The 107,444-nt window shown below is 44.2% G+C and overlaps 4 protein-coding genes across 10 annotated transcripts; 1 reads left to right on the top strand and 3 right to left on the bottom strand.

The window, feature by feature from the left end:
* Window positions 1-689: 689 nt before the first annotated feature.
* SPATA22 (spermatogenesis associated 22) lies at window positions 690-12,008 on the bottom strand. Its single transcript, XM_061605515.1, has 8 exons — window positions 11,947-12,008; window positions 11,154-11,282; window positions 8,961-9,021; window positions 8,670-8,765; window positions 6,525-6,867; window positions 5,210-5,339; window positions 2,724-2,821; window positions 690-969 (listed from the first exon to the last, which is right to left on the bottom strand). Exons 1-8 carry the CDS (start codon window positions 11,987-11,989, stop codon window positions 778-780), a joined length of 1,092 nt encoding a protein of 363 aa, XP_061461499.1. The 5' UTR covers window positions 11,990-12,008; the 3' UTR covers window positions 690-777.
* A 4,637-nt stretch (window positions 12,009-16,645) lies between these two features.
* Window positions 16,646-31,160, top strand: ASPA (aspartoacylase). Of its 2 annotated transcripts, XM_061605311.1 has the most exons (7): window positions 16,646-16,932; window positions 19,921-20,199; window positions 23,933-24,128; window positions 25,253-25,346; window positions 26,458-26,565; window positions 27,752-27,861; window positions 28,505-31,160. In XM_061605311.1, the coding sequence occupies exons 2-7, from the start codon at window positions 19,958-19,960 to the stop codon at window positions 28,700-28,702; spliced, it is 948 nt and encodes a 315-aa protein (XP_061461295.1). In that variant the 5' UTR covers window positions 16,646-16,932; window positions 19,921-19,957; the 3' UTR covers window positions 28,703-31,160. The 2 variants fall into 2 exon arrangements, with proteins under 2 accessions (XP_061461295.1, XP_061461296.1); XM_061605312.1 differs by lacking the exon at window positions 16,646-16,932 and having other exon boundaries at window positions 19,782-20,199.
* Window positions 31,161-31,184: 24 nt separating this feature from the next.
* Window positions 31,185-69,973, bottom strand: TRPV3 (transient receptor potential cation channel subfamily V member 3). Of its 6 annotated transcripts, none has more exons than XM_061605305.1 (19): window positions 69,925-69,973; window positions 63,630-63,785; window positions 62,032-62,142; window positions 54,929-55,033; window positions 53,673-53,759; window positions 52,718-52,875; window positions 51,700-51,876; window positions 51,032-51,172; window positions 50,108-50,388; window positions 48,780-48,956; window positions 45,666-45,824; window positions 44,215-44,316; window positions 41,195-41,268; window positions 40,048-40,213; window positions 39,342-39,408; window positions 38,383-38,654; window positions 37,108-37,220; window positions 34,809-34,879; window positions 31,185-32,558 (listed from the first exon to the last, which is right to left on the bottom strand). In XM_061605305.1, exons 2-19 carry the CDS (start codon window positions 63,758-63,760, stop codon window positions 32,464-32,466), a joined length of 2,487 nt encoding a protein of 828 aa, XP_061461289.1. In that variant the 5' UTR covers window positions 63,761-63,785; window positions 69,925-69,973; the 3' UTR covers window positions 31,185-32,463. The 6 variants fall into 6 exon arrangements, with proteins under 6 accessions (XP_061461289.1, XP_061461290.1, XP_061461291.1 ...); XM_061605306.1 differs by lacking the exon at window positions 69,925-69,973 and adding an exon at window positions 66,911-67,196 and having other exon boundaries at window positions 63,630-63,781; XM_061605307.1 differs by lacking the exon at window positions 69,925-69,973 and adding an exon at window positions 66,911-67,196 and having other exon boundaries at window positions 52,718-52,857.
* Window positions 69,974-77,791: 7,818 nt separating this feature from the next.
* On the bottom strand, window positions 77,792-106,088 carry TRPV1 (transient receptor potential cation channel subfamily V member 1). Its single transcript, XM_061605534.1, has 18 exons — window positions 106,031-106,088; window positions 100,307-100,641; window positions 99,576-99,742; window positions 97,649-97,801; window positions 96,714-96,854; window positions 95,624-95,922; window positions 93,831-94,007; window positions 92,637-92,801; window positions 91,038-91,133; window positions 90,536-90,606; window positions 89,009-89,174; window positions 87,044-87,110; window positions 84,738-84,918; window positions 83,887-84,019; window positions 82,950-83,077; window positions 80,835-80,953; window positions 80,180-80,309; window positions 77,792-77,842 (listed from the first exon to the last, which is right to left on the bottom strand). Exons 2-18 carry the CDS (start codon window positions 100,594-100,596, stop codon window positions 77,830-77,832), a joined length of 2,496 nt encoding a protein of 831 aa, XP_061461518.1. The 5' UTR covers window positions 100,597-100,641; window positions 106,031-106,088; the 3' UTR covers window positions 77,792-77,829.
* Between the last annotated feature and the right edge of the window lie 1,356 nt (window positions 106,089-107,444).

A 107,444-nucleotide genomic window follows, 5' to 3' on the forward strand; every position in this document is an offset into this window, starting at 1 on the left:
GTTTAGAATGCAACAGTTTGGTGTGGTGGTCAGAGTGTCGGACTGGGACCTGAGAGACCAGGGTTCAAATCTCCACTCGGCCATGCGGCTTCACTGGGTGACCTTGGGGGCCAGTCACTGCCTCTCAGCCTAACCTACCTCACAAGGTTGTTGTGAGAATAAAATTGGGAGGGGGAAGAACCATGTTTGCACTCCGCCTTGAGCTCCTTGGAGAGGAGTTGGGGATATAAATGTAATAAACAAAAATTAATAAATTAGACAGCTGGGCTATGTCAGTTGCTGTCAAGCCTCAATAGCTTTGGGAGAGGACTCTTCCAGATGCCCTACATCAGGGATAGCCAATGTGGTGCCCTCCAGATATTTCTGGACCCCCAGTTCCCATATTCTCTTACCATTGGCCATCAACTGAGGCTGGGGGATGTTGGAGCCCAAGATCATCTCGAGGGCACTGCACTGGCTGCCCACATGCTACATGAAATCCCTGATCCAAGGCCTCAAAAGAAACACTGCAAATTCTCTACCAACCAAGAATTTAAACTGTTATACCATAGGAAATCCTAATAAATCATCCAGATTAAAAAGCATAATGAAAACAAACTAGAACTATTTTATTTATTTATATTTTATTTTCAAGCGAACATATGATGATGATCCTTTCATACGAGCACTGAAAATACAAGCTCTAAAAATATTTCATGTTGTGAACATGTTACACTTCCTGACGCAGGGAGGGCCTCACTTGTGTCTCTCAGAAGTTTTAAACTGCAATATGAACGCTTAAACTTCATTGCTTGTTTTCATGTATTTGCTCATCTCAGTGTCTGCAATTTTGACAAAATCCTGGAAAGTTTGTTGTTCAGGAACCGTTGCAGGTCTTACGGAGACGCACCTGAAGACCTTCCGTTTTGTGTCATAGTTTCCCATGCATCTGTGGACGCGACCCCTGATTAATCTCGGCAGCGCCCGATCCTGTTTTAGGAGAAGAATGAAAGGTAAATTCCCTTCCCTTTTTCATAGCGTGAAATACATTCTTTAAAATAAACGGAAGGACTGCATGCTGTTGTAATTAGCAACAGCTGCATGTCTGTGTCCCACTGCCTCATATTAGTTACATCACTTTTAACAAAGTTGTTTTTACTTTAGAAAATGGTTGATGGAGAACTTTGGTTGCAACGGTCAGGGATGCAAACGGCAAGGTAAGGTATTTATTTTCTTTTATTTAACAGGATTTATGTACCAGCTGAGTATCCATAACTTCTCAGAGATTTACATAGGTGTAAAGCGTTCCACGGTCAAACACAGCCAGAAATAAGCTTTGTTTGGAAAAGATTCTCTTGCCTTGGGAAGACAGGACTGAGGGGAGATGTGATAGCACTTTTGAAGTACTTGAAAGGTTGCCATACAATAAAACATCCAGGAGGGCCAGGATCTCAATTGTCCCAGAGTGCAGGTGCACGGAGGAGTGCAGGAGGAGCGGGGTCAAGTTGCAGGGAGATAGATTTCAACTGAACATCGGGGAAAACTTCCTAACTGTTAGAGCGGTACAACAATGGAACCAATGACCTAGGGAGGTGGTGGGCTCTCTAGCACTGGAGGCCTTCGAGAGGCAGCTGGGCAGCCAACTGTTGAGTATGCTTTAATTTGCATTCCTGCATCGAGCGGGGGTTGGACTCCATGGCCTTATAGGCCCCTTCCAACTCTACAATCCTATGATGCTATGATTTGCTATATGCTACCCAGGGTAATTTTAGGGCTGAACACACATCACATGTGTACAGTCAACACGTGATATGGGGGTATAACTTGTGAGAGAGCCTGTGGAACTGTAGGCAGTCTAATGTGGATGCTAGCCTGGATATTGAAGCAAATGGGCATCTAGATTCTCCTCCAGTATTCCAGTGTTAAACACACAGCACAAGGATGAGAAATATCTGCCAGAGATTACCTCACTGCTTTTTTTTTGCAAAGCCTTTACAGCTTTGTTTTCAGACAGTGAAAAAGAATTTCCTGAAAGGGAGATGTAAGAATATCCTAGAGAACAAAGCATCTGTATTTGTGGAAGCAGTCGAGGACACACTATATTGTAGGTTATATGAAATTCCAAGAGAAAAATAACAGAGTAGAAGTTGAGAGCCCCTAGCCACTTACAGTAATACAAATAAAATTATACATAGGCTGACAAGTGTGGCTAAATCTGGTATGTTTAACATAGCTAGATTTGCTGTGAAAGTGTCCCAACTTATCCTGACTTATGAGGACAACTGTTTAAGAACTTTTATGTCTGTGAATGTATCCAAGTCTACATCTGTTTTGGAAAGGCTTTTAAAAATGTTTTTAAACATTTTTTGAGGATGTTTTATTTTGAAGATGTTTGTTTTTGAGATGTTTTAAGTGTTTTGTTCTTTGTTTGCCGTCCTTTTGGGAGGAAGGGCAGGATGGAAATTATTATCATCATCATCATCATCAATAATAACAATAATACTTTTGTATTGTGTCCCCCCTTTGACTATAACCTACATTTGGTTGAGAAATAAACTTGACATTGATACAAACAGTATGTCCATTCAAAGGAGCCTGCCAAAAGCATTCAGGGATGGGTGGGCTCTGTGGAGTCAGTCCCTCTCCTCTCATCAGTGGCGCACATATATGTTTATATTACAATAGAAGCGATGGCTTCTTCAGCACACGTAGTACATGCTTGAGTAAACATGGGCAGCACTTACAATCTCGTAGAAGATGCATGACACGCTCTCCTTCCCATCTCTCAGAAGGAAAGTCTTTGCACCATACTGCCCAGGAGTAACGGCAGAATCAAGGATGCCTACATGAAACAGAGCAGGATACATAACAACAATGGTATCCCATGGTGTCCTAAGGTACTACAGAGATAAACAAGCCTTTCCCCCCCCCATAAAAATCTGTTTGGTTGGTCTTTGTACAAAGATGTAAGTAGAGGTGCCAGTCTCATGTCTTACCCAGGGCCAGCATCAGAAGTAGGGTCAGAGGAATCCATCAGGTTTAGTTTCTCATTTTTCCAATCTTAAATTCAGTTTGCCACATTTCTGCAGCAATTCGCTATTTTTTTAGCTCCTCATGAAAATTTGTCAGCGTTCCAGATTTCTCCTAATAAACACATTTTTGTGTGCAGTTTTTACAAATATATGGATTTTATGCACACTTTCCCCTAATATATGCATTTTTGCATGCATTGCTTGCTTGGAGAACTGCCTCATAAAATGTGAAGAAATGGACATTTTGAAGGCTAGCTCTGTTTTGCTTCTTGTACTGGTTGCAGAAGTATCAGGCAGTTCCTCATTAAAATGCAAATGAAATCAAATGTCTATGCCATCCCTAGAGGGGTTGGCACAGGTGGGTACTTGCTTGGGCCCACACCCTGGCAGGTCGCCCGCTGCCAGGAGCTCCCTGCTCCTTTTTCTGATGCTGATGCTTGTTTGCACACCCACCCTCTGGCCTGGAGGGGATAAGCAAATGGCGATAAGTAAGGTGAGGAGCTCCTTCCTTATGCTCACTCATCGGGTCACTCCTAATCAAGGAGGATTGGCGGCATAGAGGGTGAGACCCGCTCTGGGAGGGCACACAATACTCCCCCCCCCAAAAAAAACATTGGAGCTGGCACAGATGTTACCTTTCTTTTGATTTGGTGAATTAGCGACCAAATAATTGTGTTGCCTATTTTTTTAGAAAACTAAATTGTTTTATTTAAGTGTCGTGTTTGACTGATACATAATAACAGCAGGCCCAACAAGATCAGGCCTCTTCCCTTGCATCAAGCATGATCATTTAAACTGATGCAAGGTGATATGCCAGCATATTCTTGTATGCGACCACCACCTTTGCAAAAACAAGACTCATCCAGAGACAAGAGCAGAAGGAGACTTGGATAAAAAATTGCTTTGGAGGGAGAAGAGAGCGCTGAAAAGGAGTGGGTGGGTGTGGACAGAGGGTTGGGTCTGTAAAGGGAAGAGCTGAACAAGACAAAGAGGAGAGGGAGGAAGCCATGCTAATATTTTGTGGATTTCATAAAGATGTTTAGCAACAGGGAAGGAGGGAGGGGTTGAGTTGGGCACAGAACTAACTCTTCATCGGATATGGGAATGTTATGCAGTATCTACGTTTGTCAAAGTGTACTGAGTGAGAGAAATATCTGAGCTCATTGTTCCCTTGTTTGTCTAAAGGAGGAGGTGTGTGGGTGTGGTGAGAGTGGGTGGTAAGGGAAATGTAGCTCAATGGTAGAGCATTTGCATGCAGAAGGTCCCCAGTTCAATCCTCGACATCTCTAGGTAGGGCTGGGAGAGACTCCTGCCTAAAACCCTGGAGAGCTGCTGCTGGTCAGTGAATGCAGTAGTGAGCTAGGTGGACCAATGTTCTGACTCAGGATAAGGCGGCTTCCTATATGTCCATGGTGGGGATGACCAGACTTGCAACTGACCATTTACTCAGTCTTTATGGGACTGTGCAAAAACCCAATGCATGGAATCTGGTTAACTTTGTCATCCTCTCTAACAAGACACTTTTCGGCCTTCAGATTCAGGCTTTGTGCCACCTTCCCTGCCTTATGTTGGAAGACCCCCATTTCTCCTTGCAAGTTCAACAAAAAATATGCTACAGTGTGCATACCGTCTGCGTTTCGTCAGGAATAACTGACATTTAAAATTTAAATTTAAAAAATATTGAAGAAGTGGTTCTTACAGACAATCAGACGGATTGTGTGCATGAGCTTCCAGGAATCAAAGTCCACTTCCTCAGATGCAGGGCAGCAAGGCGTCCTTCTCAGTTGGCAGATTTGTGTGTTTGTGTATTATGTAGAAATGTAAGTGGTGCAGCCAAATAACTCATGAAACACAAGAGGTAAAGTCTGTAACAATTCTATGAGAACCTTATCTGTATCAAAGGTCAGCATAGTGGCCATTTTCAGCCGCAGAAATAGTCCATTTTGTTTTCAGTAAGTTACTTAGCACCTGAAGTGGGACAGGAATCATTGCCTCAATTCAGGCCTAAACATGTAGAACTTCTTGATTTCTGCTGTGGAGATCCAGGCTTAATATAAAGCAGTGTGCCCTGCTAGGGTGCTGGGCCCAGATAGCTGATGTTGCTGACTGAAAACATTAAAAAAAGTAATTGTCTTTGCTTGCGATCGTGGCACCAGCATTCTCATCTAGGTAGAAAAACAAAACACTATTGTACTTACCCAAGACCTCAAATAACAGTGGTGCTTTGTTAGTATATTGGCTCCAGTGTTTCATGCTTTCAATGACAGCAGAGATAATTCTAAGAGAACTGTCTTTCTCCTTTAGTTTGATATGATACGCCGGCCCTTTCTTTCACATGGAGGCAAATGAGAAGAAGAACGTGAGGCAATTAAAGACCCTTTGCACAGTGGTGAGTTCATGCTCCGATATTTGAAATTAATTATATATATATATATATTAAGAAGTGTTTTTATGCCCTCTCTAACTTTGTTTTTGCGATAACCGGGGGCAGGGTGTTTGTGAAATGAGAATACAAAATGGACTTCCATCTTTCTGGCCTAAACTGAGCAAAGCAATTTTTGAGATACTTATTCCAGGGCAATTGCAAGGGCTGGTATAGGTACTGTTGCCCCTCGTAATGAGAAATTATGTGAACAAATCGCCCCCATGCAAGATGAATAACCAGTATGTACCCAAAAGGCCTGCTTTGCTATGCAGATTTGTCCAGCATGTCATGTTCAGCAGGTTTTTTTAAAAAAGGAGATTTTCCAGCTGCACAAATTCCCCATCAGACACTCCACACTAAAAAAAAAAAAGGCAAAGCGTGATTTGCTCCTTCTTTAAACCTTGTATCAGTGGGGGTTTCTCCACAGGATTCAGTAGTTCCTATCTTCTAAACAGTGATTATTCATTTATGAATCTGTCATAATTCAGGAATCAACAGGTGCAAAAACCAGAGTACTTTAAGTGTATTTACAAGGACGTGGCAAAGCATTACCTTCCCTAAGATGAAGAAAATGAAGTTCTGGCCCACACAAAGGTGTTTTAATATGGTTTGGGTAGTTTAAGTATGGAAACTAAGCACATTCTACCATGTATAATTTGTGTACAAGCTTGTCCCTGGCATTGTTTGTTGTTTAAGTGCTTAATAAGCATGTGCCTAATTCCCCCATCCTCATTTTTCTAACTGCATATTATCAGCTTTCTAAGTGCACAAAATATTTTCCTACTCCACGTTTTGTGTCCAACTGCACACTAACCCCCCCCCCCACAAAAACCTTGATTCTCAGCCGTGCTACGGAGCACCACTCCTCCCACCCCACCCTTTGCAGTTCTTCTCTAGCTCACAGGGAAAAAAGTGGGGGAGAAAGGGTAATTCAGCCAAGGAAACAAATTGATTTTTCTCGGATGATGTAAAATGGCTTCTAAGTCAACAATTGACTTAAGCTGCAAATAACTTAAGATTAGGTTTTGTGGGGAGGGAATCACACAAGCCTCATTAAAAAAAAAAAGATGCACGTGTTTTAATTTTACCTGAACCATTTTGACATCTTGAGCACAATCAGGTTTTCTCTCACGAACGTTTTGTTGGAAGGGACTTGGTTTAAATGTGTATGATGCACTCTGACCCCGCAGGCCTCTCTGCATGGGGTTTGGTACTGCAGGCCATTGGGCTGTGGCTGAATAGTTGTGCTCTGCCACGCCTGCCTTGCTATCCTGTGAACAGCCAGCTAATTTCTGCTGCTTCAGTCCAGTCCCCATCAAATGCTCTGAGCTGTTGTCAAGCTGTGGAAGCTTCCTGTTGTCTGTTCCACTCACCAACGTTGAGAAATCATTTCTTCTCCAAGTATTAGCATGGGTGTTTTTCTCCTCTAGTCTGCAGGGAAATAACTTAAATGCAGCTTGAATGTATCAAAATGCACATGCACAATGCATTTTTGTATGTTGTCTTCACCAATATATTCATTTTGGGCACACACTTTTCCCCTCAAATACGTGTTTTTGTAGACATTGCTTGGCTGGCAAACTGCATCGCAAAATTCAAATGAGTGCGAATTTCAAAGGATGGCTGTGTTTTCCTTTCTCATATTGCTTCAGAAAGTGCAAATTTTATCAATTTGGCTTTAAAGGCAAACTGAATTTAATTTCTCCACTGTCCTTGACCATTGGCTATGCTGGCTGCTGGGGACTGAAGGCAGTTAGAGTCCAACATCTGGAGGGCACCACATTGGCTACCTCTGAACTAGAGCAGCCTCCCCCAACCAGGTGTTTTGTACTCCTAATTCCCATCAGCCCCAACCAGCATGGCCAGTGGTCAGGAACGATGGGAGTTATAATACAACAACATCATTCTGGAGGGGTTTGTGTTGGGAAAGGCTAAACCAGAGGGTTGTATCAGAGTAGGCCATTTGAAAATAATGTGCATGACTGACGTGGCTCCTTTAATTTCAGTGGGTCTACTTTAACTAAAGCATAGTTGGGTACAACCCAGAGTATTGATCTGTGGTCACATTTCTCATCCGTTTACTCCATACTTGGTTAATTAATGCTGAAAGGGTGCAAATGACAGCCCTTATTCAGCAGGTACCTTGCCCCTAACCCCAACCCCCAAAAAGGCTACTTTAGATGACATAGCAAATGTAGGAAGGCTCTTACAAACACTAGAAGGTCCCAGCAGGCTTCAAGAGTCCCTTGCAGGGTTGTTGTTATTGTTTTAACCTTCCGCCAGTAGATTGAAGAGATACAGCCCCTCAAAGAAAGCATTATAAAGCCAATGGAATGTTGGCCACGTCCATGCTATCCATTAAAAGTACATGGCTTCCCCCAAAGAATCCTGGGAACTGTAGTCTCAAAGCTACCGTTCCCAGAACTCTTAACAAACTACAATTCCCAGGATTCTGTGGGTGAAGCCGTGGGTTTTAAATGGATGGTGTGGTTGTCACCAAGTTATTTCCATTGGCTTTCTCAGCAGACTATAGCCCTTCCACCAGTCTTTGTTGGAGCCCTCCAAACATCTGCTGCCCCATCTCTCTTTCCTGATTTTCATTTCATTCTTTTTTTTCAGCGGGGGGGGAGTAGCAGCTACGGAAAGACTGAGAGTGTGAGCACAGCCCAAGGGGTGGGGGGTCTGCTGTGCTTGCAGGAGACAGTGCCCTCTTTGCAATAACTTGCTTGACTATGCAAGCACCCCTCCTCAAATTCTTTCTCCATTCCTTATTGAGGTATATTTTGCTTTTATTTTTTTATTGAACAGGATTTATATGCCTCTTAATTGTCAAAACCTCTAAGCATCTTACATAAAATATGCATTAAGATTGCTGACAGATGCTAAAAAGAAAATGTTTTCAAAAGAAGACCAAGAATTTTAAAGATATATATTATCAAATAAAAGTACATGTTAAAATGTCAAAGGTAGGTGTCTGAGCAGGCTTGCTTATTGATGGTAGTTTTTCTGCATGTCTTTGCACCTCTTCTGTTTACAGAACCCCCCCACCCACCGTGCATTTCTGGCTCAGGTCTAAAGGGTGGAACTTGGAGTGTAGGCAGAGTCAATGGTTTCATCGGTAGGAAACCACCAAAAGATATAACTGCAAAGCCAACCTGCGGTGATCCCAGTGAAGCAGAGTTTCATGCCCAACAAAGATCTTTTGCTGCAAGCTTTGGGGGCTTGCTACCAACCTCCAGTTGTTGAAGTTCGTTCCTGCTTGTGATGCAGGAAGCTTTAGTGTGTTTTGGTGTCTTAAAAGAGCAGGTGGAACAGGAAGCTGTGCTGTGCTTCAAAGACATAATTTTAGAGGTTACAATGAATTATAGAAAAACATGTTTATAAAAATCACAAAATGGAATCATACAGTATCAGGTTCCTTTGTTTTAAAAGGAATATAAATATATCAAGCATGCTGGGGTGGGGGAAAGAACCAAGATTAAGATTTTTTAAAGGTGTTTTGCTTTTTTCTTCTTCATACATACTCAGTGCTCACTGTTTTCTGTAAATGGGGTGGTTCTGGCTTTGGAGTTTCCCATCCGAAATCTTAAAAAGTCAAAGGGCATAGTTAATTAAAAATCAAGTTCATGATCTTGGCAATAATTGCCTCATTTGTGACTTTGCAGACAAAAAACATACTTGTGAACTGCACTTGCGCTTCTTATCATCAATCTCAATGTTGTGAATTTTTGCCCCTGAACCAGGAGTGCTTCAAGTTCATAATTCCCCATTAAAGATAATGGCACCGTCATTACTCACAGCCAGCAGTGGCTGATAGCTCCATATCAGTGGAATCTGTTTCAAGTTTTAGTCCGAACTTTCAAGGAGCTGTCCAAAAAACCCAGAGCAGATTCCACTGACACCCAGCCACCAGCCGCCACTGCTCACAGCAATCTCCATGTGCACACTGGAGCCCCGTGAAACAATGAATTGTGTCAGTAGTGTCCAAAATAAGAGATCATAAATGCCCTTCTACATGTAAAAGGTGCCTCTGGTTAGGGATGGACAAATCTGTCCGTTTCGATTTCACTGCTTCTCAGTTTCCCAGTCTTAAATTCAGCTTGTGACATTTCCACACCTGTTTCCAGATCTCTTTTTTTAAAAAAACCTCCTCATGAACATTCATCAGCAATTTACTGCTCGCTTCTCCTAATGTACAGATTTTTATAGCAATTTTGCCTACTATATACAAATTTTTGCAAGCAATTCCCCCTAATATAATGCATTTTTGTATGTTCGTTTTGCTCATATATGCATTGTTTTGCACACTTTCCCCTAATACAAAGGTTCTCAAACTTTTTCCCCCCATGGACCACTTGAACATTGCTAAGAGTCTCACAGACCACTTAATGATTTTTCCACCTGTTATATAGTAGTTGTAATGTGATGTGTTAGATGCTGTGTGATTTTTAATGTATTTTTTACAGACATGCTGTGGACCATCTAAATGAAGTTTGTGGACCACCAGTAGTTCACAGACCACAGTTTGGGATAGAGATGTGAAGGCCCAGAGAAACCCTGGGAAAAAATGGGGGAAAGGGTTTTCCCCCCCTCCAACAATTCCCAGTTTTTTTCTGGATCTTCACATATTTAGGAACCCCTGCGTTAATATACATGTTTGTCTGTACACGTTGCGGTTGGAGAACTGCATTACAAAAGCCAAATAATAAACAGCATGGGGGAGGCATTGTTCTGCTGATTCATTCTTGGAGTTCCTCCTAAAATTTAAAGACCTGCAGTCATGTGGGCCTGGGTTGATCACATGGGTCTTTCCCCACAGACCTCCTGTAACATTTAAAGGGCACTAGTGATACAAGGCTGTGCTGGACTAGTTGTCACCGTCTATCTATCTAGTCCAACATACTGTCTCCATCAGGGTCCATTCAGATAACCCTGGGGGCTCACAAGAAGGATACGAAGCTGACAAACATCCCCTGCATGGTTTCTTCCCAGTATCTGGAAGCTGGAAGTGTACTCACTCTGAACATGGCTAATAGCCACAGCCAGACTTATTCTCTCTTAATATAATTGTTTATAAGCAGTCATCAGTCTAATCTATTGGTTTCTGCTTTAAGTAGCATGCATGGTACAAGTTGCACTCCTTGAAACAGCTGGGTAAGCAATTATTTTATGCTTGTGCTGTTACACAGTACCATTTTCCAAAAGCAGCATTTTAAAACCACAAGGCAACTGGGCAGTAGAAGTTTCTTCACTAAGAAAGCTACCCCTCCCCCTTTAACCAGCATAAAATTGGATTAATTGGTATTATTTCAGTAATTAACCCTGGCAGAATTCTGCCGCAGTAGCCTTTTCAAGCATATTCGAGGTGGCAGAGATCTCTTCAACAGGAGTGCAATAGTGCACTCAAAATACTCCTCATAACATGGACCAGGGATACAAACTGAAAGAAAAAGGGTCCTCAGAGCTCTGACATTAAAGCGCTGCATCATGTTGATGCTCCCAAACTCTTCTCCAAGAGCTTCCATTTAACTTCCACTTAATTTGTAAAGACAATGAAGTACTCCTTTTATACAGACAAGAAATTTCAGTTGTATAATTGAAAAAACAACATATAATTGATTGGGGCGGGGCACTGAATGTATCTCCAGAAATCTGCGGTACTTTTTACAACGGGTAGACATGTGCCCCAAACAACAAAAACACTTCCCTCCACTTACCAGCCAGCATGGTAGAAAAATCCACATTTTCAGCTGAACTGCTGATACTTGGGTCATTTTTTAGTGGGTTTGAAGTGAGTGGTTGCCTGTTCCTTTTTTTCTGACTGAACAGTGGGACAGGTAGGCAGCCTAAAATGTGAAGTTGCAACATAATATACAATTACTCTCATATAGATATAGATATAGATATAGATATAGATATAGATAGATAGATAGATATAGATATATATAGATATATATATAGATATATATATAGATATATATAGATATAGATAGATAGATATAGATATAGATAGATAGATATAGATAGATAGATATAGATATAGATAGATAGATATAGATAGATAGATATAGATATAGATATAGATAGATAGATAGATAGATAGATAGATAGATAGATAGATAGATAGATAGATAGATAGATAGATAGATGATGCACACACACAATCCAACAATTTGCTGTAGATGTGTAGGTCTCTGAGGCAGCGTTTGAGCTATCCCCGTGCAAGGGTCACCCTATTCACACAGAAATGGCATAGAAAGAAACTGCTACAAGGAAAAATAGTCAAGGAAGATGCAAAACAACGCTGGTGAGAGCTGTGGCCTGGAAAGGGTCCCAAGGGCCAGATAGAGCGGCCTAGAGGGCCGCATTTGACCCCCAGACCTGAGGTTCCCCATTCCTGTCCCAATCCTACCGCAGATCTCTACAAATATAAAGCCCTCCCACCTCAACCAGTGTTTTGCTAAGTCATTTGAGTAATTTTCAAATTCAGCACCAGTGAAATATTGATACCTGGTGTACTATGGCTTGAATTGTCGGCAAAAGTCCTCTTCATTTCCCCTCACCAAATATCTGGCGACAAAAATAAATGAATGACTGAGCAGTGAGCACTGGTCTTCTCGCAGATGCAACTTGAACATGGCTTTTTAAAGACAATTGTAATACATTATAAAAGCGTAGTAACTGATTGCAGCAGCACATTTCTTGAAAATTGTGTGATTTGCTTACACAAGCAGAACAAAGTTCCCACCATATCCTACATAGACAGTATCCCACTGGTCCAACAGGTGCCATTAGGAGTCTTTATAAATATTTATGTGTTTGATTACTATTGATTTATTTTATATCCTGCCCTTTCTCCCAAAGGAGCCCAGGGCACCAAACACCTTGGTGATAAAACAATTCAATTAAGCATAAAATAAGAATATTTTTTTTAAATTAAAAATATATAAAAACATACAGGGCACCCAGTCCTTTATAAAAGAGAGACAATTAGAAAAAAAAATAAGGAAAAATGGGGAAATAACACCCATTTCCTCAAAAATTTCCCAATCATCTTTTTTTTCCTAATACACATAGAACTTGTCAGTGTTTTGCAACAGGAAAATACAAAACTCTAACATCCCATGAGATATTCCATGATTAGTCACTGTGATGGCATTATTGTTTTTTGCAATCTGTATCTTCCATATTATGAAAAAACTCTTGTATAAAAAAGGAAAAATAAAGGACCCTTTGGATTTCCAGGGTCTGACACCATACATTTAAAGCACATGCAACTCACATTTAAAACACACGACTTCCTCCAAAGAATCCTGGGAACTGTGGTTTCCCTCTCGCAGAGCTACAAACATCCAGCTCTCTTAACAAACGGCAGTTCCCATGATCCTTTGGGGGAAGTTGTGGGCTTTAAATGTGTATTGGGTGTGCCTTAAATGTTGTGGTGTGGAGCTGCCCTAAGTGCCAACTACAATAGATGCCTACAGCACAAATCTGAGCAGGGCAGGAAAAAGTGCCCATATCTGCAAGCATGAGACAGGCAGAAAGGTGCCTAAATCCCTTAGTTCAGATGGTTTCCAAACTGTGTTCCATGGTTGAACATGGGAGATAGCACATCCATCGTATTAAGTATTCATATTGATTTTTAATTGTATTTCTATTGCCTTTTTTATGTCTTCTGTTGTATTATATTGCATTACAGTTTGAAGCATATGGAATTCAAATTGTGATACAATTTAAGGAAGCAATAAAATACACGTAAAAGCCATACAGATTCTAGCACAGCACATTACAGTTTGTGACGGGATCCGCATTTCGGTGTCGGTTCAGTTTTTCCTCCATTGACATTCCTTCCAGTACAGCTTCATAAGGGATCACCCCACACACACACAAAATACTGCTTTTTCATACATTTTTTAAAAAATATTGATATTTCCCTCAAAATATTAATATTGATATTTTGAAAATATCAATATTATCAATATTTTTGAGGCAAAAAAAATCCAGCTGAGGAAAACCACTAGAAAAAAACCCGATCTGTGAGGACAAAAAAAGGGCGAATAAATGGGAAATCTGGTGTCAGATTCAAATTTTGTGAAATTCGAGCACATCCCTAATTTCAATTGCTATAGCAGGCAGAAAAGAAACCCCATGAAGTGGGCCACCAAGGCTCTCCATTTTTGTGGGGGGGGGAATATTGGGGAATCACCATGTTAGCTGAAAGAGGGAGATGGGCAGTGACTAAAGTGGCTAAATTTGCTAGGACAAGGCTTTGTGAGAGGTGGGAAATTGCCTACATCCATCAGCACAGGAGTGGGGATCCTTTGGCCCTCCAGGTGCTGCTGAACTACAACTCCCATCAGCCCCAGCAAGCATTGTCAATGGCCAGAGATGATGGGAGTTATAGTTCAGCAACATCTGAAGGGCCAACGGTTTCCAATGCTTGTATTAGCATGAATAGAGAAGAGCCTAAACCCATTAGCACAAGGCAGTGAGAAAGTGACTAAATTTGGTAGTAAAAGGCTAAGAGGGGATAAAAGGCAAGAGAATGGCTGAATCCATTAGCCTGATGTGGATGGGGGGAAACAGCAGGAACGGGAGGCTGGCAGGAGAAAAAGGCGGGAAAGGGCCTAAATCCCTCAATGCAAGAGTAACGGCATAAAAGACAAGAAAGCCAGTGTGGCAGAGTGGTTGGTGTGTCAGAGTAGGACCTGGGAGACCTGGGTTCAAATCCCCACTTGGCTACAAAGTGCACCGGGTGACCTTGGGCCAGTCTCTGCCTCTCAGCTTAACCTACCTCACAGGTGGTTGTGAGCATCAAATGGAGAGGGAGGGAACCACGTCACCACCTTGGGCTCCTTGGATATAAAGGAGGGATATAAATGCAACAAATGAATAAATAAAGTGACTATAATTATGTATTTTATTTTTTACCCACCCTTCACCATCAGGTCCCAAGGCAGGTCACCACAATTAAAAACTATAATATTAAAAAACAGTTTAACACAAATGACACTCATATATATATATATGCGTGAAGAAGGCAAGAAAGTGGCTAGATTTATTGGCAGGAGGTGGGAAAGGGTGTAAATTCTTTATCATGAGGTGAAAGGGGAAGAGGAGGCGGGAAGGTGTCTAAGAACGCTGCTAACAGGAGAAAAAAGGTGGGAAAGGCCCTACTTCCATTATTTATCTATTTAATAAGCCTTTCTAAACCAACTCTTGTTTTAAAACTTAGCACAAGGCTTAATGTCTAGGTTTGGGTTGGGGGACTTATCCTGTGAGAGATTCCCTGTGAGGAAAAGGGGGCTTTGAGATAAATCTCTCCCATTTGGCCTTTTCATTTCAGGGAGGGGGAAAATAGTAAAATTTTAGGATTTAAGAGGAAGATTTGGAGAGAGCAGGAGTTTGGGGGGGAAAGAGGGAGAAGGCTGTTCAAAGGGCAGGACAAAGTTTTGTTTTGTTTTAAAAAAACAAGTAGAAATGTACAGTTTCTCCTTCCTCCTGTTTGTCTGGTCATGTCAAGAGGTGGCACCAATCAGCCCTGAGGAGAAAAGGCCAGAGCAGTCCAATCTCAACCACTGCTGCCTATTTCATTTTGTGCAGTTACAGTTGATTGTTAGGTACTTGTGTTTCCCCCCCCTCACTGGCTTTCTCCCAGCTACAGAGTAGCTGATTGATACAATTCCTTATTTTTCTTCTCCTGGGAGTCTTCCCTTCTTCCATAATTACCATTCCAGCGCCACAGAACATAATGGCTGCCTCTTGTTTTACCACACATCCCTGTCCTGTCAATTGTCACAAGCTCTTTTCCCCCCTGACTGCTGGCACAGTTTTTAGAAAATTCCCAATTAGTTTGCTTTCCTCAGCCATCTTTGTGACTTGTTCACAATGGATACATCCAAGCTTTTATACATATATACATGTCTTTTTTTGGTGAAGGTATTCACCAGTATGGAGTACTTGCATCTCTGCTGTCCATGGCAGCCATTTTGTGCTGCCAGCCACAACACTGTTGTCAAGATATGAGGAATGGCACCTAATGTTTTTCCAAAAAAGCACTTGTGTGTGTGTGTGTGTCTATACACCAACACATTTAAAATGTAAAAAGCAATAATTGTGTATGTAATGATTCAGGTATCTGCCACCACTCCTTTTCCCTCCCAAACTGTAAACTGATTAAGGCTGGAGTCTAATATAGAAATATAATCCTAAAACCCAGGATCCTGGGAAAGTTTGCTTGATTTTCATTCAGTTCACCCGACAATTATGGGAACCACTTTTTAGAGTTTTTAAAACTAAGTCAGTGAACATTATGAAACCGATCTAGTTCATTCCAAGCAATGAATCCTGAGAAAGCTTGCTTGAATAAAATGTCCTTCACTGCTCAATGAATCCTTAGCCAACTCCAGGTTTCTTAAGGAAACCTTTTTGCTTTTTTAAAAAAAATTACATTTATATTTATAAAAGCACTCGATTGTATCCAGTGCTTGCCCTGCTCAGAGCAGACCCATTGAAAATAATGGACATAACTAACTTGGGTCTCTTAATTTCAGTGATTATTATTATTTATTTATTATTTGATTTATATCCCGCCCCTCCTTGCAGTAGGAGCCCAGGGCAGCATGGGTCTATTCTGAGTAAAACTCAGTTGGAAGCGCCCATTTATAAGTTACCACCTCATATAAAATATCACGGCAGCGTACAACAAAATTTGCACGTATGACAAAACATAAAATACCATAAAGATACAAAATAATCATAAAAATGACTGGCTTCTGTTGTCTTCTATGGGGCACGCTGGGATAGTGGGAATTAAAATATTTTTTGGTTCAGCTCAACCTACGCTATGAGTCAAAAGTTTCTAGGGCATTAGGCCTAAATTGTGTTTGGAAATGCACTTTGTCTCTTCTGTTAGGGCGGTGTTATTCTGCCCCCCAGAACAAACCTCCCACATGCCAAACTGGGTAAGTCCATTGAAACAATTAGCTACAATTTTTTTTTTTGCCCACCTTTTCGAGAGGGATTTTGGACTTCCTTTTGACCTCCTGACAAATGCAAGAGGGTAGATTGTGGCAAGCTTATGGGCCACCGTGGAGGCACAGCACATCCATAAAAAAACCTGTATACTTTTCAGAAGTGCAGAGTTATTTCAGTTTTTTACAGTTGTTGTGATTCACCCGCGCTGGTGGCTTGTTAATTAATAGCCTTGGGAAAAGAGGGCAAAGGACAGTACAAACTGTACTTTGGCATAAAATATAATTATTCTATTCTTGCTTCATACTACCATGGTTATTTTTCTACAAACTTTGACTGTGGTGGGTAAAAAGTAGAGACAATATAGTTAAAAGAAACAGTGTCTGTCTGGGTTTATACACTGACAGGTTTGGTAAATCCGTGATGCCATCACCCTGGCAAACGCAAAATGATTGCTGGTGGTACAGACAAGATGTCTTTTAAAATCCTTGGCTGAGCTGCCTACTGTTGCATCTTCCATAGGTGAGTGGTTTGTTTTTAATCACTGCTATATAAATCCAAATGGGAGGGAAGCAAATCTTCATAAGTATTCATCCCTCAATAACTGCTGAAAATACAACAATTATTTTTGCATCTATGAAGGATGTGGGTTAACAATGAGAGGACCTTTTTCAGGCTCCCAGCTGGTTAGGAAGTTTCCCATCCATCTTTTGCCTAGATGATCGCCTGCTGCCCTTGTCTGACAGAAAGCCCCTGTGAGGCTAACTGGCAAAAGACCTCATCAATAAGGGAGCCGCTTTTACATGGCTGCCAACTTTTCTCTGGGGCTGTCTGCATCGTGCTCATTCAGGTTAGGGATGGGTGAAAATGTCAGTTTTAATTTCTCCCTTTTCCAGGCTTAAGTTCAGTTTGTCACATTTCTGCCTCGGTTTCACATCTTGTTAAAAACATCCCCAGAAAAATGTGTCCACATCTCAATGTGCATTTTTTCTAACATAACGCATTGTTCAAAGGCATTTTCCCTAATACAATACATTACCTGTTGTAAATCACTTAGAAACCTTTTGTTCTAATAAGGCTTATTCGTTATATAATGATTTTACATATTGTTTTCATGAATATATGCATTTTATTACACTTTCCCCTAATATACACATTTTGGTACACTGTGTGGGGTGTGTGGAGAACTGCAATGCCAGATTTGAAGAAGTTCAAATTTCAATGGATAGCTCCTTTTCGGTTCACAACTTGTTTCAGGAAGTGTAAATTAGAGGAATTCACGTTGAAATGTGAACAGAACTGAATTTCTTCCTGCCCCTAAGTTTGGTTATATGTTTTTCCTGAGGGGTGGCTTTGTTGTGTGTTTTATACCCAAAGCAGCTGGGGGAAGCTGCAGTCTGAAATGAAAGTTTGCACAGGGGCAATGTCGGCTCAATGTGCTGTTGATATTTTTGGTGGGCTTTGGGCAAGATTTGCTAGAGTGGCATGTCAGCCCTCAGAAGCGAAGGGCTGCATTCACCCTCCATCTTTATTTCCCCAGAATGCCTCTGGGCCTCTGCCCAAGAAGTTGGGCAGCTACACCTTTGTTCAGCTCTTTGCTTTTGTGAGTTGTATCCAGTGTTTGTCATTCTCAAGAACAGAGGAAGCTGCCTTCTACTGATTCAGACCATTGGTCCATCTAGCTCAGTACTGTCTACACTGACTGGCAGCAGCTCTCCATGGCTTCAGATGGGAGTCTTTTCGCAGCTGCACTTGGAGATGCCAGGGACTGAACCTGGGAAATTAATGGACATGATTAACTTAGTCCCATTAATTTCACTTAATAGAACTTAGTTGACCTTAGGAGAACCACTGTACTTCTGCCACCCTATTTTTTAAAAAGTTGTTAAAAGGAAAAGGGGTGCTGGTGAGCAGTGTCATCCTTGGTGGACCCCAACATTTGTCTCACCATTCTGGGAACTGATGCGAAACCTGGGCTCCTGGTCCTTGAAATCCATATATAGCTTAGGGCTGGTGTCTGAAGGATTGCCTGCCTCCACATCAGCCATATTAAGACAGGGTAGCCGCAGTGGTGTCCTCCCAATGTCGTCAGCTCCCATCATGCCTAAACACTGGTTATGCTAGCTGTAGCTAGGGATGTTGGAGAATTCCAACTCAAGTTGAAAAGAAACCAGAAATTGCTGCAGTTTACGTGTTCGTCTGTGGTCAGGAATGGAAATAGTAAGCAAATATTTTCATTTATTTATTTATTAAATTTATATCCCGCACTTTTGCCTAGTAGCAGCCCAGGGCAGCAAACTAAAAACACTCTGTAAAATCTTAAGATATAATAAAAAACATATATAAAAACATCTTTATACAGCTGGTATTCATTCATATAGTTTTTTTAAGTCCACAAACCATAGGTAGTTAATGACCTCTTTAAAAAAATGTTTGCTGTTTCCTTTACATTTAAAATAAATGTAAGTTAATAGTTAACATAGCTACAGCAGTGAGATGAGTAACATAGTATTTGGCGGAAACTGAACTGCAGCAGAACAGAAACAGTGCTGATTGTGACAAATACAGGTTGGAATGGAAGCTGCGGCCTTCTTACATCCCTAGCTATGGCCGACAGGAGCTGCACTCCCTACAAGTTTCCACGGTGGCTCCTCTCCATTAAGATCTTCGAAGGCCCTTCTCTGGGTGCCCCTGGAATTTGAAGTGAGGCAGGCGACGACACAAGAGAGGACCATCTCGGTGGCGGCAGTTGGGCTGTGGAAAGCCGCCTCCAGATAGATTAGCCTGGCACCTACTTCGTTACCATTTCGGTACCAGACAACCCCCATTTTATTTCCTTGGGCCTTTCCATCGTTTTGCTGTCTCTGAAAATGGCTGTCACCTGTGCTTTATGATGCTGTTATGTATTGTGTCTTTTTTCAACATTTTGTTTCTGTGAACTGTGTTTTATTGATATTTGTAAGGCAACCTGGAGAGAAAATATTTTGAGGGGGGGATACATTTCAGAATAAAATAAAGGTTAAAACCATAGAAGAAGGAGAAAGCAATCCAAAGGATTGGTTGCTGCTTGGTTTAGCCTTCTTAACTACTCTTTAAAAAGAGTTTTTATTATCTTTGGTATGTATTGGCAGACATTCCTTTAAACAAACCGACAAACAAACACCCCTTCTTTCCTCCCTCATTCTAAGACAAAAACCCTCCCGCAACCCTTAAATACTGGCCATACAAGTAGAAAGTCTCTTAAAGCTGATTCCAACACACATTGCTATCCAAATATAGTGGAAAGAAGGGGCTGGTCTTGGGAGGGAGGAGAGTTTGATGAGGAGCACCCATGTAGCAGGAAAACAAATTGCCTAAGGCTTGTTAGGGAAAAATTATTTTCCAGTTAACATCCACTCCATTCAGACCAGGGTTCTGCAGGAATCACACAGCAATCCGAAACTCTTGTTTTGTTTGTTTAATTCTGTGTTCCTGTTTGATCGTTTGTTCTTCTTCTCCTTTCTGTTTCAGTTTGTTGTTGCAACTGTCATTAAAGCTGCTTTGGAGAATGACTTCTTGTCAGCTTGCAGCACAAGAAAGTCCAGTGCGAAAGGTTGCTATCTTTGGAGGAACCCACGGCAACGAGTTGTCCGGGGTATTTCTGGTCAAGTACTGGCAAGAGGATAGAACTGAGATTCAAAGGCCAGGGCTAGAGGTGAGGCCTTTTATTGCCAATCCAAGAGCTGTGGAAAAATGTTGCAGATATATTGACTGCGACCTGAATCGGGTTTTTGATCCTGAAAAACTTGGGTAAGTCTAACCTCCCCGTGCATGCTGTGTATTTGCGTGTTATTTACATGGGTGAAGATATAGGCAAATATGTCAGTTTTACTTTCTCTGAGCTTCTCATTTTTCCAATCTTAAGTTCACTTCTCTACATTTCTACATCAGTTTGCAATTTTTTAAAAAAGTGATCTTCAAAATTATCAGCATTTTTGTGTGAATTGCTCTTACTATACACATTTTTGTATACAATTTTTCCTAGTATACACATTTTTGCAAAGCGATTCTCCCTAATACGATGCATTTTTGCCTGTTGTTTTCATTAACATTTATATTTACATGCACATTTTTTTCATAACAAGTGCATTGTTGTACACATTGCTTGACTGGAGAATTGCATTGCAAAGTGTGGATAAGCGCAAATTTCAAAGGATAGCTATGTTTCACTTCAGATATTCTTTCAGAAAATGTAAATTTGATAAGTTCACCTTTAAATGTGAACTCAATAAAGTTTCTCCCCCATCCCTACTTAGGAGTAAGTTCCATGGAACACGGTGTGATTTACTTCTGAGTAGACACGTATAGGATTTGCACTGTTCTGTAATCATTGCCTCTGATCTAGCGAAGCGCAGGAGCATTAGGCAGCTATGCAGACACAACTGTAACTCACTGGGAAACCATGCCTACTGCATTAAGGGCCCTTATGGAGCAAGGCAAAGAGTTTATTGTGTGTTACCTGGTTGTGGGGTGAAGTTTCCCTCCCTATCCAAAAAGAGTCTTCCACCCCAGCACAGCAGGCCCGGTTGGCATTGACCCATGACAGGGCCTTCTTGGTGGTTGCTCCCCATTTGTGGAATGACCTCCCTGATGAGGTGCATCTGTCTCACTCGTTATTGACATTCCTGTTTCTCCAGGCATTCGATGGCTCAGAAATACTGGCCATAGCAACCTTAACATTGGTATCTATAAGGGTATGTGATTGCTTTTAAATGTTCTAAATGTTTTAATTGTTTTGAAATATGTTTTTTTTATTTTAAATTGTATTGCTTTAACATTTTGCTGTTTGCCATATCCTGAGCTCCTCTGGGAGGAAGGGCATGGCGCAAATGTAATAAATAAAGAGATGTTCAAGGCTATACATGTGTAGGGGCCCCTTCCTCTGAATGCCAGGGCTGCTGGAGTGTAGCCAGTTCAATGCGGCAGTATCAAAGGGATCCCACTCCCTCCCCTCCCAAGCATGTAGGGCATTTGTGGAAATGAACGAGTGACAGCGGCCCTTAAATTTATTTACAGTTCAATCACATCACATAGATAGGGAATAACCAAAGTAGGAATGGTGTACACCACTTAAGCTTTTTCCTCTTTTTAAAATGCTAATTCCACTGGAAACTTAACTGCCAGCATAAAGGTTTAATGAGAATCAGTGCTGGGTTTGTATGGGTGTAACATTAAAGCCCTGCTGTTAATCTGAGCTCCCAGTGTCATTTTTTCCTATGTGTCCTGAGATGAACTTTCTGAGCAATCTCGCTTTGCAGGACACTGTTCTTAATGTCACTGCACCCAGGCAGCCGCAGCACATTGCCGGAACTAAAAATATGGCTCTATTTAAATATAGATAGTGCATCTCTCTGTGTAGTGTGAAGGAAGACTTCAGAATTTAAGATATATCATGTGATGGTGACATGACAGGTTTCACGAAGCATGACATTATGTGGCATGCAGTAATTAACGAATTCCATTGCACTACTTCTAGCGACTCGCTTGGGGGATGAGGAGCATCAGCTTAACCAGTTTTAAGCAGCTTATTTTGTTTAAGCTAGAAGTTCCTGCAATAGCTGGTATAGCACTGGCTGGGAGTCCAGAGTCTGAGTTCAAATCCCTGCTCATGTCTCTTGGGTGTCAAGGACCAGCTAAAGACCACCCCCACAGGGAGTGGCTCAGGGGTTACGTGCCCTGCCACCTGTGCAGCTGTGGGCCAGCGGCATAGTCCCAAGCAGCCCAGTTGCCCCCCAGCTGGCAGTTGCGGACAAGGAAGGGTTTGGCTTGTGGAGCTAGCTGAGCAGGCCCTAGCCAGCTGGGGAGGACTAGCCTCAGAGGGAAGCAATGGTAAACTCCCTCTGAATACCACTTACCATGAACACCCTAGTCATAGGGTCGCCATAAGTCAGGATCGACTTGAAGGCAGTCCATTTCCATTTTCAGAAGTTCCTGCAAGTTCTATCAATTATTGAAATGAATTTTGGTACAGAAGCAAGGAACTTGGATAGACAGATAGAACACTCAGCAGTTATTAACAAGCTGTTTCTGCTGAGAGAGGTGAGTAAAAGATATATCCCACATGTGCCTTAGACTGGAAAATAATTAGCACATCTGCCCTGATCCTGCAGTTTTCTAGAGATATGAGGAATAACCCACATAAACAGGCGTTGCTTGTGTGATTCCCCAATTCTAATCCAACGTGCGTATACCTGTCCCTTTAAATATATATTGTTTCCAAAACTGTAAACATTTGAGAATATCCCCCTTCCCAGTTTCATTGCTAGTTATATCAGGCATCCTATATACCAGGTGTGGAGGACATTTGGCCTTCCAGATGTTGCTGAGCTGTAGTGGTTAGAGTGTTGGACGAGGACCTGAGAGACCAGGGTTCAAATCCCCACTCAGCCATGAAGCCCACTGGGTTACCTTGGGCCAGTCACTGTCTCTCAGCCTAACCTACTGCATCAGGGTTGCTATGAGACAAAACGGGGAGGCTGAGAACCTTGTATACCACCTTCAGCTCCTTGGAGAAAAGGTGAGATAGATATAAATGTAGTAAAAAAATAAAACTCTCATCATCACTGGCCAGCAACATCTGGAGGGCCAAAGGTTCCTCGCAACTGCTATATGCTACTAGTAAATTCAAGCGTGGGTGCTAAGGCAGCCAAAATAGAACCATCCAGGCACAGGAGGTAGGTATCAACAGCTTGAGGAAACACCAAGGTTTTGCAGAAGTAGAAAAAATATTTAGGAAAACAAAACATCCTTGGAAGTGGGGGAGCACCCCAAAATAGTGCAGTGAGGACTGAGCATGCTCAATGGCCAAAGGATGCTGAATATCGGTTGGGTAAAAAAGGGGGTGGTGGAATGGAGTATCCCGTCATGCTTGCTTGCTGGAACCCTAAACAGGAGCACTCTGTTCTGCGACATTTTATTACAGCTTTCACTTGTAAAACTATAAACCAGTAGCAGCCAGTGAGGAGGGGTGGCGCTGCCCATCTGACCTCCCAGCAGTAGCATTGTTACAGCTTGCCAGGAGGGAGAAGGTCAAGACGGACGGGACATTGGTGCTGTGTAGGCACACCAAAGGGAGCACTGGATTGGCTCCGTTGGTGTGACTCCACAGCGGCGACTCCCTGCCACCTCCCCCTCTCGGCAAGCTGTAGCGATGCTGCTCCCAAGAGGTCAGGGGCAAAGTGGCACCCTCACTGCCAGCTCCTGCTGCTATAAGCCTCCATTTTTGAAGTTTCCTTTTCCCTCACCGTTCTCTCCCCACCCCAATCCAGGTCGTTGACGTGTATTAAGATTTGAATCCAGTGCAATTATTCACATGTCTGTTCAAATGTAAGTTCCCATTGCGTTCAGTGGATACACACATAAATTGAAGAATAAGTAGCTTCATCTGTGGCAGACAAATGCAGAGTTAGTTCTTTCTCTTTCTTATTAAATTGCAAAATGAACAGAAAATGCTATGTGGCTTTTTTGTGCTTTCCATCAATAGTGAGCAACTCCCAGACAATTCTCCCTATGAAGTGAGAAGGGGTCAGGAAATAAATCGCATATTTGGTCCAAAAGGTAGCCACGAGGCCTATGACCTTATCTTTGACCTGCACAACACTACTGCTAACATGGGTGGCACCATCATACTTGAAAACTCCAGGGACAGTTTTACCATTCAGATGTGTCGTTATATTAAGGTAAGAAAAGTACTAATCCCATGTGAGTTAGAGGCTTATATCTTATCTCCCAGAGATGATGATGATTTATTAATTAGATTTATTAGTCGCTTGCCACTGAAAGGTCTCCAAGCAGCTTGCAACCATGTTAAAACCAAAAACATATATATCATATTATAAAACAATAAAACAAGAACACCCCCGTGCAGCTACAGGTAGCCTTGGCAGCATACTATTTGGCATTGGTGGGGAATTCTAATATTCCCCCATGCTCTGTAACTGCTTCCACCACTAGAACAATATCAGCCAGAAGCCCTCCAAAAGCCTTCCAAAGTTAAGACCCAAAAGTCTGGGAGAAGAGAAATGTTTTTGCCTGGCAGCTAAAGATAGGTAATGATGGTGCCAGGCATACCTCCCTGGGGAGAGTGTTCCACAAATGGGGGGCCACCACTGAGAAGGCCCATTCTCGTGTTGCCGCTCTCCGCACCTCCTTCGGAAGGGGCACATGAAGAAGGGCGTCCAGTGCCAGGCACGGCATCCAGGTTGGTACATATAGAGAGAGCTCGATTTGATAAAGAGCTGAACTCTGTTGTTTTATTCAACGCACGTAAGTCATTTAAACTTTACTTTCGCCACAGGAGTGGTGGAGGAGTGCTCTAGGAATGTTTGAAAAGCAGGCACAAGCGCACTGCTCATTTACATTAAACCATTGTTTTAAACTATGGTTTAGTGTGACATGCAAACTGGGCCAATATGTGAAGACTGGCATATTGCTAAGTTAGACGTTTCCTAGATTTTTTCCCCCATAAGCGAGGGAATGGGAAACTACCCCAAAGGCAGCTTAATGCTTGTTCTTGAGCAGTGCTATATTAATTTTCTCTTGTTGATGAATTAACATGGGAATCATGTTCACTTATATTAGCACACAGCAAAGTTCAGTGAAGCCTGATGGGTACAATCTAAGGGAAAGGGCACCAACAAATACTGCTTTTACATTTTCTAAAGATGGCCTACTTATTGTCACACTGCTCTATACAAGCTGACAGCTGAAGATAATGTATCAATAATCTTTTGCACCAGTAGTCTCTTGTTAGCTCAGGGTTAATGTTTGGATAACTACAACATTAAACAAATATTTTCCACAGGATGCTTTGGCTCCAGAAGGCTGCCCTGTTTTCCTCATTGAGCATCCCAACCTGAAATATGCAACAACCCGCTCTATAGCAAAACATCCTGTTGGTAAATATGAATGTTATAAGCATTGCCCAGTCCTTAGAGATGAAAAATATGCAATTGGGTCTCCAGATATGCTTGTTCCTAAGTTAAGGTCCCATCTGCACTGTACATTTAAAGCAGTATTATCAGGGTCGGCGCCAGAGAGAGGCCATGTTGGGCCCTGGCCAAGGCCCATGTGGCCTGAAGGGGCCCTTCTTAGGGTGGGAGGATGGTGCTCCCGCTCCATGATCCACAACAGCATTGGGTCCTGCAACCTGACCCTGCTGTGGATCGCAGAGAGGGAGCTCCCAGGCACCCTCCCCAATACAGATAGCATGGGCTTCAGTAAGCCGTCATGCACACCCCACCTACCTCTCCCTTCAGTGGGAATGCCATGCACACAGTGTGCACATGCCTGCCATCACCCAAAAGGGTTGATACTCCTGCCGCCATCTTGGGTGATGGCAGGCATGCGCTGTGCGTGTGCACGTCATTCACGTGACGCAAGAGGTAGACACATTTTTGTATGCAGTTTTGACTAATATGTACATTTATGGAAGCAATTTCTCCTAATGCAATGCATTTTTGTATGTTGTTTTCAATACTATATCCATTTTTATGCACATTTGCATTTTTGTAAACATTCTTTGTTCGAAGAATTGCATTGCAAAATTTGGATGCATGCAAATTTCAAACAATGGCTGTGTTTTGGTTCTCATATTGTTTCAGAAAGTGCAAATTTGATAAATTCAGCTTTATATGTGAAATTGAATTTCTCCCCCATTCCGATCTGAAACTGGATGCAGACCTCTGCCATCACTCCCAGGGTGACAACAGTCACTGCCACAGTTGCTTCTATCCTGAGCTACAGACTCTACATGGAGATATCCTCTGCAAGGACCCGGGTCCCTGAACTGGGCAACCAATTCCACCATCTGACAAACCAAAAATGACAGACATTAGGAATTATAAGATGCTGAATGGCTTGGAATGTGTGTAATATGTGAAGGAAAATTTAAAATCACTGGGAATGTTATTAAAAAACATGTGGAAAAGTATAATGCCAGTCTCCAGTTATTCAGATATCTATCCTAAAGAGAAAGGAAAACTGATATTTCCTTCATTTCCCATGCAGGCATTGAAGTTGGTCCTCAACCCCAGGGAGTTCTCAGGGCTGACATTTTGGACAGAATGAGGAAGATTGTCAAACATGGCCTTGACTTTGTACAAATGTTTAATGCAGGTATAGCAGCTGTTAATATTAAGCAAGCATCATTTTACCATTTGCTGGTGGAAAATATTAATCACCTTAGAGGGACTTGCAACAAAATGTTGCAGTATGTCTGTTACCTTCCAACAGAAGTACAGTACTTCTATTCAGGGTTACAGCCACACCCTCCTCCAGGATACTCTATTAATTTCCATCTCATCCCACCCTACACCCCCCCCCATTTTTCTTTTCCAACTAGTACTGTAAGTGGCTAGCATTCATTGGGTTATTGGGGGAACTGTTGTCCCTTATACTGAACTCTTGGGATATGCTGAAACATTTATCAGTGGCCGCTTTTGCATACAATTGTTTTAGCCCTCACCACCTGAGTTTGCAGTTTAAAGCACAGGACTTCCCCCAAGGAATCCTGGGAAGTGTAGTTTCTACCTCACAGAGAATTCCCAGCACCCTTAACAAACTACAGTTCCCAGGATTCTTTGGGGGAAGTCCTGTGCTTTAAACATGTGCCAAATGTGTTTTAAACGTATGGTGTGGATCTTCCCTGCTTAATAAGAGAATCTCCTTATGCTATCCAATATTTCTGAAGACTAAATTCCATGCGCCTTTTTCAGTATACCTGGGGCCAAATAAAATTATCCACAGTTTTAAGCAGGCTTTTATTATGCACCCATACAGCATCAATTCCACAAGACAATAAAATATAAAATAATATTTCATTTGAAAAAATCCTTCACAGTTACTGTTCAACAATAACCCTAGCTTTTTTAGCTCTCTTACAAAAGCTCCTATCATTCTCCTGGAAGATAGGATCTGATAACATCTGATAAATATATTTACTAAACTTCATATGATGCTGACAGAAAGAAGAGTTTTAATAAATTGTGTCATCTGCAGAATATATTTTATGCATTGTATAGTGTGATTAAGGTCCCTGTTTTTTGCTGTTCAGATAAAATTTAGAGCTGACTTTCATGCATCACCGCATAACTGGGTCATCTTTCCATAACCCAATCTTCTGGAGAGGCAATCTATAGAAAAGCATTTTCCTGTGACCAGATCTAATTACAGTATTAACAGAATACAGATAGTTAATTGCTTTAAACATTGTCAATAATTAATCTTATGTCAGTTCCTTTTAAAAAATACTACAAGCTGTTTGACATAATACTTGGGAGACGTTACTTTTTTTTCTCCCTAGGAAAAGAATTCCCTCCATGTACAATTGAAGTCTACAAAATAATGGAGAAAGTGGATTATCCCAGAAACAAAAATAATGAGATCATGGCTATCATTCATCCTAATCTTCAGGTAAACATATGCCATTTTTCTTCAGGTGTACAGTCCATAGCCCTGTCCCTGAACAGCAGTGATGTGGGGATCTGGTGTACAAAGTTTCCCTGTTATTAAAGAAGCATGGTTCACGTCTATACTGAGTGAATGTGTGAGTCTTCTTGACGCAGCTCCCATATGGCTTATTGAAGACTTGCACATTCATTGTGTGCACAAGCTGGCAGCAAACACGAGAGCCCACAGGCCTTGGTAGAGCCTGCTCTGGTTATAACAGGGAGATAATAAGCTGCCTTATACCGAGTCAGACCATTGGTTCATCTTGCTCAATAGTCTACACTGACTGGCAGCAGCTCTCCAAGGTTTCAGATGGGAAGTCTCTCCCACCCCTACCTGGAGATGCCTGGGATTAAACCTGGGACCTTCTGCATGCAAAGCAGACGCTCTGCCACTGAGCGACGGCCTTTCACCAATCATTATTAAAAGTCTGCGAATACCTTGCAGGCTGCCTCCTTCTCCCCTCTACAAATTCCCTTCTCCCTTCCCTTTCACTGTTAATTATATGCTTGCCTACTAGAGAAGTGAATACAGAAATGAAAGTCATCAGGATAGGCAGTAATAAAAAATACCGTACTTTTGTGTGTGTTTTTTCCTGTCCCACAAGGATCAAGACTGGCAGCCTCTCAACCCTGGTGACCCTGTGTTTCTAACTCTTGAAGGAAAGACAATCCCATACGGAGGAGACGCCATAGTATATCCAACCTTTGTGAATGAAGCTGCATATTATGAAAAGCAACAAGCTTTTGTAAAAACTATAATAGGGACATTGAGTGCAGAAGGCATCAGAGCCTATATCTCTTAGAGCCAAAATGATTTTTTACTTAACTTTGAAATCTTAGGGCCAAACCCAGTACAGACGCATTGATCTTTCTAACCCAAGGTGGCTAGAATGTGTCGGCTGTAACTCAGAGACCTGAATATTTAATGGTAAGGGATATTAAGGAATAAGCACTTCGAAGGCAATAAGCACAACCAACATTCACGACCATTATTAGTATGAATGTACTTTAGTGCTGTTTTTAAAGATTGCTAAATTCTAAAGCTTTTTAAAATTAATATCACTTTTTAATAACATAGTTATTTTTTTGTGTTTAACGCGTTCTGTGCCAAGGAATGTGAACATGGAGATATTTCACGGTCCGTTACTAAGGAGAGAGAAAGGCAATGAACAAATTAAACCTGTAACGATTTTATCACAACAGCATTTTATACCAAAAAAAGGGCATCTCAAGTTCTGGAAGAGCTGCGCTTATGGGAAAGGTTTCACCTCTTGGATTCCTGCCTGCACCTTACAAGAAATACACTGGTTACCGCCCTAACATTAAGCTACAGGAAATGTGCACGGAGAAGAAGCACAGAGAAATGGGCATGATGGCTTCAGAGTAGATTTCTCAGTGGAGTGTATCAGGTATAAGCAAGTATCCTCCTGAGTCACAAGTAAGATAATTTAGGTAGGTACATCTGTATCTGGAATTGGAGTAATCTAGGAAGTCGAGAGATTCCCAGAGACTGTGAGGGTGGCTCTGTGAGTGCGAACATTTGGGATACGTGGGTGGTCTCCCTAACATATTGATGCATGCACCCGCTTCTGAGCAGTGAGAGATGCCAGGAATTCCATCACTTATCCAGGGTTCGGTTTTCTTGGCATGAAGGTCAGCAGAGACTGTGGTGTCTTTAGCATATATGGTTTTATTTACCCATATCCTCAGCACAAGATGGAAGGGCTCACAGCCTTATCACTCCTACAGGTTTCAGGGGAGCGTCTCCAAAGCCTTCGCTTTGGTTTCATCCCAGAGAGCCGGTCAGGCCAGAGTAAAACACACACAGGCTTATCTCCTGCCTCTAACATGAGGAAGGGGGGCTGCCCCCTTCCTGTAAGAGCATCAGGAGTCAGTTATTCCTATGGCATCGCAACTGCTCTAGTCTTTAGACATGTAAATAGAGTACTTGACAGACTTGGCCAGACCCATTACCTTAACAAAAGAGCTGGTTTGACCAGTTTCTTCCACTACAAATCCCAACCTTACAGCTACAGAATTACAGACTTGGAGGAGACCTGAAGACGTCATCCAGGTCAACCCCCACAATCCTATAAAAAAAATTTTCTTTAACTTTAAAGCAGTTACAGAGAGGTTTTGATTTTGATTAGAGCAGGAGCCCTCTGGAGGGACTGCTAAATCCTTTCCACTTGCATAATTTTCCTGATCTAAAGTGCCCCTCTGTTACCTTCCCACCCACCCCCAAGTGGGGCTAAAAGTAATGTTGAGGTGGGGCAGTTTAGATCAGTAAAACATTTCAGGGGGAAAGGGTTAAATAGCATTCCTCCAGCGCTACTGCTCTGATTAAAATAACGGGTCCACAACCCCCCAGGACCCTGGATGATTACACCCCTGGCACACATACTTGAACTTGGCAATTTCTACAAATCCCACTTCTTGCCTCTAATTGAAAAATTAATACCTTTTTTAAAAAAATGAGAAAGGATTTATGAGTGAAAAGTTGACATGGGAAAATGATACTGCTCCTGTTTAGTTTTAGTCTAATTTAATTTTTCACCTGTTGTAATTAACACTAATGAATGTTGTATGAGAAAGCAATGGAATACCCCAGTATATTAAACTGCAGTGAAATGGCTCCAACATTGTCCTGCAGTGAGGAGGGGAGTTTCAGATGGGTTGTTCCTCTGACTTGAGGCACAGCCCATCCAAGGATCCTCTTTACCCCCTGCAGAAAAACAACCTAACCGCAGTAAATGCAACATTCTGTTTCAAAATCCATTTTATTAAGTTTGGGGTTAATAAAGTGGAACAAGGATCTACATAGGGCTGGCTCCAGGTCTGAATGCTCTTTGGTGGACCCTCTTTCTATGTTAATGGCCCCTGAGGGCTTACCTGGCAGTGCGGGGTAACAACAGGTAACAGCAGCAGTGTTGTGGTTGGCAGCAGGCAGCTTGGAGAGGCCACTTAAGTTTCTCTAGAGCAATGCCATGTTGGGGGCATTGTGGGACATTAAAATGGCAGATCCTGCAAACCACTTGGCATAGGGGCCCCAAGGCATCAGTGCAACAGTGGGCCACTGGGACCCTGGGCAAGCTACCCAAGGGCACAATGAACAAACACCACAGAGCTTGGCTCTATGGTGACTTCCATGCTGCTTTTTTTTTTTTTAAGTTATTCCTTTATTACCAACCTTTGCTATTTATTGGAACTGTGTGGTAATTCCTGGAGCGGCACAGCAACCGAATAAAAAAGTGAGAGAGATGCACGTGTTTATAAAAGTATCCATTTTATTTCTCTTATGTGTAATAAATATTTTCTTAAAAACACTGAATAGGACAAATATCTAAACAAAAGTAATAACGTTCAGGATAACGAAGGCACAATATCATCGCTTCTTTTCTTCTTCTTCTTCCTCTTCTTCTTCAAGATTTCTCCCAAATGGCCATTTGGCCCTAAAGTGCTGATCAGGAAGCAAAAAAGGAGCATCTGCAGAAAGACACCTTTAGAACAGTCTTCAAAAATCTGCTGGGCTGTTGCTCCATCAACGTCTGCATGAATATATACATATATAAAAATCTAATGCACCCCTTGGTACCATGCAAACTGTCATTTCACAACATTAAAAAAATTCAATGAGGATTAAAGCACATTTTACAGGAATAACTGGATGTAAACACTGTATACTAGTATAAACTATATGCAGTGTACATATGCACCCTTTGAACGCACATAAAATGTTCCCTTTGGATATGTACTCATTGTCCTTTCACAAGATAGGGTTGCCATGTAATTGACAACAACCACTCCCAAAATGGTCAGTGCTGAAGATTTAATTCTGTGGTTTCACTTCAAATCTGAAATGTGGTTTGCTTGATGTAACTTCTTCATCGTTCCATAGTAGAGAGGCTGACAGAAGGAGGTAGACTGAAACCTACCAGTAGGCCTCTAAATCTTTTGCAGTAGATTGGCAAGGATTTCCGACTCCCAGCAACAATAGCAGCAACAACATGAACCGCCCCACACCACCCTAAATTATACTGCTGAAATGAAGAGAGCTTGGAGGTAACCAGGAGTGGGTTTTTAGATGGAACTCTGTTCCGTTCTATTACTCAAAAAAAGTGACTAGGCTCAGTATTCTTTTAAGTATATATCTTTTGCACCAGGCTCTACTTGGTGGATCTAGTTGGTTCTAAAAATAGTAATAATAGGTATCATTCCCAAGAGGCTCTAGCAGAAACTAAAGTAGATCCCACAAGTCTCAAGTCTGCTCACTTCCGCTCACACAAACAGTCTCAAGGCTCGAGGAAGTCTCTGCCCTTCTTTCACGGCACCATTTGCTCTTTGCTTTCCACGCCATTGTCCGTATTTTCCCTTCCAGAATCTTGCTGTTGTGGCAACAGTGATACCTCTCATTTTTACATGAACTCCCCCCAAGCCAAGCTCTGGAAGCAAAAGCTGGCCTGTCAGAGGAATTTGGCAGCAATAACAGCAGAAGGTCTTTCCTGCCCACGCTCCTGTCATTACGCCAGTGGTCTTAATATTCTTACATAGTCCAATGTGCAACTTAAACAGACGTTTCTGGCAAATCATACATTTCTTCATACGTATTCAGAGTGATCTTGCTGTTACTTCTTGATGCCTCTTGCATTCTGCTGTAATCTAAAGAAAAACAGTCAAAATAAGTGTTTTTTTCAGCTAAACCCTTTTTCTAAATAAAATGGTATCTTTAAAAACAGTAACATAAGCCTCACTTATTTATTAATGCTGTGATCCATCTCTATACACAATTTATTATTTTATTTATATTTATTAAATTTATAAGGATGCCAGGGCAGCGAACAACAAAAGACCAAAAATGTCTATAAACCATATTTTAAAAAGTCTTTAAAAACATCATAAAAACAAAACATCATAAAAACAAAACATCTTTCTTTAAAAAAGCTTTAAAAACATCTTTAAAAACATATTCAAAGCAATTCCAACACAGACAGCAGATTGGGATGAGGTCTCTACTTAAAAGGCTTGTTGAAAGAGGAAGGTCTTCAGCAGGTGCTGAAAAGATAACAGAGATGGCACCTGCCTAATATTTAAGGAGAGGGAATTCCAAAGGGTCGGTGCCACAGCACTAGAAGTCCACTTTCTATGTTGTGCGGAATGGACTTCCTGATGAGATGGTATCTGCAGGAGGCCCTCACCTGCAGAGCACAGTGATCGGCTGGATATATAAGGGCTGAGACAATCTTTCAGGTATCCTGGTCCCAAGCTGCATAGGGCTTTGTGCACCAAAGCCAGCAGTTTGAACTTGGCTCAGCAGCTAATGGGCAGCCAGTGCAATCCTTTCAGCAGCCAGGTGACATGTTGGCCATCCCCTGCCCCAGTGAGCAGCTGCGCCGCCGCATTTTGCACCAGCTGCAGCTTCTGAACTCACCTCAAGGGCAGCCCTGCATAGAGTGCAGTGCATCGACAAGAGCGGCCAGGCTATCCCAGTTCAGACATGGCCACAGGTGTCTTACAAGTTGAAGCTGGTAAAGGCACTCCTAGCCACTGAGGTTAGGAACACTGGGCTTAGGAAGCTGCTTTATATTGAGTCATTTATGCTTTATATTGGCCCATCCAGCTCAGCATTGCCTACACCAGAAGCAGCTTGCTGGGTGCAGCAGGTAGGGCACTGTTGCATACCAAATGTGTGTGTGTTTGTGAGGTCAGCCCAGTGCAAACACACTGGCAGGAGTGCTGAATTTCCTGCGCCAGTGCGTCTGCACCAGCCTCCCCACCACCTCTCCCCGCCTTGTAAGCAACAGAGAGCCAACTGCCGGGAAGCTGGCAGAGCAGCTAGCAGAGCAGCTCCACCCCTCCTGGCAAGCCACTTATGGGCTACACCAAGAGTGGGGAACCTTTTCTGGCCTGAGGGCTGCATTCCATCATGGGCAAGCTTCCAGGGGCTGCTTGACAGCGGGTGATGATAGTTTGGTCCAATAAATCGAGTAAAGATCCATTGACAAAATAATTCATAAGGGAGGTCAGTGGGATAGATATGTCCCTATGATCTTAATGGCCATGAGAGCTTTGAGAACAATGGGCAGTTAGACTTCTTTTGAACTGACGACTGGTAGGGCAATGAGAACACCTGAATTATTTACACCTAAATTTATGTATCCTGAATAGGTGAAACAAATCTGGATGGCTGAGATAGGTCCTGCTTTGCAGTTGATGTGACTCTTTGCAAATAGTGGGCAACATTCCAGTTATGTAAATGTCAGAGGTTTATACATATCTATTATTATTATTATTATACATTTACATTTAAATCCCGCCTTTCCTCCCAATACTGAAAACATCTTTAAAAAAAAAAAGTTAAACAATACGTTTTTAAAAACATCTTAAGAACAGTCACAATACCGATGCAGCCTGGGGTCTCTGCTGAAAGAGGAAGGTCTTCAGTAGGCACCAAAAGACAACAGAGATGGCACCTGTCTAATATTTAAGGCGAGGGATGGGTAATATATGGGATACATACACACATATTGGGGCTGATGCATACTTACTGATACTATATTTATGTGTTTTTCGCTTTTAATTTTTAGTTTTTATACTGGTTTTCACTTTTCTTTCGATTGTAAGTTGCTTTGGGTTCACGTTTGTGAAGAAAGACAACTAACAAATTTAATGCACACACGTACACACACACATATATATCCATCCCCTATCCAGACACTTAAGAGGCCATATCACAGATCAAGGGCACAGGACCAGTGAGGGGCATGGACTGGAGGAGAGCCCCAAGGGCCAGAGGGAGAGGTCTGGAGGGCCGCTTCTGCCCCTGGATTAGAATGTAGTTTTGTTATAAAAGTACACATATATAAAATTACAACAGACAAAAAACTCCCAAAATTATAAGTTTAATGCTACCTGTTGACCCTGGGTCTTCATTGATAAAGGCAACGTGTGTCTTCCATTCTGTCCATTTGACTTCATTAATCCTAGTTATAGAGTATACACATTATAATGCTTCATCTGCACTGTCACAGGAACACTTCATGTTTTATTTATTTATTTATTTATTTTATTCAGCTTATATCCCGCCCGACTAGCAAACAGCTCTCTGGGTGGCAAACATAGAAGCATATACAATAATAAAATTACAAGATCAATATAACAAATATAAAAGTACACCATCTAAAATAAAAATTACAACATTTACATAAATAACTTAAATTAAAATGCCTCAGAGAAGAGAAAGTTTTTAACCTGGCGCCGAAAAGATAATAATGTCGGTGCCAGGCGTACCTCCTCGGGGAGACTATTCCACAATTCGGGGGCCACCACTGAGAAGGCCCTAGATCTTGTAACTACCCTCCGGGCCTCCCTATGGGTCGGGACCCGGAGGAGGGCCTTCGTAGTAGACCGTAGTGTACGAGCCGGTTCATAACAGGAGAGGCGTTCCTGCAGGCTTTTTAATCATGTCTTAGCATTTATTTAACCGCTGCACAAGTAATCAACATATGTTAAAGGCAATGCATTGTTTTGAGCAGGAGTGGCTAACCTGTGGCCCTCCAGATGTTGCCAGACTCCACAATGCCCATCATCCCTAGCTAATGGCCACCAGTTAGCCACCAGTTAGCATAGCTTATTGATCAATTTCACTTTTTATACAAGATTGGAATTCAGATTCTGAATTCTATAGAGATTGGAATATTTGATTCCACACACACACACGGAGAACATTAAAGCACATACAGAATACTAAAGGCAGGCCTAAACTTTCCTCAGGGCCTGCAGGTTTCTCATTCTCCCTTCTCAAACCCTTATTATTGCCGTTTATAGCTGCTGCAGCAGCACAAGCTCAAAGAGACTCCCAGACTGACAGCGATTATGCCCGACACACTGAACCAGGTAGGCCAAGACAACTCACATGGCCTCCAGCCAAACTGAAGGACAGTAGGATACATGTTTGTGCCCTGAACCTATTCCGATATTGCCAGATCTCCTAAAATCTCAATAGATCTACTGAAATATATGCTGATCTACTGATTGTCCGAAAAATACCTTTGAATGAGAGGAATCTATTGATATTTGGCCTTGTGTGATTATATATATATATATATATATATATATATGCTGTTACCAAGGTGGCAGTTATAGAGCTTTGAGGATGGAAAGCTGAGATGGGCTTCATTTGCAGAAGCTAAGTAATGTTTGTACTGTCCTCCAAGTTCAGGCTATGTGGTGCCAATGTGTCCAGAGAGTATATCCAAAAGTTCTCCCTTTTAGTCAATGCTGCTGGATCTGCTGGCATCTCTATAGCTGTTATAGAAAAGTCCAACAGGCTGTGATCCTCAATGTTGAAAGGTTTTGCAACTGGTTGCTCCACTTTTTTTGTTAAGATTGCCGATCTGTGGTTTCTGAAGAGTGTGCATAGGTCAGTTGTGGTTTTTCCTACGCATTGGATATGACATCCTGGTCTTTTGCACTCAGTGACATAAATTATATTGCAGGACCTGCAGGTAATGTTCTGTTTGATGTCGTATGACCTGCCTGTCCTAGTGCTTGTGAAAGTAGCTGTCTCCCTGAGGTACACACAGGTGATGCAGCGTTTGGAGTGACAAGGGTGAGACCCAGGATTGGTGATAGATGGCTTAAGCCAGCCTTTCCCAACTAGTGGGCCACCAGATGTTGTTGGAGCACAGTTCCCATCTTTCCTGACCATTGGCAATGCTGGCTGAGGCTGATGGGAGTTGTGGTCCAACAACATCTGGAGGCCCACTAGTTGGGAAAGGCTGGCTTAAGCACATATATTCCACAACGTTAAACAACAACAGAAAAACCTGCTGCCTGATCATTTTAAATTAGCATGCACAAGGGTGATACAAGGAAAAAAAGTGCTTCAAAACAGATATCCAGGGCAGGAACATCTGAAGACCCTGGCTGCTAGATCCAGCATCCTGTTCTCACAGTGGCCAACCACACGTCTCAGCCGAAAGCCCATGGAGACGGAACAACCATCATGACTAGTAGCCACTGATGCAGTGACAGTAGTCACTGACACACTGTCAGCCCAGTTAAAGGCAGAAGAGCAACTCAGGACTCCGTTCCACTGAACGGCGGGCAGCTGCGGGCAGCTATGTTCATTTTGTGCTCTCTCTCTCTCTCTCCTAGTGCACAATTAACAGGATGGAGCAGCCACATCAAGCTCTGAATGTTTAATTACCTTAAACATAGGCGGGTGTCACTGTCAGCCACTTTGCACCATTCTCCAAGCTGGAATTTTTTCCTCAGGTATTTTGGTAGAAGCTTTTCGGTTTCCACAATAGTCCTTGCTCTCTAGCGGTAACAAGAATATAATGTGTAAAAATACCTTTAAAGAATGCTTGTTGGTTGGTGGATCCCAAGCTCCTAGTACAAAAACAAAGTAGACCCTGCAAACAAAGTCTGCCCACTCTTGAGCCACACCATACATTTATTGCACTATCATTATTTTGTTTATTTATTGCATTCATATCACCTTTCCTCTGAGGAGCTCAAGGTGGCATACATGGTTCTCCTCTTCCATTTTATCCTCACAACGACCCTGTGAGGTAGTTAAGCTGAGAGGCAGCAACTGGCTCAAGGTCACCCAGTGAGCTTCATGGCCAAGTGGGGATTTGAACCCTGGTCTCCCAGGTCCTAGTCCGACACTCTAAACACTTTGCCATGCTGGCTCTCTCAGAGTTCTCTGGGAAGAGGAACTAGCTGATAAACCATTCTCACAACAGTAGATCTGTGAGGGGAATAAGGGTCTCCTAACTACTCAGCGCCCTTCCCAGGATTCTTTGGCGGAAGCCATAACTGTGTAAAGTGGAACAATAGTGGAATAAATCTATGGTGTGAATGTGGCCTTGGTCTGCAGCAGGATGGGGAACCTCTGACCTGCAGGCCTAATTTAGGCCCAGCATGGGTCCCAATTTGGCCCATTGACCTCAAATTACGCCCAGCTGCCTCACACCTGACATGACGTGTGGCTATATATAAACAAGAGCTTGAAGTGAGCTCCCAATTCTTTTGCAAACAGAACTCACTGACAGCACCAATCAGCTGGCTGGGGCTGACTGGTGAGCCTCACTGGGATCAGCTGCACTAAAGAGTTCCCCATCGGAAGCTCCCTGTTTCAGCCAAGGGGGCTTGCTGGCAGTGCTGATCAGCCAATTGGTGTTGTCAGCGAGCCTTGCTTTCTCCATTTGCAGGCACGATGTGGATTTAAACAGCACCTGCAACGAGCTCAGTGAGGCTCACTATAACCATCAATCAGCTGATCAATGATTAGAAGGAGCCCTTGTGAACTGCAGCCCACAGGGGATGGGGGAGTTAAGGATCCAGTCCGCTGGCCAGATCCAGGCCCCGACTCCTGATCTACAGCCACTCAAAACTTCAGAATTTTCTGGCATCCCTACCCACCTTCCCACCACTAAGAAGGCAAGGAGCCCCAGTAGCAATGAGACAACCCAACCTGAAGCCTCCAGATATGTTCACTCTCTTTGGATATGTCCTCCACTGTCTCTCCCATCAGTGCAATCAACATGTTAAGGAGCAGAACAAAGGTCAAGACGACGTAGAAGATGAGAAGCAGCAGAAACAGAATTGGATATTTTGCGTTCTTGTGGATATCCAGGTCACCAAGGCCTAAGGTGAGCTTGAAGAGTTCAATCTCGACGCTCCCTAAAGTGCTGTAGTTACTGCAGTTACTGTCTTCGGGACAGTTTTCTATTAAGGCAGCTAGAGCTGTGTTTAAAAGACAGAAAGAGCAAGAAGGGCAATTGTTTAGTCTAATATATTGCGCACTTGTAGAATTTCTTCTGCATACCAGTCGGCTCCCTTGGAAGCTTACTAGGGCTATGAATGCGATCAGTAATGGCTGCAAACTCCCCAAAGAGGCACCATGCTCATCACTGCATATATCTTCCCCCACAACCAATGGGGGGGAAAATTGAGGGGAAGGGGCAGAGTGTATTTCTTGGGGTGGTGAATTTTGTCCCCCATGTTAGATTTCTGAAAGAGGGATCCTCCCCTCCATTTCTGATTTGGGTTTTGGCACATATGTATTATTTTTATTTTATTTTATTTTTCTTACCTGCCCTTCACCATCCGGTCCAGGTTGGGTTACAATAGGTTAAAATTCAGTATTGAAAACCATCAAAACAAATTACAATCATAAGGAATATATAGGAACGTTAAAACAGGGCAATGAAGACTCAACGGCCACAGAATGGTAACTGCCTGTTGAGAGGGAGAACACTGAAGACCAGGTGGGAGGGGAAATGAAAGAGAGTGGCAGGAAAAGGCAGGCCGTGGTGGGCCATGGGTGCTGTAGGCTTAATCTAGCAAAGATTAGATAGCACATCACTCCAACTGTGCAAAATGTTTTCACAATACCAGTGCCGTGCAAAATAGCCATCAAATTCTGTTTACCTACGCCAAATCCAAGCAGAAAGACGATATAGACCAGTAGAAACTTTAACACATCATGCAAGATGACCTAAACAAAATTAAAAAGCCAAGATGATAGCATGTTATTTATGACCTAAAAACTCTTCATGTTACAGCAATGGTCTCTAAGCACATCACAATCAGCAACAACCCGCTTAGTCTCCATGCATTTGGAAAGCTGACATCCTAATTTTACCTTAAAATACAATTTTACTGGATGTCGATATGATGAGAAGACATATTGCCTTCCACAGCTGCATTAAGATGTGCTTCGGAGATCCTTATGCTGAGTTAGATCATCGTTCCATCTATCTCAGTGTTGCTCAGTAGTGACTATCAAGGTTTGTTATTTGGACTCCAGCTCTCAGGTTTCAAACAGGAAGTTTTCCCCAGCCCTGCCGGGAGATGCCAGGAATTAAACCTGGTACCTTATGCATGCAAAGCAGGTGCTCTGCCACTCAGCTTGCACTTCCCTCAAAGATCAACGACTTCAAAATAAGCAAAAATGGGCATTTGAAGAGCCAAGATAGTGGCCAAATTGCAAAAAATTACAATGTATGACAACTCAGGCCCTCGCTTAATGGAACTGAATTTCTGAAGGATACGTGCGCTTGAGACCAGGTTGCCAGGGATGATGGAAAGACAGCTGCACTCAAATATAGGATGGAGTTTAGAAGAGCGTACTTACCTGTTGAATCATCACGCTGTAGATTCCCATAGACTGCAAACCCCGTGTGAAATATAACAGGTTGGCCCATCCCAAGGACATCGCCAAGACAAGGCACACAAGGTGTTCGTTGTAGGAAAACAGGTGCAAGCAAACTGAGAAGATGACCAACACCGCTTGTATGAAACTGACAAAACACAACCGGGGGGGGGGGAGATGTGTGAGAAAAAAATGGACAATTAAGAATTGGAAAGACTATATTGACATGGATATATAGCAGCTATTAAGGATGGGCGAATCTGTCCATTTCAGTTTCTCTTTAGTTTCTTATTCTTCCAATCTTAAATTCAGTTCTCCACATTTTGACATCAGTTTGTGATTTAAAAAACAAACAAACAAAAATGCAGTCATGAAAATTCATCAGCACTGTGAATGCCCAAATGCTAGAGGGCACTGAACATAAGAAGCAACCTTCTACCAAGTCAAACTATTACTTCATCCGGCACAGTAATGCCCCCGTCACTGCTCCCCAATCTGGTGCCTTCATCCCTCTCCATTGGCCACACTGGCTGGGGCCAATGGGAGTTGGAGTCCAGCAACAACATCTATGGGGCCACAGGATCCCCATCACTGCCTTAGAGAATCTCTCTCTTCCTCTCTCTGACATCAGAAATACACTTGGCCTTAAATGTCATGTAAATTCATTTGTCTAAATCACATCTAGAGTTGGATTCTCACTTCAGATAAATGACAGCGAGAGAGGAAGGGAGCCAGGGACACTGTTAAAGAAAGGCATTTCCTATGAGCCATGCAGTGCAGAGATGGGTTGTTGTTCTTGTTAATAATAATAATAATAAAATGTAAATATACTGCCTTCAAGTTGATTCATGAGGCTAAGTCATTTTCATGAGGCTAAGAGGCAGTGACTGGCTCAAAGTCACCCAGTGAGCTTCATGGCTATGTGGGGATTCAAACCCTTAGTAATAATAATAATAATAATAATTAATAAAAGATTTATTAGTCACTTGATATCCAAAGGTCCCCAAGCGACTTTACACAATGTTAAAACAAAATCAAACAGAACACACTATAAAAACATACAATTAACACCAACAAAACAATAGCAGTTTCAGGGCTGTCATCATCTGCATTCTGACACATGACTTACAATGCAAAATGAAACCAAGCATCAGATAGAATTGTCTGGAGATCCGAAGGCCTCAGCAGGAAGATGGCTACGCTCTGCAGGCAGAAATATCCAGAAGAGATTAAGTGTAGACACAGACACATGCAGAGCAGCTGCCAGGGGTGGACAAATCTGTCCTTTCTGGCTTCTCTCCATGACTCATTTTTCCATTCTTAAGTTTATCTCTGCATCGGTGCATGTGTGTGTGCGCACGCGTGCATGCTTTTAAAGTCCTCGTGAAATTTCTTTTAGCATTTAGTGCACATTTCTCCTAATATACACATTTTTGCAAGCAATTTTCCCTCATATAATGCACTTCATAAGTTCTTTTCCACCAATATACACATTTTTATGCACTCTTTCTCCTGACGTACACATTTTTTTTTTTTCAATAATTTTTATTCAGATTTTCATAAAACATACAAGACAAAATCATAAAACATTCAAAGACAAAAAACAAAATAAAAAATAGTTAAACAAAAAGAAAAAAAGAAAAAAAAAACAAAAATAAAAAATAAAGAGTAAAATATTGACTTCCCATTTGTCAAAGATCAAATCAGTTATAAGTCTATAATATATAACAATCCTGTCTCTTAAGTCATATTATAAAATCACTTTCCTCCAGTAGTTATCTTACTTAATCATCAAATCTCATAAACATTACTTTATTCTTTCCACAAAAAGTCAAAGAGAGGTTTCAATTCTTTAAGAAATATATCTATCAATTTTTTTTTCCAGATAAGCATATCGATTAATCCATCTCATTACTAATTATGATAATCTTATTGTCATAACCATAGTCAAAATAAACATTTCAATTAATCCATCACATCAGAATCTGTTAGGTTCAATAATTTCAGTAGCCATTGTTCTATTATCTCTATTAGTTCCATTTTCCATCTTCCATCTTCAGTAGTCTTGTTAAGTCCAGTAATTTCAATATCCAATCTTCCATTATCAGTATTCCATAATAATCTTGCTGTCAAAGCCATAGTCATATAGTAAGAGTCTGATGGGGATTACCTCTATCCCAAATATTTTCTTGCCATCCATTCTGAATAGGTTGCTGAAATACTGCTGTAAAATCATATCTCTGTTCTTTTTTTCAAAATACACTGGGTCATCTCTTAAAAGTTTTTCCATTGTCACATGGCTGCAGATAATTCCATAGATTTTCTCTATATTGGGCTCCATCACATCATTCCAGTCCAGAAGATTATCCATGCCATTGATAACTTTATCTCTAGAATCTTCATTCATTTCTTCAGAGATAACATTGAGTTCCAAACAATAGATTTTATTTCTAAAGTCCATAGACTCCAAATCTTGTTCCTGTTCCACATTGGTTCCAATCTCCGGGATCTCCTCTCTCACAGGGACCCCTATTCCAGTCTCCAGGGTCGCCTCTCTCACAGGGACCCCTGTTCCAATCTCCGGGGTCTCCTCTCTCACAGGGACCCCTTCCAGGGTCACCTCTCTCACAGGGACCCTTATATCTTTAATCTCCTGCTTCATTTTACTCAATTCAATTTTCATTATCTCAATCTCATCCATTATTTTCTGAAACATAGTTATTTCCAGATTTTCAGCCACTTTCTTAATTGCCATTTTAAAAGAAAAATATAGGAAAACCACTTCTTATTTCAGCAACAATTGGGTTAATACTCCAAACTTGGTGACATCACAGTATAAACAGAGCAGACAGCCTTATCTCTCCAATAGTTAAGTAAACAAAATGCAGTTCCCAGGATCGAAACAATTAATGGCAATCGTCAAGAAACAGATTCGTCAAAATAAAATAAACCAAAAAGAGAGTAGTCTCAAAACAGTATAATATTTTTCAAAATAAAAATCTGGAATAGAAATCCCTCTTCTGTGTATATCTTTAGAATGCAAATCCAGGACAGCTTTTTGCAACAAAAACAGAGATAAGCTATTAATTAGTGCGTAGCAGAGAGAAGTTATGGCTCCCCAGTGAGATGTCAAAAACTGATCAATCTGGCAAATCTCTTTTAAACAGCAACAATTTAAGTCAAGTAAAAGAAAAATATAGAAAGAAGGGTGCTTGCCTGTTAGTGCGTTCTCTCTTAGAAGATAAGGTGAACGTTCGCTTTATCAGATAGAGCTTGCTGTTAAAAATCCGTCCCACCTTCGTCGGCTGGACCTCGTCCCATAAATTAATGAGATCTGGTCGTCCCAACAAAAATAGGCTTTGAGGTTAATCTCTTCGTTTCTCCCTACCCGGGAGAAGTTTAATCAGTCAAAAAAAAAAGAAAAAACTGACTGATATATCTGAATAAGCTTCTTTTGAGGCAGGAGCCCGTCTCAAAAGCAGGCACAGGCTAAGTCACCCTTCCCGGAAGTCCTGACGTACACATTTTTGTACACATCGTTTAGTTGGAGAAGTGCATTACAACATTTGGAGAAGTGTGAATATTTTGAAGGATCGCTGTGTTGTATACACACCGACACAGAGTCCTCAGTATATACACACACACAGTCCTCCTGTGCCGTGTGGAACAGAATGTGATCTTCGCCTAACCAGGAGTGGGAAATCTGTGGCTCTCCAGATAAGGTTGGACTCCCATTGTCAATCAGCAGCAGCAGCCAGCATGGCCAATGGTCAGGAATGATGGAAGGGGTAGTCTAGCAATTTCAGGAGAGCCATAGGTTGCCCCCCCCACCTTAAACACACTAATTTTATTTTTATGATACATACAAAGCAGACACAGCAGTTTACAAAGGCAATGGAATCACACGGCACCTGAATGGATGAAGGGAAGAATTGGTGCAGCCCTGTATGCGTCTACTCAGAAGTAAATCCCATTGAGTTCAGTGGGGCAAGTGGATCTAGGATTGCAGCCTAAACGGTGCAGCACAACCTTTTTTTAAAAGTGTTGGCCTTAACAGAGGGAGGCCACCAGTTGGACTCAGCATCTGACTTGGGCTCAGATGGACGAGAGAGAGAGAGAATTAAAAGAATCATAATGATTGATTCTCACCTCTTTAATTGCTATAAATGCGGCCCCCAGCATCACCGTTACCTGCCCGGTCAGGTGCAGCCAGCCCAGGTTGCTGGCCAGAGCTAAAGGGTATGGTGGAGGCTGAAAACAGGACAGAGACAAGAAGGAAGAGGGGGAAATCAAGGAGTACCATTACTGATTGATCCCATGATCCCATTATTTATATCCCAATATTCAAACTTAATTTTCCAAAGTGAAGTTTTGATGTCCATGATGTCATGAAGTTGTGATGGAGGAAGATGTTGTGGAGATAATGCCTCTCCATGTTTTTTTTTCAGATCAGGGAGTGCAGGCAACTGAGGAGATTGCAGAGCGCTGGAGAAATGCTTACGGGAGAGACAAGCATGCACGCCACCCTTAGCCACTAACGATAAGGTAAGCTCAACCATGTCCCTTAATAGGCCGTCACTGCAATTTGCAAGAGAGCGTCTCCTTCAAGTTCCAAAGATACCAGGAAGCTCCACGGTAACCTGGAGCGGGGCTTTCAGAGTGGCTGCCCCTGTACCGTGGAACAGCATCCCTGTCCAGATACGACAGGTGACCCTATCGGCACTTTCTGGAAACAATTTAAGACATTTTGTTCTGACAAGCTGTCCCAGCTGGATGGAAAGGTCTCTGCCATAGAGTGTCACATATTTTTCGGTTCATCTTCTGTTCATTTTGTGTGTGCTGTTTTAAACAGCTTTTAAGATGTTTTTGTTGTATTTTGTACATCACCTTGGGAATAAGGTGATTAATAAATAACAACAACAATAGTGATAACCCTGGAACAACCAAAATTGTAAATTCTAATGCACCCAGTGAGTGCTGTAGAAAAACAGAAGCCTCTTTCCAAGAGGAAGAAAACTTCCAAGGAATCAGAGGACAAGTTTTGGCACAGCATTGAAACAAAAACCCCTCTACCCATAAGAAATGTCTAGAGTTAAGGTATCTTCACTCAACGCTTTAAGAACGTAAGGAAACCGGGCTGCTGCACCAGGCCAGTGGCCTCTCTAGTCCAGCCTTCTCCCAGTGGCCAACCAGGTGCCCCAACAGGAAGCCTGCAATTAGGACCTGAGTGCAACAGCAACTCTCCCCACTTGTGATTCCTAGTAACTAATATTCAGAGGTATATTGCCTTCGACAGCAGAGGTAGAACATAGCCATCAGGGCTAGCAGCCTCTGTTAGTCTTTCCCTAACGGTGAGAAAAGGTACAGATATAAGTAATTAAAACAATTAGTAATTTCCAGCAGGGCAGCTTTAAGAACATCAGAAGAGCCTGGCTGCTGGATCAGTCCAAAGCAGAGCTTGGAAAAGTTACTTTTCCAAGCTCTGGTCCAAAGGCCCATCTAATCCAGCCTGCTATTCTCATAGCGGCCAACCAGATGCCCCAAAGCAGGACCTCAGCATAACAGGTTTGTGTTTTTCAAATCCATCAGAATCGGCCTACCGTGTCTGCATGAGGCCTGTAGTAGGAGATCAACGTCAGTACCACGTTGTAGATGAAGTATGAGCAGCAGGAGAGAAAAAACATGTGTCTGGCAAATCTTTTCCATTTCATGTGGAGCAAGGAATGCAGAGGCTCCAGTGCTAACATTTCATGGCGATTCTGTGGAAGAGAGAGCAGTTAGTACATTTTGGCCATCATGACCAGATTGGGGGAGGGGGGATGAAGCGTTTGGTGCTTGGAAACAACGGATTTATGACTGAAGCCTGCATTTACATGAGGAGTAGGGCTGCAAGTTTTCGAGTGGTAGATTAATCAACTGAAGCTTTAGTTGATTAACCAACTGGGATCCTACTTTATTGTATCTATTAATTTCATTTATATCTCACCTTTCCTCCAAGGAGCTCCAAGGCAGAATATGTCGTTTCTTCCCCTCCGCCCTCACAACAAACTTGGGAGGCAGATTAATGTGAAAGATAGTGACTAGAGATCATCAAATCTGTCCAGTTTGGTTTCTCTTCATTTCTCATTTTTACAGTCTTCAGTTCTCTATATTTCCATATCAATTTGTATTTAAAAAAAAGCCCTCATGAATATTCATCAGCATCTTAATGCTAATTTCTCCGAATATGCACATTTTTGCAAAGAATATTTCCCTAATATAATGCATTTTTATATGTCATTCTCAATAATGTGTGCATTTTTGTACAGATTACTTGGCTGAAGAACTGCACTGCAAAATTTGGAAAAGTGCATATTTCGACGGATGGCTGTTTCGGTTCTCAGATTGTTTTGGAAAGTGTGAGTTAGGTAGGTCCACCTTTAAATGCAAACTGAACTGAATTTCTCCCCCTACCCCTAATACTGACTGGCCTAAGGTCAACCAGTTTGCTGAGTGGGGCTTTGAACCCAGGCCCCTGCAGTCTTTAAGGACGGTTTAAATTTTTTCCAATTATGCCGCCTGACAAGATCAGCCTCACAGGACCTTCTCTCGGTCCCTCCAATCAAAACAGCTAGGTTGGTACGGACCAGAGAGAGGGCATTTTCGATTGTGGCCCCCACCCTCTGGAATTCCCTTCCTCTCGACCTTCGACATGCCCCCTCCCTGACGGTCTTCCGCCAGGCCCTGAAGACCTGGCTATTCAGGAAGGCCTATAAGACTTCTGGGGTGGACTAGTTTTTATGATGTTATAAACTGGAAAATTGGTTTTAGATTAATTATTAATTATTGTTTGATTTATATGTTGTATTTATTATGTTACTGTACGTCGCCTAGAGTGGCCGTTAACTCAGCCAGATAGGCGACTTACAAATAAAATTTATTATTATTATTATTATTTCCCCAAGGCTATTTTGGTTCTGATTACGGGCTGTCACCCTATTAACAATCAAGTAAGATTTCTTCAGTCAATTAATCTAACAATTAATTTTGCATCCAATTAAAAATGTGGTGTATGATGGTGATTACACACCATGGGCTGTATCCAGCTAAGATCTACTCAGAGTAGACCTATTAAAATTAACAGACCTAAGTTAGTTGTGTACATTAATTTTAATGGGTTTGTTTTTATTTACATAGAACTTTTTTCTGGTAAAATGAAAAGAAAAAAATGTCACCTCTGAGAGAGAGAGAGAGACAGAGAGAATGTAGATATACACATATATACATACATATACACAGGAGTGTAGTCATTGGGGTCACGGGGGGTTGCAGACCCGTTACTTTTTTGGGAGCATGACCCCAGCCAGGTCCCTGTGCACGAACCAATCAGCATAAAAGGAAAGTATGCTAGGCACTGAGAAGAGTCCTTGTCTTTTAGTGCTGATTGCAGCCAGCCAGAGTAAAAGGAGGTGAGTCAGCCACTGAGAAGACTCTTCTCAGCAGCTAACACAGACCCTCCTCTTTCTTTTGTTGTAATGGAGCAAGGGAGACAAGTGTTGCGCTGCAGCCAACTCAGAAGGGACAGGAAGGGGGGAGGCTTGAGTTTCAGGCGCCTCCGCAGCCAGAAGAAGCAGAGTTGGGGATTGTTGTGTCTGAGCAGGATCGTGCGGGAGGGGGGCAGCCTGCTCTCCAGCCAGTTCCCACGAGTAACGCCCTTTCCGAGGAGCCGAGCGCACTGCCCCCAGTTGATGCAGAGGACTTGTGGGGGGAAGCTTCAGAGTCAGTGCCAGCTCCTCCTTTACCAAGCAGTTCCCAGGAGGATTCCAGTGTGGCACCGCCCCCTGACCTCAAGCTCGTTGCTCGGGAGCAGGTGTCTTCAGATGAGCCATTGGATGCGCGTCCCCTGTCTCCTCGTTCCCATCGCCGTGAGAAACGGACAGGGCAAAGACAGGAATTACGAAGGAGTCAGAGATTACATTCGAAAACATTTCCTATATAAGCCTGCCACTCCCAGTGGGGGGTTGTTGAGTCAACTTCCTTCACACGCTGCAGAGCATGTCTAGAGTATAGTTAGGGACTCTAGTGAGTTAGCGTAGGGTTTCCTATGAAGCTCAATGCCTTTGATGTATCCATTACTCTAATAAAACGAGATTTACTTGCACACACACTTCAGCCTCATTCTTTCGGCTCTGGACGGGACAACAAGGGGAAGTGGAAAAGGGGGCGTGGCTCTGACTATCATGATGGGAACCTGCACTTCTGAATTTGCCACTTCACTTCTCTATGATGTGTGTATATATATATATAATGTCTACGTGTAACAAGGAACTGCAACAAAATGTTGCAGAGTGGAGTGCTCCTGTTTAGGAATCCAGCCAGCCAATTAGCCATGTCCCATTCCAGACACTTAATCTCATCCGCCCCCACCCCATTTTCTATCCCCCCACTGCCCCAACAGGCACAGCAACTCAGGGCCACTGAGCATGCACAGTTCTCATTGAACTAATTTTGGGTTTCCCCCTCTTTTGTTAAGGTTTTTTCTCCTCAAATTTTTTTTATGTATTTCTGCAAACCTTGAGGCTCCTCCCTGCTCCAAGCCTGACGATTCCTCCTTCTTTTGCGTAGATGGTGCCGTTTTGACTAAATACAGATCCACGCTTGGAGAAGCGAGTTTACCATTGGTTGATACAGGTTTCCTAAAGTGATGCTTTTCCTTTAAGAGCGCACAGACTTACCCCAATATTTGTATTGTAGACAATAATATCTAGTAAGGAGTTTTCTGAGGTAGTATCCAATTCTGTCAGGTCGTATAGGGAAGATTGCACTGGTCCATAAGCCCAGTCAGTAAATTTTCTGGAAAGACTCCTGTTCGGCTTGTCTTTGATTTCTCTGCTGAGAATGTATTTCAAAATCTAAAGAGCCAATATAGAGATTTGTGAGCAAGTTAAAGTCCTGGGCTGGCAAATTCAACAACAACTACGAGTTGATAAAGCTATGTGAAACCTCCACATTTAGATGCTGTCTATCTTTGAATACCAGTCGCTGGGGAACAACAGATGTGGCTAGTTATGCCATCTGGCCCTGTTCTAATCTTGCATGCCGTGCTTGTGTCACATTCATTAAGCTTGACAGTGGTTATTAAAACACCTACGGATATGCGTTCATTGCATAACTAGAACTCAGTTGTACCAGAGTTATTGAAAACATCTCCCTCCGTTGTTGCAATCAAATGAAAATTAATCATGGCCGCCTTCCCATTGCGTCGATGAAATCCAAAATTATACCAGAGTCTACACCAGGGATGAGGACCATTGGCAGCCCAAGAGCCACACTGCCTCATAGGCAACCTTCCAGGGGCTGCGCGCCAGTTGTAGAACCAGAGGGGAAAAGTGGGCACAGCAACAGATATGACTCTTATCTTTGTACATTCCAGCCTTACAAAAATCAGAGGTTCCTATATACACATACACACAACTCTCCATTCTGTATTCAAGGAAGCAAGATAAACTTCTCACACTTCAAGGACACATTCCAGCCAAGGAGGGAATAGATCAAGGGTGTGGCCTGGGAGAGTTCCAGATGGAGAGCCTGGAGGGTCACATTTGGCCCCTGAAACTTCCCACCTCTGGTCTACATTGTGGCTGGGGGACCCATGGCCTCCCAGATGTTGCCAGATTCCCAGCTCCGATCATCCCTGGCCGTTGGCCATGCTGGCTGGGGCTGACGGGAGCTGGAAAAGAAGGGATGGGGCTCCTTGTAGAGCATTTGTTTTGCATGCAGAATGTTCCAGTGTCAGTCCCTGGCCTCTCCAGTTAGAGCTGGAGAAAGACTCCTTGCCTGAAATGCTGGAGAGCAGCTACTAGTCAGTGTACATAATACTGAGCTAGATGGACCTGTGATCCGATTCTGTATAAGGCAGTTTTCTATGTTCCTATTATGAGTCCAACAGTATCTGGAGGGCCACCGGCTTCCTGATCTACACAAAACCCTCTGTGCATTTCAAACATTTGATAAGATGCAGCTGCCAGGATCGCTCTCTCTTTCCTCCTGCCACCACGCTTACCTCTAACTTTCCAGTTTTTGCAGCCAACTGCAGAGGCGTTAAACCGTCCTTGTTCTTCATTTTCTCCAAATCCCGGCTTTTGCTTCTCAGGAGGATGGTGTCGTACATCCTCCTCACAAAGTCATTTTGCGTCTTAAAGTCTTCTGCTACCGTCACCAAAGCGTGCAATATATTGTTCCCCCTCGAATCCTGGGACGTGATGTCGGTCTTACTGTTGTTCATCAACAGCTCAACTATGTCCGGTTGGTTGGTGCAGGCAGCTAACGCCAGGGGGGTTTCTCCTGGGGAAAGAGTGTATAATTGCAGTTGCAGCCTCCCCATTTTTTTATTTATTCTCTCACCCCAGTGACTTTGTGATGGCTGTGGATAGGAATGGACCAATCGGTCACTTTTGGCTTCTCTCACTTTCTCATTCTTCCAGTCTTCTTCACATTCCCACATTTCCACCTCAGTTTGCAAAATTCAGCAGTCTTTTAGTATGAATTTCTCCTAATACGCATATCTTTGCATGCAGTCTTGCCTAATATACAATTTTTTTACAAAGCAATGTCTCCCTAAAATAATATTATTTTTGCTAGTAAAGGCATTTTTATTAGGCACATTTTATCCCAGTACTGTACATGCATTTTTTTACACTTTGCTTGGCTGGAGGACCACCTTGCAAAATTTGGAGAAGTGCAAATTTCAGAAGATAGTTTCAGTTCACACATTGTTTCATGAAGTGCAAATTGGGTAGGTTTGCATTAAAATTTGAACTGAACTGAATTTCTCCACCATTTCCCTGTGAGAAAGAGAAGCTCCCCCAAACAATCTATTCATTGAGCAGAGCCCAGGGAATAAAAAAAGGTGTATATCAGGCAAAACCACATACAAAAATTATTCCTGCAGTATCAAAGCATCAGCCAGCCTCCTGTGTTTACTTACCAAAATAAAAACCTTCATGCTTGTGCTTAGGATTGAAGAACACGCCTTGCGCGTGAGCGTTCACGTCTGCTCCTTTCTCAATCAGGGTCTGAGTAATGTCGTACTGCCGTCTCTCAATGGCGATGTTCAAAGCTGTCTGCCCTGTGGTTTTAAAAACAACAACATACACATATACAGTTTGTTTATTATTTACTTATTACATTTATATCCCGCCCTTCCTCCCAGTAGGAGCCCAGCTGTTCCATGTTTACAGAGCGCAATACGAAAACAAAAAAGAGTTTTATTCACATTGTGTGCTTTTGTGCACTCAAGCGAGCAACAGGATGTGGTGTTCAGCTACTCAAGGCTTCTTGGACCTTAATAAGAAATTCTTTCATCACAAAGGTGCAGCCAAAGCCCTTGCCACTTCCAGTTTAGTTTCCTTGCTCAATTTTAGGTATGTTGTTACCATACCTTCCTCCATTATGGGGGTTTATATCCACCTACATTTCATCTTCTTTTTGTTGCAACACTCCCAAACGGCATTTATCTCAAATTTTTAACATCTTTTTAACTGTCTATAAATCTGATCGATTCCCTCCCCACTAACTTCATTAACTGGATTAGGGGAGCAAGCAGTCCGAAACTCATCGCAACACTCCTGAGGCTCCAGCTGTACACACATATACCTTTGTAGGCGTCTTCTGTGTATGCGGCATTAACAAGCCTTTCTAAGATCAGATTTTCTTCTGCAAACAAAAGTAATATATTCACAATTTCCTTTGTGTTCTGGTTGATGTTTAACAAGGTTTTCATTAGGCAGGTCTTGCCCGTGTCTGAAGAGGTCATTTTTTTCATTAGGTAGTCTGCCAAACAAACAAAATCCAAGGTAAGAATTTGGGGATTGTGTTAAAATAGGTCCTTAAATAGTATCCTAGAGCTGGAGGGGGCCTCTGTACCTTTGCATTAATTTATTTATTTGCCTAAATTCAGAACTTTGCATTTGTCTCTCTGCATGGGATGGAAATATCTGTCAGTTTCAGTCCTCTTAATTTTTCATTTTTCCAATCTTGAATTCAGCTCTCCACATTTCTGCAGGAATTTGTGATTTTATTTTAAAATCCTCATTAAAATTCTCCGGCATTTGAGTGGGAATTTCTCCAAATAAACACATTTTTGTATGCAGTTTTGACTTAAGTACACATTTTTTGCCAGCCATTTCTAACCATATACTGCATTTTTACATGTTATTTCATTCATATATTCATTTTTACGCACACTATCCCCTAATATATGCCTTTTTCTAAACGTTATGTGGTTGGCGAACTGCATCCCAAAATCTGAATACGGTACGTGTGAATTTCAAAGGATGTCTGTGTTTCCCATATTGTTTCAGAAAGTGTGAATTTGATAGATTCAGCTTGAAATGGGAACTGAATTGAAATTCTCGCTCATCCCTACTCCCTACTCATTTTGTGGGTTTGACCTAGTTTCCCGCTCTTGAGTAAGTCATGTTCAAAACCAGTTGTGCTTTACATACGCAGAGGGACGCAACTCTTCACCAAACATAAATCCTTTGGCACATGGAAGAAAATGTTCAGCTCTTTGGATCAGGTAATTTACCAAGGTGACAGAATTCAATTTTTCTTACAGCAGAATTTGGATTCAAGCACAGTCGGAGTGCCCTGGTTACAAGCTTCAACCTACCTTGGACCGTCAGATTTCTGCATGCATGGGACCGTTCCTTCACTTCAATAAGGAGGTGCTGGAGTTCTTCTACATTGCCCTCGGACACAGCCCGGAACAGGTACTTCTTCAACTTTTTACGGCGATTGTTCTGTCGAGCGCTTTGGGATGAGTTAGTGCTGGATTAAAAACAGAAAAATGCTGGCGTGGAGCGCAGCGGCAGGGAAGTGGTTGTAGCCCAGCTGCAAATCTTTTAAGGCAAGCCTGCCCCATATTTGCAATGCGAGGTAATAATATTGGCCTATCTTGTAGCATTGTTGTTGAGATAACATGGGTAAAATGCTCTGGACACTCGAATGCACTGTAGAAATGCAGTGCGATATTTTTAGGCAAAGGGCGTTGGTCATAGTTTGGTTTGTTTAAAATAATTTCCTATTTATAGGCCTACGTGTGCCATGAATTCTATATTTCAACACCTTCTTAGGGAGGGATTCAGGGTTCAGCTCAGCAAGCTAAACCATGGCTTCATTGGGATCTTAACTAGGGGTAAAGCTGTGAACCATGGTTAGCGCAAACCAGGGTTAAATGTTAAGTCTGCATCCAGTGTTGTGTCTGTTCCTTTTCTGTATGAAGTTGCTTGATATGCAAGTTGTTGTTGTTTTATTTCTGTCCCATTCTTCCTCCCAACGGAGCCCAGGGCAGCAAATATGCCAATTCAAAGTGAAATAAATACATATTTAAAGTCTTTAAAAACAAATTAAAAACATCTAAATACATTTAAAAACATCAAAACATCTACAAATTTTATTTTATTTGCAATTATTCCTAAAGACACGTCCAAATCAAAATCTGTAGCCTGGTGGTCTTGATTTTTAAACCATGCTGGGGCAGGAAAAAGAGGTGGGCTAATCTAACCCATTTTAACATTTAATCTATAGAAAACCACAATGTAGAAATGCATCACATCTCCACTTACCAATAGCTGTCTGCATTTGGGGTATACTCAGTCATATCATCTTGGAGAGACTGTGGGGAATCCATATCTTCACAGTTTGCAGATGCGCTAGACAAAAAAAGGGAGGAGAATAAAAAACTTAAGGTCCAAAGAATATCAGCTGCAGTCAGGAGTTTATAGGAAGCCAAAGAATCCAGAATGAAGATAATTTGCTAGCTTAACACCCTTCATTCTCTGCCTTCAGACAAGTAATTATATATAAATGTTTATATTCAAGGCAAAATTGCATATGTAAATGCGCATGTTAGGAGAGAAGTGCTGGCGAACTTTTGTGAGGACTTTAAAAAACAGAGCACAAGCTGCTGTGGAAGTGGGGCAATCTGATGATTGGAAAAACCAGAAACTCAAACTGACAGATTCATCCACTCTTATCTGTATAGCCACTTAGATGTGGATGTAGATTCGTACTTGTATAGCTAGAGCGTCCCTAGTCTATAATGCTGGAGGCAGGGAACTTGCACCCCATGAAGGCCTGGCAGGAGTCCTAAATTTGGCCTGTAAACCCGTTGCTACCAAGTGTGGGGCAGGTAAAGGTGCGGTTGCGAAGAAACAATTGGGAACCCTAAAATGCACTCCCAGTTGTTACTTGGCTAGCGAGGTTTACATTAGCTGCCTTTTAAATCTGGCACCAAATGTCAGTCCTGCTGAGACTGGTTCCACTCAGGAGCTCATGAGTGGAGTTGATCCCAGCTGAAAGCAGGATTTGCAGTTGGGACCAATCAGCTGATCGGCATTGACTGCAAGCCCTCCTTTCAGCAGGGATCTTCCTTTGCAGATGGGCTTGCGTTCAAAACAAGAAGACAAAGAGCTGCAAGCAGAGTACATTGCTGACACTGTTCTGTAAAGCTGGGTCACTTGATGTCATGGTGATGTCAGGTGATAGGCAGCTGGGCAGCCCCACCCATCAAAGTGGCCTGTGCGACATGGGGTTGCTGGGGATCTGGCCCACTGGCTGGCACACAGTATGTGGGTCCACTCAGCGAGCCTCAGAGCAACAGCTGAAACAGCCTTAACCCCCCTCCTCTCTTGCTTGTGGGAAAGAGAAGTGCCAGGAGAATGGCTGCCTGCCTCTGCTGCTTCAAGGAGGAGGGCTTTTTGCTTCTTCCGCTCGCCAGAGAGCCGAGCGCAGCACTTGCCACGGCGAGTTGAATTGTTGGAGCCTGACCGTGCCTTTTCTTGACAAGGAGAGGGCCGCAAGCGCCCTCGCTGGTACGTACCACGGGCGGATATTGGAGTCCATTGGCTTTGAGAAGACGGGAGGTGAAGTTCGGCTTGGCGTGACGTTGCTGTCAAAGGCTTCAATCTCGAGAAAAAAGTGGGAACTGCCGGATACGTTGGATTAAAAATATGATTAGTGGGAAGGCAAAAAACGAACAGCGACTGGCCACCCAGCCGCCGCCACCACCCTCCCCGTCTGTTTCTATTTCTTTGTCCAGGTGGGCGATATAAAGCTCCACACTGGCGCATGATGGATATATGTTGGACCTACATACACGGGGACAGTCTACCTCTGGTTGCTAAGTGTGGGCGCTGTTGGCTTCATGCCCTGCTTCCTGCCGCCCTGGAGGCATGTGATTGGCCACTGTTGAAACAGGAGGCTGGACTAGAGGGACCCTTGGCTTTCTTATGACTGGCAGTCAGAGTCCTCCAGGCCCCTCTCCCTCCGGCCCTCAGGACTCTACCTAAGCCACACCCCTCACTGGCTCTGCTTCACACCCTCCCCGAGTGTCTTCACCTGGCTAGAAACATGTCAATGAACTCCGGTCGCTCCTCTTGCTGGGCTGGATGGAGGGTGGAGAAGGGCATGTGAGTGTGTGTAGAAACCAGCCTACTGTGCAAAGGCAAAATGTACATTCATTGATGTGTACATTCATTGCCCCGCCCACTTTTCCCTCTGGCCCCGCCCACCGCTGGCATGTGGCCCTCGGAAGGGAATGCGGCCCTTGGGCTGAAAAGGGCTCCTCGTCCTTGAATGAGAGAGCTGCTTGTTGATTGATCACCTGCCTTCCAGCCCTTTATGCAATCACTTCAGTCTGCATCAAATTCTGCAGTGCCATTATGGGGGGAGACAGGACTTCCAGGGAGACTTTGAGGGCTCCCACTCAGCAGAATGAGCAGGAGAGACCCCAAACTCACCCCCATTTTAAAGTAAGTGAGGTCGTCAGCCGAGACTGGTGGCTCTGATGTGAGTGGAGCAGTGAATCCGCTCCAGATCTTTGTCTGAACTTTCAAGGAGCTGCCCAAGGTCCTGAACCTATTTTGGGGTAGATTTCAGCACCTTGGACAGCTCCATAAAAGTTTGGACTAGACCCTGGAGCTGGTTCATTACTCCTCTGACATTGGAGCCTCTAGCCTCCACTGCATATTGCTATCTAAAGCCCCCCACTCCATTAGGCCATTAAATTCTGAATCTAAAATTACCTGACTGCACCACTGATTAAATCTGTGTCTAATAAAAAAAACCTGTAGGTGTCTTTTAGAGAAACCAAAGGAATTGTGGTGGGGGGGGGATATAATAATTGCATAAACAAAGGTGATCACTCATTGTTAGAAGGTCATTTTGGAATGTGGGTCACACCTACCTGCCAAGGAGGGTGCTGAGACCAGTGATCTGCCTGGGAGGAGGAAGTGTCGAGAGAGGAGGGGGGGAAACAGAAGCAGATTTCAGTCTGCCTGGCAAATGAGAAACAAGCTTGGTTTTGTTCTCAGAGCTGGCCAGCAAGAAGGAAGACTGAGGACTAGACGCATGTGCTGCTGTGGGTCTTTTGGGGGTGGGTGGAATGTGCCTGCTTGCGTCCCACCAGCTCCACCTGTATATCTGCAAACAACAGATATTTGCAGATATGAGCTGTCATCAGAGGTTATGGGTTTTTTTTTTAATAATCTGGGAAGAATGATTCCCACAAATAGCAAAAGCCAGTGTGGTGCAGTGGTTAGAGTGTTGGACTATGACCTGGGAGACCAGGGCTCAAATCCCCACTCAGCTAAGAAACTCACTGGCTGACTTTGGGCCAGTCACAGTCTCTCAGCTTAATCTGCCTCACAGGGTTGTTATGGGGATAGAATGGGGGAGTGAAAACCATGTATGTCTTCTTGAGCTCCTTGGAGGAGAGGCAGGATACAATTTAACATTGAAGGTCATCATGAACATGGTGGAAACGGATTTCCTTATCTTATGAGCCAATGTCGCTCGTAAGATCTCTGAGGCTAACCTACCTCACAAGGTTGTGGGGATAAACGGGAGGAGTGCATCATCTGTGCCACTTTGAGTCCCTTGAAGGAAAGTATATATACATTTATATCCTTGAAGGATATAAATGTATGTACTTCAAAAGAGTTATACCCCCCACTGTCCTAAAAATAGTCCAGACAGCTGACAACATCAAGAGTAAAAACCAACAAAAAGATTAAACATTCATAAAACAATGAGTTAAAATATAATCTAGAAATGGAATAGATCAGTCAGTCATTGTTTGTTGAGCCAGTCAACGGAGAACTGGCTCCAAAACAGACTGGAGATGCCTTTGAAAAATCTTGTTCTGAACCCAGTGCCTTGACTCTGAGGGTGGGAAGCTCACACCCCACATTCCCACGCTCCAGGCCTTGGTGTACAGATTCCAAAGCCAGCGTGTGACATTTTTCTGGGCTTACACAGCAGAAGACACGCACACACAAAAATGCAGCGGTTTATAAACACAGGATGGGGTGGGGAGGGAAGAAGGGAGAAAGGCAACACAACATCAGTGTCCTGCCAGATGGCTAAAGCAGCTTTTGGAAAATCCAGAGAAGTGAATGAGGTGGAACAAACTGTTTACATTTTGCTAGGATCTGTTCAAAAGCAAGAGCAGGAGCAACCATTGAAAATAAAAATTGTGGAGCAGTGTGGAAAGTGGTTCTTGGAAGGATAAGAGCCCTATGTGTTCTTCTGTTCAAACCCTGTCTGAATGTAGAGTTTATAACTGTACTCAGTATCCTCAGCTTTTTTTTTTTAAAAAAAGCAAGTTCCTAGACCTTATTGTGGTGAAGATAGGCTTATATGGGCAATGAAAGTCTCAGAAGCCAGAGAGGGGGGTTGAAAAGGGTCCCCATTGGTCAGTGCATATCTTCTCTGCCTCCTAACTATTAAGAAAAAAGCAAGATCCTAGACCTCGAGGTGGCAAAAATATGCTTACATGGGCAGTGAAAATCTTAGAAGCCAGAGTGAGGGGTTGAATAAGATTCCCATTTGTCATTGCATACCACTTGCCTCACAACTAGAGAAACAGGATAATTAAGGCAACATGTGCAATTACATAGATGAGTTTCCTTAACTTGTGCAGGACAGGGAAATGGAGTGTCCACGAAAAGGGCATGGCAGGCTGGAGCTCAAAACAGAAACACTCTGTATTGTAACATTTTGCTGTGGATTTTGTGCTTGTGTGCTTGTGTGAATGCATGTTTTAATTATACATACATGTATACGTATGTGTATACTTATATGTCACAGATTATACATGCTTACTGGCAAAATTGAGACTGTAGGCTCCTGAGGGCATGGTTGTTTTTTGTGGCCACTGCATGTGTTACTCTGTCAAGTGGCCTGAGCTTTGACAGCAGTATTTAAATGAATACTATTAGTAATAACTAGCTTTAGTCCTGTCAAGTTTGACAGGTGTGAGTAGAGCTGCCAGGTCACCTTGGGCTCTGATTCTAAGAATCAGGGGGTGGAGTCTGGGAGCTAGAAGGGTAGTGCTTCATGGGTCAGGGGTGGAGCCTGGTGGAATGGTGCCTGATTGGTTGGATGTCCAAACTTAGCCATGCCTGGTGCCTCACGAGTGGACCCAAGCGGGCATGGAGGCATGGCCTGGTGAGCGTGAGGGCAGAGCTAATTGCAAAAGGGCTCCGACAGCGTTTGAATTATAGAGGAGGAGGTTTGGGGGACAGCTTAATGAAAGCCACACCCTTAATGATTTTAGCTATATTAGGGTTCTCTGCAGATGGTGGAGGCAGGCACCGCAAAAGGTGCAGGAAATTGGGTCCCATGAATTCAAGCACTGCTTTCAAGCCAAGCAGAAAACTGCCTGCCCATCACTCTTGCAATTAAGTCAGCAGTGTACAAATGTGCAAAAGTCCAGAAGAGGAGAAAATACTGGGGACATATATTAGCAAATATTAATTTTGAAAATATATCATCACTCAGCCCCTGCTTTGCATGCCAAAGGTCCCTGGTTCAGTCCTCAGTGGCATCTCCAGGTGGTGCTGGGAAAGACTTATCTGCCTGAAACCCTGGACAGCTGCTGCCTGTCAGTGGAGAAACTGTTGGCCTGCCAGCTGTTGTTGGACTCCAACTCTTAGTGACCGCCACATCCAACAGTCAGAGGTGATGAGAGTTATAGTCCAGCAATATCTGGTAGGCCACAGCCTCCCCCCGGTGTGGACAATATTAGGCTAGGTGGCAATTAGTCTGCCTGGATATAAAGCTATCTTCTTACATGCAGAGCTAGAGAAAGCCAAATTGCTTCTGTGCAACTAGACACTGATACCAGTTACACAAGGAAATGGGAAGTGAATGACCGAACACCCCTCTGGGAACGACTGAGGCACATCAGCATGTGCCCAGCGACGAATCACATCCTCACCACCCTTTGATGGCACACCCACCTCTCCTGTCTGATATTCCTGCCTTTTTCAAATGAGCTCATCAAGTCAATCCACCTCTTCATTCATGTAAAGGTGAGAGAGAGAGAGCTTCAAATAAGAGTCACCAGGACGTAAGAAAAGGCCTTCAGGTTTGGGTCAAAGGCCCATCTAATCCAGCATCCTGTTCTCACGTGTGGCCACTCAGATCCTCAGTGGGGAGCCTGCAAGCAGGACATGAGCCAACAGCAGGGTCCCCACTTGTGATTCCCAGCAACTGGCATTCGGAAGACTCCAGCAGAGGTGGCAGAATCTAGCCATCATGGCTAGTCGTAGCAACTGATAGCCTTGCCCTCCATGGATCTGTCTAATCCTCTCCTAAATCCATCCAAGTTGGTGGCCATCACTGCCTCTTGTGGGAGTGAATTCCATAGTTTATGTGTTGTGTGAAGAAGTACTTTCTTTTGTCTGTCCTGAATCTTCCAACATTCAGCTTCCTTGGTGGCCCCTTTGGGTTCCAGTATTATAAGAGAGGGAGAAGAATCACAATCTACAAATGTATGTCATCAGGAGAGATGGCCAGATCAATTTAAATCCATTTCAGTTTCAGTAGCACTTAATTACAGGTCCATCCTCTCCCGTTTTGTGTTAACTTCTTGAATGAATGCATTAAATAGTTGCATATAAAACACTGCTTTTTGTACATTTTCCCATAAAATAACTTTTTTTTTACACTGTAAATACATATTTTGGGCACACTTTTTGTCTGCTGAAACTGCTTTGCAAAATCCAGAAAAGTGTGCAATCTGATCAGGGGTTGCATTCCAGTCCAGGACCAGAACAGGAGCCATTGAATTGGGTCAGTCCACTGGAAAAAGCAGACTGAAGGAATTCCTCCTGTGTCCCAAAATGAGAGTAAGAGTCCTCTTTAAATTAAACATTACCACAAAAGTCCAGATTTGAGAGCCCCACAAACGTCCAGATTTAGAAACCTCCCAGAGGTGTCTAAATGACAACAGGAGAAGCATTAAGACGGGTAATTAAATGTGGTGTGAGAAGGCATGCTTGCAATTAATCTGCTCACGTGATCACTGTTGCTTACACAGAAAGAATGTTTTGTGCCACACCTTGTTTCCCCAGGACAGGAAAGTATCCTGGCCCACCCACCTTCTCGGGCCAGCAGTGGAGGCTTAAATGTAGCAACTGGATATGAGTGGTTGATTAGAAGTGAGATGACGAGCATTCATCTATTTTAAGACTAGTTAAAACATCACAAAAACAACGTCCCGCATCTCATCATCGGGCTTGGTGTTAAACAAGCACAAATGCCTTGCAGAGTGCACTTCAAGGAGACCTGCCTGGCACCAACCTTGTCATTGTTTCAGCGTGTGTTTTTTTGCGGGCCTTTGGGCAGCATCGATATTATATTGATGTAGTGTAGGGGTTAGGGTGTTGGTCTAGGACAGCCTTTCCCAACTAGTGGGCCACCAGATGTGGTTGGACCACAACTCCCATCAGCCTCAGCCAGCATTGCCAATGGTCAGGAAAGATGGGAATTGTGGTCCAACCACATCTGGTGGCCCACTAGTTGGGAAAGGCTGGTCTAGGATCTGGGAGACCAGGATTCAAATCCCCACTCAGCCATGAAGCTCACTGAGTAACGTTGGGTCACTCACGGTAGCTTAGCCTAACCTTACCTCACAGGGTTGTTGTGAGGATAATAACAACACCTTAAGCTCCTTGGAGGAAAAGTGGGATATAAGGGCAATAAATAAAATCAAATTATTTAAGCATGTTAAATCTGTTTAGTATTGAACATATTAAAATCTGTTTTTATAATGTTATTGTATTTGCATGTAAATCATGTTAGGACTTTTTAGAGGGAAGTGCGATATACAAATTTAATAAACAGAAGCCTAAACTTTAAACCTATAAAAGGAGGTTGAGAGTTGGGGAGAGGAAAGGGTGTTAAGAACATGGGAAGCTGCCTTGGATTATTTGCCCCTCAAGTGATTTCTCTATGTAGCCCAATATTGTCTGCTCTGACTGGCAGCAAATCTCCCAAGCTCTCAGTCAGGAGTGTTCTCCACTGCCTGCTACCTGATCCCTTTTTAACTAGGAATGCCTGGGATCAAACCTACAACCTTCTGTGTAGAAAACCATGGGCTCTCCCCAGTGGTGCAGCTAGGTAGATTCAGACCCTGGACTTAATGGTCTTACAGCCTTACACTTTACACAGTCACGTGTACCACCACTTCAGTGATGAAGCACACAGTTAACCTCTCTCATCCTCCACACCACCCCTGGCTCAGTTGTCATTCCCTGCTTTACAAATGCTTCGACGTTCCTGTTGTGTTGGAGAAAAACAAAACCGTTTGTTAACCCTGATTTCAAAAAGAATAAAAGACATACTTTGAGCATGTGCAGTTTTGCATTGGGGAAGCTGTTTTAAATCACAGCAGGGCCGTGACAACAGAGTGCCAGTGTGATATAATGGATGGTGTCAGACTTCAGAGAAGGGGGGGTCAAATCGATGGAGCTGTCTGACTGACCAGGCTCTAGTGTCCCCCTCTCTCTTTCATCCCAGCCTACCTCGCTTGATTGTTGTGAGGATAAATCGTGTGTGCATGTGGGGAGAAATTCTATGTAAGTGCCTCAAAGAATGGATGGGTTTATACGTGTGATAGTTAAACAGAATAATTACCATGCGGCTACTTGGTTGGTCAACTTTCGAGGGCTGCTCTGCCCCTCCGTGGGCCTTGTGGGATTCCTCATTGTGTGGCGTGTCGGCTCTGTGCGTGTGGAACCATTTCCGCTGGAAAAAACGTTGCCTTTGAGGTGAGGGTAACACAAAAGCCCCACATAGATAGCCTGTATAGATATCCACATCACTGCCTGATGAACGTCAAAGTGATGTTCATCTTGGGTCCTCCAGCCTTGGACTGGAACTGGCCCATAGGCATTTGCTTCTGGAAGTGGAACCACACATTTCTGAAAAACAAAACCACTACACACAGTGTTGCCACTTAAAATGGCAGCCCTGTGTCCAATTCCTCATTATTCCTCCAAATTCCATACCCTGTTGCAGTGTTCTTCAGTCTTGGGATCTCCAGATATTGTTGGACTACAACTCCCATCATCCCCAGCCAGCATAGCCAATGGTCAAGGATGATGGGAGGTGTAGTCTGGCAGCATCAGGGGAAAACCCCAGGTCAAAGAACACCACCATATTCAACTTCTCCTCTACCCTGCCAGTGTTACATGGAATGTTTACCCTCCCCCGCCAGCATGCAAGGGCTACAATGGTGTCAGAGTCCCATTTGTGGGGGGCAGGGAGAGGACTCACAGGGCTCCCACCCAAAATGGCAGCCCTGCATATATTAAATTTCCTCCACGGAAATCATGATTCTTGCTTGTATGTGGTTCTTCCCACCTTTTAACCTCACAACAACTCTGTGAGGTAGGTTAATCTGAGAGCACGTGTGTTTGTATGATCACCCACTGAGGTTTAGGGCTAAAGAAGGATTTGAATCTGGGTCTTCCCAGTCCTAGTCTCACAGACACACCTCCCTCCACCCGGGCAGGCAAGAGGCACTATCAGAATTTAAGGACACATTTCAGCCGGGCAAAAGCACTCAAGGAGGGTGCAAAGTAAGGCTGGCGAGAGGCATGGTCTGGGGAAAGGGGGCATGGCCTGGCAAGAGTCCCAGAGGGCCACATTTGGACCCTGAAGTTCCCCACTCCTTCTCTAAACTCTACACCAGCCTTTTGGAAATGCGCTGTGATCCTAAGTGGCGGAGCCCAGATTTATACAAGTTTGGATGTACAGTTACGAGGCGACCTTCGACATGAGAAGGAAGTGTTATATAAAGGAAGGCAATGGTCAACCACCTCTGAATACCTCTTACTGTGAAAACCCTATGAATACGTCCAAAAGATTCATAGGGTTGCCATAAGTCATAATCGACTTGAAGGCATATAACAACAATCAATGGTAGTCCTACTCAGAGTAGTCCCATTGAAATTACTGGGCATGATTAAGCCCAGTAATTTTAATGGGTCTACTCTGAACAGGACTTAGTTTAATACAACCCTTTGCCTTTTCAGCAGCCTTACCGACCTTGTTGTCCTGTCGGACACAAGGTTGGCAACAACACTAATCCAATGCTAACTTTGACCGGGATCTTCTTTGAAAAAAGGAATTACACAAATATCAACAAAGCTCCTCCGCTGTCTTCACAGCATTTTGCCAACGAAGGAGAGACGCGTTACCTTTTTTTGGAGGGAGTGCTTTCGGCTTACCTCTTCTCTGGATGTGCCATCGGTGGAGTCCCGAGTGGATTTGCTTTCTTGCTGCCCATGAGAGGAGCCATTTCCTTGCTATCCCTGATCATCTTCCTGGAAGAGAGGACCCAGTTTGTCAACTTTGCCATCAGCTGTCTATCAAATTCGCACTTTCTGAAACAACAAGGGAAGCGAAACACAACCATCCTTCAAAATTCGCACCTATCCGAATTTCGCGATGCATGAATTTTTGTGATGCAAACATTTGCAGAAATGTAGAGACTGAATTTAAGATTGGGAAAAAAGAGAAACGGACATTTTTCCTTATTTTTAGGCTGCCCCAGGATATTTTAGGGTAGAGTTAGAGATTGCGCAGGGTTGCAGAGAACTTTCAAGCAATTTTTTCCCTCACTTCTGTGGGTGTTAGAGGAAAATGATACATAAGGAGCCACCTGCTTCCTCCTTAAGTGATGGGGCAAACCAGCAAGGTATGCAAATCCCCAGGTCTTGGCTCAAGAACCTAGCTGAGCTTCGTGGCTTTTCTGCACTGATTGCGTCGTATCCTCCTTTGACATCTCATCATGCTGCAACACGATCTGAACACTTTCTGGGAAACCTCTGGGGGACCTCTCAGGCTGGGGTGCAAATGGCCCTTGGGACTCTTTCCCAGGCCACACCCCTCCCACAGCCACGCCCTTTCCCAACAGGCCACACCCCTTCCTGGCCTTGCTTCACTTCTTCCCTGAGTGTTTTTCCTGGCTGGAATGTGATTTCAAACTTAGAACTAGTTCAGAGCCTAGGAATTTGTTTTCATTACCGGAACTGGGTAGACCTCAGGGTCCTTTCATACAAAAATCCACTTCTGGTTATTATTATTATTATTATTATTACCACCAGATCATCCTGGGCTCCTGCTGGGAGGAAGGGTGGGATATAAATCAAATAATAAATAAATAAAATCTACTTCCGCTTATCCCTGTGCAATAGCGGATGGTCACCTTTTCATAATAAGATTTTCATAACTTGCAGTAGGAATGAGCAAAACTGTGAATTTCAGTTTCTCATTTTTCCAGGCTTAAGGTCAGTTCTCCACATTTAGCAACCCAGGAGGCTGCCCTAGACTCAGTCAGAGACCATTGGCTCCATCTAGCTCAGTACTGTTTGCACTGACTGGCAGCAGCTCTCTCGGGTTTCCGGCAGGAGTCTCTCCTAGTCCTACCTGGAGATGCTGCCGGGGACTGAATGGAGACCTGCGTGCAAGGCAGATGCTCTGCCACTGAGTTATGCCCTTTCCCCACTGATTTCCACATCAAGTTAAGAATTGTTTTAAGTCCTCATGGAAATTCATCCACATTGTAGTGCAAATTTCTCCTAATATGTGCATATTTGTATGTAATTTCCCCTAATATATACATTTTTGCAAAGCAATTTTCCCTAACATAATGCATTCTTGTATGTTATTTCCACTGATATGCATTTTTATGCACACTTTCCTCTAATATTTGCTTTTTTGTTTACATCCCTTGGCTGGAGAACCACACTGCAAAATTCAGAGAAGTGTGAATTTCAAAGGAGGGCCATGTTGCTGTTCAAATATTGTTCTAGAAAGTGCGAATTAGGTAGATTTGCCTTCAAAATGCAAAACTGAACCAAATTCCTTCCCCATATCTAACTGCCAGTCTGGTTGGCCTGTAGGCATGGAATGGGGGAGGGCGCAATCTTGTCCTTCACCGCGGACAACAAAGTGTCTGGAGCCGGCCCTGACCTTGAAATCACGTCACCTCCTCTTCTGCACCAACACCTTAGTCAAGGTTCAATTAAGCTCCCAATATTCAGTATATTAGTCTCCAACTAGATCGTTTTAGTTACCCTTTTCTCTGTCTTCGCTATATCGTTTTTCTTTGAGACACAGCAAGCAGAACAATATACCACAGATGTATATTATATTTATTTAGGGTCAATTTTCTAAAATAAATAAATAAACATCTTGCTTTTTGACCCTCAGAGGCCCACAGAGTGGCTTTTAAAAATAAAAATCAGAACACAGTATAAAGCCATTGATAATAACGGGAGGCTGCCTTGTATGAAGGCAGATCATTGGTCCATCCAGCTCAGTATTGTCTACATTGACCGGCAGGAGCTGTCCAGGCTTTCACATGGGTGAGATGCCCAACTCTATCTGGAGATGCCAGAGACTGAACCAAGGACCTCCTGTATGCAAAGCAGATGCTCTGTCACAGAGCTATGGCCCTTCCTCTAGACACAAAGTAAGATTCTAGTCCTCATGGTTCGGAAGAAAGGGTTGGTTTAAATAGGGACGTAAGAAGCAGCCTTATTCTGCTGCCCTTCCCCAATAAATCAATAATACCAACAAGGCTGTTGCATCCCAACATTTGTGAAAAACTGAATACATTAAAACTTTGAATTTGTCACACCTGCCCACCCAGCCACTCACGCTTCCTCTCTGGTGCCTATATATCAGTGTTCTTTGTGGTTTTACTTTTAAGAGGACTGCCCACATTAGATTGCGATAAAAAACAATACAACACCGACAGGGATTGCCTATCATCTATGAAAGAGAACAAAACAGTTGGAGTTTTGCCAAGATTTCTTCCAAGCAATTCCGATTCATTTGCCGGTTCCACGTTTGAGTTCATCGCACGTCAGTTCTTAACGATATCTAAATTTTCTTCCTCTCAACTTTCAGATCGTAACTTAAAACAAAAAAGACCTAATTCCCTCCCCACAGAGGTGCTTCTGGCATCTTCATGATATAGTTTTCACCATATACCTTTTTACCCTGGCCTTTGACACCTGAGAAGTATTTATTCATTGGACCCATGCTATTCCTTTGACTGCAATTTGTTTTAACTGATTTTAATATTTTATTTGTTAAATGGTTGTTACCTGCCCTGGAACCTCATAGTAAAGGGCAGTTAAGAAATCTCGTAAATGACAATGATGATGGTAGTAATGAAGTGTGCCTCATTGTTCAGTTCTGGGACCCTTGCGTACACCCAGCCACTGAGCTGCTTACAATAAAATCAACAACTACAACAAATCGCATCTCCGCAAAATGCCTCAGAACAAATCAGAATGTCAAATTAAAAACAGAGATTAGACCGAGGGCAAAAGTCACAGGCACCTTTCGCCCCCCACAAGCTTTAAAAATAAATGAGAAAAGAAAGATCTTCAGCTACAAATCAGGAGCCTACTGAACTTTTGTTTTTTAATAGAAGGAATATCATAAGAGAAGAGCTGTTCAAAAGGAAGATGTTTATGCCACAACAAAGTCTCACCTTGGTTAAAGAATTCCCATCTGCTGACAACGAGAGAGGCAAAAATGGTCCAGGGTGCTAGAAAATGACATCTAAAATCTTGGCTGCTGTTACAGATTCTGTTGTGACGTCCCCCAAAGGTGCAAAAACCACCAAATAAATATCCTGTCTCTCGTAGCTTAAAATAAATCCTCAAAACGTGAGGCAGAGACACATCCGTCGGCTGACTTGGGTGCAGTTTCCCTAGATAAGTATAGCATTCAGGTGCTTCTCAACTGTACTGGATTACACAGGATGCACAGGTTGGCCACGATGAGAGACAAACTTGCTAGACCACAAATTTCTTGACTACTCAGAGCTGGCGGAAGACACCACCATCGACAATTATCCATGTAAAAGAGGCTGAGTCATTACGATGATGAGTTAAGGACACCTGAACATTATCTCAAAACTAGCCAGAGAGCTTTCATCATTTTGATTTCTTTTTTTCTCTCTCTCTCCTTTTATAGGCAAACAAGAACGGTTATAGTGAAAGAAAGTGTCTAATTATATCATGGTTGGATTTGTCAGGAGTAGGCCAGAGTCAATTAGTTTTCTGTCCAAATAATAACAGAGCAGAAGTTGAAAGTATTTCACAGCCATTAGCACACGTATCCCTCACAACAGCCCTGTGAGGTAGGGCACTATTGTTATTCTTACAAGACACTGCAGATTGGAATGAAAGGAGGGAACTGAAGCAGAGAGGGAGAGAGAGACAGGAGAATACTGGAATTTGTGGACATCCAATGATGCTGAATGTTGGAAGATTCCGGACTGACAAAAGTAGGCTATGATGGCTATGTTATCCCTCCACTGTCGGAGGCAGTACATCTCTGAAAAACAGCTGCAGGGGATCACAAAGGGGGAGAACCCTGATGTGCTCAGGTCCTGCTTGGAGACATTAAGTTGGTCGCTGAGAAAACAGGATGTTGGACTAGACCCTTTGACCTAATCAAGCTACAGGGCTCTTCTGATGTTCCTAAACCACCTTGGGCAGTTCCTATGAGCAGGAAAAGTGAGATATAAATGTTCAAAGAAACTAGAAAATATGGTCGTAGGGTTCTACGTGCAAGTGCATGGAGGGAGGGAGGTCTAGAGGGTGTCGACCGAGGATGGAAACCTAGAACAGCATGAGTGTTGTATAATTGAGGTGAGAGTTGCACAGGGTACCCCGTGGCATCAGCTTTTAAAAGGTTGTAGCCAGCAATGTGACATTAACATCACCTACTAGCTTCATGGCACAGGTGAGATTTGAGAATTCTGCGGATGGCATTGTGTGCGTGTATATATATGATGTCCAGCAGCAACACCTCATCCTGTAACAAGACACAACCATTGCCGGTGGGACAGCAGTGTAGGTTAGTCCACAAGGGCAAATGGGGCTCTGCCCCACCAACTTCAGTCTGCCTTCAGCCAATCCCCAACCTGCCCGCCTTCTTATTTACAACCAGTCCTGAGGCCTGTCAGCTGCCTCCTCCTTAGCGTCAGTATTGCCGCTTGTAGAACTCAGCCGGGAGGAGGATGGGAACAAAACAAGAATTAGTTGGGTCTGCCTGTCATTGGCTCTGGCTCTTGTCTGTCATTGGCTCTGGCTCCACCTACCGTCGGGCTCGTCACCTTCCGCCCTACCATCCCCAATGGGTATCAGACACCACTGTGAGACAGACATCTCTCTGTCTCTTTGAAGTGGAGCAATTGAAAGGGATGGCTGAGTGAGGTTTGGGAGAACTCTCTCCCTGCTAAGGTCCTGGCTCAGTCATATAGCCAGCCATACATAACTTGCCATTTCTTCCTATGGCAACACGGTCTAGTTATTGGGAAGTTGCATAAGGATTTGTAATGGTGACAACAAAGAGGACCTCTTTCCTCATTAGCACCACAAGCATCACTGAGAGAGTTCCGGAACTTGGAGGCAGGAGCTGGTGTTGCAGGAAGGAACAGTGTGAAGGTGACACCAGGAAGTCCCTGTTTGTTCTGGGCTGCTAGGAGCTGTATTATTATTTATTATTTATTTATTTATTATTTCAATTTATATACCGCCCTTAGCAAAATAGCTCTCAGGGCGGTGAACAAACAAGATAAAATACAATATATCATAATAAAAATACAAAAACATATACAAACAAACAAAAAGTATTTATTTATTACATATATAGACGCAACCCTCAGTTCGGGGGGGGGGGAACCTCAGACCCAGGGGCCAGATGTGGCCCTCCAAGCCTCTTTGTCTTCCTACTCTATACCCCTTCCCCAGGCCACACCCCTTACTGACTCTGCTTGACATCCTCCTTAAGAGTTTTCGCCTGTCTGGAGTGTGGGCTTGAACTCTGATAACGTCTCTTGCATGCCTGGACTGAGGATACAGAAGGCTATGTGTGACTACCTGTAGAAACTAGGCTACTGTAAAAAGGGAGAATTTCATGTTCTTTCCACTTTTGCCTCTGGCCCCCACCCACCAATAGCATGTGGCCACTGGGAGGGAATGTGGCCCTTGGACTGAGAAAGGTTCCCCCACCCCTACCTTTGTTGGATTAACTGGTTGATCAATGAACAAGAACAGATTAATCAGTGAGCCTGCAAAACTAAGGGGGGGGCTATACAAGGTGACATCAGCAAAGGAACCCCACCATTTGCATCAGCCAAGGAACCCCACCATTGCAAAAGTACAAACAGTATTTCAGAGGGGGGGGGAACTAACAGGTCAACAAAATGAAGCAACTCTCCAAAACAGCCTAAAAAGGGCTGGGCATGCCAGGGAACGTTGAGTGCCTCTTGTGCGGGGAGAGGCAGAAAACTGAAGAGGGAGGGAGAATGGAATGGAGTACCCTGGAAAAGGGCATGGCTGGCTGGCTTGGCACCCCAAACATCAGCCCTCCGCCTAGCCCAGTCTTAGAGCTGAAGTCCAATGGTGACAGCCTCAAGCTTACTCAAAGTCCCAATTACAAGCCCCCTGTCCCAGTGGGTCTATTGCTGATTCCCAGCCTCTGGCCACATACCTTCCCCAAAAGTAGGGTGCCTCATACCCATTTCATGGAGAGAAAGATTTATGCCCCATTGCCAGCTGTGAGTCAGAAGTGAAAAGGATGCTCATGCAGAGCTTAACCGTCTCCAGCTGCAGGCAGGTAGCATCATCATAAGGCATGCGAGGAAAAGGGTGGGGTCCCAAGTGTCCAATACCACTCTTCCACGAGACAGAAGGTGATTAAAAATCTGGTCCTTCCAGTAGAATCGGGTGGAGAAATTCTTGCCTTTTTAATTACTCTGGTTGTTGTCAAGGGATTTTTGTGATGCTTACCAAGGCCAATTTTTTTTGGGGGGGGGGGAACAGTCCTTTGCTGCAACATTAGCAATTGGGATGAGGGGGAAAGGGATTTGTTATGTAGACTTCCACCCCCTCCTCAACACCTTGCCATTTTTTTGGCTGTTTTTTGTTGTGCTGAAATTTCAGGCAGTTGTTATGCCAAGGCTAGAGCCTTCTTTCCTTTCCTTTGATGGGGTTCCTGCTTCATGGTCTAGCACTTCCAATGGGAACCCTTTGTTGCAAGATTATTTGCATTTCTAATTAAAGGCTGAAGGTTACATTTCGGCTAGCTGAATATCTTTTTTGTTAAAGCTCGAGTGTATTTTACAAGGGCACTTTCTCTTAGAAGACTAAGCATAAGATTGCAGTTATGCTGGTCCTAATCAGTTGGGTATTATGCCAGGTAGACATACTGTACACTTTTGCTGTGTGTGTGTGTCTGTAAGTATGCAGTCAACATAGCTGCCTGCCACACTCATAAGTTCAGAGAACCCCTGGAGCTGTCAAAGGAGGAGGTGGAACCACCAGCAGCAGCCTAGTCCTGAAGGATGCCAGCGCCAAAAGGTTCAAGTCCAGGTCAAAGACTGACGTCATGATATGTGTTTATGAATCCAGACTTGTTTATCTGCTTGTGAGTAAGGGGTAGGTATGGGCAAATCTGTCAATTTGGGGTTTTCTCGGTTTCTGTCAGTTGGCCATTGTAAAAAAAGGTCTCATGAAAATGTATAATTTTAGTGCAAATGTCTCCTAACATCCGCAAAGAAATTTTCCTTAATATAACACATTTTTGTATGATATTTTTGGCAATACTTGCATTCTTATGCTCGCTTTACCCTAGTACATGCATTTTTTCCACATTGCTTGGCCGGGGAACTGTATCGCAAAATTTTAAAAAGCGTGAATTTCTAAGGATGGCTGTTTTAGTTTTCACACTGTTTTAGAAAGTGGAAATTAGGTAGGTTCACCTTTAAACACTAACTGAATTGAATTTCTCACCCATTCCTAGTAAGGGGTCTGCTGGTGAGTAAGCAGTCCCTGAAATGCCTTCACTGTCAGCAGCTGGGAGGCCAGAATATATAAGGTCTCCCTCTGAACCGTCTAGTTACAGGTGCGACATAATACTTGTTCCGCACTTCTAAGAAATCATTCTCTTAGTGCGCCAGCACCTGCTCTTTGGAACTCCCTGCATATTGACACCAGGCAGGCGCCTTCATTGTATTCCTTTCGGTGCCTGCCTAAAAACATTTTTGTTTAGGCAAGCCTATCCAGACGCGTAGACGTTGATGTATGTTAATCTTTATAGTCTTTGCTGTTTTACTTCTTTTTAAAATGTTGTAATTGCTCTTTAACTGTTTTATCAATGTTGATTTTTCTTGTAAACCACTTAGAGTTGGGGGGGTTTAACAGCAAAGTAGTGTATACGTTTTGTTAAATAAATAAATATTTCCTGGAGACAACACAGGATTCCTGCCTTGCTGAAATCCCTGCAATAATGACCTCAGACTGGTTCCTGTTTTGCTTCTGGATCACATTTGGATCATCGATTCTAGACCGATTCCCGGTGTTTGAAGTTGGCTGATTTGGGCTGTACTGCACCAGCAGCCCTGTCTGTGCCGCTGGCTTATACCTCCTGGGATTGGAGCCTAGACCTTCAGGGCATGAGGTGGATTGTGATTGTGATTGTGACATTTGGTTAGATGATCTTTGTGGCGGGAGACAGTAAATGCAGCTTATTGGTGGCAGAGATACACGTTTGGTTCTGTGTTAAGTTCAGTTCTCAGGGAAGGGCTGTAGCTCAGTGGCAGAGCGTCTGCTTTGCTTGCAGAAGGTCCCCGGTTCAATCCCAATGGCATCTCCAGGTACGGCTGGCAATGGCCCCCTGTTTAAAAGCCTGGAGAGCTGCTGCCAGTCAGTGTGGACAATACTGAGCTAGGTGGACCAATGGTCTGATTCATTATAAGACAGCTTCCCATGTTCTCCACATTTTCCACATCAGTCTGCCATTTTTCTTTTTCTTTTTTAAAGTGAAAAATCAACAGCATTTTAGTGTTAATTCCTCCTAATATACACCTGTTTGTATGCAGTTTTGCCTAATAGACACATTTTTTTGCAAAGCAATGTCCCCTGTCATGAGCCCTGCAGAGCGGTCCAGGAGTAATGAAGGACAAAGATACTGAGTGGGGCCCAGGGAAGGGTCCTGGCAACGTACAACCAGGAAGTGCTGAGGCAGTAGGTTTCAGTGCTTTTGACAGCAACAGCCCCTCCTGTGTAGCTCCAGTTACAACAGACGGGACACCAGCTGGTCAGGAAGCCATCCCTTCTCCTCCTCTTCACCCTCCCTCTTCTCCTGGGCCGCTGCCCACACCTCCAGAGGAGGAAGATCTCGATGATGCGCCACTGCTCCCATTGCCCCAGAGATGCAGACAACTGTGGCTCAGCTGGCCCCCACTTTCCCGCCTCGAAGGAGCGCTCCCATGCACACGCATTCCCATTCTGTGACACCTTCCTCACACAAGTAGGAAGAGCCTGCCTGAGCCTACTTCAGGGTTGTAAGGGGGGGGTGTCTAATTGCTGCAACCACATCTTAGCTTTGAGTAGTCATGCCTAGTTATGCCATGTAAAGTTGCAGAATCTTGTGTGACCTGTAAGCTGACCCATGAAGCTCACTAAGCTGGAGTTTTTCATTAAACTGGAGAAAGATATACCAGCGAGTCTGGATCCGATTGCAACGGGTTGGGCCAGGACATTGACAGTACGTTCTCTTCGTGAATATATGCATTTGTATGGACACTTTATCCCCAGCATACGCCTTTTTCTACAAAATACTTGGCTGGGGAATTGTATTGCAAAAAGTAGAGAAATGCAAATTTCAAAGAATGGCTGCATTTCGGTTCAGGTATGGTTTTGGAAAAGTGCAAATTAGCGCAATTTGCCCTTAAGTACATGCAGAATCGATTTTCTCCTGCATCCCAAATGTGGGGTCTTTGAGCGAAACTTATTGTTATAAGTGGGTTAAGGAGGGGGTATAGCCTGGGGAGAGTCCCAAGGGTCGGATTGAGAGGGCTATATTTGGCCCCTGAGCCTGAGGCATGTAACTTTTTAAATGTTGGTTCTAGAAGAGTATCTAGACAGTGTTGGCTGTAAGATTTGAGGAGCAACGGACAAGGCATCCTCAGTGAGCCCCCTTAAACCTGGCAATGATACAGTGTGTAAAGGGACAATTCTTCTCTGCTGCCTCTTATTTGCCTGGGTGCAAAAGTGAGGATGTGGTACTGTAGTGTAGCTGCAAATGCAGAAGTGCAGGGTGCTTTCATGATAATCACAGCCACGCCTCCTTCTACAGTCTTCTAAAATTGTAGAATAATCGGACCAGCCTTGAATGCTGCTTTCTGCTTCTCTGTCACTGTCACCATTTGACTGTCCATTTTCACTGTCAGAGATACTGCTTGAAATACTGAATCCAGTGTTTACACATTGAACTCCCGCTGCTACCAGACTGCATTATGATTTCAATGGGATGCTATCATCAGGATTCACTGTCTCTTTTTCTACAATTACAGACTTCTCACTTTCCACAACTTGTCTTGGCTTTTAGAAGTAGGAAATAATACATGCTGGCTTGCAGTTGACCCTCACTGGGATTCTTCTCAGTGTCTAACACACTCCGCTTTAATGCTGGCTGCCTCATAGGATACTGGAGACATAGGGGCCCTGTTGAAACCTGGCTCCCCAAAAAGTAAGGGGTCTAAGACCCCCTGGGACCCCAGATGACTACATTCTTGATGTGGTAGCTGTTTCGGCAATGGGTCTTGGCAACCTATAGAAAGCATGCCTTCCCCACCATCTGACAGTAGCCCTGATGGCAGAGCTTAAAATCTGCCTGGAAGTATCCTGGAAGCTTTAGATGTGGAAGCTTTCCTTTCTAGTTCCTAACATATGGAGATTACCAATTGTTTCCAGTGTGGTGTAGTGGTTAGACTACAACCTGGGAGACCAGGGTTCAAATCCCCACATAGCCATGAAGCTTACTGGGTGACCTTGGGCCAGTCACTGCCTCTCAGCCTCAGAGGAAGGCAATGGTAAACCCCCTCTGAATACCGCTTACCATGAAAGCCCTATGAATATTCATGAAATCGACTTGAAGGCAGTCCATTTCCATTTTCTCCACAATTAAAGCCTTGCACTCTGTACTTTCTCAGAGGGTAGTTCTCTGGTGCTTATTCATCCTGGGTAGGTTGGAGAAATGTATGAATGCCTCTCTTTTAAAAAGCTAAATCCCTAAATTGCCAGGTTGCATGAGGACGTGATTATTTAGAGCAGGCTTTGTGAATAGTCAACTGCCTGATCGCCTGTGGTGAATAATAATCGCCCTCAGGCAACCCGTCACAAACACTTCTGTTTTTAATTGGAGAAGAGCAGATTCTTTCTTGTCTTCGTAGCCATTGAGGTGATACAAATGACTAACATGGTATGTGCAAGCCGGCAGGCTGGCTAGTAAAAAAAATCTGTGGTCTATCAACTGTTGTGGATATATTGGCAAAGCTAGTTTAAAATTCACAGAATTCTATGACAGATCAGACTGCAGAACAAGGCATAAATTAGATGCAAAATAAGACCATATGGAATGAGCTCTCTCAGATATATTTGTCTGAATTAAAAATTTAGTAGAGTTTTTTTTTAAAGGGGCTTCTTCTAGTAAAGGGTGTGGATAAGCCTTCCACAACCTGGCACCCACCAGATGTTTTGGACTAAATCTCCCATCAATCCCAGCCGGCACAACTGTGATGACTATGTTCTGCCTCCTGTCAGAGGCCTTTGAATTCCAAGCACTGGAATCAGAAGTAGGGAGAGTTGCTGTTGCGCGCAGGTCCCGCTTGCGGGCTTCCCATTGGGGCAGCTGGTTGGCCACTGTGGGAACAGGATGCTGGACTACGATGGGCCTCTGGCCTGATCCAGCAGCCCAGGCTCTTAGGGGTGTGGAGTGGTGCACAGGAGTGTAGTCGTCCAGGGTCTCGGGGGGGGATGGTTTAGACCCGTTACCTTTTGGAGAGCAGGGTCCCAGCAGGGTCCCAGCAGGGTCCCTATATCTCCAGCATCCTACGAGACAATCAGCATGAAAGGGGAGTCTGTTGGCCACTGAGAAGAGTCTTCCTTGTCCTTTCCTGCTGACTGGAGCTAATCAGAGTGAAAGGAGGTGAGTTAGCCACTGAGAAGACTTTTCAGTAGCTAGCACTCTCCCCTTTCATGCTGATTGGCTCCTAGAGAGGTCTGTTATTGTGGGAGAAGGGATGAACAAGGATCTCATTCTCAAGCCAGCAGCAAAAGATAAAAAGGGGGGAAGGGGTATGGGTGTGCCTATCATGAAGGGACCCTGCAGCTCTGAATTTGCCACTACATGACTGGCGGTGCGTTGCAACCCAACCAGTTTTGGACGACTCTGTTCCCTGCCTTGAAACCAGAGCTTGGAAAAGTTACTTTTTTGAACTACAACTCCCCATCAGCCCAATCCAGTAGCCATGCTGGCTGGGGCTGATGGGAGTTGTAGTTCAAAAAAAAAAGTAACTTTTCCAAGCTCTCCTTGAAACCACTAAAACTTGGGAAGGGTGAGATAGTTATGCTGTCACAGCAGCTTGGGGGAAGATGGACTCGGAAGAGATGTTTGAATGTAATCTGCCACTGTTTGGACATAAATACAATTGAAAGTGAGCAATCCCCTTTTGCCTTGCTTGGGCTCGATGGGAACAGTGGAGGGGGTTTTTTTGAGGCACTATCCCCTTCCCCAGGGAATAGCTACTGGTTCATACAGAGAAACAATGGCGGATGGTTCTCATTGGGACTGGTGGGGCGGAAGGCAGAGAGCCCAGCAGCAGGCAGATCCAGAGCCAATGACAGGTGGAGTCCAAGCTCATGACAGGCAGAGCCAACAAATCCTGGTTTTATCCCTGTCCCCTTCCCTGCTGAGTTCTGCTAGGGGCAATACTGAGACTCAGGAGAAGAGGGAAGTTGACAGCCTTGGAGTGGTTGAAGTAAGAAGGTAGGCAGGCGGGGGTTGGCAAAAGGCAGACTGAGGTTGGTGGGGCAGCGCCCCATTTGCCCCCATGGACCAGCCTCCACTGCAGAGACAGAGATAAATTAGTAACAAATACACATATATAGATAGATCTGTATATTTTAGTTTACTTTGTGCATCATGTCCCCACATCTTAAAGGCAACAAGAACACCTTTCCCAGGACAGATTGCAAGTAAATGAAACGATAAAAACCATGGCAACCTACTTGCAATACACACTTTCAAAAGCCCAGCGGCATAAAACACATTTAAAAAGGACTGCGGAAATAAATAGATAGATAAGATAGATGATGACAGTGATGACGTCATCACTTTGTTCTAAAATGTATTGGATGGGTTTACATCGTGGAGGATAAGTTTGTCAATGGCTACTAGCCATGGTGGCTGTGCGAAACTTTCTAGTTCAGAGGCAGGTTATCCTTGAATATTGTAGGGGGGAAAGAGGGAAAACGCTATTGCCTTCAGACTTGTAGACTTCCCTAAAGGAGTATAGTTCGGCATTGTAGGGAATGTGATGCTGGACTAGATGGGACTTTTGTTCCAACAGAGCTGTAGGGGAGCACTAAAAATATGCAACTCTACCCCACACACACACACCTGGTATTAGACGTTATTGATCAATCGAGCTTCCATATTCAGAGGTTGTCTACCCTGATACTTGCGTGACACAATAAGGGAGGGCCTTTGTGCCCTGCTTTTGGATTCCAAAAAGATATCCAGTTGACCCCTGTGGAGAACAGAACAGGATGCTGGACTGCTAGGTAGATCTTTGGATCCGATCCGTTTGCCCTCATCCCATTTTGTTGTTTGTTTTACAATCAGCTTAAGGCATTCTTTGAAGTTGCGTATTAAAGATTTGAGAAGGGTGGTAGAGCACCTGCTTTGCAGGCGGAGGGTCCCAGGCTCACTCCCCGGGATCGATACTGATCAATACTGAACGAGATGGACCAAAGCTCTGACTGGCTATATGGCAGCTTCTTACCTCCTTGAACCATGGCATAACATTTTCTGGGAAGGGCCATAGCTCTGTGGCAGAGCATCTGCGTGGCATGCAGAAGGTCCCATGTTCAATCCCCGATGGCATCTCCAGGGAGGGCTGGGACAGAACTCTACCTGACACCCTGGAGAGCGGCTGCCACTCAGTGTTGACAATACTGAGCTAGATGGACCCATGGGCTGATTCGGAATAAGGCAGTTTCCTACGTCCCTGTGATCCTTTCAAACTCGGCAAAGTACAGTAAATGAAACTGTTGGACACTGAGGGCACTTCCAGAGTGTTGCTATTTTCCAGTCAGATTCAGTTTCAGGTTGCACAATTATACTGATGGACCGAAAGGTGGAGCACAATGAAATTCAATAAAAATAAACTGGCAAACAGCTTGGTGATCGTGGGATTCTGAGAGAGACCAAAAATCGAAGCATCAGGCTGGTTGCTTCACACTCGCACACACAGATTCCTTTCCCCAACATCACAGAAGGGTTTTTTTTTCGGGGGGGGGAGTCTTCCACTGATGCAGCAGCTTCCAAAAATCACAAGGCAGGGCTGTGAATGAAAGAAACAAAAGAAAAGAAAATGTACAATTATTTATTTTATTTTATTTATTATTTATTTTGTTACATTTATATACTGCCCATAGCAAGTAGCTCTCAGGGCGGTAAACAGAATAGGATAAAATACATACATCATAATAATAAAATCACAAAACGTATAAGACACAATGAAAACAAAATACAATTAAACAAAATATAAGATGATAAAAAGGATTAGTATTACAAGATTAAAAAGATAAAAAGATTAAAATGATTAAAATGCCTGGGAGCATAAGAAGGTCTTTACCTGGCGCCAGAAAGATAATAATGTAGGCGCCAGGTGTACCTCTTCAGGGAGGCTATTCCACAACTCGGGGGCCACCACAGAAAAGGCCCTAGATCTAGTAACCACCCTCCGGGCTTCCCGATGGGTTGGTACCCGGAGGAGGGCCTTAGATGCTGAATGAAGTGAGCGGGTAGGTTCATAGTGGGAGAGGCGTTCCACCAGGTATTGCGGTCCCACGCCATGTAAGGCTTTATAGGTCATAACCAGCACCTTGAATCTCGCCCGGAAGCAAATAGGTAGTCAGTGCAGGCGAGCCAGAACAGGAGTTATGTGCGAAGACCGACTGGTCCTCGTCAATAGTCTAGTTGCCGCATTCTGCACTAGCTGAAGCTTCCAAACTGTCTTCAAGGGCAGCCCTATGTAGAGCGCATTACAGTAATCCAATCTCGAAGTTACCAGAGCATGAACAACTGAGGCGAGGTCGTCGCCATCCAGATAGGGGCATAGTTGGGCTACCAAACGGAGATGGTAAAACGCGTTCCGTGCCACCGAGGCCACTTGAGCCTCAAGAGACAAGGAAGGGTCAAAAAGCACCCCCAAACTACGGACCTGTTCTTTCAGGGGGAGTGTAACCCCATCCAGAACAGGATGCACATCCACCATCTGAGCGGGGAAGGCATTCACCAACAGTGTCTCAGTCTTGTCTGGATTGAGTCTCAGTTTATTAGCTCTCATCCAGTCCATTATCGCGGTCAGGCAATGATTCAGCACATCCACAGACTCACCTGTAGAAGATGAAAAGGAGAAGTAGAGCTGCGTGTCATCAGCGTACTGGTGGCAACGCACTCCAAAACTCCTGATGACGGCACCCAGAGGCTGCATGTAGATGTTAAAAAGCATGGGGGACAAAACCGACCCCTGAGGGACTCCACAATGGAGAGTCCAGGGTGTCGAGTAATGTTCCCCAAGCACTACCTTCTGGCGACGATCCGCCAAGTAGGAGCGGAACCACTGCCAAGCAGTACCCCGAACTCCAAACTCCGCGAGTCTCCCCAGAAGGATACCATGGTCAATGGTATCAAACGCCGCTGAGAGATCAAGGAGAATCAACAAAGTCACACTCCCCCTGTCCCTCTCCCAACAGAGGTCATCGTACAGGGCGACCAAGGCTGTTTCAGTGCCAAAACCGGGCCTAAAACCGGATTGAAACGGATCCAGATAATCGGTCTCATCCAAGAGCACCTGGAGCTGGTTAGCAACCACCCGCTCCAAAACCTTGCCCAAAAAGGGGACATTCGCCACCGGTCTGTAGTTGTTCAAATTATCTGGGTCCAGGGAAGGTTTCTTTAAAAGAGGTCTCACTATTGCCTCCTTGAGGCTACTAGGGACTACTCCCTCACTCAAGGAGGCATTTATCACTTCCTTGGCCCAGCCGGTGGTTCCAGCCCTGCTAGCTTTCACTAGCCAAGATGGGCAAGGATCCAGAACAGACGTGGTTGCCCGGACCATTCCAAGCACCTTGTCCACTTCCTCGAGCTTAGAGTCATTTAAAGTTTTTTTCCCCTCCTCTCATGCCAGATCAAAATGAGGAGAAATTTGTAATGTTTAATTAATTTAAACCTAGCTGAAAATTGGGAGCTTCATTGAACTTAAGGCTGGGAAACTGAGAAATGGAGAGAAGCCAAACCTGACAGATCAGTCCACCTAGCTCTGCGTTGTCTGCTCTGACTGGCAGCAGCTCTCCGGAGTCTAACACAGAAGGGTTACTGCCAGGAATGGGGATGCTTGACCTTTCTGTGTCTCTCATTTCTGATTTTTTCATTCTTAAGTTCAGCACTCCACATTTCCATATCAGTTTGTGAATTCCTTTTTTTTTTAGTCTTTATGAATTTTTTTCAGCGTTTTAGTGTGGATTTCTCCTAATACAGACATTTTCGTATGCAGTTTTCCGTATTATACAAATTTTGTCCACATCCAACATCCATGTTGGAACAGACACCTTTATAGGACATAATTAATCTAGAGCTAAAACCACAAAGAGAGGAGGCAGAAAGTTGGACAAACTTGGGGAGAGATTTCTTCCGGACGGCTGGCTCTTCTGAATCCGCGTCGTCTTCCGAAACGGGCTTGAGCGACCCCTCTCGTTTTCCATCTCTCAAGATCGGCATCAAAGTCTTCCAGTTTTTCCCTGAAACTGACATGGAGGTTGGCGTTTGATTCGATTTGACACTTGCATGCTGATTTTCCCCCTCAGCAGCACAGTTGAGCTCAATACAGCTCACAGCTACGGCAACTTATATTAAAATACCAACATATAAACAACAAACACAATTTCTCTGCTCCACCTCTTACCCCCACATCTCCCAGTTTTCCTTGCAGAGATACCCACCAATATCCTTCCCCCCGCACACCTCCACACAAAACAAATGGGATCTGCAATAAAATGTTGCAGTGTGGAGTACCCACTTACTGTTCCCGCCAGGCCAGACCTTCCTCCAGGATACTCCATTTCCTTCTTACCTTCCACCTGGTTTTCTGTCCCCTCTCCCCACAGTCAACATTCCGTGGACACTGAGCATCTTCAGTCCTCATTGGGCATTTATTTGGGGGGGGCACCTTAAGATTCCTCCCCCACCAGAACTCTAAAAAAATGAATTGCATGTCCAATCATGATGGTAACGAGGAATACCTCCTCCCTCCATACTCCTGATTTCCTCACCTCTCCCAGACTTGAAATAACAACTCAGGTTCCGTTTCAACTCCTCATCGTATCCACCAGGGTCTTCATTGATGATCCCGAGATTTGTGTTCCATGTGGACCAGTTTACCTCATCCACCCTGTTCAGAAGAAGCAAAGGGGAGGGGGGTGAATCAATACCCCTCCTAACAGGAATGTAGTGGAGGAGGGGAATGGGAGGGAGCCCAGCTCTGTTTATTTTTCAGAGCAGGAAGGACGACATCATCTGCCAGAGTAACTGACAGACCTTCCTTGCTCTGACCAAGGTAATGAAGCGATGACAAGGCTTTCAAGCTTCTTTGTGACAGATGATCATGGCAGAAGTCAGAGAACGAGGACCATAATCAAGCGGTGGCTGATTACATTTTATCCTTTCCTTTGATGGGGTTCCTGCTTCAGGCTGTCAGTTCAAACGGTCACATTTTGTTGCAAGATTATTTGCATTTCTAATTAAAGGCGAAAGGTTGCATTTCAGCTGGCTGAGATCTTTTTGTTAACACTCAAATGTGTTTCACACGGGAGCTTACTCCCAGGAAACTAGGCACAGAACTGCAGTTATGCTGGTCCTAATAAATGAGCTATTATGCCAGGTAGACGCACTGTACTCTTTTGGTCTGGCCATATGTATGGTAAATAAGTAAGTATACAATCAACACAGCTGCCTGCATTTTTGGATGCCTCATAGCCACCTGGCAAACAGAACCTCTTTGGAGGGATATGCCTAGCCCTGCCCTGGTGCCAGATTCTGAGGATGAACCAGGCATAAGGACACTGAGGCGTCGGCAGGCAGGGTCTCTTGGAACCAGTGCTGACGATGTTACAGATGCCCCATAATACTCATTCTACACCTGTAAGAAAGTGCTGTTTTAGTTGGCAGCACAGCTGCACTTTGGAACTCCCTGCCTATTGACATCAGGCAGGCGCCTTCGCTGTATTCCTTCCAGCACCTGCTTAAAAAAAATTTTTGTTTAGGCAAGCCTTTCCAGACACATAGATGTTGATCTGTTTCAATATTTTTTAGTTAGTAGCTGTTCTAATTGTTTTAAATATGTTTTTAATGACTTGTTTCTAACTGTTTTATTGATAATTTTAATGGTTTGTGTAAACCGCTTAGAGGTCTTTACATTCAAGCATTTTGTTAAATAAATAAATATTGACCTTGGGCTGTTGCCTCATTTTGTCTCTGGATCATGGTTTGGACTAGGCTGATTCTCTCCCTGTGCTGGCTGAGACGATGCTACACCTTGTACCCTCCTCTGTTGAGTAAATGTTTTTCTAAACGGCTTTTATTCCCTGGGACTGAGACCCTAGTCCCTTTGAGCACTACAGGGGGGCTGTCAAGAAAAACCAGTTGCTACAACCCAGAACGCTGTGAGCATGTGGCTCCAGGTTAGGGATGGTGGAGAAATGTTGTTCTGTTCGCATTTCGAGATGAATCCATTTGCTCTGAAACAACATGAGAAGTGAAACACAGCCATCCTTGGAAACGCACGCTTATCCGAATTTTGCGATGTAGTTTTCCAACCAAACATACGTTTATAAAACTGCATCTGTTAGCGGACAGTGTGCATAAAAATAAAAATATTAGTGACAATAACATGCAAAAATGCATTATATTAAGGAAAATGGCATGCAAAAATGTGTACATTAAGGGAAAAGATTGCATACAAAAATGTGTTTGTTAGGAGAAACTTGCACTGGAATGCTGGTGAATTTTCATGAGAATTTCTTTTTTAAGAAATTGCTCCAGAAATATGGAGAACTGAATTTAAGAATGGAAAAAATGAGAAGCGGAGAGAATCAAAATTGACAAATTCTTCCATCCCAGCTCCAAATAACATGAGCAAGTAGGGGATTCTGGGGGGAGGGGGAAATGGCCACCACCAGCTGATTGGAGCTGCGAGGAAGTCTGGCAAGTTTCCCCCATCAATTCCACACACCCTACCCCTGAAAATCAACCAAAAAATAACCACACTTTTACAGCCTATGAGTGGGACTACACAATTGGGGGCGGGGAGGTGTCGGATATTTTGGCTTGGCCTGACAGCCTCTATCTCCTTGCCATCCCAAGGCTACCTGAGCAGCGGGGAGAGTTACCTAAAGCACCAGCGGTAATCGTTCTTCCCGTCTGGGGTAGTCCCCAAGAGAACTTGTTTCCCGGATCGGAAGGAGTTGATGATGCAGTTCCAGTAGCTGTTTTCGATGTTCAAGATGGTAATGGCCCGCTGGGTGGAGATATATTTTAAAAAACAAAAACTTTTATTTGCATTCCGTTGCTATTTTTTTTAATTGTACAAATAACATTTGAAGCAGGGAAGCGGAAGGAGGGAGAGGAAGGAAATGTAAGGATACAGGGTAAGTGGAATGACCAACAGGTTACATTGTTACGAAGGATCAATCGCTGTCTTCCATAATAATTACGGGTTGTGAATTATCCATAAATGTCAAGCTGTTTTGGACTACAACTCCCATCAGCCCTAGCTGAGCCTGAAACCTGGACGTGGCCGGTGGGGTGATGGGAGTTGTAGTTCAAAACATGGCTGTCCTGGCTGGGGCTGATGGGAGCCGACATCCAAAAGAGCAGGAGGGCACCAGGATGGACAAGTATAACCAGTTCCAATGAACGCAACGCGACAAAATCTTCAGTAGGCAGTAAGGTGTGCAGTCTGTACAGTAACCAATATCACAGCTGGGGAAAGCTAGCAAGCACCGTGGCTCAGTGGCAGAGCATCTGCTTTGCATGCAGAAGGTCCCAGGTTGAATTCCCTGAGTTTCAGCACCTTGGACAACTCCTCAAAAGTTCAGACTAAAACCTGGAGCAGATTCACTGTCCCACTGACATTGAAGCCACCCGTCTCCTCTGATAGGAATATCCCCCTGCCTGCGGCCCACTCCGTGTAGACAACACTGCGCTAGACGGCCCATTGGCCTGACCCAATGTAAGGGCAGCTTCTGATGTTCCAGGGCCCTCCCGTTCCTAACCTGGAGTAAGTTACAAACACACACACAGAAGCTGAGCTGAAGTCGGGCCAACCTGGAGCTTCCAGATGCTTTTGCTCTCCTGCGAAATCTTGTTGATGGTTTCTCCCATCAGGGCGATGAGCATATTGAGGAGGAGGATGTAAGTGAGGATCACGTAGGTCACCAGCAGCACGATGAAGACCCACCTGAAGCATCGGGAGCAGCTGAACATGGTCAAACTAACAGCAACGTTATGAAATCAAGGTAATTGCGCTGACGTACTGGGCAAACAGGCCTCGGTAACAAGATAAATATATATATATATATGTGCATTTTTTATTCATTTATATCCCACCTTTCCTCCAAGGAGCTCCAGGTGGCACACAAATATGTCTCTCCCCCTCCTGATGTTATCCTCACAACAACCCTGTGAGGTAGGTTAGGCTGAGAGACAGTGACTGGGCCAGGGTCACCCAGTGAACCTCATGGTCAAGTGGGGATGTGAACCCTCATCTCCCAGGGCCCTGCCCAACACTGGCTCACTGAGTTAGGAACAGCACTTTTTTATTCTTAAAGATAACAAGAGTGTTCCTTAACTTCTATGTGTAATACTTATAATTTATATTATGGTTGAACTGATGCAAAAGAATTGAGGGTGACACTCTAGCGTGGTAATTTCTGCCCAGTTTTTAAGCATTTATGTCAACCTATTGTGATCGCAAGCACACTCTTACTGGAAAGCGGTATAGCATGAAAATATCTGAATAAAATGGCTTGGGTTGTATGCAGCTAAGTTTTACTCTGAGTAGACCCACTGAAACTAATAGACCTAAGTTAGTCATGTTCATTAACATCAATGGGTCTACTCTGAGTCGGACTAGCATTGGACACAATCTTATATACTGTATATATATGAAGACTGACCTGAAGTGGTAATTCTCTGTGAACTCCAAGTCGCCCATCCCAATGGTGAACTTGAAAAGTTCCAAGCAAGTGGAGAAGAGGTTATTGTAGGACGGGCGGCACTTTGCTTGCCACGGACAGAGGTGGTGGCTCTGATTCAGTGCTCTTCCCTCGTCGTCTTCCTCAATGAGGGTCACCACAGCTTGGAACGGGGGAGAAATTTTGATTCAGTTCACATTTGAAGGTGAACCGAAACCATACACAACTGAAGCACAGCCATCCTTCCAAATCTGCGCTTCTCTGAATTTCTCCAGTTAAGCAGAGTGCACAGAAATGCATGCATAACGGACAGGGACAGGCTGCTGCGTCCCATTTTGAAACGGTTTCCTGGTCGAGCCAATGGAGTTCTTTTGAAAGCATTTATTTATTTATTAGATTTATATCCCGTCCTTTCTCCCAGTAGGAGCCCTCAAGTATGTTTAAGCTGTGATAGCCCCTGTGTGTGTTAGGTGCCTTTGTCGATCACAACTCATGGCGACCCTATGAATCAGCAACCTCCAAACAGTATCTGTCATGAACCACCCTGTTCAGATCTTGTAAGTTCAGATCTGTGGCTTCCTTTATGGAATCAATGCATCTCTGGTTTGGCCTTCCTCTTTTTCTACTGTTTTTCCCAGCATTATTGTCTTTTCTAGTGAATTGTCTCTTCTCGTTACGTTTCCAAAGTATGATAACCTCAGTTTCATCATTTTAGCTTCTAATGATAGTTCTGGTTCTAACACCCAATTATTTGTCTTTTTCGCAGTCCGTGGCAATCCTCCAACACATTTTAAATGTTGACAAATTTTTAAGCATTGTTAGTGACACTAGAGGTTATTGACCTCTTAGTCTCTAAACCCTGAGTTTTCAAGGTCGAAGATTAAAAACCTGAGCCGTATGCAAAAGTCATGACATAGGAAGGAAGGAATAAAATGCTTGCTGATTAGCAGTTTATAGCGCAACTGGTTTTAATGTTTGTTCACTTGTTTGTATTGGTTGCTGGATGAATAAATATATTTGAGATAAAGTGTGCATTTAAAAAATGCATATATTAGTAAAAGCAGCATACAGAAAATGAATCCCATTAGGGTAAACTGTTTTGCAAAAATGCGTAGACCAAAATTGCATATGAAATATGCAAAAAATAGGAGAAAAAAATACTGCTGGATTTCCCTAGGGCTTCAAAGAAAAAAATCACAAACTGCTGCAGAAATGTGCAAAGCTCAATTTAAGCTTGCAAAAAGGACAAATGGAGAGAAACTGAAATGGACAGACTGGCCCATCGCTAAGCACAGCTGTTGTAAAGCAGGGGTGGGTGGTGGTGGGCATCATTGGGGCGAAAGAATAACGAGAAATTTGGGAAGGCAATATAATCCAAGCCCTAGCACAGCAAACCTACCCCACCCCTATTGTAGGAAAGTCAAACTGACCCAGTAAGTGACCTGTATTTACGAAAAGACACACGGAATGCGAGAGGGTGCTATCTTTGGGGACAGTGGCCATTGTCCTTTGGTGACTGGTATTTTCCTCTTCTAAGATTGGTGCAAAGGTCCTCTTGGTCTCTAAACCCTTGTTGTTGTTGTTGTTATTATTTGCCTTCAAGTTGATTATGACTTATGGCGACCCTATGAATCAGTGACCTCCAAGAGCATCTGTCATGAACCACCCTTTCTAAACCCTTAGAAAGATTTAAAACCTGAGCCGTATGCAAAAGGCATGACATGGGAGGGAAGGAATAAACTGCAGTTTCCCAACTGCTTCCCCATGAGCTATACATTCCGATGCCCTACATATGCAACTGCAAATCTAGCATGAGTTATGATTATTGTCATCATTACTAGACTTATTTATCATCATCACCATAATGAAAGCGCTGTATCTATGTTAAAAGATAAAGATAGCCACAGCCTGCAGCTTTGGAATCTAATCTTGACAGACATGACAAGACACAGCAGGAAAAGGGTATTTGGAGGAAAGCAGAAAGCAAGCACTGGAGCAGCTGCTACTTCTCTGGCCGATGGATGGGGCCAGGCTGGTCTCTCTCCCCTTGCTATGAAATTCTTCCAGGCAGCCTCCCAGCCACTTAGACATCAGGAGCTTAATTAGGCGGGAGGGAAGGCCGTTGTGTTGCTGCTGCTGTTAATCAAATCAGGAATCGGAAAGATAGCAAATCATACCAGTAGAACCCAAGCAGTTTCTCCTCAGCCCTGAACTATAGCGCCAGGACACATGTATACGGCTCACCTTCATTTACTGCCCCCCTCCATCCCAAACTGCCACTCCATTACCTGTCGAAAAGCCCAAATGGAAAAGCAGGAAGACGACGATAAAACGACACAGGTCTCTCAACATCATCTACAAAAAGGGGGGAGGGGAGAGAGAGAGAGAATCATGACACAACATTGAAAGCAAAATGTGTCATTTGATGCCCTGATTTCCAGGAAGTAAGAAGGCATTGTTTTCCATCCAACCCTGTGTATTCATTACATGCACCACCGTTTCCATTCTGCTGAAGTTCATCTTCTGCCAACAGCTATGTAACCCATCTCATTGTCTGCAGTGGCAGAGTTCTGTAGCTTACATAATTAATTATGTAAATCACATTGTCATTACGTTATTCCACCCTGTTCACTTTAATGCAAAGGAAAGACAATGCAATGGGAAAATGTAATCAATTGCATATAATTTTTGCAGTGAAAGCAACAACAACAGTGAATACCGATTGCATCCGCTGGATTGATTTCCATTCTGGACAGGGGACAAAAAAGTGAAAATTGGTAATTTCTGCTCCTGTTTTTGTCAGGAGTCTAACATTCCTAGCGATCGGTGGCACAGGAATGAGGACAGAGCGATCGTCCTGAGATACCAGCCACTCACTCACCAGTAGCCACAGGGCCTCGTTTGGGCTTGGAATAAGGGAATTTACAAAGGGAAGGGTCCACAGCTCTATGCCTGAATGAACATCTGCTTTGCATTGCAGAAGGTACCAAATAAATAATAATAAATAATAAAATTTTATTTGTTAGTCGCCCATCTGTCTGACTTAACGGACACTCTGGGCGACTTACACAATATAAAATACAATATAAAACATAAGCATACAACAATCATAATATTAACATCAGTTCATCTAAACCATCCTTCAATAATACAGCATAATAGCCTAACCCACCCCAGAGATCCCATAGGCCTGCCTGAATAGCCAGGTCTTTAAGGCTCGGCGAAAAGCCATCAGGGAGGAGGCATGTCGAAGGTCCAAAGGAAGCAAGTTCCAGAGGGTGGGGGCCACGATCGAAAAAGCCCTCTCTCTGGTCCGCACCAGCCTAGCTGCTTTTACCGGTGGGACCGAGAGAAGGTCTTGTGAGGCTGATCTTGTTTGGTGGCACATTTGATGATACTGGAGGCATTCCTTCAGATAAGCTGGGCCGAAACCATATAGGGTTTTAAAGGTTAGTACCAACACCTTGAATTGGGCCCGGTATACAACTGGCAACCAGTGTAGCTCCATCAACACTGGGGTGACATTGTCCCGGCGACGGCTCTGCTGTATTAAGCATGCCGCCGCATTCTGTACCAGCTGCAGTTTCCGGACCGTCTTCAAGGGTAACCCCACGTCAAGACCATGTCTGGTCTTGACATTCTTGTCAGCTCTGCTATTAAAACCTGATCTCCAGGGGAAACAGTGCTTCTGGGGAGGACTGGACAGCCAGAACCACCACTGACATCAGCTGTAACTTTTAAGAGCTGCAACTTTTAAGAACTTGTGTTTGCGCTTTGCTTATCCCTCCTCCCTCTGCCTCCTTTTTCCTTGCTTGTCACGTCTTTTTATATTCAGAGCCTGAGGGCAAGGGACCGTCTTAGAGCTGATTGTTGTAAGCTGCTCTGGGACTCATTTTGGCTAAAGGATGGGGTGTGAATGCTGTAAAGCAACTAAGAACAAGGGGCAAGGTGAGTCCATAAGAAATGATTGACACTGCGCTAGATTAATTGATTGCACGACGAGCACTATGAGGGAAGCTTCTTAGGCAGACAGGTTAGGAAGCTTCCTTGTACAGATTTGGTTATACCTACTCTGACCAGCAGTATCTCCCCAGGATTTTGGGCAGGGGACAGTCCCAGCCAGGAGATGCTGGGGATTGAACCGGGGACCTTCTGCATGCAAGGTAGATGTTCTGCCTACTGATCCACGGCCTCCTCCAGCTATCTACCCACTGTCGCATTCCCGCTGCGCTGCCCGTTTGGCCCGCGCTGACCTTTTCCAGCATGACTGAGTAGATCCCCATCTGCTGGAAGCCTCGGGTGTAGTACAGCAGGTTGGTCCAGCCCAGCGCCAAGGCGAAGACCATGAAGACGATGTAGAACTCTTGTCTGCAGAAATACAGGACCGCTGCACCCAGGAGCAGGACGGAGTGGATGAAGCTGAGCGGGCAAGAGAAGGAGAGGTGTGTACAAACAGACAGGTAATGACTAGGCGTGGGCGAGAAATTCGATTCAGTTTGCATGGCAAGCCCAACCGATCAAATCCGCACTTTCCAAAACAATATGAAAACCGAAACTCACCCATCCTTCGAAATTCGCACTTATTCGGATTGTGCAATGCAGTTCGCCAGCCAAACAATGTTTACAAAAATGCATGTGTCAGAGGAATGTGGGTAAAAATGAATATATGAGTGAAAATAATAGAACAAAAATTAATGATATGACGGGAAATTGCTTGCAAAAATGTGCACGTTAGTGAAGACTACCTACAAAAATGTGTTCATTAGGAGAAATTTGCATTAAATGCTGGAGAATTTTCACGAGGGTTTAAAAATAATCAGAATTTGCTGCAGAAATGTGGAGAGCTGAGACAGGAAAAATGGCAAACTGAAAGGACCAGAACGGACAGATCTTTCCATCCCTAGTAATGACAATCGGGATATGCGCGCACACATACTCTGCCTCTCTCAAATGCCAACATGGCTGAGACTTGAGGCTCAGGATGGGATACACTAGTTGTGCTACAAGCATGAAGGCACATCAGCTTCAGGATGCTCCCTCTGCTACAGCTTCCAACCGGAAACGTCAGAAGGGCCCTCGGACACAGCGCAGGGCGATGAAAAGGCTGCAACGGAATGGGGAGAGTGTAAAGCCAGGGGTGGCTAACCTGTGGGCCGAATGCCAGCAGTGACTGTGTCCAACACCACGATCTTGCGCGTTTAGGGGATGGGCCGCAGCTCCGTGGCAAAGCAGCTGCTTTGCACTCAGAAAGTTGCAGGTTCAAGCTGCAATGGCATCTCCGGGTGAGGCCGGGAGAGACTCGCTGCCTGACATTCCGGAGAGCTGCTGCTGGTCAGTGCGGGCAATACTGAGCCAAATGGACCAAGGGTCTGCCTCCGCATAAAACAGCTTCCTGCATTCCTAGATGCACTCCGCACTTACCAGACATGCACAACATGCACAGAGATAGAGAATTATGCATATACAAAACGCTCGTCACCGTCACAGCTTTGGGCTGAGAGAAGAGCTTTTACTTTTATTTATTTATTACATTTTCTATCCCACCTTTCCTCCAAGGAGTTAATGGTGGCATGTACAGTTCTGTCCACACACCCCATTTTAATCCTCACGACAACCCTGTGAGGCAGGTTAGGGTCACTGCCGGTGACATGCCCAAGGTCACCCAGTGAGCTTCCTGGCTGAGTGGGCATTTGAACCCTGGTCTCACGAGCCTGACACTCTGACCATGACATCATGCTGGCGCTCACTGTAATACCTCCACCTGCATGGGAGAAGCTTACAAAAGGAGTTCACTGTAGCTGTCCATAAAGATTGCCTTCAGCGATGGCCGTCGTTGCTTGAAATACTTGATCTGGAAAAGCCAAGAGGCAAAGGGAAGGCTGGCGTCAAAAGGGGCTTGATTCACTGAGAGCCAGGCAGTGTGCTGTAGTGCAGGGGTTGCCAAGATGGTGCCCACGGGGGGGTGTTTTGGCACACATGAGCCTCTGACTGCAACAGCACTCCCCTCCTGCGGTTTCCGGCAACTGGTATTCAGAGGCATCCACTGCCTCTAACAGTGGAGGGGAGACCATAGCCATCGTGGCTAGGAGCCATGGATAGGCTTATCCTCCACCAATGTGTCTATTAAAGCCATCCAGGCTGGTGGCCCTTGAGTCATTGCATTATGCTGCTGCACTTACAGATATGTGTGCAGTCAAGAATGAGTTCGAAGCAGGATCGCAGCGCTCCCTAAGCCTCTTCCCCCCACCCTGAAATCAGGAGAAACTGTGATCAAGCTCTTACCCCTCTGAAGAAGAAATAGGCGCCCCCCAGGACACTCAGCATCTCCCCGGTGACTCGCAAATACTCGCTGGTCATGTGATGAAAGGCAAAGGGAGGCTGTGAGCAACAAGGGCACAATGTAAGCGAGCCAAAACCTAGAGTCCGGCTTTGAGCTGTTACAACCGGCGGCTAACTGTGGGTGGGCTCTTTTGCCTGCAGGCCACATTCACCCTTGGCCCACCCTCCAGGGGTGGCGTGCCAGCAGTGGCTTTGGCCACTCCACATTTTTGTGCATGCACTTTTACACACACATACCAGATGGACAGGTGCGCACACATGACACAAAGATGAACAGGGCCCACACGCTACACAACCTCCCCTTCCTCAGCTCATCCGTTCCATGCAGATCAGCTCAAGAGCGGGAGTTTCCATCCCCACTCCCTGCTCATCAAATGACTGGTCTGATGACCAAGGAGGAGGGGATTGGCGTCCCCAACAGGGTGCCGGTCAGGCTGGGCAGAGAGATTTAATAACGTCTCCCCCTATCACAGGGCTAGGCCTACTTTTTATTTTTATGCAGCTTCTGTCAAAATTGGTGGGGTCTTAGAGGTATACAGAAAGTTTTGCTTGGTGGGTGTGTGAATTGACCGGGCCAGTGGGCCAGAGGTTAGCCACTCCTGTGTTATAATAACTATAGGTTCCTATTTTCCCCCAGTTATTCTTATTATGAAATTTATCATCCACCCTTCACCAGTAAATCCCAGGGCAAGTCACAACAATATAAAATACATTATTAAAAACAGTTTAAAACAAATTACCAATAATTCCTATGCCTACTTAACCTCGGACATAAAGTCCCACTGAACACAAAGGGATTAATCTCCATGTACCTTTGCATAGGATTACACTATTGAATTATTATATTAAAATGTATTATTTTAGGGCACTTTAAATATGCATAGGACATAAATATGTATGGTGCCCTCCGGATGTTTTGTCCTGGGGGCTGGTGCGAGTCATGGTGCAAAACATCCGGAGGGCACCAGGCTGGCTCAGAGAGGAACCTCAAAGTAAGGTCTCTGCCTCCAAGGGACTTGCAAACCCGCACAAGACAGGCTTGCATCAGGAGGACAGGGGTTGGACTTGATGGCCTTATAGGCCCCTTCCAACTCTACTATTCTAGGATTCTATGAACTCGAAGGGTACAAAAGATAGGAAAAACCCTAAAAGAGGAGGGTAGAGGAGAGCCTGAAAAGTAGCCCTCTGACTACTCAGCATGCTGAATAGGCATGGAATGCTGAGTGGCTGCTGTGGCAGGGGGAAATGGAGGGAATGGAATAGAGTACCTGGAAAAGGGGAGTGGCTGGCTGGCACCCTGAACAGGAGCATTCTGCATGGCAATATTTCTACAGGTCCCACTTTTAAAGGGACATTCCCTCTTTTTCTTATCCCCCCACCTTGCCCCCTGGCAGGACTCCTGTGCATTTCACAGCTACATATCAGGCAGAAATTCAGCAGGTGAATTGAACACCAGGAGTTATGGGCACAGGAGTCCTCCCATAATGGGGTGGCAGGTGGTGAGAAAGAGGCAGCAACCCAAGGGTACAAAAGTCCAACAACCGTCCTGCTCTTTTGTGTTGGTCTGTAATAGGCCGCCAGAGTGAAGATGAGGATGTGGGTGGTGTAAACGATGAAGTTGAAGTAGAAGAGGTGCTTGACGAAGCGGTCCCACTTGTCCTGCAGGAGCTGGTTGAGAGGTTCCACCAGGAGCATTTCATGACGGTTCTGGAAGGAGAAAGAAAACAGTGGCAGCCGGTGCTTATTGGGAGTGGTGGGGCGGAAGGCAGAGAGACCAACAGTAGGCGGAGGCAGAGCCAATGGGAGGCAGAGCCATCCTCTGGCTGATTCTAAATAAAAATGCAGGCAGGTGGGCCTGGCTGAGGGCAGTGCCCCATTCGCCCTCATGGACCAGCCTCCACTAGAAGGAGGTCAAGAGCAGGGTGAGAATTAAAGCAATGGAAGGTCAAGGTTCCGAAGTAAAAACTGGATCAGGCCAAAGGGGGCCCATCTAGTCCAGCATCCTGTCCTCACAGGGGCCAGCTGGATACCCCAATGGGGAGCCCACAAGCAGGACCTGAGCGCAAGAGCTCGCACCTGTGTGTAAGCAAAAGTCATGCACTGCGCACCCAGCAACAGCAAAAGTGCATAGTTCTAGCACCGGCACAGTTGTCTTAGGTCAAAAGTTGAGATCTGAGTTACCAAGCCTCCAATTCAAAAATCAGCCATGACCAGAGACGAAGGAGATTCTCTTTGCATTTAAAGGTGAACCCACCTAATTTGCACTTTCCAAAACAATACACAAACCGAAACAAACTCTCCTTTGAAATTTGCTCTTCTTTGAATTTTGCACTGCAGTTCTGCGGCCAAAGAGTGTGCTCCAAAATGCATATACGAAGGGAAACTGTGCATGTAGATGCATATATTTGTGAAAATAACATACACAAATTAATTATACTAGGAGACACTGGTTTGCAAAAATGTGTATATTAGGTTAAAAATGCAACAAAACGTGTATATTAGGAGAAATTGGTACTACAGCGCTGATGAATTTTCATTAGGATTTTTTTTTAAATTGGAAACCAATGTGAAAATGTGGAGAACTGAACTTAAGGTTGGAAAAATTAAAAACGGTGAGAAACCAAAAATGACAGACTCGCTCATCCCTAGCCGTGACTTCACCAAGGGGCATCAAGAAAGCCTCTAAATTGGGAGACCAGAAGGCCAGGAAATTGGGGGGGGAAGCCTCAAACCCACCGGCGTCTCGCTACTGTACGCAATGATCTCCAGGACTGAGTTTTTCTCACAGGTGTCAATGCTGGAAAGGTCATAGAGCGACGAGTGGACAGGTCCGTACGCCCATTCCGTGAACTTCCGGGACAGGTGGCGACACTCTGGCTCCTTCATCTCCCGTCTGAGGATGTACGCAAAGACCTAATCATGAGAGCGTAAGAAGCGCCTTGCTGGATTAGGCCAAAGACCCATCTAGTCAGCATCCCGTTCTCCCAGTGGTAGCTGGGTTGACAAATGGTGTAAAGAATCTTCCTATGTTAGTACGTGGAGGGCCTTAGCTCAGTGGCAGAGGAACTGCTTTGGGGAGCCGAAGATCCCTGGTTCAATCCCCAATGGCACCTCCAGGTACAACTGGGGGGAAGAGCTCCCTCCCTCAGACCCTCGATAGCCACTGCCAGTCCGTGTAGGTTAGGGATGGGTGAGAAATATGATTCAGTTCGCATTTCAAGCTGAATGTATCAAATTCTCACTTAGCTTAATTTTGCTATGCAAAACTCCAACCGAGCAATTTTGTTTAAAAAAAGAATGCATATTTTAGGGGAAAGTGTGCACAGAATGAATACACTGGTGAAAATTACATACAAAAATGCATTCTGTTGGGATAAATTGCTTGCAAAAAATGTGTACAATAGTCAACACTGCATGCAAAATGTATTTATTAGGAGAAATTCGCACTAAAATGCTGAAGAACTTTCATGAGGATATCAAAACGAGAAAATCCCCAAATTGCTACAGGAATGTGGAGAACCAAATTTAAGATAAGAAAAATAAGAAAGTGAAATTCACAGATCTTTCCATCCCTAGTATTAGGTCAGAGGTAGCCCATGGGATGCATTTCAGGTGCTGTGGACTACAGCTCCCAGCATTCTTGATCACTGATTGGGCTGGTTGGGGCTTGTGCGAGTTGCAGTGCACAACATTTGGAGGGCACCATGTTGGCCATCCCTTGTATAGACAATGCAAGAGGGTTCAATGGTCTGATTCGGCATAAAGCAGCTATGTGTGTTCCTACTTTGAAAATCATCATTCCAGAACTAGGTGGAGAGAGGCATAGACATGTTAGTGAGCTACAAGGAATAGATAATTTTATAGAATTAAAGACTTTCTTCAAGTCCAAAGTGCCGATCCAGACATGAGGCTTCCTGTTGTCTCTCTAGATTTTACTATTCCAACAGTCCTCCTTTCAGGCAGCCTCCACCAGAGGTGACTCATTCTGCCATTTACTCTCCATGATCAGATCATTTAGTTGCTCTTGACTCAGAGGAGCCACAAAATGCTACACTCTTGGGTGAGACTGCGCCCCTGCATGAGTCACTGTTCTTCACATGGCTCCTTTGAAACTGAACAGTGACTTCACTCAGGGATGGGCACAATCATGGTGTTGTTGTTGGGATGGTGTTGGTTTTATGTAGTTTTTAAAAAGATGTTGAGTGCAAGAATGAGATGTGCCTCTCGTTTTTAGTAGGAATTCCTGTGTTTCAGCCAGCAGAATTTGGGGGGTCTCTGCTTTACAACAACCCTGCAAGGCAGGGCAGTGTTATTAGCTCTATTTTGCAGTTGCTGAAGCCAAGTTTGAAAAAACAGTGGCAGGCTTAAGACCACAGAGTGAATTTGTCATGAGCTTTGAGCCACAGATGTCATGGCATGCCCAATTCAGCCACAAAATCACTCTAGCTCTCTATACGGATTGCCAATCAGTGATATCAAATTAATTTGTACATTCACTTTAATCTCTCCCATGAACAGGCCCTATCTACCTGTATCTTCCCAGTCTTGGCCGCAAGGGTCAGAGGTGTCAGCCCTCTGCGGTTGGTGATCTCTTCCAACTTGAGGGTGGGGTTGATCTTGGCTCCCAGGATGAGGATTTCATTGTACATCTTGGTGACAAACTTGGTGTTGTCTTCTGTGTTGTCGGTGATCTCCACCAAGGCGTGGAGGACGGTGTTGCCCATGGAGTCCTGGGCGGCAATGTCAGCTGGGTGGTATGGATTCTTCAGGAGATATTTCACAATGTTGAGCTGGTTGGTGCAGGCAGCCAGAGAGAGAGGAAGCTCACCTAATAGAACAAAAGAACAGACCACTGCACCTCCCCCCGTGAATTTTCATTCATCCAAAATCTACCCTCCTACAACTTGATGCCATTTAGGGACGTAAGAAGGCAGCGATTTCCATTCAAACCTGTATTTTGCACAATCAGTGCTGTTCCTCTTCCACTGCAATTCGGTTTCTGCCAAATACTCATCTTTCGCTCCACGCTATTTTGCATAATTTACATAATTATGGACAGAATTTAGATCTAAGTTAAACATCTGAAGTAATTTCCACACCGTTCATTTCAATGCCAAGGAAACAAATGTGGGGGTGGGAATATCATCAGTTACATATCTTTTACGGAGTGAAAACAACAGCGAATATCGATTGGTATTCGCTGGATTGATTTTTATTCTGGCCATGGGACAAATAAACAATTTCCACTCCTGTTTCTGTTGGAATTCTTTGACATCCGTAATCCCATTAGAACTATCTACTGTCTAGGGGAGCAGAGAGCAAGTCTTGTCCCTCTTCTATGTGACAGCAAGGATTTGAAGAGAACGGTTCTGTCTTCTCTTCTCGATCCTAGATGTGCCCAGATCCTTCAACCTTTCCTTGCTATACTCCTGACCATCATTATTCCCTTCCTCTGAACCCACTCCAATTTATCCTTCAAAAATGTAGCACCCCCTATATACGTACAACTAAAATATAGCAAGCATCAAAATATAGTAAGCATTTGTTTTTTATTTTGCCTGTCTCAAAGATACGATTAATTTCACGGCTGGCAACTGGGGCTTTGCAGAGATCACCTACCGAAATAAAACCCAGGCCTCCCGCTGATTTTTTGGAAGAACTCCCCGTGGGCTCTTGCGTGAACGTCGGCACCATTCTTCACCAGGAGGTTTACCAGGTAAATGTTTCGTCTCTCGATGGCAATGTGGAGTGCAGTTTGACCTAAGGAGGAGACGGAATGGTGTCTTGGGAGGTTCCTGTTTTTCAGACTTTAATTCCAGTGCTTCACATTTCTACTTGGGTTTGTAATTATTTTTTTACAAGTTCTCATGATCATTCACCAGCGTTGTATGTGAATTTGTCCTAATACACACATCCTAATATGCACTTTTTTTGCAAAGCATTCCTAATATAATTAATTAATCTTATCTATTATTACATTTATCTCCCACTTTTCCTCCAAGGAGCTCAAGGCGGGGTACACGGTTCTCCTCTCTCTCAATTCATCCTCACAACAACCTTGTGAGGTAGGTTAGGCTGAGAGACAGTGGCTGGCCCAAGGTTACCCGGCAAACTTTCTGGTCGAGAGGGGATTTAAAGCCTGGCCTCCCAGGTCCTAGTCCAACACTCTAACCACTACACCACACTGGCATTTCCCATAATATACACATTTATATGCACACATGTCAGTGGGGCAGTGGAAGCCGCTTCAGGTAGTCTGAACTTTCAGGGAACTGCCCAAGGTACTGAACCTATTTTGGTTTCAACACCTTGGACAGCTTGGACTAAAACCCAGAGCGGATTCCATGCCTCACTGGAATGGAGCCACCAGCCGCCATTGCTGGAGAGAGAGTCTTGAGGGCCACATAGACGCCTGGATGGCTGGGTGTAGACCCCTGGACCTGAGGCACCCTACCCTTGACCTAACGGAAGGTCTGTTCCTATCCTCTTGCACCATTAATGTGGAACTTCCACCATGACACATCCCACTGTCCATGCGCATTGCCCCCCTTTACCCTTGTAGTAGCTGTCTGTGTACTCTGCATTAAGAAACTCCTTCAGGTTGTCCGTCTTCTCTGCAATCTCCAGCAAGAGCGGGATGGTGTCATTGCGGCCATTGTGGAGGTTGAGCATGGCTTTCAACAAGCATGTCTTCCCAGTATCCGGCTCTGGGGAAAAACACAAACTATTAACAGAGGAGAACGGCGCAAAGACACCCCTTAATTCCAGAGGTTTTGGAGCTGGTGGCCGGGGAAGACCCAGAACTTGGAAGATTAATTTTGAAAAGGAACTCGTTCTAGTTCAAGTTCAACATGTCCCAAAAGGAACTAATTCCAGCTCAGCCCTTTTATAAAACGAACTAGTTCTGTCCACTTTCAGTTTACAGTTCAATTAAGTTCATCCAGATGAGCCTCAGCAAAAAAATATATGTCAGCATTCAAACTGTTAAAAGCTGCTGTGCTGCTGTATCCAATGTACTTCAGAAGACTAAGAAAACATCAAAACACACACAGCGGGATGTGAACTGTTTAAATGATTTTTCCAACCTGTTTTGATCTTTATGCTTGCAGGCCCTAAGAGTCTAAAGAGTTTTTAAAAAACGCATATAAAAGAATGAACTTGAAGACAAATGAGAAATTGTTCAAATTCTACCCCAAAACAAACTCAACTCACATTCAGTTAACCCGGCAATTATGGGAACTTCTTTCAGGTATAGTTCAGAGATTTTTTTTTTTAACTAATTTGGTGAGCTTCATTAAACCTAGTTAGATCGTTCCAAGCACCAGGAAGAGCTGGCCCAACATAGCCTTGCAGATCCCTATTCCTCATGGAGCAGCTCAGCTCAGCTCCTTTGTTCCACACATCTCAAAACAAAGCGAAAGGCTGCTTAATTCTTTCCTCCCAGTGTTCCTTGTGGGAACAGCGGTGGAGACCTGTTAGGCCTTGGAGCTGATTGTTCCCATGTAGGAACCAAAGACCCCGGCAAAATGGGAGTGAGCCATCAAGGTACAAAAAAGGAAATACTCAACAACAGTCCCAGCACCAGTGGGTGGCAAGATTGGGCAGGTGCTAGGGCCCCCATGACCGGCAGAGGGTGCACTTGCTCTAACAGTGCTACTGTTTCCACTCTGCAAAGGTACCCAAGATGATCAAAGGCAGCCTGAGAGAATTAGCGCTTTGCATCTCCTGCCAGTTCTAGGATTAAGATATGGGGGAACTGAGGATACCATGCCCAACACACACACACACCACTGCTTCCTCCCCGCCCCCCCAAAAAATCCTGGAGCCAGCATCACACAGCAAAGGCTTGTTTCTTTACATTGCATAATAAAGAGAGAACTCTGCCATGATCTATTGCTGTCTGTGGTGGGTGAGTAAGGGGTCAAACTGCCCTTTGACGTTGTCTCAGGTCTTGAGGGAGAGGGCCAGTGCCTCTGCCCATGCCAATTAGCTCAGGGCATGCTTTAAATATATATATATCCCACTTTTACTCCAAGGAGCTAAAGGTGGCATACAAACATGGTTCTCCCTCTCCCAATGTTATTCTCACAACAACCCTGTGAGGTAAATTAGGCTGAGAGACAATGACTGGCCCAAGGTCACCCAGTGAGCTTCATGGCCGAATGGGGATTTGAACCCTGGTCTCCCACGTTGACCCTCTAAGCACTACACCACACTGGCTCTTAATATTTTTGCTTAAAAAAAATACTTGCCAACCAGACCGCTTAATCGGGTGAGGAACCTCAGGCCTGTGGGCTATATGTCGCCCTCCAGGCCTCTCCGTCTGGCCCTCAGAACTCTGCCCGGGCCACCCCCCTCAGTGACCCTGCTCTGATCCCTCCTCCTCTAGTGGTTTGGCTAGAACTTGCTTGCTTGCCGAGATGGATGAGACTCTTTGTGTCCCAACTCCCAATAAGCGACGGGGGCATGATCCCCACTTACCTTTGAACTCCTCGTCGGTCAGGGTTTTCAGAGTCTCTAGAAGGTAGATGAGAAGGTCGTCCAACTCGCTCGGATCGCCCTTGGCCACCGCGTCAAAGAGCCTCCTCCGGTCATAGATCTTGAAAGGTTTCTCAGCGCGCAGCCCGATAGAGGTCGTGGACAGAAGCCTGCCACAAGGAAGGAGGGTTGTTGGTTACTGGAATCTGGCGATCGAAGGCTCAGGCTATGAGTACCTCGTCCCCTGCTCCACCCATCCCACTTGAGCCAGGGGTGGGGGAAGTTTTTCAGCTGGAGGGCCACATTCCCTTCCAGGCAACCTGCCGAGGGCCACCGGTGGGTGGAGCCGGAAGCAAAAAGCGAGTAGAGCAATTAATGACAAAGTTCCTGTTGTACACTAGGCTAGTTTCCACAGAGTGTTCTCACACATGCCCCTTCTCTGTATCTCCCATTCAGGGTGTTCAAGGACACCTTCCCAGCCAGGGAAAGCAAAAGGAGAGTGCAGAACTAGGCTGATAAGGGTTGTGGCTTGGGGAGAGCGGGGTCTGCGTTTAACTTCACGCATTGTTTCCGAAAGTGCGGATTATGTAGGTTCGTCTCTAAATGTGAACTCCGCGGAATTTCTCCCCCTGTCCCTAGTCTTGAGTCGACACTGTTTGTGTGTCTGGTTAAGGGCAGAGTATCCTGGACCCCGATCGTAACTCAAGCGTTCTACCCACGTGGGACCCACTCACTTAGGCCAGTGGTTGCTGCACCTCCCTTGCTCCAGGCTGAGGCTGAACTTGATGATGGGGTTGGAGACCCTGTGGTCCATCTGGTAGAAGGAGTCCATGGGCGCCATGTCCTTGTCGCCGTCTCCGATCCCGAACCGCGCCCGCCTTGCAAAGAGGCCGTGCTTGGTCGACCTGGTGCTGTTGGGCGTCCCCCCGGCAGACTCCTCTCCCTCCAGGTGATCGTCCATCGTGTCAGAATCCTCCAGATCTGTGCTCCCAAGCTTCCTCATCTTGCCCAAGATCCCCGACATGTTGGATAACGAGGCTGTGGCAAATGCTGGGATTCTCCCTGGAAGCTTAAAAAAAGGAACTATATCTTTGAGGCCACCTGACCTAGCAAGACCGCCTTTGAGGTCCCGTGACAAATTAAAGCATCCTTCCTGGACCTGGTGACCTCCAGATATTGCTGGATTGCAACAACCCCTCAAAATCCTTGACCGTTGACTGTGCTGGCTAGGGCTGATGGAAGTTGTAATACAAAACACGTGGAGCCCAGGAAAAGAACGAATAATGTCAACTCCTGAATTTGAGAGGGTTCTAGGCAAGACACCGGTCATGCTTAGCCCTGACCTAGTGTCAGACATGAAGTCCTCAGAGAATGAACAGGACCAGGGGTGTAGTCATTTGGGCTTATGTGGGGTTGTAGACCCGTTACTTTTTGGGGAGCAGGGTCTCAGCCAGGTTCCTGTGTATGAGCCAATCAACATGAGTCTTTGTCCTTTTGTGCTGATTGGAGCCAGTCAGAGTGAAAGAAGGTGGGTCAGCCACTGAGAAGACTCCTCTCAGTAGCTAACACACAGCTGATTGTCTCCTAGGGACATCTGTTGTGATGAAGTGTGGACTCGCGAGACAACAGGGAGAAAAAGGGAGATGGAGTGGAAAAGGGGACGTGGCTGTAACGGGATGTGGTGTGACTATCATGAAGGGATCTTGCACTTCAGCATTTGGCACTACACTACTGAACAGGACACCCCACAGGTCAAGAAACTTGAGGAGCAGGCAGGGTCTCTGGGAACCAGTGTTGAGTATCCCCTTGAGGAACTGTCAGAGCCGTCCTTGAGAACGCCAACGTCAAAACGTTTGGGGCGGAGAGTAACAACCTAGCATGCCTCTACAGGCCAGAAGTCATCATGCAGTTCATGAGTCTCCTTGTCAGTAAGGGGTCACCTGACGAGTAAGCAATCCCTGAAACACCACCACCAGCTGGGGATAGGGTGCTGTGTAGTAAACAACAAAGTCTCCCTTTTGAGCCTCCTGGTTGCTGGAAGCACTATTTTTATTTCTGGGTCTGGTAGCCTTCCTGGTTACACGGCACCCTTGCCTGAACTCCCTGCGATGTTGACCTTGGGTTCTTTCCTAACCTTGCCTCTGGATCACGGTTTGGACCTAGGCTGGTTCTCTGTGCGTGACCTTGGCTTGGTTGGGCCGCGCTGCGCTGGCAACCCTGCCCTTGTTGGTGTTTTGCTGAGAGGTGTGTATGTCCTGGGATTGGGACCTGAACCCGAGGGCACCCCCTGGAGCGTGAGAGGACTTTATCCTGGAAGATAACTTCTATAATTTACTAACCATTTCTCAACACTCCCTCTGATCTTTTTGGGTGCTCTGGGCAAAGTGAGATTGTGGATCTGAGGGGGTATCTTTGGCAATCTTAGCCCCCACACCCCACCCCAACCCCAGACTGACTTCTTGTGCCTTTCTTGGTTTCCAGTACCAAAATAGAATGGGATAGAATGTAGTTTTCTTTTCCTTTTACATCTATTTACTTCTCTGTACTGACTCGGCAAAATCCGCATTCACAAGGAATATTTGAAACCAGTTTCTTGTATTTTGTTTTGGCCCAGAATTTCCTTACAGTTTTATTGCTGGCTCCTTAAATTGCTTTAATTGAATCCATTGCATCTTAAAAGGCAAGAGGTTTCATGCTGACAAGTATTTGCTGCCTGCTGCTTTGATTCTTTTTTTAGAACTGTGTCTTTTCATCTGAACTCCCTTAATTGTTTTTATCTCTGTCTTCTGACTTTGGAAACGATACATCCATTTCCCTTTGTTTTAGGGAGTGAAAGTCTGTTTTGCTTGCTTATTCAAAGGATTCTTTTCCATTCTCTTTTGTTTGTCTATGAAAACTTGTATAATAAATAAATAACCGCCCCCCAAAATAGATATCACCACCGGCAATTAGTTGTGTTATGTGTTTGACAAACTCCTAAATAAAGAATGTGCACGCATATAACTTGCATTTTTAATACCTATATTACGTGACTATCAAATTCCGTTGAATTGCATTTTGCATTTAAAAATTTTATTGTTTGTTGAAGAGGGAAGGTCCTCACTCATGTTATAGCTTAGGGCCACAACAAGTTTAAATCCGGCCCCATTTCTCTCCCACCGTCTGGTCCAGTGTGGAAGGCAGTTTGAAAGAGATCCACTGGTCGTGTTTTGTGGACTTATCCCAATTTTTTTTGCAAACCTTGTTTGACTAGTAGGAAAACAAAAACAAAAACGGTTTGAGAAGCGAGCCTGTCTTCCCTTAATCTCTTCTTCTGCAGCCCCAAACGCAGGATGCAAAGCTTCTCTATAACAGCTTTTTAAAAACTGTCCCCTGACACAATTGCATAACAAAACAACCATGCTTGGCAGTTTATATAATAACAATATATTTCCAAATGTTTGTGGAATCACAGAATTTAGGAGTTGGAAGGGAACCCAGGAGGTCACCTGGCTCCATCCCCTGGTCAATGCGGGATCTGCAAGGAAAGATGCAATGACAACACCCCTGACAGATGGTCACCAAGGCTTGGCTTAAAAACCTCCAGGAAAGGAGAGAGAGAGACTGTGGTTGGGAGATTCCTCGATTGTTTAGCTGAAATCTGCTTCTCTGCTCATTTCCCCCATTGGTTCTAGTCCTGTCCTCAGGAGCAACAGGCTGCTCCATTTTATACCTCAGCTCTTCAGCTATTTAAAGACAGTAATCCTGTCTCCCTTTAATCTCTCTCTTTGCCAGCCCCAAACATACCCAACTGTTTCAACCATTCCACAGAGGATTTCTCGCAGCCCTGGTCCCCCTCCAGTTTTGCCAATGGCCCTTCCAGATGCGGCATGACCAGCGCAGAACAGAATGGAACTGTGGTTTGTTATCAGGAGACTTTGAGTTGATTTAGTATTAGTCCTACTCAGAGTAGCCCTATTGGACATGACTCGCTTAGGCCCATTCATTTCAGTGGGTAGAATGTAGCGGCAGGCAACCCTGTGTCTAACAACATCAGAAGACCCTGGCTGGATGAGGCCAAAAGGGGCCCATCTAGTCGAGCATCCTCACAGTGGCCAGCCAGATGCCCCCGTGGGAAGCCCACAAGCAGGACCTGAGCAACACTCTCCCTACCTAGGATTCCCGGCAACCGGCATTCAGAGGCCTCCGGCAGTGGAGACAAAACAGAGGCACTGTAGCTAGTAGCCATGGAGAATATATCCTCCATGAACTTGTATATTCCCTTCGAAAGCCATCCACGTTGGTGGCCCTCACTGCATCTTGTGGGAGCAAATTCCACAGTTTTAACTGGGCGCTGAGGAATCTTTTCCCGTCCTGAAGCTTCCGACATTCAGCTTCATTGGATGGTCCTAAGTTCTAATATTAATGAGAGAAAGAGCAAAATCCATTTCCTTCTCCACTTTCTCCACCCCATGCATAATCTTAGACATCTCTGTCAGGTCTCCTCTTAACTTTCCTTTTCTCTGAACTGAGAAGCCTCAAATGTTGAACCTTTTCTTCAAAAAGTCACTGCAGCCCCTTGATCTTCCTGCGCTTTTGTGAACCTTTTCCAGCTCTGCCATATCCTTTTGGACATGAGGCAGCCAGAACCGTGCATGGCATTCCAAGCGTGCGCTTCCTGTGTGTTCTTAGTAAGCCCTACAACAACTCTGCAAGGTAGGCCAGTCTTATTACCGTCCCCAATATACAGCTTGGTAGACTTCAAGAGAGTGACTTGTCTAGGTTAGATCTGGACACATCACAATTTAGGCTTGTGAACAGTCCCATGAGCCCATTCTGTTCAATGCAGCTCACTGAGGAAAACTCCTTTAGGATTATAGCCTTAGACTTTATCGTATATGAACTTTTATGGGAGGGGGAGGAAAAGATCTAGCAGAAAAGAACGCTTTTTATAGGAAAAGCTAGCACAGAACCTCACTGGCCTTCAATAGACACAACTCTTTACCCTGGCCATTGACATCCAAGAGAGAGAATTTAGGGCCCATCCTATTCTTCTGATTGTAAATTGTTTTAACTGATATTCATATTATTTTTATATTGTTGCAACCTGCCCTGGGGCCTCATGGTGAAGGTCGTTAAGAAATAATAATAGTAATAATAATTCCTGTGTATATTGGGACGACAAGCCAACATGGTGTAGTAGTCACAGTGCTGGACTAGGCCCTGAGAGACCCAGGTTCAAATCCCCACTCAGCCATGAAGCTTGCTGGGTGATCTTAGGCCAGTCACAACCTCTCAGCCTAACCTACCTCCAGAGCTTGGAAAAGTTACTTTTTTGAACTACAACTCCCATCAGCCCCAGCCAGTGCCATGCTGGCTGGGGCTGATGGGAGTTGTAGTTCAAAAAAGTAACTTTTCCAAGCTCTGCCTACCTCACAGGGTTGTTGTGAGGATAAAATGCAGAGGGAGGAGGACCATATGCGCCACCTTGAGCTCCTTGCAGGAAAAGTGGGATATAAATGTAATACATAAATAATAATAATGTTAAAAGCCCAGTAAAATCTTTAAAATCTCTTTATAAACTATTGTTTGCCTTCAGCCTGATTGGATGAATAAATAATGCTCATCCCTTCCTTTTCCCCTTTCATTTTTTTTTTAATTATTAAACTTTCAAACTTTTACCTCTTGAGAAAGAATGCAGGAAAATTATGTTAAATACTTTTTAAAAATCTGCTTTTTCATCAGTCATTACGTATACATTTTTTAAAAATTCCTTCTAATCTGGCATTTAAAACTTTCAGAGTGCTTCCTGTATGTTTTCCAGGTAAGCCTTACAACAGCCCTGCAAGGTAGGGGCCAGGATAATTGGTGCCATTTTGCAGGGGGTGTGAGTGGACGGGTGAGGAGTTAAGGATAGTAACGGCTCATTGCATTTGACTGGTGCAGCTTATGCTAACCACTGGTGGAAGCCAAAAGTCAAATGCAAACCGACTTTCAGGAGCCATACATGCACAGCAAGCAAATGGACAGAGCTCAGTGGTACAAGCACACACATGCAGAAGGTTGTAGGTTCAATCCTCGGTGTTTCCAGGCAGGTCTGGGAATGCCCCCCTAGTCTAAAACTCTGCAGAGTCCTGCCATTTGCTGCATACAGTTCTGATCTAGGTGGACCAACGGTCTGACTTGGTATAAGTCAGCTACCTGTGTTCTTATTTAAATCAACCTTAATTCAGAACCATGAGGACTGGAGTCTTGCTTTACTTTTAGGGGAAGAGCTGCATAGCTCAGTGGTAGAGCATCTGCTTTGCAGCTGGTCCCAAGTTCAATTCCTGGCATCTGCAGGCAGGGATGGGATAAGGCTCCCTGCCTGAGATCCTAGAGAGCTGCTGCCAGTCAGTGCAGGCATTCCTGAGCTAGGTGGACCCATGGTTCGATTCGATATAAGACAGTTTCCTATGAAGGCAAAACACAGAACTTACAGCTCTTTTGAAAGGGTCCGTCTTCTGCTACCGGATTCTGGACTCAGGATCAGGAAAGCTTTTGCATCTGCACGAGTGTCTCAACTCAAATCATCTCTTTTTAGGCGTTGGCTGGAAGGGGTGGGGTGATGGGAATCAGGTGGTTTCACTCTCTTTCTTCTTTAATTTGCTGGTAGATTGGTCCATTTGGTAGCAATTTTGATAGGCAGGCAGTGATGTCAAGCGCAACCCGGACTTGAGTTATACAGTAATGGAGAAATTGGGCCTGGAAACAGAAATGATTGCTATTCCCGGGAGTCCACCAAACCTTTTTGCAAACAAACAAACAAAATATTCGCCAGGCTTGGGATCTTATTCCTCGCCCCCCTCCTTTCAGTTTAGTGGCAGGCACTTCACATTTCCTCTCTAAGAGGAAAAATATTGCATTTACATCATGGCTATCAGCTCTCTGTCTGGGGCCCAAGTGGCTGTCTTCTCTGAGCGTAATATCCCATCCTTCAAGCAGCTCAGGGAGGCATCCCACAGTTCCTCGCCTCTTATCCTCACAACAACCCTGTGAGGTAGGTAAAGCAGAGAGAGATTGGCCCAAAGTTACCCAGCCAGCTTCATAGCTGGTCTGAACCATTTTTATCCTTACGACAGCCACCCTGCCGGGTAGGTTAAGCTAAGCGATGGTGACTGGCTCAAGGTCACCAGGCAGTGATTCCAGGCAGGGATTTGAACCTAGGTCCCGCCAATCTGGGCAACCTTCTGGGGGCCAGAGGCAAAAGTGGACGGAAGCAATGAATGTGGATTTTGCCTTCATACAGCAGGCTTCCCTGCCTGGAAGGAGAAGAGAGGGGTGTGTGAAAGTGCGTGTAGACACTAGCCTGCTGTATGAAGGCAAAATCTACATTCGTTGCTTCCGTCCACTTTTCCCTCTGGCCCCCAGAAGGTTCCCCTCAGCCTGAAAAGGGTTCCTCACACCTGGCATACCGGACTGAGCAATCATTAAAATCTGAGACTTGGCTGGGAAAGAGGCATAGGAACCTAGAAAGCTGCCTTAGACTGAGTCGGACACTTGGTCTCTCCAACTGAGTGTCAGGAGCGCAGTGGCAAATTCAGAAGTGCAGGGTCCCTTCATGATAGAGCCAGTCCTTTTCTTTTTGGCTGCTGGGTTGAGAATGAGATCCTTGTTAATGCCTTCTCCCACAACAACAGACGCCCCTAGGAACCAATAAGCATGAAAGGAGCATTAGCTGCTGAGAAGGGTCTTCTCAGTTGCTATCTCATCTCCTTTCACTTTGATTGACTTCAATCAGCAGGAAAGGACAAGGAAGCCTGTTAGGAGACTCTTCTCAGCAGCTAGCACATGCCCCTTTCATGCTGATTGGCTCATAGGACGTTGGAGACTTAGGGACCCTGCTCCCAAAAA

This window comes from Rhineura floridana, chromosome 21 (assembly GCF_030035675.1).
Source record: "Rhineura floridana isolate rRhiFlo1 chromosome 21, rRhiFlo1.hap2, whole genome shotgun sequence".
Classification (NCBI taxonomy): Eukaryota; Metazoa; Chordata; class Lepidosauria; order Squamata; family Rhineuridae; genus Rhineura; species Rhineura floridana.

Excerpts from the sequence above, each read along its gene's own strand:
- TRPV3 (XM_061605305.1), bottom strand. The coding sequence starts at position 63,760 with ATGGCAAAGTTGACAAACTGGGTCCTCTCTTCCAGGAAGATGATCAGG. Across the intron at positions 55,034-62,031 it reads ACCAACCAAGTAGCCGCATG|TTCCCACTTTTTTCTCGAGA; the intron begins GTAATTATTCTG and ends CGTATCCGGCAG. Across the intron at positions 48,957-50,107 it reads CAAAAACTGGAAAGTTAGAG|ATTTTGAAATACATTCTCAG; the intron begins GTAAGCGTGGTG and ends TTGGCTCTTTAG.
- ASPA (XM_061605311.1), top strand. The coding sequence starts at position 19,958 with ATGACTTCTTGTCAGCTTGCAGCACAAGAAAGTCCAGTGCGAAAGGTT. Across the intron at positions 25,347-26,457 it reads TATAGCAAAACATCCTGTTG|GCATTGAAGTTGGTCCTCAA; the intron begins GTAAATATGAAT and ends TTTCCCATGCAG. Across the intron at positions 27,862-28,504 it reads TCATTCATCCTAATCTTCAG|GATCAAGACTGGCAGCCTCT; the intron begins GTAAACATATGC and ends CTGTCCCACAAG.
- TRPV1 (XM_061605534.1), bottom strand. The coding sequence starts at position 100,596 with ATGTCGGGGATCTTGGGCAAGATGAGGAAGCTTGGGAGCACAGATCTG. Across the intron at positions 90,607-91,037 it reads CCTATTTCTTCTTCAGAGGG|ATCAAGTATTTCAAGCAACG; the intron begins GTAAGAGCTTGA and ends TGGCTTTTCCAG. Across the intron at positions 83,078-83,886 it reads AAAGCATCTGGAAGCTCCAG|CGGGCCATTACCATCTTGAA; the intron begins GTTGGCCCGACT and ends ATCTCCACCCAG.
- SPATA22 (XM_061605515.1), bottom strand. The coding sequence starts at position 11,989 with ATGAAGAGGACTTTTGCCGACAATTCAAGCCATAGTACACCAG. Across the intron at positions 11,283-11,946 it reads TTCAAGCCATAGTACACCAG|GCTGCCTACCTGTCCCACTG; the intron begins GTATCAATATTT and ends TTCACATTTTAG. Across the intron at positions 5,340-6,524 it reads AAGATGTCAAAATGGTTCAG|AAAGGGCCGGCGTATCATAT; the intron begins GTAAAATTAAAA and ends TCCATGTGAAAG.